Source organism: Vanacampus margaritifer, unplaced genomic scaffold, assembly GCF_051991255.1.
Source record: "Vanacampus margaritifer isolate UIUO_Vmar unplaced genomic scaffold, RoL_Vmar_1.0 HiC_scaffold_23, whole genome shotgun sequence".
NCBI lineage: Eukaryota > Metazoa > Chordata > Actinopteri > Syngnathiformes > Syngnathidae > Vanacampus > Vanacampus margaritifer.
Window position 1 is genome coordinate 798820 of NW_027520733.1, and position 144179 is coordinate 942998.

The window sequence follows — 144179 nt, forward strand, 5'->3', positions numbered from 1 at the left end:
TAAGCACAATGAAATTAATGCTGGAATCATCTTCAGGATGCTAGAATACACTAAATACAGCAAAAATTTTGAGTCTACAACGTTTAGTTTAGGTGTGAGAGCCAAAATGAACTTTTTATTGCTTTAAACGCGTTTTCAGCCTGATTGTGCACTTTAGGTGAAAATGTCAAAATCTTAAAAATGAGCATAAGCACAATGAAATTAATGCTGGAATCATCTTCAGGATGCTAGAATACACTAAATACAGCAAAAATTTTGAGTCTACAACGTTTAGTTTAGGTGTGAGAGCCAAAATGAACTTTTTATTGCTTTAAACGCGTTTTCAGCCCCTGATTGTACACTTAAGGTGAAAATGTCAAAATCTTCAAAATGAGCATAAGCACAATGAAATTAATGCTGGAATCATCTTCAGGATGCTAGAATACACTAAATACAGCAAAAATTTTGAGTCTACAACGTTTAGTTTAGGTGTGAGAGCCAAAATGAACTTTTTATTGCTTTAAACGCGTTTTCAGCCTGATTGTGCACTTTAGGTGAAAATGTCAAAATCTTAAAAATGAGCATAAGCACAATGAAATTAATGCTGGAATCATCTTCAGGATGCTAGAATACACTAAATACAGCAAAAATTTTGAGTCTACAACGTTTAGTTTAGGTGTGAGAGCCAAAATGAACTTTTTATTGCTTTAAACGCGTTTTCAGCCCCTGATTGTACACTTAAGGTGAAAATGTCAAAATCTTCAAAATGAGCATAAGCACAATGAAATTAATGCTGGAATCATCTTCAGGATGCTAGAATACACTAAATACAGCAAAAATGTTGAGTCTACAACGTTTTGTTTAGGTGTGAGAGTCAAAATGAACTTTTTATGGCTTTAAATGCGTTTTCAGCCTGATTGTGCACTTTAGGTGAAAATGTCAAAATCTTCAAAATGAGCATAAGCACAATGAAATTAATGCTGGAATCATCTTCAGGATGCTAGAATACACTAAATACAGCAAAAATTTTGAGTCTACAACGTTTAGTTTAGGTGTGAGAGCCAAAATGAACTTTTTATTGCTTTAAACGCGTTTTCAGCGCCTGATTGTGCACTTTAGGTGAAAATGTCAAAATCTTAAAAATGAGCATAAGCACAATGAAATTAATGCTGGAATCATCTTCAGGATGCTAGAATACACTAAATACAGCAAAAATTTTGAGTCTACAACGTTTAGTTTAGGTGTGAGAGCCAAAATGAACTTTTTATTGCTTTAAACGCGTTTTCAGCCCCTGATTGTACACTTAAGGTGAAAATGTCAAAATCTTCAGAATGAGCATAAGCACAATGAAATTAATGCTGGAATCATCTTCAGGATGCTAGAATACACTAAATACAGCAAAAATGTTGAGTCTACAACGTTTTGTTTAGGTGTGAGAGCCAAAATGAACTTTTTATGGCTTTAAATGCGTTTTCAGCCTGATTGTGCACTTTAGGTGAAAATGTCAAAATCTTCAAAATGAGCATAAGCACAATGAAATTAATGCTGGAATCATCTTCAGGATGCTAGAATACACTAAATACAGCAAAAATTTTGAGTCTACAACGTTTAGTTTAGTGTGAGAGCCAAAATGAACTTTTTATTGCTTTAAACGCGTTTTCAGCCTGATTGTGCACTTTAGGTGAAAATGTCAAAATCTTAAAAATGAGCATAAGCACAATGAAATTAATGCTGGAATCATCTTCAGGATGCTAGAATACACTAAATACAGCAAAAATTTTGAGTCTACAACGTTTAGTTTAGGTGTGAGAGCCAAAATGAACTTTTTATTGCTTTAAACGCGTTTTCAGCCCCTGATTGTACACTTAAGGTGAAAATGTCAAAATCTTCAAAATGAGCATAAGCACAATGAAATTAATGCTGGAATCATCTTCAGGATGCTAGAATACACTAAATACAGCAAAAATTTTGAGTCTACAACGTTTAGTTTAGGTGTGAGAGCCAAAATGAACTTTTTATTGCTTTAAACGCGTTTTCAGCCTGATTGTGCACTTTAGGTGAAAATGTCAAAATCTTAAAAATGAGCATAAGCACAATGAAATTAATGCTGGAATCATCTTCAGGATGCTAGAATACACTAAATACAGCAAAAATTTTGAGTCTACAACGTTTAGTTTAGGTGTGAGAGCCAAAATGAACTTTTTATTGCTTTAAACGCGTTTTCAGCCCCTGATTGTACACTTAAGGTGAAAATGTCAAAATCTTCAAAATGAGCATAAGCACAATGAAATTAATGCTGGAATCATCTTCAGGATGCTAGAATACACTAAATACAGCAAAAATGTTGAGTCTACAACGTTTTGTTTAGGTGTGAGAGCCAAAATGAACTTTTTATGGCTTTAAATGCGTTTTCAGCCTGATTGTGCACTTTAGGTGAAAATGTCAAAATCTTCAAAATGAGCATAAGCACAATGAAATTAATGCTGGAATCATCTTCAGGATGCTAGAATACACTAAATACAGCAAAAATTTTGAGTCTACAACGTTTAGTTTAGGTGTGAGAGCCAAAATGAACTTTTTATTGCTTTAAACGCGTTTTCAGCCCCTGATTGTACACTTAAGGTGAAAATGTCAAAATCTTCAAAATGAGCATAAGCACAATGAAATTAATGCTGGAATCATCTTCAGGATGCTAGAATACACTAAATACAGCAAAAATTTTGAGTCTACAACGTTTAGTTTAGGTGTGAGAGCCAAAATGAACTTTTTATTGCTTTAAACGCGTTTTCAGCCTGATTGTGCACTTTAGGTGAAAATGTCAAAATCTTAAAAATGAGCATAAGCACAATGAAATTAATGCTGGAATCATCTTCAGGATGCTAGAATACACTAAATACAGCAAAAATTTTGAGTCTAAAACGTTTAGTTTAGGTGTGAGAGCCAAAATGAACTTTTTATTGCTTTAAACGCGTTTTCAGCCTGATTGTGCACTTTAGGTGAAAATGTCAAAATCTTAAAAATGAGCATAAGCACAATGAAATTAATGCTGGAATCATCTTCAGGATGCTAGAATACACTAAATACAGCAAAAATTTTGAGTCTACAACGTTTAGTTTAGGTGTGAGAGCCAAAATGAACTTTTTATTGCTTTAAACGCGTTTTCAGCCCCTGATTGTACACTTAAGGTGAAAATGTCAAAATCTTCAAAATGAGCATAAGCACAATGAAATTAATGCTGGAATCATCTTCAGGATGCTAGAATACACTAAATACAGCAAAAATTTTGAGTCTAAAACGTTTAGTTTAGGTGTGAGAGCCAAAATGAACTTTTTATTGCTTTAAACGCGTTTTCAGCCCCTGATTGTACACTTAAGGTGAAAATGTCAAAATCTTCAAAATGAGCATAAGCACAATGAAATTAATGCTGGAATCATCTTCAGGATGCTAGAATACACTAAATACAGCAAAAATGTTGAGTCTACAACGTTTTGTTTAGGTGTGAGAGCCAAAATGAACTTTTTATGGCTTTAAATGCGTTTTCAGCCTGATTGTGCACTTTAGGTGAAAATGTCAAAATCTTCAAAATGAGCATAAGCACAATGAAATTAATGCTGGAATCATCTTCAGGATGCTAGAATACACTAAATACAGCAAAAATTTTGAGTCTACAACGTTTAGTTTAGGTGTGAGAGCCAAAATGAACTTTTTATTGCTTTAAACGCGTTTTCAGCCTGATTGTGCACTTTAGGTGAAAATGTCAAAATCTTAAAAATGAGCATAAGCACAATGAAATTAATGCTGGAATCATCTTCAGGATGCTAGAATACACTAAATACAGCAAAAATTTTGAGTCTACAACGTTTAGTTTAGGTGTGAGAGCCAAAATGAACTTTTTATTGCTTTAAACGCGTTTTCAGCCCCTGATTGTACACTTAAGGTGAAAATGTCAAAATCTTCAAAATGAGCATAAGCACAATGAAATTAATGCTGGAATCATCTTCAGGATGCTAGAATACACTAAATACAGCAAAAATTTTGAGTCTACAACGTTTAGTTTAGGTGTGAGAGCCAAAATGAACTTTTTATTGCTTTAAACGCGTTTTCAGCCTGATTGTACACTTTAGGTGAAAATGTCAAAATCTTAAAAATGAGCATAAGCACAATGAAATTAATGCTGGAATCATCTTCAGGATGCTAGAATACACTAAATACAGCAAAAATTTTGAGTCTAAAACGTTTAGTTTAGGTGTGAGAGCCAAAATGAACTTTTTATTGCTTTAAACGCGTTTTCAGCCCCTGATTGTACACTTAAGGTGAAAATGTCAAAATCTTCAAAATGAGCATAAGCACAATGAAATTAATGCTGGAATCATCTTCAGGATGCTAGAATACACTAAATACAGCAAAAATGTTGAGTCTACAACGTTTTGTTTAGGTGTGAGAGCCAAAATGAACTTTTTATGGCTTTAAATGCGTTTTCAGCCTGATTGTGCACTTTAGGTGAAAATGTCAAAATCTTCAAAATGAGCATAAGCACAATGAAATTAATGCTGGAATCATCTTCAGGATGCTAGAATACACTAAATACAGCAAAAATTTTGAGTCTACAACGTTTAGTTTAGGTGTGAGAGCCAAAATGAACTTTTTATTGCTTTAAACGCGTTTTCAGCCTGATTGTGCACTTTAGGTGAAAATGTCAAAATCTTAAAAATGAGCATAAGCACAATGAAATTAATGCTGGAATCATCTTCAGGATGCTAGAATACACTAAATACAGCAAAAATTTTGAGTCTACAACGTTTAGTTTAGGTGTGAGAGCCAAAATGAACTTTTTATTGCTTTAAATGCGTTTTCAGCCTGATTGTACACTTTAGGTGAAAATGTCAAAATCTTCAAAATGAGCATAAGCACAATGAAATTAATGCTGGAATCATCTTCAGGATGCTAGAATACACTAAATACAACAAAAATTTTGAGTCTACAACGTTTAGTTTAGGTGTGAGAGCCAAAATGAACTTTTTATTGCTTTAAACGCGTTTTCAGCCCCTGATTGTACACTTAAGGTGAAAATGTCAAAATCTTCAAAATGAGCATAAGCACAATGAAATTAATGCTGGAATCATCTTCAGGATGCTAGAATACACTAAATACAGCAAAAATTTGGAGTCTACAACGTTTAGTTTAGGTTTGTGAGCAAAAATGAACTTTTTATTGCTTTAAATGCGTTTTCAGCCTGATTGTGCACTTTAGGTGAAAATGTCAAAATCTTAAAAATGAGCATAAGCACAATGAAATTAATGCTGGAATCATCTTCAGGATGCTAGAATACACTAAATACAGCAAAAATTTTGAGTCTACAACGTTTAGTTTAGGTGTGAGAGCCAAAATGAACTTTTTATTGCTTTAAACGCGTTTTCAGCCCCTGATTGTACACTTAAGGTGAAAATGTCAAAATCTTCAAAATGAGCATAAGCACAATGAAATAAATGCTGGAATCATCTTCAGGAAGCTAGAATACACTAAATACAGCAACAATTTTGAGTCTACAACGTTTAGTTTAGGTTTGTGTGCCAAAATGAACTTTTTATTGCTTTAAATGCGTTTTCAGCCTGATTGTGCACTTTAGGTGAAAATGTCAAAATCTTAAAAATGAGCATAAGCACAATGAAATTATTGCTGGAATCATCTTCAGGATGCTAGAATACACTAAATACAGCAAAATTTTTGAGTCTACAAGGTTTAGTTTAGGTGTGAGAGCCAAAATGAACTTTTTATTGCTTTAAACGCGTTTTCAGCCCCTGATTGTACACTAAAGGTGAAAATGTCAAAATCTTCAAAATGAGCATAAGCACAATGAAATTAATGCTGGAATCATCTTCAGGATGCTAGAATACACTAAATACAGCAAAAATGTTGAGTCTACAACGTTTTGTTTAGGTGTGAGAGCCAAAATGAACTTTTTATGGCTTTAAATGCGTTTTCAGCCTGATTGTGCACTTTAGGTGAAAATGTCAAAATCTTCAAAATGAGCATAAGCACAATGAAATTAATGCTGGAATAATCTTCAGGATGCTAGAATACACTAAATACAGCAAAAATTTTGAGTCTACAACGTTTAGTTTAGGTGTGAGAGCCAAAATGAACTTTTTATTGCTTTAAACGCGTTTTCAGCCCCTGATTGTACACTTAAGGTGAAAATGTCAAAATCTTAAAAATGAGCATAAGCACAATGAAATTAATGCTGGAATCATCTTCAGGATGCTAGAATACACTAAATACAGCAAAAATGTTGAGTCTACAACGTTTTGTTTAGGTGTGAGAGCCAAAATGAACTTTTTATGGCTTTAAATGCGTTTTCAGCCTGATTGTGCACTTTAGGTGAAAATGTCAAAATCTTCAAAATGAGCATAAGCACAATGAAATTAATGCTGGAATCATCTTCAGGATGCTAGAATACACTAAATACAGCAAAAATTTTGAGTCTACAACGTTTAGTTTAGGTGTGAGAGCCAAAATGTACTTTTTATTGCTTTAAACGCGTTTTCAGCCTGATTGTGCACTTTAGGTGAAAATGTCAAAATCTTAAAAATGAGCATAAGCACAATGAAATTAATGCTGGAATCATCTTCAGGATGCTAGAATACACTAAATACAGCAAAAATTTTGAGTCTACAACGTTTAGTTTAGGTGTGAGAGCCAAAATGAACTTTTTATTGCTTTAAACGCGTTTTCAGCCCCTGATTGTACACTTAAGGTGAAAATGTCAAAATCTTCAAAATGAGCATAAGCACAATGAAATTAATGCTGGAATCATCTTCAGGATGCTAGAATACACTAAATACAGCAAAAATTTTGAGTCTACAACGTTTAGTTTAGGTGTGAGAGCCAAAATGAACTTTTTATTGCTTTAAACGCTTTTCAGCCTGATTGTGCACTTTAGGTGAAAATGTCAAAATCTTAAAAATGAGCATAAGCACAATGAAATTAATGCTGGAATCATCTTCAGGATGCTAGAATACACTAAATACAGCAAAAATTTTGAGTCTACAACGTTTAGTTTAGGTGTGAGAGCCAAAATGAACTTTTTATTGCTTTAAACGCGTTTTCAGCCCCTGATTGTACACTTAAGGTGAAAATGTCAAAATCTTCAAAATGAGCATAAGCACAATGAAATTAATGCTGGAATCATCTTCAGGATGCTAGAATACACTAAATACAGCAAAAATGTTGAGTCTACAACGTTTTGTTTAGGTGTGAGAGTCAAAATGAACTTTTTATGGCTTTAAATGCGTTTTCAGCCTGATTGTGCACTTTAGGTGAAAATGTCAAAATCTTCAAAATGAGCATAAGCACAATGAAATTAATGCTGGAATCATCTTCAGGATGCTAGAATACACTAAATACAGCAAAAATTTTGAGTCTACAACGTTTAGTTTAGGTGTGAGAGCCAAAATGAACTTTTTATTGCTTTAAACGCGTTTTCAGCGCCTGATTGTGCACTTTAGGTGAAAATGTCAAAATCTTAAAAATGAGCATAAGCACAATGAAATTAATGCTGGAATCATCTTCAGGATGCTAGAATACACTAAATACAGCAAAAATTTTGAGTCTACAACGTTTAGTTTAGGTGTGAGAGCCAAAATGAACTTTTTATTGCTTTAAACGCGTTTTCAGCCCCTGATTGTACACTTAAGGTGAAAATGTCAAAATCTTCAAAATGAGCATAAGCACAATGAAATTAATGCTGGAATCATCTTCAGGATGCTAGAATACACTAAATACAGCAAAAATGTTGAGTCTACAACGTTTTGTTTAGGTGTGAGAGCCAAAATGAACTTTTTATGGCTTTAAATGCGTTTTCAGCCTGATTGTGCACTTTAGGTGAAAATGTCAAAATCTTCAAAATGAGCATAAGCACAATGAAATTAATGCTGGAATCATCTTCAGGATGCTAGAATACACTAAATACAGCAAAAATTTTGAGTCTACAACGTTTAGTTTAGTGTGAGAGCCAAAATGAACTTTTTATTGCTTTAAACGCGTTTTCAGCCTGATTGTGCACTTTAGGTGAAAATGTCAAAATCTTAAAAATGAGCATAAGCACAATGAAATTAATGCTGGAATCATCTTCAGGATGCTAGAATACACTAAATACAGCAAAAATTTTGAGTCTACAACGTTTAGTTTAGGTGTGAGAGCCAAAATGAACTTTTTATTGCTTTAAACGCGTTTTCAGCCCCTGATTGTACACTTAAGGTGAAAATGTCAAAATCTTCAAAATGAGCATAAGCACAATGAAATTAATGCTGGAATCATCTTCAGGATGCTAGAATACACTAAATACAGCAAAAATTTTGAGTCTACAACGTTTAGTTTAGGTGTGAGAGCCAAAATGAACTTTTTATTGCTTTAAACGCGTTTTCAGCCTGATTGTGCACTTTAGGTGAAAATGTCAAAATCTTAAAAATGAGCATAAGCACAATGAAATTAATGCTGGAATCATCTTCAGGATGCTAGAATACACTAAATACAGCAAAAATTTTGAGTCTACAACGTTTAGTTTAGGTGTGAGAGCCAAAATGAACTTTTTATTGCTTTAAACGCGTTTTCAGCCCCTGATTGTACACTTAAGGTGAAAATGTCAAAATCTTCAAAATGAGCATAAGCACAATGAATTTAATGCTGGAATCATCTTCAGGATGCTAGAATACACTAAATACAGCAAAAATGTTGAGTCTACAACGTTTTGTTTAGGTGTGAGAGCCAAAATGAACTTTTTATGGCTTTAAATGCGTTTTCAGCCTGATTGTGCACTTTAGGTGAAAATGTCAAAATCTTCAAAATGAGCATAAGCACAATGAAATTAATGCTGGAATCATCTTCAGGATGCTAGAATACACTAAATACAGCAAAAATTTTGAGTCTACAACGTTTAGTTTAGTGTGAGAGCCAAAATGAACTTTTTATTGCTTTAAACGCGTTTTCAGCCTGATTGTGCACTTTAGGTGAAAATGTCAAAATCTTAAAAATGAGCATAAGCACAATGAAATTAATGCTGGAATCATCTTCAGGATGCTAGAATACACTAAATACAGCAAAAATTTTGAGTCTACAACGTTTAGTTTAGGTGTGAGAGCCAAAATGAACTTTTTATTGCTTTAAACGCGTTTTCAGCCCCTGATTGTACACTTAAGGTGAAAATGTCAAAATCTTCAAAATGAGCATAAGCACAATGAAATTAATGCTGGAATCATCTTCAGGATGCTAGAATACACTAAATACAGCAAAAATTTTGAGTCTACAACGTTTAGTTTAGGTGTGAGAGCCAAAATGAACTTTTTATTGCTTTAAACGCGTTTTCAGCCTGATTGTGCACTTTAGGTGAAAATGTCAAAATCTTAAAAATGAGCATAAGCACAATGAAATTAATGCTGGAATCATCTTCAGGATGCTAGAATACACTAAATACAGCAAAAATTTTGAGTCTACAACGTTTAGTTTAGGTGTGAGAGCCAAAATGAACTTTTTATTGCTTTAAACGCGTTTTCAGCCCCTGATTGTACACTTAAGGTGAAAATGTCAAAATCTTCAAAATGAGCATAAGCACAATGAAATTAATGCTGGAATCATCTTCAGGATGCTAGAATACACTAAATACAGCAAAAATGTTGAGTCTACAACGTTTTGTTTAGGTGTGAGAGCCAAAATGAACTTTTTATGGCTTTAAATGCGTTTTCAGCCTGATTGTGCACTTTAGGTGAAAATGTCAAAATCTTCAAAATGAGCATAAGCACAATGAAATTAATGCTGGAATCATCTTCAGGATGCTAGAATACACTAAATACAGCAAAAATTTTGAGTCTACAACGTTTAGTTTAGGTGTGAGAGCCAAAATGAACTTTTTATTGCTTTAAACGCGTTTTCAGCCTGATTGTGCACTTTAGGTGAAAATGTCAAAATCTTAAAAATGAGCATAAGCACAATGAAATTAATGCTGGAATCATCTTCAGGATGCTAGAATACACTAAATACAGCAAAAATTTTGAGTCTACAACGTTTAGTTTAGGTGTGAGAGCCAAAATGAACTTTTTATTGCTTTAAACGCGTTTTCAGCCCCTGATTGTACACTTAAGGTGAAAATGTCAAAATCTTCAAAATGAGCATAAGCACAATGAAATTAATGCTGGAATCATCTTCAGGATGCTAGAATACACTAAATACAGCAAAAATTTTGAGTCTACAACGTTTAGTTTAGGTGTGAGAGCCAAAATGAACTTTTTATTGCTTTAAACGCGTTTTCAGCCTGATTGTGCACTTTAGGTGAAAATGTCAAAATCTTAAAAATGAGCATAAGCACAATGAAATTAATGCTGGAATCATCTTCAGGATGCTAGAATACACTAAATACAGCAAAAATTTTGAGTCTAAAACGTTTAGTTTAGGTGTGAGAGCCAAAATGAACTTTTTATTGCTTTAAACGCGTTTTCAGCCCCTGATTGTACACTTAAGGTGAAAATGTCAAAATCTTCAAAATGAGCATAAGCACAATGAAATTAATGCTGGAATCATCTTCAGGATGCTAGAATACACTAAATACAGCAAAAATGTTGAGTCTACAACGTTTTGTTTAGGTGTGAGAGCCAAAATGAACTTTTTATGGCTTTAAATGCGTTTTCAGCCTGATTGTGCACTTTAGGTGAAAATGTCAAAATCTTCAAAATGAGCATAAGCACAATGAAATTAATGCTGGAATCATCTTCAGGATGCTAGAATACACTAAATACAGCAAAAATTTTGAGTCTACAACGTTTAGTTTAGGTGTGAGAGCCAAAATGAACTTTTTATTGCTTTAAACGCGTTTTCAGCCTGATTGTGCACTTTAGGTGAAAATGTCAAAATCTTAAAAATGAGCATAAGCACAATGAAATTAATGCTGGAATCATCTTCAGGATGCTAGAATACACTAAATACAGCAAAAATTTTGAGTCTACAACGTTTAGTTTAGGTGTGAGAGCCAAAATGAACTTTTTATTGCTTTAAACGCGTTTTCAGCCTGATTGTGCACTTTAGGTGAAAATGTCAAAATCTTAAAAATGAGCATAAGCACAATGAAATTAATGCTGGAATCATCTTCAGGATGCTAGAATACACTAAATACAGCAAAAATTTTGAGTCTACAACGTTTATTTTAGGTGTGAGAGCCAAAATGAACTTTTTATTGCTTTAAACGCGTTTTCAGCCCCTGATTGTACACTTAAGGTGAAAATGTCAAAATCTTCAAAATGAGCATAAGCACAATGAAATTAATGCTGGAATCATCTTCAGGATGCTAGAATACACTAAATACAGCAAAAATTTTGAGTCTACAACGTTTAGTTTAGGTTTGTGTGCCAAAATGAACTTTTTATTGCTTTAAATGCGTTTTCAGCATGATTGTGCACTTTAGGTGAAAATGTCAAAATCTTAAAAATGAGCATAAGCACAATGAAATTAATGCTGGAATCATCTTCAGGATGCTAGAATACACTAAATACAGCAAAAATTTTGAGTCTACAACGTTTAGTTTAGGTGTGAGAGCCAAAATGAACTTTTTATTGCTTTAAACGCGTTTTCAGCCCCTGATTGTACACTTAAGGTGAAAATGTCAAAATCTTCAAAATGAGCATAAGCACAATGAAATTAATGCTGGAATCATCTTCAGGATGCTAGAATACACTAAATACAGCAAAAATGTTGAGTCTACAACGTTTTGTTTAGGTGTGAGAGCCAAAATGAACTTTTTATGGCTTTAAATGCGTTTTCAGCCTGATTGTGCACTTTAGGTGAATATGTCAAAATCTTCAAAATGAGCATAAGCACAATGAAATTAATGCTGGAATCATCTTCAGGATGCTAGAATACACTAAATACAGCAAAAATTTTGAGTCTACAACGTTTAGTTTAGGTGTGAGAGCCAAAATGAACTTTTTATTGCTTTAAACGCGTTTTCAGCCTGATTGTGCACTTTAGGTGAAAATGTCAAAATCTTAAAAATGAGCATAAGCACAATGAAATTAATGCTGGAATCATCTTCAGGATGCTAGAATACACTAAATACAGCAAAAATTTTGAGTCTACAACGTTTAGTTTAGGTGTGAGAGCCAAAATGAACTTTTTATTGCTTTAAACGCGTTTTCAGCCCCTGATTGTACACTTAAGGTGAAAATGTCAAAATCTTCAAAATGAGCATAAGCACAATGAAATTAATGCTGGAATCATCTTCAGGATGCTAGAATACACTAAATACAGCAAAAATTTTGAGTCTACAACGTTTAGTTTAGGTGTGAGAGCCAAAATGAACTTTTTATTGCTTTAAACGCGTTTTCAGCCTGATTGTGCACTTTAGGTGAAAATGTCAAAATCTTCAAAATGAGCATAAGCACAATGAAATTAATGCTGGAATAATCTTCAGGATGCTAGAATACACTAAATACAGCAAAAATTTTGAGTCTACAACGTTTAGTTTAGGTGTGAGAGCCAAAATGAACTTTTTATTGCTTTAAACGCGTTTTCAGCCCCTGATTGTACACTTAAGGTGAAAATGTCAAAATCTTAAAAATGAGCATAAGCACAATGAAATTAATGCTGGAATCATCTTCAGGATGCTAGAATACACTAAATACAGCAAAAATGTTGAGTCTACAACGTTTTGTTTAGGTGTGAGAGCCAAAATGAACTTTTTATGGCTTTAAATGCGTTTTCAGCCTGATTGTGCACTTTAGGTGAAAATGTCAAAATCTTCAAAATGAGCATAAGCACAATGAAATTAATGCTGGAATCATCTTCAGGATGCTAGAATACACTAAATACAGCAAAAATTTTGAGTCTACAACGTTTAGTTTAGGTGTGAGAGCCAAAATGAACTTTTTATTGCTTTAAACGCGTTTTCAGCCTGATTGTGCACTTTAGGTGAAAATGTCAAAATCTTAAAAATGAGCATAAGCACAATGAAATTAATGCTGGAATCATCTTCAGGATGCTAGAATACACTAAATACAGCAAAAATTTTGAGTCTACAACGTTTAGTTTAGGTGTGAGAGCCAAAATGAACTTTTTATTGCTTTAAACGCATTTTCAGCCCCTGATTGTACACTTAAGGTGAAAATGTCAAAATCTTCAAAATGAGCATAAGCACAATGAAATTAATGCTGGAATCATCTTCAGGATGCTAGAATACACTAAATACAGCAAAAATGTTGAGTCTACAACGTTTTGTTTAGGTGTGAGAGCCAAAATGAACTTTTTATGGCTTTAAATGCGTTTTCAGCCTGATTGTGCACTTTAGGTGAAAATGTCAAAATCTTCAAAATGAGCATAAGCACAATGAAATTAATGCTGGAATCATCTTCAGGATGCTAGAATACACTAAATACAGCAAAAATTTTGAGTCTACAACGTTTAGTTTAGGTGTGAGAGCCAAAATGAACTTTTTATTGCTTTAAACGCGTTTTCAGCGCCTGATTGTGCACTTTAGGTGAAAATGTCAAAATCTTAAAAATGAGCATAAGCACAATGAAATTAATGCTGGAATCATCTTCAGGATGCTAGAATACACTAAATACAGCAAAAATTTTGAGTCTACAACGTTTAGTTTAGGTGTGAGAGCCAAAATGAACTTTTTATTGCTTTAAACGCGTTTTCAGCCCCTGATTGTACACTTAAGGTGAAAATGTCAAAATCTTCAAAATGAGCATAAGCACAATGAAATTAATGCTGGAATCATCTTCAGGATGCTAGAATACACTAAATACAGCAAAAATTTTGAGTCTACAACGTTTAGTTTAGGTGTGAGAGCCAAAATGAACTTTTTATTGCTTTAAACGCGTTTTCAGCCTGATTGTGCACTTTAGGTGAAAATGTCAAAATCTTAAAAATGAGCATAAGCACAATGAAATTAATGCTGGAATCATCTTCAGGATGCTAGAATACACTAAATACAGCAAAAATTTTGAGTCTACAAGGTTTAGTTTAGGTGTGAGAGCCAAAATGAACTTTTTATTGCTTTAAACGCGTTTTCAGCCCCTGATTGTACACTTAAGGTGAAAATGTCAAAATCTTCAAAATGAGCATAAGCACAATGAAATTAATGCTGGAATCATCTTCAGGATGCTAGAATACACTAAATACAGCAAAAATTTTGAGTCTACAACGTTTAGTTTAGGTTTGTGAGCAAAAATGAACTTTTTATTGCTTTAAATGCGTTTTCAGCCTGATTGTGCACTTTAGGTGAAAATGTCAAAATCTTAAAAATGAGCATAAGCACGATGAAATTAATGCTGGAATCATCTTCAGGATGCTAGAATACACTAAATACAGCAAAAATTTTGAGTCTACAACGTTTAGTTTAGGTGTGAGAGCCAAAATGAACTTTTTATTGCTTTAAACGCGTTTTCAGCCCCTGATTGTACACTTAAGGTGAAAATGTCAAAATCTTCAAAATGAGCATAAGCACAATGAAATAAATGCTGGAATCATCTTCAGGATGCTAGAAAACACTAAATACAGCAACAATTTTGAGTCTACAACGTTTAGTTTAGGTTTGTGTGCCAAAATGAACTTTTTATTGCTTTAAATGCGTTTTCAGCCTGATTGTGCACTTTAGGTTTAAATGTCAAAATCTTAAAAATGAGCATAAGCACAATGAAATTAATGCTGGAATCATCTTCAGGATGCTAGAATACACTAAATACAGCAAAAATTTTGAGTCTACAACGTTTAGTTTAGGTGTGAGAGCCAAAATGAACTTTTTATTGCTTTAAACGCGTTTTCAGCCTGATTGTGCACTTTAGGTGAAAATGTCAAAATCTTAAAAATGAGCATAAGCACAATGAAATTAATGCTGGAATCATCTTCAGGATGCTAGAATACACTAAATACAGCAAAAATTTTGAGTCTACAACGTTTAGTTTAGGTGTGAGAGCCAAAATGAACTTTTTATTGCTTTAAACGCGTTTTCAGCCCCTGATTGTACACTTAAGGTGAAAATGTCAAAATCTTCAAATTGAGCATAAGCACAATGAAATTAATGCTGGAATCTTCTTCAGGATGCTAGAATACACTAAATACAGCAAAAATTTTGAGTCTACAACGTTTAGTTTAGGTGTGAGAGCCAAAATGAACTTTTTATTGCTTTAAACGCGTTTTCAGCCTGTTTGTGCACTTTAGGTGAAAATGTCAAAATCTTAAAAATGAGCATAAGCACAATGAAATTAATGCTGGAATCATCTTCAGGATGCTAGAATACACTAAATACAGCAAAAATTTTGAGTCTACAACGTTTAGTTTAGGTGTGAGAGCCAAAATGAACTTTTTATTGCTTTAAACGCGTTTTCAGCCCCTGATTGTACACTTAAGGTGAAAATGTCAAAATCTTCAAAATGAGCATAAGCACAATGAAATTAATGCTGGAATCATCTTCAGGATGCTAGAATACACTAAATACAGCAAAAATGTTGAGTCTACAACGTTTTGTTTAGGTGTGAGAGCCAAAATGAACTTTTTATGGCTTTAAATGCGTTTTCAGCCTGATTGTGCACTTTAGGTGAATATGTCAAAATCTTCAAAATGAGCATAAGCACAATGAAATTAATGCTGGAATCATCTTCAGGATGCTAGAATACACTAAATACAGCAAAAATTTTGAGTCTACAACGTTTAGTTTAGGTGTGAGAGCCAAAATGAACTTTTTATTGCTTTAAACGCGTTTTCAGCCTGATTGTGCACTTTAGGTGAAAATGTCAAAATCTTAAAAATGAGCATAAGCACAATGAAATTAATGCTGGAATCATCTTCAGGATGCTAGAATACACTAAATACAGCAAAAATTTTGAGTCTACAACGTTTAGTTTAGGTTTGTGTGCCAAAATGAACTTTTTATTGCTTTAAATGCGTTTTCAGCATGATTGTGCACTTTAGGTGAAAATGTCAAAATCTTAAAAATGAGCATAAGCACAATGAAATTAATGCTGGAATCATCTTCAGGATGCTAGAATACACTAAATACAGCAAAAATTTTGAGTCTACAACGTTTAGTTTAGGTGTGAGAGCCAAAATGAACTTTTTATTGCTTTAAATGCGTTTTCAGCCTGATTGTACACTTTAGGTGAAAATGTCAAAATCTTCAAAATGAGCATAAGCACAATGAAATTAATGCTGGAATCATCTTCAGGATGCTAGAATACACTAAATACAACAAAAATTTTGAGTCTACAACGTTTAGTTTAGGTGTGAGAGCCAAAATGAACTTTTTATTGCTTTAAACGCGTTTTCAGCCCCTGATTGTACACTTAAGGTGAAAATGTCAAAATCTTCAAAATGAGCATAAGCACAATGAAATTAATGCTGGAATCATCTTCAGGATGCTAGAATACACTAAATACAGCAAAAATTTGGAGTCTACAACGTTTAGTTTAGGTTTGTGAGCAAAAATGAACTTTTTATTGCTTTAAATGCGTTTTCAGCCTGATTGTGCACTTTAGGTGAAAATGTCAAAATCTTAAAAATGAGCATAAGCACAATGAAATTAATGCTGGAATCATCTTCAGGATGCTAGAATACACTAAATACAGCAAAAATTTTGAGTCTACAACGTTTAGTTTAGGTGTGAGAGCCAAAATGAACTTTTTATTGCTTTAAACGCGTTTTCAGCCCCTGATTGTACACTTAAGGTGAAAATGTCAAAATCTTCAAAATGAGCATAAGCACAATGAAATAAATGCTGGAATCATCTTCAGGAAGCTAGAATACACTAAATACAGCAACAATTTTGAGTCTACAACGTTTAGTTTAGGTTTGTGTGCCAAAATGAACTTTTTATTGCTTTAAATGCGTTTTCAGCCTGATTGTGCACTTTAGGTGAAAATGTCAAAATCTTAAAAATGAGCATAAGCACAATGAAATTATTGCTGGAATCATCTTCAGGATGCTAGAATACACTAAATACAGCAAAATTTTTGAGTCTACAAGGTTTAGTTTAGGTGTGAGAGCCAAAATGAACTTTTTATTGCTTTAAACGCGTTTTCAGCCCCTGATTGTACACTAAAGGTGAAAATGTCAAAATCTTCAAAATGAGCATAAGCACAATGAAATTAATGCTGGAATCATCTTCAGGATGCTAGAATACACTAAATACAGCAAAAATGTTGAGTCTACAACGTTTTGTTTAGGTGTGAGAGCCAAAATGAACTTTTTATGGCTTTAAATGCGTTTTCAGCCTGGTTGTGCACTTTAGGTGAAAATGTCAAAATCTTCAAAATGAGCATAAGCACAATGAAATTAATGCTGGAATAATCTTCAGGATGCTAGAATACACTAAATACAGCAAAAATTTTGAGTCTACAACGTTTAGTTTAGGTGTGAGAGCCAAAATGAACTTTTTATTGCTTTAAACGCGTTTTCAGCCCCTGATTGTACACTTAAGGTGAAAATGTCAAAATCTTAAAAATGAGCATAAGCACAATGAAATTAATGCTGGAATCATCTTCAGGATGCTAGAATACACTAAATACAGCAAAAATGTTGAGTCTACAACGTTTTGTTTAGGTGTGAGAGCCAAAATGAACTTTTTATGGCTTTAAATGCGTTTTCAGCCTGATTGTGCACTTTAGGTGAAAATGTCAAAATCTTCAAAATGAGCATAAGCACAATGAAATTAATGCTGGAATCATCTTCAGGATGCTAGAATACACTAAATACAGCAAAAATTTTGAGTCTACAACGTTTAGTTTAGGTGTGAGAGCCAAAATGAACTTTTTATTGCTTTAAACGCGTTTTCAGCGCCTGATTGTGCACTTTAGGTGAAAATGTCAAAATCTTAAAAATGAGCATAAGCACAATGAAATTAATGCTGGAATCATCTTCAGGATGCTAGAATACACTAAATACAGCAAAAATTTTGAGTCTACAACGTTTAGTTTAGGTGTGAGAGCCAAAATGAACTTTTTATTGCTTTAAACGCGTTTTCAGCCCCTGATTGTACACTTAAGGTGAAAATGTCAAAATCTTCAAAATGAGCATAAGCACAATGAAATTAATGCTGGAATCATCTTCAGGATGCTAGAATACACTAAATACAGCAAAAATGTTGAGTCTACAACGTTTTGTTTAGGTGTGAGAGCCAAAATGAACTTTTTATGGCTTTAAATGCGTTTTCAGCCTGATTGTGCACTTTAGGTGAAAATGTCAAAATCTTCAAAATGAGCATAAGCACAATGAAATTAATGCTGGAATCATCTTCAGGATGCTAGAATACACTAAATACAGCAAAAATTTTGAGTCTACAACGTTTAGTTTAGGTGTGAGAGCCAAAATGAACTTTTTATTGCTTTAAACGCGTTTTCAGCCTGATTGTGCACTTTAGGTGAAAATGTCAAAATCTTAAAAATGAGCATAAGCACAATGAAATTAATGCTGGAATCATCTTCAGGATGCTAGAATACACTAAATACAGCAAAAATTTTGAGTCTACAACGTTTAGTTTAGGTGTGAGAGCCAAAATGAACTTTTTATTGCTTTAAACGCGTTTTCAGCCTGATTGTGCACTTTAGGTGAAAATGTCAAAATCTTAAAAATGAGCATAAGCACAATGAAATTAATGCTGGAATCATCTTCAGGATGCTAGAATACACTAAATACAGCAAAAATTTTGAGTCTACAACGTTTATTTTAGGTGTGAGAGCCAAAATGAACTTTTTATTGCTTTAAACGCGTTTTCAGCCCCTGATTGTACACTTAAGGTGAAAATGTCAAAATCTTCAAAATGAGCATAAGCACAATGAAATTAATGCTGGAATCATCTTCAGGATGCTAGAATACACTAAATACAGCAAAAATTTTGAGTCTACAACGTTTAGTTTAGGTTTGTGTGCCAAAATGAACTTTTTATTGCTTTAAATGCGTTTTCAGCATGATTGTGCACTTTAGGTGAAAATGTCAAAATCTTAAAAATGAGCATAAGCACAATGAAATTAATGCTGGAATCATCTTCAGGATGCTAGAATACACTAAATACAGCAAAAATTTTGAGTCTACAACGTTTAGTTTAGGTGTGAGAGCCAAAATGAACTTTTTATTGCTTTAAATGCGTTTTCAGCCTGATTGTACACTTTAGGTGAAAATGTCAAAATCTTCAAAATGAGCATAAGCACAATGAAATTAATGCTGGAATCATCTTCAGGATGCTAGAATACACTAAATACAGCAACAATTTTGAGTCTACAACGTTTAGTTTAGGTTTGTGTGCCAAAATGAACTTTTTATTGCTTTAAATGCGTTTTCAGCCTGATTGTGCACTTTAGGTGAAAATGTCAAAATCTTAAAAATGAGCATAAGCACAATGAAATTATTGCTGGAATCATCTTCAGGATGCTAGAATACACTAAATACAGCAAAATTTTTGAGTCTACAAGGTTTAGTTTAGGTGTGAGAGCCAAAATGAACTTTTTATTGCTTTAAACGCGTTTTCAGCCCCTGATTGTACACTAAAGGTGAAAATGTCAAAATCTTCAAAATGAGCATAAGCACAATGAAATTAATGCTGGAATCATCTTCAGGATGCTAGAATACACTAAATACAGCAAAAATGTTGAGTCTACAACGTTTTGTTTAGGTGTGAGAGCCAAAATGAACTTTTTATGGCTTTAAATGCGTTTTCAGCCTGATTGTGCACTTTAGGTGAAAATGTCAAAATCTTCAAAATGAGCATAAGCACAATGAAATTAATGCTGGAATAATCTTCAGGATGCTAGAATACACTAAATACAGCAAAAATTTTGAGTCTACAACGTTTAGTTTAGGTGTGAGAGCCAAAATGAACTTTTTATTGCTTTAAACGCGTTTTCAGCCCCTGATTGTACACTTAAGGTGAAAATGTCAAAATCTTAAAAATGAGCATAAGCACAATGAAATTAATGCTGGAATCATCTTCAGGATGCTAGAATACACTAAATACAGCAAAAATGTTGAGTCTACAACGTTTTGTTTAGGTGTGAGAGCCAAAATGAACTTTTTATGGCTTTAAATGCGTTTTCAGCCTGATTGTGCACTTTAGGTGAAAATGTCAAAATCTTCAAAATGAGCATAAGCACAATGAAATTAATGCTGGAATCATCTTCAGGATGCTAGAATACACTAAATACAGCAAAAATTTTGAGTCTACAACGTTTAGTTTAGGTGTGAGAGCCAAAATGAACTTTTTATTGCTTTAAACGCGTTTTCAGCCTGATTGTGCACTTTAGGTGAAAATGTCAAAATCTTAAAAATGAGCATAAGCACAATGAAATTAATGCTGGAATCATCTTCAGGATGCTAGAATACACTAAATACAGCAAAAATTTTGAGTCTACAACGTTTAGTTTAGGTGTGAGAGCCAAAATGAACTTTTTATTGCTTTAAACGCGTTTTCAGCCCCTGATTGTACACTTAAGGTGAAAATGTCAAAATCTTCAAAATGAGCATAAGCACAATGAAATTAATGCTGGAATCATCTTCAGGATGCTAGAATACACTAAATACAGCAAAAATTTTGAGTCTACAACGTTTAGTTTAGGTGTGAGAGCCAAAATGAACTTTTTATTGCTTTAAACGCGTTTTCAGCCTGATTGTGCACTTTAGGTGAAAATGTCAAAATCTTAAAAATGAGCATAAGCACAATGAAATTAATGCTGGAATCATCTTCAGGATGCTAGAATACACTAAATACAGCAAAAATTTTGAGTCTACAACGTTTAGTTTAGGTGTGAGAGCCAAAATGAACTTTTTATTGCTTTAAACGCGTTTTCAGCCCCTGATTGTACACTTAAGGTGAAAATGTCAAAATCTTCAAAATGAGCATAAGCACAATGAAATTAATGCTGGAATCATCTTCAGGATGCTAGAATACACTAAATACAGCAAAAATGTTGAGTCTACAACGTTTTGTTTAGGTGTGAGAGCCAAAATGAACTTTTTATGGCTTTAAATGCGTTTTCAGCCTGATTGTGCACTTTAGGTGAAAATGTCAAAATCTTCAAAATGAGCATAAGCACAATGAAATTAATGCTGGAATCATCTTCAGGATGCTAGAATACACTAAATACAGCAAAAATTTTGAGTCTACAACGTTTAGTTTAGGTGTGAGAGCCAAAATGAACTTTTTATTGCTTTAAACGCGTTTTCAGCGCCTGATTGTGCACTTTAGGTGAAAATGTCAAAATCTTAAAAATGAGCATAAGCACAATGAAATTAATGCTGGAATCATCTTCAGGATGCTAGAATACACTAAATACAGCAAAAATTTTGAGTCTACAACGTTTAGTTTAGGTGTGAGAGCCAAAATGAACTTTTTATTGCTTTAAACGCGTTTTCAGCCCCTGATTGTACACTTAAGGTGAAAATGTCAAAATCTTCAAAATGAGCATAAGCACAATGAAATTAATGCTGGAATCATCTTCAGGATGCTAGAATACACTAAATACAGCAAAAATTTTGAGTCTACAACGTTTAGTTTAGGTGTGAGAGCCAAAATGAACTTTTTATTGCTTTAAACGCGTTTTCAGCCTGATTGTGCACTTTAGGTGAAAATGTCAAAATCTTAAAAATGAGCATAAGCACAATGAAATTAATGCTGGAATCATCTTCAGGATGCTAGAATACACTAAATACAGCAAAAATTTTGAGTCTACAAGGTTTAGTTTAGGTGTGAGAGCCAAAATGAACTTTTTATTGCTTTAAACGCGTTTTCAGCCCCTGATTGTACACTTAAGGTGAAAATGTCAAAATCTTCAAAATGAGCATAAGCACAATGAAATTAATGCTGGAATCATCTTCAGGATGCTAGAATACACTAAATACAGCAAAAATTTTGAGTCTACAACGTTTAGTTTAGGTTTGTGAGCAAAAATGAACTTTTTATTGCTTTAAATGCGTTTTCAGCCTGATTGTGCACTTTAGGTGAAAATGTCAAAATCTTAAAAATGAGCATAAGCACGATGAAATTAATGCTGGAATCATCTTCAGGATGCTAGAATACACTAAATACAGCAAAAATTTTGAGTCTACAACGTTTAGTTTAGGTGTGAGAGCCAAAATGAACTTTTTATTGCTTTAAACGCGTTTTCAGCCCCTGATTGTACACTTAAGGTGAAAATGTCAAAATCTTCAAAATGAGCATAAGCACAATGAAATAAATGCTGGAATCATCTTCAGGATGCTAGAAAACACTAAATACAGCAACAATTTTGAGTCTACAACGTTTAGTTTAGGTTTGTGTGCCAAAATGAACTTTTTATTGCTTTAAATGCGTTTTCAGCCTGATTGTGCACTTTAGGTTTAAATGTCAAAATCTTAAAAATGAGCATAAGCACAATGAAATTAATGCTGGAATCATCTTCAGGATGCTAGAATACACTAAATACAGCAAAAATTTTGAGTCTACAACGTTTAGTTTAGGTGTGAGAGCCAAAATGAACTTTTTATTGCTTTAAACGCGTTTTCAGCCTGATTGTGCACTTTAGGTGAAAATGTCAAAATCTTAAAAATGAGCATAAGCACAATGAAATTAATGCTGGAATCATCTTCAGGATGCTAGAATACACTAAATACAGCAAAAATTTTGAGTCTACAACGTTTAGTTTAGGTGTGAGAGCCAAAATGAACTTTTTATTGCTTTAAACGCGTTTTCAGCCCCTGATTGTACACTTAAGGTGAAAATGTCAAAATCTTCAAATTGAGCATAAGCACAATGAAATTAATGCTGAAATCTTCTTCAGGATGCTAGAATACACTAAATACAGCAAAAATTTTGAGTCTACAACGTTTAGTTTAGGTGTGAGAGCCAAAATGAACTTTTTATTGCTTTAAACGCGTTTTCAGCCTGATTGTGCACTTTAGGTGAAAATGTCAAAATCTTAAAAATGAGCATAAGCACAATGAAATTAATGCTGGAATCATCTTCAGGATGCTAGAATACACTAAATACAGCAAAAATTTTGAGTCTACAACGTTTAGTTTAGGTGTGAGAGCCAAAATGAACTTTTTATTGCTTTAAACGCGTTTTCAGCCCCTGATTGTACACTTAAGGTGAAAATGTCAAAATCTTCAAAATGAGCATAAGCACAATGAAATTAATGCTGGAATCATCTTCAGGATGCTAGAATACACTAAATACAGCAAAAATGTTGAGTCTACAACGTTTTGTTTAGGTGTGAGAGCCAAAATGAACTTTTTATGGCTTTAAATGCGTTTTCAGCCTGATTGTGCACTTTAGGTGAATATGTCAAAATCTTCAAAATGAGCATAAGCACAATGAAATTAATGCTGGAATCATCTTCAGGATGCTAGAATACACTAAATACAGCAAAAATTTTGAGTCTACAACGTTTAGTTTAGGTGTGAGAGCCAAAATGAACTTTTTATTGCTTTAAACGCGTTTTCAGCCTGATTGTGCACTTTAGGTGAAAATGTCAAAATCTTAAAAATGAGCATAAGCACAATGAAATTAATGCTGGAATCATCTTCAGGATGCTAGAATACACTAAATACAGCAAAAATTTTGAGTCTACAACGTTTAGTTTAGGTGTGAGAGCCAAAATGAACTTTTTATTGCTTTAAACGCGTTTTCAGCCCCTGATTGTACACTTAAGGTGAAAATGTCAAAATCTTCAAAATGAGCATAAGCACAATGAAATTAATGCTGGAATCATCTTCAGGATGCTAGAATACACTAAATACAGCAAAAATTTTGAGTCTACAACGTTTAGTTTAGGTGTGAGAGCCAAAATGAACTTTTTATTGCTTTAAACGCGTTTTCAGCCTGATTGTGCACTTTAGGTGAAAATGTCAAAATCTTCAAAATGAGCATAAGCACAATGAAATTAATGCTGGAATAATCTTCAGGATGCTAGAATACACTAAATACAGCAAAAATTTTGAGTCTACAACGTTTAGTTTAGGTGTGAGAGCCAAAATGAACTTTTTATTGCTTTAAACGCGTTTTCAGCCCCTGATTGTACACTTAAGGTGAAAATGTCAAAATCTTAAAAATGAGCATAAGCACAATGAAATTAATGCTGGAATCATCTTCAGGATGCTAGAATACACTAAATACAGCAAAAATGTTGAGTCTACAACGTTTTGTTTAGGTGTGAGAGCCAAAATGAACTTTTTATGGCTTTAAATGCGTTTTCAGCCTGATTGTGCACTTTAGGTGAAAATGTCAAAATCTTCAAAATGAGCATAAGCACAATGAAATTAATGCTGGAATCATCTTCAGGATGCTAGAATACACTAAATACAGCAAAAATTTTGAGTCTACAACGTTTAGTTTAGGTGTGAGAGCCAAAATGAACTTTTTATTGCTTTAAACGCGTTTTCAGCCTGATTGTGCACTTTAGGTGAAAATGTCAAAATCTTAAAAATGAGCATAAGCACAATGAAATTAATGCTGGAATCATCTTCAGGATGCTAGAATACACTAAATACAGCAAAAATTTTGAGTCTACAACGTTTAGTTTAGGTGTGAGAGCCAAAATGAACTTTTTATTGCTTTAAACGCGTTTTCAGCCCCTGATTGTACACTTAAGGTGAAAATGTCAAAATCTTCAAAATGAGCATAAGCACAATGAAATTAATGCTGGAATCATCTTCAGGATGCTAGAATACACTAAATACAGCAAAAATGTTGAGTCTACAACGTTTTGTTTAGGTGTGAGAGCCAAAATGAACTTTTTATGGCTTTAAATGCGTTTTCAGCCTGATTGTGCACTTTAGGTGAAAATGTCAAAATCTTCAAAATGAGCATAAGCACAATGAAATTAATGCTGGAATCATCTTCAGGATGCTAGAATACACTAAATACAGCAAAAATTTTGAGTCTACAACGTTTAGTTTAGGTGTGAGAGCCAAAATGAACTTTTTATTGCTTTAAACGCGTTTTCAGCGCCTGATTGTGCACTTTAGGTGAAAATGTCAAAATCTTAAAAATGAGCATAAGCACAATGAAATTAATGCTGGAATCATCTTCAGGATGCTAGAATACACTAAATACAGCAAAAATTTTGAGTCTACAACGTTTAGTTTAGGTGTGAGAGCCAAAATGAACTTTTTATTGCTTTAAACGCGTTTTCAGCCCCTGATTGTACACTTAAGGTGAAAATGTCAAAATCTTCAAAATGAGCATAAGCACAATGAAATTAATGCTGGAATCATCTTCAGGATGCTAGAATACACTAAATACAGCAAAAATTTTGAGTCTACAACGTTTAGTTTAGGTGTGAGAGCCAAAATGAACTTTTTATTGCTTTAAACGCGTTTTCAGCCTGATTGTGCACTTTAGGTGAAAATGTCAAAATCTTAAAAATGAGCATAAGCACAATGAAATTAATGCTGGAATCATCTTCAGGATGCTAGAATACACTAAATACAGCAAAAATTTTGAGTCTACAAGGTTTAGTTTAGGTGTGAGAGCCAAAATGAACTTTTTATTGCTTTAAACGCGTTTTCAGCCCCTGATTGTACACTTAAGGTGAAAATGTCAAAATCTTCAAAATGAGCATAAGCACAATGAAATTAATGCTGGAATCATCTTCAGGATGCTAGAATACACTAAATACAGCAAAAATTTTGAGTCTACAACGTTTAGTTTAGGTGTGAGAGCCAAAATGAACTTTTTATTGCTTTAAACGCGTTTTCAGCCCCTGATTGTACACTTAAGGTGAAAATGTCAAAATCTTCAAAATGAGCATAAGCACAATGAAATTAATGCTGGAATCATCTTCAGGATGCTAGAATACACTAAATACAGCAAAAATTTTGAGTCTACAACGTTTAGTTTAGGTGTGAGAGCCAAAATGAACTTTTTATTGCTTTAAACGCGTTTTCAGCCTGATTGTGCACTTTAGGTGAAAATGTCAAAATCTTAAAAATGAGCATAAGCACAATGAAATTAATGCTGGAATCATCTTCAGGATGCTAGAATACACTAAATACAGCAAAAATTTTGAGTCTACAAGGTTTAGTTTAGGTGTGAGAGCCAAAATGAACTTTTTATTGCTTTAAACGCGTTTTCAGCCCCTGATTGTACACTTAAGGTGAAAATGTCAAAATCTTCAAAATGAGCATAAGCACAATGAAATTAATGCTGGAATCATCTTCAGGATGCTAGAATACACTAAATACAGCAAAAATTTTGAGTCTACAACGTTTAGTTTAGGTTTGTGAGCAAAAATGAACTTTTTATTGCTTTAAATGCGTTTTCAGCCTGATTGTGCACTTTAGGTGAAAATGTCAAAATCTTAAAAATGAGCATAAGCACGATGAAATTAATGCTGGAATCATCTTCAGGATGCTAGAATACACTAAATACAGCAAAAATTTTGAGTCTACAACGTTTAGTTTAGGTGTGAGAGCCAAAATGAACTTTTTATTGCTTTAAACGCGTTTTCAGCCCCTGATTGTACACTTAAGGTGAAAATGTCAAAATCTTCAAAATGAGCATAAGCACAATGAAATAAATGCTGGAATCATCTTCAGGATGCTAGAAAACACTAAATACAGCAACAATTTTGAGTCTACAACGTTTAGTTTAGGTTTGTGTGCCAAAATGAACTTTTTATTGCTTTAAATGCGTTTTCAGCCTGATTGTGCACTTTAGGTTTAAATGTCAAAATCTTAAAAATGAGCATAAGCACAATGAAATTAATGCTGGAATCATCTTCAGGATGCTAGAATACACTAAATACAGCAAAAATTTTGAGTCTACAACGTTTAGTTTAGGTGTGAGAGCCAAAATGAACTTTTTATTGCTTTAAACGCGTTTTCAGCCTGATTGTGCACTTTAGGTGAAAATGTCAAAATCTTAAAAATGAGCATAAGCACAATGAAATTAATGCTGGAATCATCTTCAGGATGCTAGAATACACTAAATACAGCAAAAATTTTGAGTCTACAACGTTTAGTTTAGGTGTGAGAGCCAAAATGAACTTTTTATTGCTTTAAACGCGTTTTCAGCCCCTGATTGTACACTTAAGGTGAAAATGTCAAAATCTTCAAATTGAGCATAAGCACAATGAAATTAATGCTGAAATCTTCTTCAGGATGCTAGAATACACTAAATACAGCAAAAATTTTGAGTCTACAACGTTTAGTTTAGGTGTGAGAGCCAAAATGAACTTTTTATTGCTTTAAACGCGTTTTCAGCCTGATTGTGCACTTTAGGTGAAAATGTCAAAATCTTAAAAATGAGCATAAGCACAATGAAATTAATGCTGGAATCATCTTCAGGATGCTAGAATACACTAAATACAGCAAAAATTTTGAGTCTACAACGTTTAGTTTAGGTGTGAGAGCCAAAATGAACTTTTTATTGCTTTAAACGCGTTTTCAGCCCCTGATTGTACACTTAAGGTGAAAATGTCAAAATCTTCAAAATGAGCATAAGCACAATGAAATTAATGCTGGAATCATCTTCAGGATGCTAGAATACACTAAATACAGCAAAAATGTTGAGTCTACAACGTTTTGTTTAGGTGTGAGAGCCAAAATGAACTTTTTATGGCTTTAAATGCGTTTTCAGCCTGATTGTGCACTTTAGGTGAATATGTCAAAATCTTCAAAATGAGCATAAGCACAATGAAATTAATGCTGGAATCATCTTCAGGATGCTAGAATACACTAAATACAGCAAAAATTTTGAGTCTACAACGTTTAGTTTAGGTGTGAGAGCCAAAATGAACTTTTTATTGCTTTAAACGCGTTTTCAGCCTGATTGTGCACTTTAGGTGAAAATGTCAAAATCTTAAAAATGAGCATAAGCACAATGAAATTAATGCTGGAATCATCTTCAGGATGCTAGAATACACTAAATACAGCAAAAATTTTGAGTCTACAACGTTTAGTTTAGGTGTGAGAGCCAAAATGAACTTTTTATTGCTTTAAACGCGTTTTCAGCCCCTGATTGTACACTTAAGGTGAAAATGTCAAAATCTTCAAAATGAGCATAAGCACAATGAAATTAATGCTGGAATCATCTTCAGGATGCTAGAATACACTAAATACAGCAAAAATTTTGAGTCTACAACGTTTAGTTTAGGTGTGAGAGCCAAAATGAACTTTTTATTGCTTTAAACGCGTTTTCAGCCTGATTGTGCACTTTAGGTGAAAATGTCAAAATCTTCAAAATGAGCATAAGCACAATGAAATTAATGCTGGAATAATCTTCAGGATGCTAGAATACACTAAATACAGCAAAAATTTTGAGTCTACAACGTTTAGTTTAGGTGTGAGAGCCAAAATGAACTTTTTATTGCTTTAAACGCGTTTTCAGCCCCTGATTGTACACTTAAGGTGAAAATGTCAAAATCTTAAAAATGAGCATAAGCACAATGAAATTAATGCTGGAATCATCTTCAGGATGCTAGAATACACTAAATACAGCAAAAATGTTGAGTCTACAACGTTTTGTTTAGGTGTGAGAGCCAAAATGAACTTTTTATGGCTTTAAATGCGTTTTCAGCCTGATTGTGCACTTTAGGTGAAAATGTCAAAATCTTCAAAATGAGCATAAGCACAATGAAATTAATGCTGGAATCATCTTCAGGATGCTAGAATACACTAAATACAGCAAAAATTTTGAGTCTACAACGTTTAGTTTAGGTGTGAGAGCCAAAATGAACTTTTTATTGCTTTAAACGCGTTTTCAGCCTGATTGTGCACTTTAGGTGAAAATGTCAAAATCTTAAAAATGAGCATAAGCACAATGAAATTAATGCTGGAATCATCTTCAGGATGCTAGAATACACTAAATACAGCAAAAATTTTGAGTCTACAACGTTTAGTTTAGGTGTGAGAGCCAAAATGAACTTTTTATTGCTTTAAACGCGTTTTCAGCCCCTGATTGTACACTTAAGGTGAAAATGTCAAAATCTTCAAAATGAGCATAAGCACAATGAAATTAATGCTGGAATCATCTTCAGGATGCTAGAATACACTAAATACAGCAAAAATGTTGAGTCTACAACGTTTTGTTTAGGTGTGAGAGCCAAAATGAACTTTTTATGGCTTTAAATGCGTTTTCAGCCTGATTGTGCACTTTAGGTGAAAATGTCAAAATCTTCAAAATGAGCATAAGCACAATGAAATTAATGCTGGAATCATCTTCAGGATGCTAGAATACACTAAATACAGCAAAAATTTTGAGTCTACAACGTTTAGTTTAGGTGTGAGAGCCAAAATGAACTTTTTATTGCTTTAAACGCGTTTTCAGCGCCTGATTGTGCACTTTAGGTGAAAATGTCAAAATCTTAAAAATGAGCATAAGCACAATGAAATTAATGCTGGAATCATCTTCAGGATGCTAGAATACACTAAATACAGCAAAAATTTTGAGTCTACAACGTTTAGTTTAGGTGTGAGAGCCAAAATGAACTTTTTATTGCTTTAAACGCGTTTTCAGCCCCTGATTGTACACTTAAGGTGAAAATGTCAAAATCTTCAAAATGAGCATAAGCACAATGAAATTAATGCTGGAATCATCTTCAGGATGCTAGAATACACTAAATACAGCAAAAATTTTGAGTCTACAACGTTTAGTTTAGGTGTGAGAGCCAAAATGAACTTTTTATTGCTTTAAACGCGTTTTCAGCCTGATTGTGCACTTTAGGTGAAAATGTCAAAATCTTAAAAATGAGCATAAGCACAATGAAATTAATGCTGGAATCATCTTCAGGATGCTAGAATACACTAAATACAGCAAAAATTTTGAGTCTACAAGGTTTAGTTTAGGTGTGAGAGCCAAAATGAACTTTTTATTGCTTTAAACGCGTTTTCAGCCCCTGATTGTACACTTAAGGTGAAAATGTCAAAATCTTCAAAATGAGCATAAGCACAATGAAATTAATGCTGGAATCATCTTCAGGATGCTAGAATACACTAAATACAGCAAAAATTTTGAGTCTACAACGTTTAGTTTAGGTTTGTGAGCAAAAATGAACTTTTTATTGCTTTAAATGCGTTTTCAGCCTGATTGTGCACTTTAGGTGAAAATGTCAAAATCTTAAAAATGAGCATAAGCACGATGAAATTAATGCTGGAATCATCTTCAGGATGCTAGAATACACTAAATACAGCAAAAATTTTGAGTCTACAACGTTTAGTTTAGGTGTGAGAGCCAAAATGAACTTTTTATTGCTTTAAACGCGTTTTCAGCCCCTGATTGTACACTTAAGGTGAAAATGTCAAAATCTTCAAAATGAGCATAAGCACAATGAAATAAATGCTGGAATCATCTTCAGGATGCTAGAAAACACTAAATACAGCAACAATTTTGAGTCTACAACGTTTAGTTTAGGTTTGTGTGCCAAAATGAACTTTTTATTGCTTTAAATGCGTTTTCAGCCTGATTGTGCACTTTAGGTTTAAATGTCAAAATCTTAAAAATGAGCATAAGCACAATGAAATTAATGCTGGAATCATCTTCAGGATGCTAGAATACACTAAATACAGCAAAAATTTTGAGTCTACAACGTTTAGTTTAGGTGTGAGAGCCAAAATGAACTTTTTATTGCTTTAAACGCGTTTTCAGCCTGATTGTGCACTTTAGGTGAAAATGTCAAAATCTTAAAAATGAGCATAAGCACAATGAAATTAATGCTGGAATCATCTTCAGGATGCTAGAATACACTAAATACAGCAAAAATTTTGAGTCTACAACGTTTAGTTTAGGTGTGAGAGCCAAAATGAACTTTTTATTGCTTTAAACGCGTTTTCAGCCCCTGATTGTACACTTAAGGTGAAAATGTCAAAATCTTCAAATTGAGCATAAGCACAATGAAATTAATGCTGGAATCTTCTTCAGGATGCTAGAATACACTAAATACAGCAAAAATTTTGAGTCTACAACGTTTAGTTTAGGTGTGAGAGCCAAAATGAACTTTTTATTGCTTTAAACGCGTTTTCAGCCTGATTGTGCACTTTAGGTGAAAATGTCAAAATCTTAAAAATGAGCATAAGCACAATGAAATTAATGCTGGAATCATCTTCAGGATGCTAGAATACACTAAATACAGCAAAAATTTTGAGTCTACAACGTTTAGTTTAGGTGTGAGAGCCAAAATGAACTTTTTATTGCTTTAAACGCGTTTTCAGCCCCTGATTGTACACTTAAGGTGAAAATGTCAAAATCTTCAAAATGAGCATAAGCACAATGAAATTAATGCTGGAATCATCTTCAGGATGCTAGAATACACTAAATACAGCAAAAATGTTGAGTCTACAACGTTTTGTTTAGGTGTGAGAGCCAAAATGAACTTTTTATGGCTTTAAATGCGTTTTCAGCCTGATTGTGCACTTTAGGTGAATATGTCAAAATCTTCAAAATGAGCATAAGCACAATGAAATTAATGCTGGAATCATCTTCAGGATGCTAGAATACACTAAATACAGCAAAAATTTTGAGTCTACAACGTTTAGTTTAGGTGTGAGAGCCAAAATGAACTTTTTATTGCTTTAAACGCGTTTTCAGCCTGATTGTGCACTTTAGGTGAAAATGTCAAAATCTTAAAAATGAGCATAAGCACAATGAAATTAATGCTGGAATCATCTTCAGGATGCTAGAATACACTAAATACAGCAAAAATTTTGAGTCTACAACGTTTAGTTTAGGTGTGAGAGCCAAAATGAACTTTTTATTGCTTTAAACGCGTTTTCAGCCCCTGATTGTACACTTAAGGTGAAAATGTCAAAATCTTCAAAATGAGCATAAGCACAATGAAATTAATGCTGGAATCATCTTCAGGATGCTAGAATACACTAAATACAGCAAAAATTTTGAGTCTACAACGTTTAGTTTAGGTGTGAGAGCCAAAATGAACTTTTTATTGCTTTAAACGCGTTTTCAGCCTGATTGTGCACTTTAGGTGAAAATGTCAAAATCTTCAAAATGAGCATAAGCACAATGAAATTAATGCTGGAATAATCTTCAGGATGCTAGAATACACTAAATACAGCAAAAATTTTGAGTCTACAACGTTTAGTTTAGGTGTGAGAGCCAAAATGAACTTTTTATTGCTTTAAACGCGTTTTCAGCCCCTGATTGTACACTTAAGGTGAAAATGTCAAAATCTTAAAAATGAGCATAAGCACAATGAAATTAATGCTGGAATCATCTTCAGGATGCTAGAATACACTAAATACAGCAAAAATGTTGAGTCTACAACGTTTTGTTTAGGTGTGAGAGCCAAAATGAACTTTTTATGGCTTTAAATGCGTTTTCAGCCTGATTGTGCACTTTAGGTGAAAATGTCAAAATCTTCAAAATGAGCATAAGCACAATGAAATTAATGCTGGAATCATCTTCAGGATGCTAGAATACACTAAATACAGCAAAAATTTTGAGTCTACAACGTTTAGTTTAGGTGTGAGAGCCAAAATGAACTTTTTATTGCTTTAAACGCGTTTTCAGCCTGATTGTGCACTTTAGGTGAAAATGTCAAAATCTTAAAAATGAGCATAAGCACAATGAAATTAATGCTGGAATCATCTTCAGGATGCTAGAATACACTAAATACAGCAAAAATTTTGAGTCTACAACGTTTAGTTTAGGTGTGAGAGCCAAAATGAACTTTTTATTGCTTTAAACGCGTTTTCAGCCCCTGATTGTACACTTAAGGTGAAAATGTCAAAATCTTCAAAATGAGCATAAGCACAATGAAATTAATGCTGGAATCATCTTCAGGATGCTAGAATACACTAAATACAGCAAAAATTTTGAGTCTACAACGTTTAGTTTAGGTGTGAGAGCCAAAATGAACTTTTTATTGCTTTAAACGCGTTTTCAGCCTGATTGTGCACTTTAGGTGAAAATGTCAAAATCTTAAAAATGAGCATAAGCACAATGAAATTAATGCTGGAATCATCTTCAGGATGCTAGAATACACTAAATACAGCAAAAATTTTGAGTCTACAACGTTTAGTTTAGGTGTGAGAGCCAAAATGAACTTTTTATTGCTTTAAACGCGTTTTCAGCCCCTGATTGTACACTTAAGGTGAAAATGTCAAAATCTTCAAAATGAGCATAAGCACAATGAAATTAATGCTGGAATCATCTTCAGGATGCTAGAATACACTAAATACAGCAAAAATGTTGAGTCTACAACGTTTTGTTTAGGTGTGAGAGCCAAAATGAACTTTTTATGGCTTTAAATGCGTTTTCAGCCTGATTGTGCACTTTAGGTGAAAATGTCAAAATCTTCAAAATGAGCATAAGCACAATGAAATTAATGCTGGAATCATCTTCAGGATGCTAGAATACACTAAATACAGCAAAAATTTTGAGTCTACAACGTTTAGTTTAGGTGTGAGAGCCAAAATGAACTTTTTATTGCTTTAAACGCGTTTTCAGCGCCTGATTGTGCACTTTAGGTGAAAATGTCAAAATCTTAAAAATGAGCATAAGCACAATGAAATTAATGCTGGAATCATCTTCAGGATGCTAGAATACACTAAATACAGCAAAAATTTTGAGTCTACAACGTTTAGTTTAGGTGTGAGAGCCAAAATGAACTTTTTATTGCTTTAAACGCGTTTTCAGCCCCTGATTGTACACTTAAGGTGAAAATGTCAAAATCTTCAAAATGAGCATAAGCACAATGAAATTAATGCTGGAATCATCTTCAGGATGCTAGAATACACTAAATACAGCAAAAATTTTGAGTCTACAACGTTTAGTTTAGGTGTGAGAGCCAAAATGAACTTTTTATTGCTTTAAACGCGTTTTCAGCCTGATTGTGCACTTTAGGTGAAAATGTCAAAATCTTAAAAATGAGCATAAGCACAATGAAATTAATGCTGGAATCATCTTCAGGATGCTAGAATACACTAAATACAGCAAAAATTTTGAGTCTACAAGGTTTAGTTTAGGTGTGAGAGCCAAAATGAACTTTTTATTGCTTTAAACGCGTTTTCAGCCCCTGATTGTACACTTAAGGTGAAAATGTCAAAATCTTCAAAATGAGCATAAGCACAATGAAATTAATGCTGGAATCATCTTCAGGATGCTAGAATACACTAAATACAGCAAAAATTTTGAGTCTACAACGTTTAGTTTAGGTTTGTGAGCAAAAATGAACTTTTTATTGCTTTAAATGCGTTTTCAGCCTGATTGTGCACTTTAGGTGAAAATGTCAAAATCTTAAAAATGAGCATAAGCACAATGAAATTAATGCTGGAATCATCTTCAGGATGCTAGAATACACTAAATACAGCAAAAATTTTGAGTCTACAACGTTTAGTTTAGGTGTGAGAGCCAAAATGAACTTTTTATTGCTTTAAACGCGTTTTCAGCCCCTGATTGTACACTTAAGGTGAAAATGTCAAAATCTTCAAAATGAGCATAAGCACAATGAAATAAATGCTGGAATCATCTTCAGGATGCTAGAAAACACTAAATACAGCAACAATTTTGAGTCTACAACGTTTAGTTTAGGTTTGTGTGCCAAAATGAACTTTTTATTGCTTTAAATGCGTTTTCAGCCTGATTGTGCACTTTAGGTTTAAATGTCAAAATCTTAAAAATGAGCATAAGCACAATGAAATTAATGCTGGAATCATCTTCAGGATGCTAGAATACACTAAATACAGCAAAAATTTTGAGTCTACAACGTTTAGTTTAGGTGTGAGAGCCAAAATGAACTTTTTATTGCTTTAAACGCGTTTTCAGCCTGATTGTGCACTTTAGGTGAAAATGTCAAAATCTTAAAAATGAGCATAAGCACAATGAAATTAATGCTGGAATCATCTTCAGGATGCTAGAATACACTAAATACAGCAAAAATTTTGAGTCTACAACGTTTAGTTTAGGTGTGAGAGCCAAAATGAACTTTTTATTGCTTTAAACGCGTTTTCAGCCCCTGATTGTACACTTAAGGTGAAAATGTCAAAATCTTCAAATTGAGCATAAGCACAATGAAATTAATGCTGGAATCATCTTCAGGATGCTAGAATACACTAAATACAGCAAAAATTTTGAGTCTACAACGTTTAGTTTAGGTGTGAGAGCCAAAATGAACTTTTTATTGCTTTAAACGCGTTTTCAGCCTGATTGTGCACTTTAGGTGAAAATGTCAAAATCTTAAAAATGAGCATAAGCACAATGAAATTAATGCTGGAATCATCTTCAGGATGCTAGAATACACTAAATACAGCAAAAATTTTGAGTCTACAACGTTTAGTTTAGGTGTGAGAGCCAAAATGAACTTTTTATTGCTTTAAACGCGTTTTCAGCCCCTGATTGTACACTTAAGGTGAAAATGTCAAAATCTTCAAAATGAGCATAAGCACAATGAAATTAATGCTGGAATCATCTTCAGGATGCTAGAATACACTAAATACAGCAAAAATGTTGAGTCTACAACGTTTTGTTTAGGTGTGAGAGCCAAAATGAACTTTTTATGGCTTTAAATGCGTTTTCAGCCTGATTGTGCACTTTAGGTGAATATGTCAAAATCTTCAAAATGAGCATAAGCACAATGAAATTAATGCTGGAATCATCTTCAGGATGCTAGAATACACTAAATACAGCAAAAATTTTGAGTCTACAACGTTTAGTTTAGGTGTGAGAGCCAAAATGAACTTTTTATTGCTTTAAACGCGTTTTCAGCCTGATTGTGCACTTTAGGTGAAAATGTCAAAATCTTAAAAATGAGCATAAGCACAATGAAATTAATGCTGGAATCATCTTCAGGATGCTAGAATACACTAAATACAGCAAAAATTTTGAGTCTACAACGTTTAGTTTAGGTGTGAGAGCCAAAATGAACTTTTTATTGCTTTAAACGCGTTTTCAGCCCCTGATTGTACACTTAAGGTGAAAATGTCAAAATCTTCAAAATGAGCATAAGCACAATGAAATTAATGCTGGAATCATCTTCAGGATGCTAGAATACACTAAATACAGCAAAAATTTTGAGTCTACAACGTTTAGTTTAGGTGTGAGAGCCAAAATGAACTTTTTATTGCTTTAAACGCGTTTTCAGCCTGATTGTGCACTTTAGGTGAAAATGTCAAAATCTTAAAAATGAGCATAAGCACAATGAAATTAATGCTGGAATCATCTTCAGGATGCTAGAATACACTAAATACAGCAAAAATTTTGAGTCTACAACGTTTAGTTTAGGTGTGAGAGCCAAAATGAACTTTTTATTGCTTTAAACGCGTTTTCAGCCCCTGATTGTACACTTAAGGTGAAAATGTCAAAATCTTCAAAATGAGCATAAGCACAATGAAATTAATGCTGGAATCATCTTCAGGATGCTAGAATACACTAAATACAGCAAAAATGTTGAGTCTACAACGTTTTGTTTAGGTGTGAGAGCCAAAATGAACTTTTTATGGCTTTAAATGCGTTTTCAGCCTGATTGTGCACTTTAGGTGAAAATGTCAAAATCTTCAAAATGAGCATAAGCACAATGAAATTAATGCTGGAATCATCTTCAGGATGCTAGAATACACTAAATACAGCAAAAATTTTGAGTCTACAACGTTTAGTTTAGGTGTGAGAGCCAAAATGAACTTTTTATTGCTTTAAACGCGTTTTCAGCCTGATTGTGCACTTTAGGTGAAAATGTCAAAATCTTAAAAATGAGCATAAGCACAATGAAATTAATGCTGGAATCATCTTCAGGATGCTAGAATACACTAAATACAGCAAAAATTTTGAGTCTACAACGTTTAGTTTAGGTGTGAGAGCCAAAACGAACTTTTTATTGCTTTAAACGCGTTTTCAGCCCCTGATTGTACACTTAAGGTGAAAATGTCAAAATCTTCAAAATGAGCATAAGCACAATGAAATTAATGCTGGAATCATCTTCAGGATGCTAGAATACACTAAATACAGCAAAAATTTTGAGTCTACAACGTTTAGTTTAGGTGTGAGAGCCAAAATGAACTTTTTATTGCTTTAAACGCGTTTTCAGCCTGATTGTGCACTTTAGGTGAAAATGTCAAAATCTTAAAAATGAGCATAAGCACAATGAAATTAATGCTGGAATCATCTTCAGGATGCTAGAATACACTAAATACAGCAAAAATTTTGAGTCTACAACGTTTAGTTTAGGTGTGAGAGCCAAAATGAACTTTTTATTGCTTTAAACGCGTGTTCAGCCCCTGATTGTACACTTAAGGTGAAAATGTCAAAATCTTAAAAATGAGCATAAGCACAATGAAATTAATGCTGGAATCATCTTCAGGATGCTAGAATACACTAAATACAGCAAAAATGTTGAGTCTACAACGTTTTGTTTAGGTGTGAGAGCCAAAATGAACTTTTTATGGCTTTAAATGCGTTTTCAGCCTGATTGTGCACTTTAGGTGAAAATGTCAAAATCTTCAAAATGAGCATAAGCACAATGAAATTAATGCTGGAATCATCTTCAGGATGCTAGAATACACTAAATACAGCAAAAATTTTGAGTCTACAACGTTTAGTTTAGGTGTGAGAGCCAAAATGAACTTTTTATTGCTTTAAACGCGTTTTCAGCCTGATTGTGCACTTTAGGTGAAAATGTCAAAATCTTAAAAATGAGCATAAGCACAATGAAATTAATGCTGGAATCATCTTCAGGATGCTAGAATACACTAAATACAGCAAAAATTTTGAGTCTACAACGTTTAGTTTAGGTGTGAGAGCCAAAATGAACTTTTTATTGCTTTAAACGCGTTTTCTGCCCCTGATTGTACACTTAAGGTGAAAATGTCAAAATCTTCAAAATGAGCATAAGCACAATGAAATTAATGCTGGAATCATCTTCAGGATGCTAGAATACACTAAATACAGCAAAAATTTTGAGTCTACAACGTTTAGTTTAGGTGTGAGAGCCAAAATGAACTTTTTATTGCTTTAAACGCGTTTTCAGCCCCTGATTGTACACTTAAGGTGAAAATGTCAAAATCTTCAAAATGAGCATAAGCACAATGAAATTAATGATGGAAACATCTTCAGGATGCTAGAATACACTAAATACAGCAAAAATTTTGAGTTTACAACGTTTAGTTTAGGTGTGAGAGCCAAAATGAACTTTTTATTGCTTTAAACGCGTTTTCAGCCTGATTGTGCACTTTAGGTGAAAATGTCAAAATCTTAAAAATGAGCATAAGCACAATGAAATTAATGCTGGAATCATCTTCAGGATGCTAGAATACACTAAATACAGCAAAAATTTTGAGTCTACAACGTTTAGTTTAGGTGTGAGAGCCAAAATGAACTTTTTATTGCTTTAAACGCGTTTTCAGCCCCTGATTGTACACTTAAGGTGAAAATGTCAAAATCTTCAAAATGAGCATAAGCACAATGAAATTAATGCTGGAATCATCTTCAGGATGCTAGAATACACTAAATACAGCAAAAATGTTGAGTCTACAACGTTTAGTTTAGGTGTGAGAGCCAAAATGAACTTTTTATTGCTTTAAACGCGTTTTCAGCCTGATTGTGCACTTTAGGTGAAAATGTCAAAATCTTAAAAATGAGCATAAGCACAATGAAATTAATGCTGGAATCATCTTCAGGATGCTAGAATACACTAAATACAGCAAAAATTTTGAGTCTACAACGTTTAGTTTAGGTGTGAGAGCCAAAATGAACTTTTTATTGCTTTAAACGCGTTTTCAGCCTGATTGTGCACTTTAGGTGAAAATGTCAAAATCTTAAAAATGAGCATAAGCACAATGAAATTAATGCTGGAATCATCTTCAGGATGCTAGAATACACTAAATACAGCAAAAATTTTGAGTCTACAACGTTTAGTTTAGGTGTGAGAGCCAAAATGTACTTTTTATTGCTTTAAACGCGTTTTCAGCCCCTGATTGTACACTTAAGGTGAAAATGTCAAAATCTTCAAAATGAGCATAAGCACAATGAAATTAATGCTGGAATCATCTTCAGGATGCTAGAATACACTAAATACAGCAAAAATTTTGAGTCTACAACGTTTAGTTTAGGTTTGTGTGCCAAAATGAACTTTTTATTGCTTTAAATGCGTTTTCAGCATGATTGTGCACTTTAGGTGAAAATGTCAAAATCTTAAAAATGAGCATAAGCACAATGAAATTAATGCTGGAATCATCTTCAGGATGCTAGAATACACTAAATACAGCAAAAATTTTGAGTCTACAACGTTTAGTTTAGGTGTGAGAGCCAAAATGAACTTTTTATTGCTTTAAATGCGTTTTCAGCCTGATTGTACACTTTAGGTGAAAATGTCAAAATCTTCAAAATGAGCATAAGCACAATGAAATTAATGCTGGAATCATCTTCAGGATGCTAGAATACACTAAATACAACAAAAATTTTGAGTCTACAACGTTTAGTTTAGGTGTGAGAGCCAAAATGAACTTTTTATTGCTTTAAACGCGTTTTCAGCCCCTGATTGTACACTTAAGGTGAAAATGTCAAAATCTTCAAAATGAGCATAAGCACAATGAAATTAATGCTGGAATCATCTTCAGGATGCTAGAATACACTAAATACAGCAAAAATTTGGAGTCTACAACGTTTAGTTTAGGTTTGTGAGCAAAAATGAACTTTTTATTGCTTTAAATGCGTTTTCAGCCTGATTGTGCACTTTAGGTGAAAATGTCAAAATCTTAAAAATGAGCATAAGCACAATGAAATTAATGCTGGAATCATCTTCAGGATGCTAGAATACACTAAATACAGCAAAAATTTTGAGTCTACAACGTTTAGTTTAGGTGTGAGAGCCAAAATGAACTTTTTATTGCTTTAAACGCGTTTTCAGCCCCTGATTGTACACTTAAGGTGAAAATGTCAAAATCTTCAAAATGAGCATAAGCACAATGAAATAAATGCTGGAATCATCTTCAGGATGCTAGAATACACTAAATACAGCAACAATTTTGAGTCTACAACGTTTAGTTTAGGTTTGTGTGCCAAAATGAACTTTTTATTGCTTTAAATGCGTTTTCAGCCTGATTGTGCACTTTAGGTGAAAATGTCAAAATCTTAAAAATGAGCATAAGCACAATGAAATTAATGCTGGAATCATCTTCAGGATGCTAGAATACACTAAATACAGCAAAAATTTTGAGTCTACAACGTTTAGTTTAGGTGTGAGAGCCAAAATGAACTTTTTATTGCTTTAAACGCGTTTTCAGCCCCTGATTGTACACTTAAGGTGAAAATGTCAAAATCTTAAAAATGAGCATAAGCACAATGAAATTAATGCTGGAATCATCTTCAGGATGCTAGAATACACTAAATACAGCAAAAATGTTGAGTCTACAACGTTTTGTTTAGGTGTGAGAGCCAAAATGAACTTTTTATGGCTTTAAATGCGTTTTCAGCCTGATTGTGCACTTTAGGTGAAAATGTCAAAATCTTCAAAATGAGCATAAGCACAATGAAATTAATGCTGGAATCATCTTCAGGATGCTAGAATACACTAAATACAGCAAAAATTTTGAGTCTACAACGTTTAGTTTAGGTGTGAGAGCCAAAATGAACTTTTTATTGCTTTAAACGCGTTTTCAGCCTGATTGTGCACTTTAGGTGAAAATGTCAAAATCTTAAAAATGAGCATAAGCACAATGAAATTAATGCTGGAATCATCTTCAGGATGCTAGAATACACTAAATACAGCAAAAATTTTGAGTCTACAACGTTTAGTTTAGGTGTGAGAGCCAAAATGAACTTTTTATTGCTTTAAACGCGTTTTCAGCCCCTGATTGTACACTTAAGGTGAAAATGTCAAAATCTTCAAAATGAGCATAAGCACAATGAAATTAATGCTGGAATCATCTTCAGGATGCTAGAATACACTAAATACAGCAAAAATTTTGAGTCTACAACGTTTAGTTTAGGTGTGAGAGCCAAAATGAACTTTTTATTGCTTTAAACGCGTTTTCAGCCTGATTGTGCACTTTAGGTGAAAATGTCAAAATCTTAAAAATGAGCATAAGCACAATGAAATTAATGCTGGAATCATCTTCAGGATGCTAGAATACACTAAATACAGCAAAAATTTTGAGTCTACAACGTTTAGTTTAGGTGTGAGAGCCAAAATGAACTTTTTATTGCTTTAAACGCGTTTTCAGCCCCTGATTGTACACTTAAGGTGAAAATGTTAAAATCTTCAAAATGAGCATAAGCACAATGAAATTAATGCTGGAATCATCTTCAGGATGCTAGAATACACTAAATACAGCAAAAATTTTGAGTCTACAACGTTTAGTTTAGGTGTGAGAGCCAAAATGAACTTTTTATTGCTTTAAACGCGTTTTCAGCCTGATTGTGCACTTTAGGTGAAAATGTCAAAATCTTAAAAATGAGCATAAGCACAATGAAATTAATGCTGGAATCATCTTCAGGATGCTAGAATACACTAAATACAGCAAAAACTTTGAGTCTACAACGTTTAGTTTAGGTGTGAGAGCCAAAATGAACTTTTTATTGCTTTAAACGCGTTTTCAGCCCCTGATTGTACACTTAAGGTGAAAATGTCAAAATCTTAAAAATGAGCATAAGCACAATGAAATTAATGCTGGAATCATCTTCAGGATGCTAGAATACACTAAATACAGCAAAAATGTTGAGTCTACAACGTTTTGTTTAGGTGTGAGAGCCAAAATGAACTTTTTATGGCTTTAAATGCGTTTTCAGCCTGATTGTGCACTTTAGGTGAAAATGTCAAAATCTTCAAAATGAGCATAAGCACAATGAAATTAATGCTGGAATCATCTTCAGGATGCTAGAATACACTAAATACAGCAAAAATTGTGAGTCTACAACGTTTAGTTTAGGTGTGAGAGCCAAAATGAACTTTTTATTGCTTTAAACGCGTTTTCAGCCCCTGATTGTACACTTAAGGTGAAAATGTCAAAATCTTCAAAATGAGCATAAGCACAATGAAATTAATGCTGGAATCATCTTCAGGATGCTAGAATACACTAAATACAGCAAAAATTTTGAGTCTACAACGTTTAGTTTAGGTGTGAGAGCCAAAATGAACTTTTTATTGCTTTAAACGCGTTTTCAGCCTGATTGTGCACTTTAGGTGAAAATGTCAAAATCTTAAAAATGAGCATAAGCACAATGAAATTAATGCTGGAATCATCTTCAGGATGCTAGAATACACTAAATACAGCAAAAATTTTGAGTCTACAACGTTTAGTTTAGGTGTGAGAGCCAAAATGAACTTTTTATTGCTTTAAACGCGTTTTCAGCCCCTGATTGTACACTTAAGGTGAAAATGTCAAAATCTTCAAAATGAGCATAAGCACAATGAAATTAATGCTGGAATCATCTTCAGGATGCTAGAATACACTAAATACAGCAAAAATGTTGAGTCTACAACGTTTTGTTTAGGTGTGAGAGCCAAAATGAACTTTTTATGGCTTTAAATGCGTTTTCAGCCTGATTGTGCACTTTAGGTGAAAATGTCAAAATCTTAAAAATGAGCATAAGCACAATGAAATTAATGCTGGAATCATCTTCAGGATGCTAGAATACACTAAATACAGCAAAAATTTTGAGTCTACAACGTTTAGTTTAGGTGTGAGAACCAAAATGAACTTTTTATTGCTTTAAACGCGTTTTCAGCCCCTGATTGTACACTTAAGGTGAAAACTTCAAAATCTTCAAAATGAGCATAAGCACAATGAAATTAATGCTGGAATCATCTTCAGGATGCTAGAATACACTAAATACAGCAAAAATTTTGAGTCTACAACGTTTAGTTTAGGTTTGTGTGCCAAAATGAACTTTTTATTGCTTTAAATGCGTTTTCAGCATGATTGTGCACTTTAGGTGAAAATGTCAAAATCTTAAAAATGAGCATAAGCACAATGAAATTAATGCTGGAATCATCTTCAGGATGCTAGAATACACTAAATACAGCAAAAATTTTGAGTCTACAACGTTTAGTTTAGGTGTGAGAGCCAAAATGAACTTTTTATTGCTTTAAATGCGTTTTCAGCCTGATTGTACACTTTAGGTGAAAATGTCAAAATCTTCAAAATGAGCATAAGCACAATGAAATTAATGCTGGAATCATCTTCAGGATGCTAGACTACACTAAATACAACAAAAATTTTGAGTCTACAACGTTTAGTTTAGGTGTGAGAGCCAAAATGAACTTTTTATTGCTTTAAACGCGTTTTCAGCCCCTGATTGTACACTTAAGGTGAAAATGTCAAAATCTTCAAAATGAGCATAAGCACAATGAAATTAATGCTGGAATCATCTTCAGGATGCTAGAATACACTAAATACAGCAAAAATTTGGAGTCTACAACGTTTAGTTTAGGTTTGTGAGCAAAAATGAACTTTTTATTGCTTTAAATGCGTTTTCATCCTGATTGTGCACTTTAGGTGAAAATGTCAAAATCTTAAAAATGAGCATAAGCACAATGAAATTAATGCTGGAATCATCTTCAGGATGCTAGAATACACTAAATACAGCAAAAATTGTGAGTCTACAACGTTTAGTTTAGGTGTGAGAGCCAAAATGAACTTTTTATTGCTTTAAACGCGTTTTCAGCCCCTGATTGTACACTTAAGGTGAAAATGTCAAAATCTTCAAAATGAGCATAAGCACAATGAAATAAATGCTGGAATCATCTTCAGGATGCTAGAATACACTAAATACAGCAACAATTTTGAGTCTACAACGTTTAGTTTAGGTTTGTGTGCCAAAATGAACTTTTTATTGCTTTAAATGCGTTTTCAGCCTGATTGTGCACTTTAGGTGAAAATGTCAAAATCTTAAAAATGAGCATAAGCACAATGAAATTAATGCTGGAATCATCTTCAGGATGCTAGAATACACTAAATACAGCAAAAATTTTGAGTCTACAACGTTTAGTTTAGGTGTGAGAGCCAAAATGAACTTTTTATTGCTTTAAACGCGTTTTCAGCCCCTGATTGTACACTTAAGGTGAAAATGTCAAAATCTTAAAAATGAGCATAAGCACAATGAAATTAATGCTGGAATCATCTTCAGGATGCTAGAATACACTAAATACAGCAAAAATGTTGAGTCTACAACGTTTTGTTTAGGTGTGAGAGCCAAAATGAACTTTTTATGGCTTTAAATGCGTTTTCAGCCTGATTGTGCACTTTAGGTGAAAATGTCAAAATCTTCAAAATGAGCATAAGCACAATGAAATTAATGCTGGAATCATCTTCAGGATGCTAGAATACACTAAATACAGCAAAAATTTTGAGTCTACAACGTTTAGTTTAGGTGTGAGAGCCAAAATGAACTTTTTATTGCTTTAAACGCGTTTTCAGCCTGATTGTGCACTTTAGGTGAAAATGTCAAAATCTTAAAAATGAGCATAAGCACAATGAAATTAATGCTGGAATCATCTTCAGGATGCTAGAATACACTAAATACAGCAAAAATTTTGAGTCTACAACGTTTAGTTTAGGTGTGAGAGCCAAAATGAACTTTTTATTGCTTTAAACGCGTTTTCAGCCCCTGATTGTACACTTAAGGTGAAAATGTCAAAATCTTCAAAATGAGCATAAGCACAATGAAATTAATGCTGGAATCATCTTCAGGATGCTAGAATACACTAAATACAGCAAAAATTTTGAGTCTACAACGTTTAGTTTAGGTGTGAGAGCCAAAATGAACTTTTTATTGCTTTAAACGCGTTTTCAGCCTGATTGTGCACTTTAGGTGAAAATGTCAAAATCTTAAAAATGAGCATAAGCACAATGAAATTAATGCTGGAATCATCTTCAGGATGCTAGAATACACTAAATACAGCAAAAATTTTGAGTCTACAACGTTTAGTTTAGGTGTGAGAGCCAAAATGAACTTTTTATTGCTTTAAACGCGTTTTCAGCCCCTGATTGTACACTTAAGGTGAAAATGTCAAAATCTTCAAAATGAGCATAAGCACAATGAAATTAATGCTGGAATCATCTTCAGGATGCTAGAATACACTAAATACAGCAAAAATTTTGAGTCTACAACGTTTAGTTTAGGTTTGTGTGCCAAAATGAACTTTTTATTGCTTTAAATGCGTTTTCAGCATGATTGTGCACTTTAGGTGAAAATGTCAAAATCTTAAAAATGAGCATAAGCACAATGAAATTAATGCTGGAATCATCTTCAGGATGCTAGAATACACTAAATACAGCAAAAATTTTGAGTTTACAACGTTTAGTTTAGGTGTGAGAGCCAAAATGAACTTTTTATTGCTTTAAATGCGTTTTCAGCCTGATTGTACACTTTAGGTGAAAATGTCAAAATCTTCAAAATGAGCATAAGCACAATGAAATTAATGCTGGAATCATCTTCAGGATGCTAGAATACACTAAATACAACAAAAATTTTGAGTCTACAACGTTTAGTTTAGGTGTGAGAGCCAAAATGAACTTTTTATTGCTTTAAACGCGTTTTCAGCCCCTGATTGTACACTTAAGGTGAAAATGTCAAAATCTTCAAAATGAGCATAAGCACAATGAAATTAATGCTGGAATCATCTTCAGGATGCTAGAATACACTAAATACAGCAAAAATTTGGAGTCTACAACGTTTAGTTTAGGTTTGTGAGCAAAAATGAACTTTTTATTGCTTTAAATGCGTTTTCAGCCTGATTGTGCACTTTAGGTGAAAATGTCAAAATCTTCAAAATGAGCATAAGCACAATGAAATTAATGCTGGAATCATCTTCAGGATGCTAGAATACACTAAATACAGCAAAAATGTTGAGTCTACAACGTTTTGTTTAGGTGTGAGAGCCAAAATGAACTTTTTATGGCTTTAAATGCGTTTTCAGCCTGATTGTGCACTTTAGGTGAAAATGTCAAAATCTTCAAAATGAGCATAAGCACAATGAAATTAATGCTGGAATCATCTTCAGGATGCTAGAATACACTAAATACAGCAAAAATTTTGAGTCTACAACGTTTAGTTTAGGTGTGAGAGCCAAAATGAACTTTTTATTGCTTTAAACGCGTTTTCAGCCTGATTGTGCACTTTAGGTGAAAATGTCAAAATCTTAAAAATGAGCATAAGCACAATGAAATTAATGCTGGAATCATCTTCAGGATGCTAGAATACACTAAATACAGCAAAAATTTTGAGTCTACAACGTTTAGTTTAGGTGTGAGAGCCAAAATGAACTTTTTATTGCTTTAAACGCGTTTTCAGCCCCTGATTGTACACTTAAGGTGAAAATGTCAAAATCTTCAAAATGAGCATAAGCACAATGAAATTAATGCTGGAATCATCTTCAGGATGCTAGAATACACTAAATACAGCAAAAATTTTGAGTCTACAACGTTTAGTTTAGGTGTGAGAGCCAAAATGAACTTTTTATTGCTTTAAACGCGTTTTCAGCCTGATTGTGCACTTTAGGTGAAAATGTCAAAATCTTAAAAATGAGCATAAGCACAATGAAATTAATGCTGGAATCATCTTCAGGATGCTAGAATACACTAAATACAGCAAAAATTTTGAGTCTACAACGTTTAGTTTAGGTGTGAGAGCCAAAATGAACTTTTTATTGCTTTAAACGCGTTTTCAGCCCCTGATTGTACACTTAAGGTGAAAATGTCAAAATCTTCAAAATGAGCATAAGCACAATGAAATTAATGCTGGAATCATCTTCAGGATGCTAGAATACACTAAATACAGCAAAAATTTTGAGTCTACAACGTTTAGTTTAGGTTTGTGTGCCAAAATGAACTTTTTATTGCTTTAAATGCGTTTTCAGCATGATTGTGCACTTTAGGTGAAAATGTCAAAATCTTAAAAATGAGCATAAGCACAATGAAATTAATGCTGGAATCATCTTCAGGATGCTAGAATACACTAAATACAGCAAAAATTTTGAGTTTACAACGTTTAGTTTAGGTGTGAGAGCCAAAATGAACTTTTTATTGCTTTAAATGCGTTTTCAGCCTGATTGTACACTTTAGGTGAAAATGTCAAAATCTTCAAAATGAGCATAAGCACAATGAAATTAATGCTGGAATCATCTTCAGGATGCTAGAATACACTAAATACAACAAAAATTTTGAGTCTACAACGTTTAGTTTAGGTGTGAGAGCCAAAATGAACTTTTTATTGCTTTAAACGCGTTTTCAGCCCCTGATTGTACACTTAAGGTGAAAATGTCAAAATCTTCAAAATGAGCATAAGCACAATGAAATTAATGCTGGAATCATCTTCAGGATGCTAGAATACACTAAATACAGCAAAAATTTGGAGTCTACAACGTTTAGTTTAGGTTTGTGAGCAAAAATGAACTTTTTATTGCTTTAAATGCGTTTTCAGCCTGATTGTGCACTTTAGGTGAAAATGTCAAAATCTTAAAAATGAGCATAAGCACAATGAAATTAATGCTGGAATCATCTTCAGGATGCTAGAATACACTAAATACAGCAAAAATTTTGAGTCTACAACGTTTAGTTTAGGTGTGAGAGCCAAAATGAACTTTTTATTGCTTTAAACGCGTTTTCAGCCCCTGATTGTACACTTAAGGTGAAAATGTCAAAATCTTCAAAATGAGCATAAGCACAATGAAATAAAGGCTGGAATCATCTTCAGGATGCTAGAATACACTAAATACAGCAACAATTTTGAGTCTACAACGTTTAGTTTAGGTTTGTGTGCCAAAATGAACTTTTTATTGCTTTAAATGCGTTTTCAGCCTGATTGTGCACTTTAGGTGAAAATGTCAAAATCTTAAAAATGAGCATAAGCACAATGAAATTAATGCTGGAATCATCTTCAGGATGCTAGAATACACTAAATACAGCAAAAATTTTGAGTCTACAACGTTTAGTTTAGGTGTGAGAGCCAAAATGAACTTTTTATTGCTTTAAACGCGTTTTCAGCCCCTGATTGTACACTTAAGGTGAAAATGTCAAAATCTTAAAAATGAGCATAAGCACAATGAAATTAATGCTGGAATCATCTTCAGGATGCTAGAATACACTAAATACAGCAAAAATGTTGAGTCTACAACGTTTTGTTTAGGTGTGAGAGCCAAAATGAACTTTTTATGGCTTTAAATGCGTTTTCAGCCTGATTGTGCACTTTAGGTGAAAATGTCAAAATCTTCAAAATGAGCATAAGCACAATGAAATTAATGCTGGAATCATCTTCAGGATGCTAGAATACACTAAATACAGCAAAAATTTTGAGTCTACAACGTTTAGTTTAGGTGTGAGAGCCAAAATGAACTTTTTATTGCTTTAAACGCGTTTTCAGCCTGATTGTGCACTTTAGGTGAAAATGTCAAAATCTTAAAAATGAGCATAAGCACAATGAAATTAATGCTGGAATCATCTTCAGGATGCTAGAATACACTAAATACAGCAAAAATTTTGAGTCTACAACGTTTAGTTTAGGTGTGAGAGCCAAAATGAACTTTTTATTGCTTTTAACGCATTTTCAGCCCCTGATTGTACACTTAAGGTGAAAATGTCAAAATCTTCAAAATGAGCATAAGCACAATGAAATTAATGCTGGAATCATCTTCAGGATGCTAGAATACACTAAATACAGCAAAAATTTTGAGTCTACAACGTTTAGTTTAGGTGTGAGAGCCAAAATGAACTTTTTATTGCTTTAAACGCGTTTTCAGCCTGATTGTGCACTTTAGGTGAAAATGTCAAAATCTTAAAAATGAGCATAAGCACAATGAAATTAATGCTGGAATCATCTTCAGGATGCTAGAATACACTAAATACAGCAAAAATTTTGAGTCTACAACGTTTAGTTTAGGTTTGTGTGCCAAAATGAACTTTTTATTGCTTTAAATGCGTTTTCAGCATGATTGTGCACTTTAGGTGAAAATGTCAAAATCTTAAAAATGAGCATAAGCACAATGAAATTAATGCTGGAATCATCTTCAGGATGCTAGAATACACTAAATACAGCAAAAATTTTGAGTTTACAACGTTTAGTTTAGGTGTGAGAGCCAAAATGAACTTTTTATTGCTTTAAATGCGTTTTCAGCCTGATTGTACACTTTAGGTGAAAATGTCAAAATCTTCAAAATGAGCATAAGCACAATGAAATTAATGCTGGAATCATCTTCAGGATGCTAGAATACACTAAATACAGCAAAAATTTGGAGTCTACAACGTTTAGTTTAGGTTTGTGAACAAAAATGAACTTTTTATTGCTTTAAATGCGTTTTCAGCCTGATTGTGCACTTTAGGTGAAAATGTCAAAATCTTAAAAATGAGCATAAGCACAATGAAATTAATGCTGGAATCATCTTCAGGATGCTAGAATACACTAAATACAGCAAAAATTTTGAGTCTACAACGTTTAGTTTAGGTGTGAGAGCCAAAATGAACTTTTTATTGCTTTAAACGCGTTTTCAGCCCCTGATTGTACACTTAAGGTGAAAATGTCAAAATCTTCAAAATGAGCATAAGCACAATGAAATAAATGCTGGAATCATCTTCAGGATGCTAGAATACACTAAATACAGCAACAATTTTGAGTCTACAACGTTTAGTTTAGGTTTGTGTGCCAAAATGAACTTTTTATTGCTTTAAATGCGTTTTCAGCCTGATTGTGCACTTTAGGTGAAAATGTCAAAATCTTAAAAATGAGCATAAGCACAATGAAATTAATGCTGGAATCATCTTCAGGATGCTAGAATACACTAAATACAGCAAAAATTTTGAGTCTACAACGTTTAGTTTAGGTGTGAGAGCCAAAATGAACTTTTTATTGCTTTAAACGCGTTTTCAGCCCCTGATTGTACACTTAAGGTGAAAATGTCAAAATCTTAAAAATGAGCATAAGCACAATGAAATTAATGCTGGAATCATCTTCAGGATGCTAGAATACACTAAATACAGCAAAAATGTTGAGTCTACAACGTTTTGTTTAGGTGTGAGAGCCAAAATGAACTTTTTATGGCTTTAAATGCGTTTTCAGCCTGATTGTGCACTTTAGGTGAAAATGTCAAAATCTTCAAAATGAGCATAAGCACAATGAAATTAATGCTGGAATCATCTTCAGGATGCTAGAATACACTAAATACAGCAAAAATTTTGAGTCTACAACGTTTAGTTTAGGTGTGAGAGCCAAAATGAACTTTTTATTGCTTTAAACGCGTTTTCAGCCTGATTGTGCACTTTAGGTGAAAATGTCAAAATCTTAAAAATGAGCATAAGCACAATGAAATTAATGCTGGAATCATCTTCAGGATGCTAGAATACACTAAATACAGCAAAAATTTTGAGTCTACAACGTTTAGTTTAGGTGTGAGAGCCAAAATGAACTTTTTATTGCTTTAAACGCGTTTTCAGCCCCTGATTGTACACTTAAGGTGAAAATGTCAAAATCTTCAAAATGAGCATAAGCACAATGAAATTAATGCTGGAATCATCTTCAGGATGCTAGAATACACTAAATACAGCAAAAATTTTGAGTCTACAACGTTTAGTTTAGGTGTGAGAGCCAAAATGAACTTTTTATTGCTTTAAACGCGTTTTCAGCCTGATTGTGCACTTTAGGTGAAAATGTCAAAATCTTAAAAATGAGCATAAGCACAATGAAATTAATGCTGGAATCATCTTCAGGATGCTAGAATACACTAAATACAGCAAAAATTTTGAGTCTATAACGTTTAGTTTAGGTGTGAGAGCCAAAATGAACTTTTTATTGCTTTAAACGCGTTTTCAGCCCCTGATTGTACACTTAAGGTGAAAATGTCAAAATCTTCAAAATGAGCATAAGCACAATGAAATTAATGCTGGAATCATCTTCAGGATGCTAGAATACACTAAATACAGCAAAAATTTTGAGTCTACAACGTTTAGTTTAGGTGTGAGAGCCAAAATGAACTTTTTATTGCTTTAAACGCGTTTTCAGCCTGATTGTGCACTTTAGGTGAAAATGTCAAAATCTTAAAAATGAGCATAAGCACAATGAAATTAATGCTGGAATCATCTTCAGGATGCTAGAATACACTAAATACAGCAAAAATTTTGAGTCTACAACGTTTAGTTTAGGTGTGAGAGCCAAAATGAACTTTTTATTGCTTTAAACGCGTTTTCAGCCCCTGATTGTACACTTAAGGTGAAAATGTCAAAATCTTCAAAATGAGCATAAGCACAATGAAATTAATGCTGGAATCATCTTCAGGATGCTAGAATACACTAAATACAGCAAAAATTTTGAGTCTACAAAGTTTAGTTTAGGTGTGAGAGCCAAAATGAACTTTTTATTGCTTTAAACGCGTTTTCAGCCTGATTGTGCACTTTAGGTGAAAATGTCAAAATCTTAAAAATGAGCATAAGCACAATGAAATTAATGCTGGAATCATCTTCAGGATGCTAGAATACACTAAATACAGCAAAAATTTTGAGTCTACAAGGTTTAGTTTAGGTGTGAGAGCCAAAATGAACTTTTTATTGCTTTAAACGCGTTTTCAGCCCCTGATTGTACACTTAAGGTGAAAATGTCAAAATCTTCAAAATGAGCATAAGCACAATGAAATTAATGCTGGAATCATCTTCAGGATGCTAGAATACACTAAATACAGCAAAAATGTTGAGTCTACAACGTTTTGTTTAGGTGTGAGAGCCAAAATGAACTTTTTATGGCTTTAAATGCGTTTTCAGCCTGATTGTGCACTTTAGGTGAAAATGTCAAAATCTTCAAAATGAGCATAAGCACAATGAAATTAATGCTGGAATCATCTTCAGGATGCTAGAATACACTAAATACAGCAAAAATTTTGAGTCTACAACGTTTAGTTTAGGTGTGAGAGCCAAAATGAACTTTTTATTGCTTTAAACGCGTTTTCAGCCTGATTGTGCACTTTAGGTGAAAATGTCAAAATCTTAAAAATGAGCATAAGCACAATGAAATTAATGCTGGAATCATCTTCAGGATGCTAGAATACACTAAATACAGCAAAAATTTTGAGTCTACAACGTTTAGTTTAGGTGTGAGAGCCAAAATGAACTTTTTATTGCTTTAAACGCGTTTTCAGCCCCTGATTGTACACTTAAGGTGAAAATGTCAAAATCTTCAAAATGAGCATAAGCACAATGAAATTAATGCTGGAATCATCTTCAGGATGCTAGAATACACTAAATACAGCAAAAATGTTGAGTCTACAACGTTTAGTTTAGGTGTGAGAGCCAAAATGAACTTTTTATTGCTTTAAACGCGTTTTCAGCCCCTGATTGTACACTTAAGGTGAAAATGTCAAAATCTTCAAAATGAGCATAAGCACAATGAAATTAATGCTGGAATCATCTTCAGGATGCTAGAATACACTAAATACAGCAAAAATTTTGAGTCTACAACGTTTAGTTTAGGTGTGAGAGCCAAAATGAACTTTTTATTGCTTTAAACGCGTTTTCAGCCTGATTGTGCACTTTAGGTGAAAATGTCAAAATCTTAAAAATGAGCATAAGCACAATGAAATTAATGCTGGAATCATCTTCAGGATGCTAGAATACACTAAATACAGCAAAAATTTTGAGTCTACAACGTTTAGTTTAGGTGTGAGAGCCAAAATGAACTTTTTATTGCTTTAAACGCGTTTTCAGCCCCTGATTGTACACTTAAGGTGAAAATGTCAAAATCTTAAAAATGAGCATAAGCACAATGAAATTAATGCTGGAATCATCTTCAGGATGCTAGAATACACTAAATACAGCAAAAATGTTGAGTCTACAACGTTTAGTTTAGGTGTGAGAGCCAAAATGAACTTTTTATTGCTTTAAACGCGTTTTCAGCCTGATTGTGCACTTTAGGTGAAAATGTCAAAATCTTAAAAATGAGCATAAGCACAATGAAATTAATGCTGGAATCATCTTCAGGGTGCTAGAATACACTAAATACAGCAAAAATTTTGAGTCTACAACGTTTAGTTTAGGTGTGAGAGCCAAAATGAACTTTTTATTGCTTTAAACGCGTTTTCAGCCTGATTGTGCACTTTAGGTGAAAATGTCAAAATCTTAAAAATGAGCATAAGCACAATGAAATTAATGCTGGAATCATCTTCAGGATGCTAGAATACACTAAATACAGCAAAAATTTTGAGTCTACAACGTTTAGTTTAGGTGTGAGAGCCAAAATGAACTTTTTATTGCTTTAAACGCGTTTTCAGCCCCTGATTGTACACTTAAGGTGAAAATGTCAAAATCTTCAAAATGAGCATAAGCACAATGAAATTAATGCTGGAATCATCTTCAGGATGCTAGAATACACTAAATACAGCAAAAATTTTGAGTCTACAACGTTTAGTTTAGGTTTGTGTGCCAAAATGAACTTTTTATTGCTTTAAATGCGTTTTCAGCATGATTGTGCACTTTAGGTGAAAATGTCAAAATCTTAAAAATGAGCATAAGCACAATGAAATTAATGCTGGAATCATCTTCAGGATGCTAGAATACACTAAATACAGCAAAAATTTTGAGTTTACAACGTTTAGTTTAGGTGTGAGAGCCAAAATGAACTTTTTATTGCTTTAAATGCGTGTTCAGCCTGATTGTACACTTTAGGTGAAAATGTCAAAATCTTCAAAATGAGCATAAGCACAATGAAATTAATGCTGGAATCATCTTCAGGATGCTAGAATACACTAAATACAACAAAAATTTTGAGTCTACAACGTTTAGTTTAGGTGTGAGAGCCAAAATGAACTTTTTATTGCTTTAAACGCGTTTTCAGCCCCTGATTGTACACTTAAGGTGAAAATGTCAAAATCTTCAAAATGAGCATAAGCACAATGAAATTAATGCTGGAATCATCTTCAGGATGCTAGAATACACTAAATACAGCAAAAATTTGGAGTCTACAACGTTTAGTTTAGGTTTGTGAGCAAAAATGAACTTTTTATTGCTTTAAATGCGTTTTCAGCCTGATTGTGCACTTTAGGTGAAAATGTCAAAATCTTAAAAATGAGCATAAGCACAATGAAATTAATGCTGGAATCATCTTCAGGATGCTAGAATACACTAAATACAGCAAAAATTTTGAGTCTACAACGTTTAGTTTAGGTGTGAGAGCCAAAATGAACTTTTTATTGCTTTAAACGCGTTTTCAGCCCCTGATTGTACACTTAAGGTGAAAATGTCAAAATCTTCAAAATGAGCATAAGCACAATGAAATAAATGCTGGAATCATCTTCAGGATGCTAGAATACACTAAATACAGCAACAATTTTGAGTCTACAACGTTTAGTTTAGGTTTGTGTGCCAAAATGAACTTTTTATTGCTTTAAATGCGTTTTCAGCCTGATTGTGCACTTAAGGTGAAAATGTCAAAATCTTCAAAATGAGCATAAGCACAATGAAATTAATGCTGGAATCATCTTCAGGATGCTAGAATACACTAAATACAGCAAAAATTTTGAGTCTACAACGTTTAGTTTAGGTGTGAGAGCCAAAATGAACTTTTTATTGCTTTAAACGCGTTTTCAGCCTGATTGTGCACTTTAGGTGAAAATGTCAAAATCTTAAAAATGAGCATAAGCACAATGAAATTAATGCTGGAATCATCTTCAGGATGCTAGAATACACTAAATACAGCAAAAATTTTGAGTCTACAACGTTTAGTTTAGGTTTGTGTGCCAAAATGAACTTTTTATTGCTTTAAATGCGTTTTCAGCATGATTGTGCACTTTAGGTGAAAATGTCAAAATCTTAAAAATGAGCATAAGCACAATGAAATTAATGCTGGAATCATCTTCAGGATGCTAGAATACACTAAATACAGCAAAAATTTTGAGTTTACAACGTTTAGTTTAGGTGTGAGAGCCAAAATGAACTTTTTATTGCTTTAAATGCGTTTTCAGCCTGATTGTACACTTTAGGTGAAAATGTCAAAATCTTCAAAATGAGCATAAGCACAATGAAATTAATGCTGGAATCATCTTCAGGATGCTAGAATACACTAAATACAGCAAAAATTTGGAGTCTACAACGTTTAGTTTAGGTTTGTGAGCAAAAATGAACTTTTTATTGCTTTAAATGCGTTTTCAGCCTGATTGTGCACTTTAGGTGAAAATGTCAAAATCTTAAAAATGAGCATAAGCACAATGAAATTAATGCTGGAATCATCTTCAGGATGCTAGAATACACTAAATACAGCAAAAATTTTGAGTCTACAACGTTTAGTTTAGGTGTGAGAGCCAAAATGAACTTTTTATTGCTTTAAACGCGTTTTCAGCCCCTGATTGTACACTTAAGGTGAAAATGTCAAAATCTTCAAAATGAGCATAAGCACAATGAAATAAATGCTGGAATCATCTTCAGGATGCTAGAATACACTAAATACAGCAACAATTTTGAGTCTACAACGTTTAGTTTAGGTTTGTGTGCCAAAATGAACTTTTTATTGCTTTAAATGCGTTTTCAGCCTGATTGTGCACTTTAGGTGAAAATGTCAAAATCTTAAAAATGAGCATAAGCACAATGAAATTAATGCTGGAATCATCTTCAGGATGCTAGAATACACTAAATACAGCAAAAATTTTGAGTCTACAACGTTTAGTTTAGGTGTGAGAGCCAAAATGAACTTTTTATTGCTTTAAACGCGTTTTCAGCCCCTGATTGTACACTTAAGGTGAAAATGTCAAAATCTTAAAAATGAGCATAAGCACAATGAAATTAATGCTGGAATCATCTTCAGGATGCTAGAATACACTAAATACAGCAAAAATGTTGAGTCTACAACGTTTTGTTTAGGTGTGAGAGCCAAAATGAACTTTTTATGGCTTTAAATGCGTTTTCAGCCTGATTGTGCACTTTAGGTGAAAATGTCAAAATCTTCAAAATGAGCATAAGCACAATGAAATTAATGCTGGAATCATCTTCAGGATGCTAGAATACACTAAATACAGCAACAATTTTGAGTCTACAACGTTTAGTTTAGGTGTGAGAGCCAAAATGAACTTTTTATTGCTTTAAACGCGTTTTCAGCCTGATTGTGCACTTTAGGTGAAAATGTCAAAATCTTAAAAATGAGCATAAGCACAATGAAATTAATGCTGGAATCATCTTCAGGATGCTAGAATACACTAAATACAGCAAAAATTTTGAGTCTACAACGTTTAGTTTAGGTGTGAGAGCCAAAATGAACTTTTTATTGCTTTAAACGCGTTTTCAGCCCCTGATTGTACACTTAAGGTGAAAATGTCAAAATCTTCAAAATGAGCATAAGCACAATGAAATTAATGCTGGAATCATCTTCAGGATGCTAGAATACACTAAATACAGCAAAAATTTTGAGTCTACAACGTTTAGTTTAGGTGTGAGAGCCAAAATGAACTTTTTATTGCTTTAAACGCGTTTTCAGCCTGATTGTGCACTTTAGGTGAAAATGTCAAAATCTTAAAAATGAGCATAAGCACAATGAAATTAATGCTGGAATCATCTTCAGGATGCTAGAATACACTAAATACAGCAAAAATTTTGAGTCTACAACGTTTAGTTTAGGTGTGAGAGCCAAAATGAACTTTTTATTGCTTTAAACGCGTTTTCAGCCCCTGATTGTACACTTAAGGTGAAAATGTCAAAATCTTCTAAATGAGCATAAGCACAATGAAATTAATGCTGGAATCATCTTCAGGATGCTAGAAAACACTAAATACAGCAAAAATTTTGAGTCTACAACTTTTAGTTTAGGTGTGAGAGCCAAAATGAACTTTTTATTGCTTTAAACGCGTTTTCAGCCTGATTGTGCACTTTAGGTGAAAATGTCAAAATCTTAAAAATGAGCATAAGCACAATGAAATTAATGCTGGAATCATCTTCAGGATGCTAGAATACACTAAATACAGCAAAAATTTTGATTCTACAACGTTTAGTTTAGGTGTGAGAGCCAAAATGAACTTTTTATTGCTTTAAACGCGTTTTCAGCCCCTGATTGTACACTTAAGGTGAAAATGTCAAAATCTTCAAAATGAGCATAAGCACAATGAAATTAATGCTGGAATCATCTTCAGGATGCTAGAATACACTAAATACAGCAAAAATTTTGAGTCTACAACGTTTAGTTTAGGTGTGAGAGCCAAAATGAACTTTTTATTGCTTTAAACGCGTTTTCAGCCTGATTGTGCACTTTAGGTGAAAATGTCAAAATCTTAAAAATGAGCATAAGCACAATGAAATTAATGCTGGAATCATCTTCAGGATGCTAGAATACACTAAATACAGCAAAAATTTTGAGTCTACAAGGTTTAGTTTAGGTGTGAGAGCCAAAATGAACTTTTTATTGCTTTAAACGCGTTTTCAGCCCCTGATTGTACACTTAAGGTGAAAATGTCAAAATCTTCAAAATGAGCATAAGCACAATGAAATTAATGCTGGAATCATCTTCAGGATGCTAGAATACACTAAATACAGCAAAAATGTTGAGTCTACAACGTTTTGTTTAGGTGTGAGAGCCAAAATGAACTTTTTATGGCTTTAAATGCGTTTTCAGCCTGATTGTGCACTTTAGGTGAAAATGTCAAAATCTTCAAAATGAGCATAAGCACAATGAAATTAATGCTGGAATCATCTTCAGGATGCTAGAATACACTAAATACAGCAAAAATTTTGAGTCTACAACGTTTAGTTTAGGTGTGAGAGCCAAAATGAACTTTTTATTGCTTTAAACGCGTTTTCAGCCTGATTGTGCACTTTAGGTGAAAATGTCAAAATCTTAAAAATGAGCATAAGCACAATGAAATTAATGCTGGAATCATCTTCAGGATGCTAGAATACACTAAATACAGCAAAAATTTTGAGTCTACAACGTTTAGTTTAGGTGTGAGAGCCAAAATGAACTTTTTATTGCTTTAAACGCGTTTTCAGCCCCTGATTGTACACTTAAGGTGAAAATGTCAAAATCTTCAAAATGAGCATAAGCACAATGAAATTAATGCTGGAATCATCTTCAGGATGCTAGAATACACTAAATACAGCAAAAATTTTGAGTCTACAACGTTTAGTTTAGGTGTGAGAGCCAAAATGAACTTTTTATTGCTTTAAACGCGTTTTCAGCCTGATTGTGCACTTTAGGTGAAAATGTCAAAATCTTAAAAATGAGCATAAGCACAATGAAATTAATGCTGGAATCATCTTCAGGATGCTAGAATACACTAAATACAGCAAAAATTTTGAGTCTACAACGTTTAGTTTAGGTGTGAGAGCCAAAATGAACTTTTTATTGCTTTAAACGCGTTTTCAGCCCCTGATTGTACACTTAAGGTGAAAATGTCAAAATCTTCAAAATGAGCATAAGCACAATGAAATTAATGCTGGAATCATCTTCAGGATGCTAGAATACACTAAATACAGCAAAAATGTTGAGTCTACAACGTTTAGTTTAGGTGTGAGAGCCAAAATGAACTTTTTATTGCTTTAAACGCGTTTTCAGCCCCTGATTGTACACTTAAGGTGAAAATGTCAAAATCTTCAAAATGAGCATAAGCACAATGAAATTAATGCTGGAATCATCTTCAGGATGCTAGAATACACTAAATACAGCAAAAATTTTGAGTCTACAACGTTTAGTTTAGGTGTGAGAGCCAAAATGAACTTTTTATTGCTTTAAACGCGTTTTCAGCCTGATTGTGCACTTTAGGTGAAAATGTCAAAATCTTAAAAATGAGCATAAGCACAATGAAATTAATGCTGGAATCATCTTCAGGATGCTAGAATACACTAAATACAGCAAAAATTTTGAGTCTACAACGTTTAGTTTAGGTGTGAGAGCCAAAATGAACTTTTTATTGCTTTAAACGCGTTTTCAGCCCCTGATTGTACACTTAAGGTGAAAATGTCAAAATCTTAAAAATGAGCATAAGCACAATGAAATTAATGCTGGAATCATCTTCAGGATGCTAGAATACACTAAATACAGCAAAAATGTTGAGTCTACAACGTTTAGTTTAGGTGTGAGAGCCAAAATGAACTTTTTATTGCTTTAAACGCGTTTTCAGCCTGATTGTGCACTTTAGGTGAAAATGTCAAAATCTTAAAAATGAGCATAAGCACAATGAAATTAATGCTGGAATCATCTTCAGGATGCTAGAATACACTAAATACAGCAAAAATTTTGAGTCTACAACGTTTAGTTTAGGTGTGAGAGCCAAAATGAACTTTTTATTGCTTTAAACGCGTTTTCAGCCCCTGATTGTACACTTAAGGTGAAAATGTCAAAATCTTCAAAATGAGCATAAGCACAATGAAATTAATGCTGGAATCATCTTCAGGATGCTAGAATACACTAAATACAGCAAAAATTTTGAGTCTACAACGTTTAGTTTAGGTTTGTGTGCCAAAATGAACTTTTTATTGCTTTAAATGCGTTTTCAGCATGATTGTGCACTTTAGGTGAAAATGTCAAAATCTTAAAAATGAGCATAAGCACAATGAAATTAATGCTGGAATCATCTTCAGGATGCTAGAATACACTAAATACAGCAAAAATTTTGAGTCTACAACGTTTAGTTTAGGTGTGAGAGCCAAAATGAACTTTTTATTGCTTTAAATGCGTTTTCAGCCTGATTGTACACTTTAGGTGAAAATGTCAAAATCTTCAAAATGAGCATAAGCACAATGAAATTAATGCTGGAATCATCTTCAGGATGCTAGAATACACTAAATACAACAAAAATTTTGAGTCTACAACGTTTAGTTTAGGTGTGAGAGCCAAAATGAACTTTTTATTGCTTTAAACGCGTTTTCAGCCCCTGATTGTACACTTAAGGTGAAAATGTCAAAATCTTCAAAATGAGCATAAGCACAATGAAATTAATGCTGGAATCATCTTCAGGATGCTAGAATACACTAAATACAGCAAAAATTTGGAGTCTACAACGTTTAGTTTAGGTTTGTGAGCAAAAATGAACTTTTTATTGCTTTAAATGCGTTTTCAGCCTGATTGTGCACTTTAGGTGAAAATGTCAAAATCTTAAAAATGAGCATAAGCACAATGAAATTAATGCTGGAATCATCTTCAGGATGCTAGAATACACTAAATACAGCAAAAATTTTGAGTCTACAACGTTTAGTTTAGGTGTGAGAGCCAAAATGAACTTTTTATTGCTTTAAACGCGTTTTCAGCCCCTGATTGTAGACTTAAGGTGAAAATGTCAAAATCTTCAAAATGAGCATAAGCACAATGAAATAAATGCTGGAATCATCTTCAGGATGCTAGAATACACTAAATACAGCAACAATTTTGAGTCTACAACGTTTAATTTAGGTTTGTGTGCCAAAATGAACTTTTTATTGCTTTAAACGCGTTTTCAGCCTGATTGTGCACTTTAGGTGAAAATGTCAAAATCTTAAAAATGAGCATAAGCACATTGAAATTAATGCTGGAATCATCTTCAGGATGCTAGAATACACTAAATACAGCAAAAATGTTGAGTCTACAACGTTTTGTTTAGGTGTGAGAGCCAAAATGAACTTTTTATGGCTTTAAATGCGTTTTCAGCCTGATTGTGCACTTTAGGTGAAAATGTCAAAATCTTCAAAATGAGCATAAGCACAATGAAATTAATGCTGGAATCATCTTCAGGATGCTAGAATACACTAAATACAGCAAAAATTTTGAGTCTACAACGTTTAGTTTAGGTGTGAGAGCCAAAATGAACTTTTTATTGCTTTAAACGCGTTTTCAGCCTGATTGTGCACTTTAGGTGAAAATGTCAAAATCTTAAAAATGAGCATAAGCACAATGAAATTAATGCTGGAATCATCTTCAGGATGCTAGAATACACTAAATACAGCAAAAATTTTGAGTCTACAACGTTTAGTTTAGGTGTGAGAGCCAAAATGAACTTTTTATTGCTTTAAACGCGTTTTCAGCCCCTGATTGTACACTTAAGGTGAAAATGTCAAAATCTTCAAAATGAGCATAAGCACAATGAAATTAATGCTGGAATCATCTTCAGGATGCTAGAATACACTAAATACAGCAAAAATTTTGAGTCTACAACGTTTAGTTTAGGTGTGAGAGCCAAAATGAACTTTTTATTGCTTTAAACGCGTTTTCAGCCTGATTGTGCACTTTAGGTGAAAATGTCAAAATCTTAAAAATGAGCATAAGCACAATGAAATTAATGCTGGAATCATCTTCAGGATGCTAGAATACACTAAATACAGCAAAAATTTTGAGTCTACAACGTTTAGTTTAGGTGTGAGAGCCAAAATGAACTTTTTATTGCTTTAAACGCGTTTTCAGCCCCTGATTGTACACTTAAGGTGAAAATGTCAAAATCTTCAAAATGAGCATAAGCACAATGAAATTAATGCTGGAATCATCTTCAGGATGCTAGAATACACTAAATACAGCAAAAATTTTGAGTCTACAACGTTTAGTTTAGGTGTGAGAGCCAAAATGAACTTTTTATTGCTTTAAACGCGTTTTCAGCCTGATTGTGCACTTTAGGTGAAAATGTCAAAATCTTAAAAATGAGCATAAGCACAATGAAATTAATGCTGGAATCATCTTCAGGATGCTAGAATACACTAAATACAGCAAAAATTTTGAGTCTACAACGTTTAGTTTAGGTGTGAGAGCCAAAATGAACTTTTTATTGCTTTAAACGCGTTTTCAGCACCTGATTGTACACTTAAGGTGAAAATGTCAAAATCTTCAAAATGAGCATAAGCACAATGAAATTAATGCTGGAATCATCTTCAGGATGCTAGAATACACTAAATACAGCAAAAATGTTGAGTCTACAACGTTTTGTTTAGGTGTGAGAGCCAAAATGAACTTTTTATGGCTTTAAATGCGTTTTCAGCCTGATTGTGCACTTTAGGTGAAAATGTCAAAATCTTCAAAATGAGCATAAGCACAATGAAATTAATGCTGGAATCATCTTCAGGATGCTAGAATACACTAAATACAGCAAAAATTTTGAGTCTACAACGTTTAGTTTAGGTGTGAGAGCCAAAATGAACTTTTTATTGCTTTAAACGCGTTTTCAGCCTGATTGTGCACTTTAGGTGAAAATGTCAAAATCTTAAAAATGAGCATAAGCACAATGAAATTAATGCTGGAATCATCTTCAGGATGCTAGAATACACTAAATACAGCAAAAATTTTGAGTCTACAACGTTTAGTTTAGGTGTGAGAGCCAAAATGAACTTTTTATTGCTTTAAACGCGTTTTCAGCCTGATTGTGCACTTAAGGTGAAAATGTCAAAATCTTCAAAATGAGCATAAGCACAATGAAATTAATGCTGGAATCATCTTCAGGATGCTAGAATACACTAAATACAGCAAAAATGTTGAGTCTACAACGTTTTGTTTAGGTGTGAGAGCCAAAATGAACTTTTTATGGCTTTAAATGCGTTTTCAGCCTGATTGTGCACTTTAGGTGAAAATGTCAAAATCTTCAAAATGAGCATAAGCACAATGAAATTAATGCTGGAATCATCTTCAGGATGCTAGAATACACTAAATACAGCAAAAATTTTGAGTCTACAACGTTTAGTTTAGGTGTGAGAGCCAAAATGAACTTTTTATTGCTTTAAACGCGTTTTCAGCCTGATTGTGCACTTTAGGTGAAAATGTCAAAATCTTAAAAATGAGCATAAGCACAATGAAATTAATGCTGGAATCATCTTCAGGATGCTAGAATACACTAAATACAGCAAAAATTTTGAGTCTACAACGTTTAGTTTAGGTGTGAGAGCCAAAATGAACTTTTTATTGCTTTAAACGCGTTTTCAGCCTGATTGTGCACTTTAGGTGAAAATGTCAAAATCTTAAAAATGAGCATAAGCACAATGAAATTAATGCTGGAATCATCTTCAGGATGCTAGAATACACTAAATACAGCAAAAATTTTGAGTCTACAACGTTTAGTTTAGGTGTGAGAGCCAAAATGAACTTTTTATTGCTTTAAACGCGTTTTCAGCCCCTGATTGTACACTTAAGGTGAAAATGTCAAAATCTTAAAAATGAGCATAAGCACAATGAAATTAATGCTGGAATCATCTTCAGGATGCTAGAATACACTAAATACAGCAAAAATGTTGAGTCTACAACGTTTAGTTTAGGTGTGAGAGCCAAAATGAACTTTTTATTGCTTTAAACGCGTTTTCAGCCTGATTGTGCACTTTAGGTGAAAATGTCAAAATCTTAAAAATGAGCATAAGCACAATGAAATTAATGCTGGAATCATCTTCAGGATGCTAGAATACACTAAATACAGCAAAAATTTTGAGTCTACAACGTTTAGTTTAGGTGTGAGAGCCAAAATGAACTTTTTATTGCTTTAAACGCGTTTTCAGCCCCTGATTGTACACTTAAGGTGAAAATGTCAAAATCTTCAAAATGAGCATAAGCACAATGAAATTAATGCTGGAATCATCTTCAGGATGCTAGAATACACTAAATACAGCAAAAAATTTGAGTCTACAACGTTTAGTTTAGGTTTGTGTGCCAAAATGAACTTTTTATTGCTTTAAATGCGTTTTCAGCATGATTGTGCACTTTAGGTGAAAATGTCAAAATCTTAAAAATGAGCATAAGCACAATGAAATTAATGCTGGAATCATCTTCAGGATGCTAGAATACACTAAATACAGCAAAAATTTTGAGTCTACAACGTTTAGTTTAGGTGTGAGAGCCAAAATGAACTTTTTATTGCTTTAAATGCGTTTTCAGCCTGATTGTACACTTTAGGTGAAAATGTCAAAATCTTCAAAATGAGCATAAGCACAATGAAATTAATGCTGGAATCATCTTCAGGATGCTAGAATACACTAAATACAACAAAAATTTTGAGTCTACAACGTTTAGTTTAGGTGTGAGAGCCAAAATGAACTTTTTATTGCTTTAAACGCGTTTTCAGCCCCTGATTGTACACTTAAGGTGAAAATGTCAAAATCTTCAAAATGAGCATAAGCACAATGAAATTAATGCTGGAATCATCTTCAGGATGCTAGAATACACTAAATACAGCAAAAATTTGGAGTCTACAACGTTTAGTTTAGGTTTGTGAGCAAAAATGAACTTTTTATTGCTTTAAATGCGTTTTCAGCCTGATTGTGCACTTTAGGTGAAAATGTCAAAATCTTAAAAATGAGCATAAGCACAATGAAATTAATGCTGGAATCATCTTCAGGATGCTAGAATACACTAAATACAGCAAAAATTTTGAGTCTACAACGTTTAGTTTAGGTGTGAGAGCCAAAATGAACTTTTTATTGCTTTAAACGCGTTTTCAGCCCCTGATTGTAGACTTAAGGTGAAAATGTCAAAATCTTCAAAATGAGCATAAGCACAATGAAATAAATGCTGGAATCATCTTCAGGATGCTAGAATACACTAAATACAGCAACAATTTTGAGTCTACAACGTTTAATTTAGGTTTGTGTGCCAAAATGAACTTTTTATTGCTTTAAACGCGTTTTCAGCCTGATTGTGCACTTTAGGTGAAAATGTCAAAATCTTAAAAATGAGCATAAGCACATTGAAATTAATGCTGGAATCATCTTCAGGATGCTAGAATACACTAAATACAGCAAAAATGTTGAGTCTACAACGTTTTGTTTAGGTGTGAGAGCCAAAATGAACTTTTTATGGCTTTAAATGCGTTTTCAGCCTGATTGTGCACTTTAGGTGAAAATGTCAAAATCTTCAAAATGAGCATAAGCACAATGAAATTAATGCTGGAATCATCTTCAGGATGCTAGAATACACTAAATACAGCAAAAATTTTGAGTCTACAACGTTTAGTTTAGGTGTGAGAGCCAAAATGAACTTTTTATTGCTTTAAACGCGTTTTCAGCCTGATTGTGCACTTTAGGTGAAAATGTCAAAATCTTAAAAATGAGCATAAGCACAATGAAATTAATGCTGGAATCATCTTCAGGATGCTAGAATACACTAAATACAGCAAAAATTTTGAGTCTACAACGTTTAGTTTAGGTGTGAGAGCCAAAATGAACTTTTTATTGCTTTAAACGCGTTTTCAGCCCCTGATTGTACACTTAAGGTGAAAATGTCAAAATCTTCAAAATGAGCATAAGCACAATGAAATTAATGCTGGAATCATCTTCAGGATGCTAGAATACACTAAATACAGCAAAAATTTTGAGTCTACAACGTTTAGTTTAGGTGTGAGAGCCAAAATGAACTTTTTATTGCTTTAAACGCGTTTTCAGCCTGATTGTGCACTTTAGGTGAAAATGTCAAAATCTTAAAAATGAGCATAAGCACAATGAAATTAATGCTGGAATCATCTTCAGGATGCTAGAATACACTAAATACAGCAAAAATTTTGAGTCTACAACGTTTAGTTTAGGTGTGAGAGCCAAAATGAACTTTTTATTGCTTTAAACGCGTTTTCAGCCCCTGATTGTACACTTAAGGTGAAAATGTCAAAATCTTCAAAATGAGCATAAGCACAATGAAATTAATGCTGGAATCATCTTCAGGATGCTAGAATACACTAAATACAGCAAAAATTTTGAGTCTACAACGTTTAGTTTAGGTGTGAGAGCCAAAATGAACTTTTTATTGCTTTAAACGCGTTTTCAGCCTGATTGTGCACTTTAGGTGAAAATGTCAAAATCTTAAAAATGAGCATAAGCACAATGAAATTAATGCTGGAATCATCTTCAGGATGCTAGAATACACTAAATACAGCAAAAATTTTGAGTCTACAACGTTTAGTTTAGGTGTGAGAGCCAAAATGAACTTTTTATTGCTTTAAACGCGTTTTCAGCACCTGATTGTACACTTAAGGTGAAAATGTCAAAATCTTCAAAATGAGCATAAGCACAATGAAATTAATGCTGGAATCATCTTCAGGATGCTAGAATACACTAAATACAGCAAAAATGTTGAGTCTACAACGTTTTGTTTAGGTGTGAGAGCCAAAATGAACTTTTTATGGCTTTAAATGCGTTTTCAGCCTGATTGTGCACTTTAGGTGAAAATGTCAAAATCTTCAAAATGAGCATAAGCACAATGAAATTAATGCTGGAATCATCTTCAGGATGCTAGAATACACTAAATACAGCAAAAATTTTGAGTCTACAACGTTTAGTTTAGGTGTGAGAGCCAAAATGAACTTTTTATTGCTTTAAACGCGTTTTCAGCCTGATTGTGCACTTTAGGTGAAAATGTCAAAATCTTAAAAATGAGCATAAGCACAATGAAATTAATGCTGGAATCATCTTCAGGATGCTAGAATACACTAAATACAGCAAAAATTTTGAGTCTACAACGTTTAGTTTAGGTGTGAGAGCCAAAATGAACTTTTTATTGCTTTAAACGCGTTTTCAGCACCTGATTGTACACTTAAGGTGAAAATGTCAAAATCTTCAAAATGAGCATAAGCACAATGAAATTAATGCTGGAATCATCTTCAGGATGCTAGAATACACTAAATACAGCAAAAATTTTGAGTCTACAACGTTTAGTTTAGGTGTGAGAGCCAAAATGAACTTTTTATTGCTTTAAACGCGTTTTCAGCCTGATTGTGCACTTTAGGTGAAAATGTCAAAATCTTAAAAATGAGCATAAGCACAATGAAATTAATGCTGGAATCATCTTCAGGATGCTAGAATACACTAAATACAGCAAAAATTTTGAGTCTACAACGTTTAGTTTAGGTGTGAGAGCCAAAATGAACTTTTTATTGCTTTAAACGCGTTTTCAGCCCCTGATTGTACACTTAAGGTGAAAATGTCAAAATCTTCAAAATGAGCATAAGCACAATGAAATTAATGCTGGAATCATCTTCAGGATGCTAGAATACACTAAATACAGCAAAAATTTTGAGTCTACAACGTTTAGTTTAGGTGTGAGAGCCAAAATGAACTTTTTATTGCTTTAAACGCGTTTTCAGCCTGATTGTGCACTTTAGGTGAAAATGTCAAAATCTTAAAAATGAGCATAAGCACAATGAAATTAATGCTGGAATCATCTTCAGGATGCTAGAATACACTAAATACAGCAAAAATTTTGAGTCTACAAGGTTTAGTTTAGGTGTGAGAGCCAAAATGAACTTTTTATTGCTTTAAACGCGTTTTCAGCCCCTGATTGTACACTTAAGGTGAAAATGTCAAAATCTTCAAAATGAGCATAAGCACAATGAAATTAATGCTGGAATCATCTTCAGGATGCTAGAATACACTAAATACAGCAAAAATGTTGAGTCTACAACGTTTTGTTTAGGTGTGAGAGCCAAAATGAACTTTTTATGGCTTTAAATGCGTTTTCAGCCTGATTGTGCACTTTAGGTGAAAATGTCAAAATCTTCAAAATGAGCATAAGCACAATGAAATTAATGCTGGAATCATCTTCAGGATGCTAGAATACACTAAATACAGCAAAAATTTTGAGTCTACAACGTTTAGTTTAGGTGTGAGAGCCAAAATGAACTTTTTATTGCTTTAAACGCGTTTTCAGCCCCTGATTGTACACTTAAGGTGAAAATGTCAAAATCTTCAAAATGAGCATAAGCACAATGAAATTAATGCTGGAATCATCTTCAGGATGCTAGAATACACTAAATACAGCAAAAATTTTGAGTCTACAACGTTTAGTTTAGGTGTGAGAGCCAAAATGAACTTTTTATTGCTTTAAACGCGTTTTCAGCCTGATTGTGCACTTTAGGTGAAAATGTAAAAATCTTAAAAATGAGCATAAGCACAATGAAACTAATGCTGGAATCATCTTCAGGATGCTAGAATACACTAAATACAGCAAAAATTTTGAGTCTACAACGTTTAGTTTAGGTGTGAGAGCCAAAATGATCTTTTTATTGCTTTAAACGCGTTTTCAGCCTGATTGTGCACTTTAGGTGAAAATGTCAAAATCTTAAAAATGAGCATAAGCACAATGAAATTAATGCTGGAATCATCTTCAGGATGCTAGAATACACTAAATACAGCAAAAATTTTGAGTCTACAACGTTTAGTTTAGGTGTGAGAGCCAAAATGAACTTTTTATTGCTTTAAACGCGTTTTCAGCCCCTGATTGTACACTTAAGGTGAAAATGTCAAAATCTTCAAAATGAGCATAAGCACAATGAAATTAATGCTGGAATCATTTTCAGGATGCTAGAATACACTAAATACAGCAAAAATTTTGAGTCTACAACGTTTAGTTTAGGTTTGTGTGCCAAAATGAACTTTTTATTGCTTTAAATGCGTTTTCAGCATGATTGTGCACTTTAGGTGAAAATGTCAAAATCTTAAAAATGAGCATAAGCACAATGAAATTAATGCTGGAATCATCTTCAGGATGCTAGAATACACTAAATACAGCAAAAATTTTGAGTCTACAACGTTTAGTTTAGGTGTGAGAGCCAAAATGAACTTTTTATTGCTTTAAATGCGTTTTCAGCCTGATTGTACACTTTAGGTGAAAATGTCAAAATCTTCAAAATGAGCATAAGCACAATGAAATTAATGCTGGAATCATCTTCAGGATGCTAGAATACACTAAATACAACAAAAATTTTGAGTCTACAACGTTTAGTTTAGGTGTGAGAGCCAAAATGAACTTTTTATTGCTTTAAACGCGTTTTCAGCCCCTGATTGTACACTTAAGGTGAAAATGTCAAAATCTTCAAAATGAGCATAAGCACAATGAAATAATGCTGGAATCATCTTCAGAATGCTAGAATACACTAAATACAGCAAAAATTTGGAGTCTACAACGTTTAGTTTAGGTTTGTGAGCAAAAATGAACTTTTTATTGCTTTAAATGCGTTTTCAGCCTGATTGTGCACTTTAGGTGAAAATGTCAAAATCTTAAAAATGAGCATAAGCACAATGAAATTAATGCTGGAATCATCTTCAGGATGCTAGAATACACTAAATACAGCAAAAATTTTGAGTCTACAACGTTTAGTTTAGGTGTGAGAGCCAAAATGAACTTTTTATGGCTTTAAATGCGTTTTCAGCCTGATTGTGCACTTTAGGTGAAAATGTCAAAATCTTCAAAATGAGCATAAGCACAATGAAATTAATGCTGGAATCATCTTCAGGATGCTAGAATACACTAAATACAGCAAAAATTTTGAGTCTACAACGTTTAGTTTAGGTGTGAGAGCCAAAATGAACTTTTTATTGCTTTAAACGCGTTTTCAGCCTGATTGTGCACTTTAGGTGAAAATGTCAAAATCTTAAAAATGAGCATAAGCACAATGAAATTAATGCTGGAATCATCTTCAGGATGCTAGAATACACTAAATACAGCAAAAATTTTGAGTCTACAACGTTTAGTTTAGGTGTGAGAGCCAAAATGAACTTTTTTATTGCTTTAAACGCGTTTTCAGCCCCTGATTGTACACTTAAGGTGAAAATGTCAAAATCTTCAAAATGAGCATAAGCACAATGAAATTAATGCTGGAATCATCTTCAGGATGCTAGAATACACTAAATACAGCAAAAATTTTGAGTCTACAACGTTTAGTTTAGGTGTGAGAGCCAAAATGAACTTTTTATTGCTTTAAACGCGTTTTCAGCCTGATTGTGCACTTTAGGTGAAAATGTCAAAATCTTAAAAATGAGCATAAGCACAATGAAATTAATGCTGGAATCATCTTCAGGATGCTAGAATACACTAAATACAGCAAAAATTTTGAGTCTACAACGTTTAGTTTAGGTGTGAGAGCCAAAATGAACTTTTTATTGCTTTAAACGCGTTTTCAGCCCCTGATTGTACACTTAAGGTGAAAATGTCAAAATCTTCAAAATGAGCATAAGCACAATGAAATTAATGCTGGAATCATCTTCAGGATGCTAGAATACACTAAATACAGCAAAAATTTTGAGTCTACAACGTTTAGTTTAGGTGTGAGAGCCAAAATGAACTTTTTATTGCTTTAAACGCGTTTTCAGCCTGATTGTGCACTTTAGGTGAAAATGTCAAAATCTTAAAAATGAGCATAAGCACAATGAAATTAATGCTGGAATCATCTTCAGGATGCTAGAATACACTAAATACAGCAAAAATTTTGAGTCTACAACGTTTAGTTTAGGTGTGAGAGCCAAAATGAACTTTTTATTACTTTAAACGCGTTTTCAGCCCCTGATTGTACACTTAAGGTGAAAATGTCAAAATCTTCAAAATGAGCATAAGCACAATGAAATTAATGCTGGAATCATCTTCAGGATGCTAGAATACACTAAATACAGCAAAAATTTTGAGTCTACAACGTTTAGTTTAGGTGTGAGAGCCAAAATGAACTTTTTATTACTTTAAACGCGTTTTCAGCCCCTGATTGTACACTTAAGGTGAAAATGTCAAAATCTTCAAAATGAGCATAAGCACAATGAAATTAATGCTGGAATCATCTTCAGGATGCTAGAATACACTAAATACAGCAAAAATTTTGAGTCTACAACGTTTAGTTTAGGTGTGAGAGCCAAAATGAACTTTTTATTGCTTTAAACGCGTTTTCAGCCTGATTGTGCACTTTAGGTGAAAATGTCAAAATCTTAAAAATGAGCATAAGCACAATGAAATTAATGCTGGAATCATCTTCAGGATGCTAGAATACACTAAATACAGCAAAAATTTTGAGTCTACAAGGTTTAGTTTAGGTGTGAGAGCCAAAATGAACTTTTTATTGCTTTAAACGCGTTTTCAGCCCCTGATTGTACACTTAAGGTGAAAATGTCAAAATCTTCAAAATGAGCATAAGCACAATGAAATTAATGCTGGAATCATCTTCAGGATGCTAGAATACACTAAATACAGCAAAAATGTTGAGTCTACAACGTTTTGTTTAGGTGTGAGAGCCAAAATGAACTTTTTATGGCTTTAAATGCGTTTTCAGCCTGATTGTGCACTTTAGGTGAAAATGTCAAAATCTTCAAAATGAGCATAAGCACAATGAAATTAATGCTGGAATCATCTTCAGGATGCTAGAATACACTAAATACAGCAAAAATTTTGAGTCTACAACGTTTAGTTTAGGTGTGAGAGCCAAAATGAACTTTTTATTGCTTTAAATGCGTTTTCAGCCCCTGATTGTACACTTAAGGTGAAAATGTCAAAATCTTCAAAATGAGCATAAGCACAATGAAATTAATGCTGGAATCATCTTCAGGATGCTAGAATACACTAAATACAGCAAAAATTTTGAGTCTACAACGTTTAGTTTAGGTGTGAGAGCCAAAATGAACTTTTTATTGCTTTAAACGCGTTTTCAGCCTGATTGTGCACTTTAGGTGAAAATGTAAAAATCTTAAAAATGAGCATAAGCACAATGAAATTAATGCTGGAATCATCTTCAGGATGCTAGAATACACTAAATACAGCAAAAATTTTGAGTCTACAACGTTTAGTTTAGGTGTGAGAGCCAAAATGAACTTTTTATTGCTTTAAACGCGTTTTCAGCCTGATTGTGCACTTTAGGTGAAAATGTCAAAATCTTAAAAATGAGCATAAGCACAATGAAATTAATGCTGGAATCATCTTCAGGATGCTAGAATACACTAAATACAGCAAAAATTTTGAGTCTACAACGTTTAGTTTAGGTGTGAGAGCCAAAATGAACTTTTTATTGCTTTAAACGCGTTTTCAGCCCCTGATTGTACACTTAAGGTGAAAATGTCAAAATCTTCAAAATGAGCATAAGCACAATGAAATTAATGCTGGAATCATCTTCAGGATGCTAGAATACACTAAATACAGCAAAAATTTTGAGTCTACAACGTTTAGTTTAGGTTTGTGTGCCAAAATGAACTTTTTATTGCTTTAAATGCGTTTTCAGCATGATTGTGCACTTTAGGTGAAAATGTCAAAATCTTAAAAATGAGCATAAGCACAATGAAATTAATGCTGGAATCATCTTCAGGATGCTAGAATACACTAAATACAGCAAAAATTTTGAGTCTACAACGTTTAGTTTAGGTGTGAGAGCCAAAATGAACTTTTTATTGCTTTAAATGCGTTTTCAGCCTGATTGTACACTTTAGGTGAAAATGTCAAAATCTTAAAAATGAGCATAAGCACAATGAAATTAATGCTGGAATCATCTTCAGGATGCTAGAATACACTAAATACAGCAAAAATTTTGAGTCTACAACGTTTAGTTTAGGTTTGTGAGCAAAAATGAACTTTTTATTGCTTTAAATGCGTTTTCAGCCTGATTGTGCACTTTAGGTGAAAATGTCAAAATCTTAAAAATGAGCATAAGCACGATGAAATTAATGCTGGAATCATCTTCAGGATGCTAGAATACACTAAATACAGCAAAAATTTTGAGTCTACAACGTTTAGTTTAGGTGTGAGAGCCAAAATGAACTTTTTATTGCTTTAAACGCGTTTTCAGCCCCTGATTGTAGACTTAAGGTGAAAATGTCAAAATCTTCAAAATGAGCATAAGCACAATGAAATAAATGCTGGAATCATCTTCAGGATGCTAGAATACACTAAATACAGCAACAATTTTGAGTCTACGACGTTTAATTTAGGTTTGTGTGCCAAAATGAACTTTTTATTGCTTTAAACGCGTTTTCAGCCTGATTGTGCACTTTAGGTGAAAATGTCAAAATCTTAAAAATGAGCATAAGCACAATGAAATTAATGCTGGAATCATCTTCAGGATGCTAGAATACACTAAATACAGCAAAAATGTTGAGTCTACAACGTTTTGTTTAGGTGTGAGAGCCAAAATGAACTTTTTATGGCTTTAAATGCGTTTTCAGCCTGATTGTGCACTTTAGGTGAAAATGTCAAAATCTTCAAAATGAGCATAAGCACAATGAAATTAATGCTGGAATCATCTTCAGGATGCTAGAATACACTAAATACAGCAAAAATTTTGAGTCTACAACGTTTAGTTTAGGTGTGAGAGCCAAAATGAACTTTTTATTGCTTTAAACGCGTTTTCAGCCTGATTGTGCACTTTAGGTGAAAATGTCAAAATCTTAAAAATGAGCATAAGCACAATGAAATTAATGCTGGAATCATCTTCAGGATGCTAGAATACACTAAATACAGCAAAAATTTTGAGTCTACAACGTTTAGTTTAGGTGTGAGAGCCAAAATGAACTTTTTATTGCTTTAAACGCGTTTTCAGCCCCTGATTGTACACTTAAGGTGAAAATGTCAAAATCTTCAAAATGAGCATAAGCACAATGAAATTAATGCTGGAATCATCTTCAGGATGCTAGAATACACTAAATACAGCAAAAATTTTGAGTCTACAACGTTTAGTTTAGGTGTGAGAGCCAAAATGAACTTTTTATTGCTTTAAACGCGTTTTCAGCCTGATTGTGCACTTTAGGTGAAAATGTCAAAATCTTAAAAATGAGCATAAGCACAATGAAATTAATGCTGGAATCATCTTCAGGATGCTAGAATACACTAAATACAGCAAAAATTTTGAGTCTACAACGTTTAGTTTAGGTGTGAGAGCCAAAATGAACTTTTTATTGCTTTAAACGCGTTTTCAGCCCCTGATTGTACACTTAAGGTGAAAATGTCAAAATCTTCAAAATGAGCATAAGCACAATGAAATTAATGCTGGAATCATCTTCAGGATGCTAGAATACACTAAATACAGCAAAAATTTTGAGTCTACAACGTTTAGTTTAGGTGTGAGAGCCAAAATGAACTTTTTATTGCTTTAAACGCGTTTTCAGCCTGATTGTGCACTTTAGGTGAAAATGTCAAAATCTTAAAAATGAGCATAAGCACAATGAAATTAATGCTGGAATCATCTTCAGGATGCTAGAATACACTAAATACAGCAAAAATTTTGAGTCTACAACGTTTAGTTTAGGTGTGAGAGCCAAAATGAACTTTTTATTGCTTTAAACGCGTTTTCAGCCCCTGATTGTACACTTAAGGTGAAAATGTCAAAATCTTCAAAATGAGCATAAGCACAATGAAATTAATGCTGGAATCATCTTCAGGATGCTAGAATACACTAAATACAGCAAAAATTTTGAGTCTACAACGTTTAGTTTAGGTGTGAGAGCCAAAATGAACTTTTTATTGCTTTAAACGCGTTTTCAGCCTGATTGTGCACTTTAGGTGAAAATGTCAAAATCTTAAAAATGAGCATAAGCACAATGAAATTAATGCTGGAATCATCTTCAGGATGCTAGAATACACTAAATACAGCAAAAATTTTGAGTCTACAAGGTTTAGTTTAGGTGTGAGAGCCAAAATGAACTTTTTATTGCTTTAAACGCGTTTTCAGCCCCTGATTGTACACTTAAGGTGAAAATGTCAAAATCTTCAAAATGAGCATAAGCACAATGAAATTAATGCTGGAATCATCTTCAGGATGCTAGAATACACTAAATACAGCAAAAATGTTGAGTCTACAACGTTTTGTTTAGGTGTGAGAGCCAAAATGAACTTTTTATGGCTTTAAATGCGTTTTCAGCCTGATTGTGCACTTTAGGTGAAAATGTCAAAATCTTCAAAATGAGCATAAGCACAATGAAATTAATGCTGGAATCATCTTCAGGATGCTAGAATACACTAAATACAGCAAAAATTTTGAGTCTACAACGTTTAGTTTAGGTGTGAGAGCCAAAATGAACTTTTTATTGCTTTAAACGCGTTTTCAGCCCCTGATTGTACACTTAAGGTGAAAATGTCAAAATCTTCAAAATGAGCATAAGCACAATGAAATTAATGCTGGAATCATCTTCAGGATGCTAGAATACACTGAATACAGCAAAAATTTTGAGTCTACAACGTTTAGTTTAGGTGTGAGAGCCAAAATGAACTTTTTATTGCTTTAAACGCGTTTTCAGCCTGATTGTGCTTTTTAGGTGAAAATGTAAAAATCTTAAAAATGAGCATAAGCACAATGAAATTAATGCTGGAATCATCTTCAGGATGCTAGAATACACTAAATACAGCAAAAATTTTGAGTCTACAACGTTTAGTTTAGGTGTGAGAGCCAAAATGAACTTTTTATTGCTTTAAACGCGTTTTCAGCCTGATTGTGCACTTTAGGTGAAAATGTCAAAATCTTAAAAATGAGCATAAGCACAATGAAATTAATGCTGGAATCATCTTCAGGATGCTAGAATACACTAAATACAGCAAAAATTTTGAGTCTACAACGTTTAGTTTAGGTGTGAGAGCCAAAATGAACTTTTTATTGCTTTAAACGCGTTTTCAGCCCCTGATTGTACACTTAAGGTGAAAATGTCAAAATCTTCAAAATGAGCATAAGCACAATGAAATTAATGCTGGAATCATCTTCAGGATGCTAGAATACACTAAATACAGCAAAAATTTTGAGTCTACAACGTTTAGTTTAGGTTTGTGTGCCAAAATGAACTTTTTATTGCTTTAAATGCGTTTTCAGCATGATTGTGCACTTTAGGTGAAAATGTCAAAATCTTAAAAATGAGCATAAGCACAATGAAATTAATGCTGGAATCATCTTCAGGATGCTAGAATACACTAAATACAGCAAAAATTTTGAGTCTACAACGTTTAGTTTAGGTGTGAGAGCCAAAATGAACTTTTTATTGCTTTAAATGCGTTTTCAGCCTGATTGTACACTTTAGGTGAAAATGTCAAAATCTTAAAAATGAGCATAAGCACAATGAAATTAATGCTGGAATCATCTTCAGGATGCTAGAATACACTAAATACAGCAAAAATTTTGAGTCTACAACGTTTAGTTTAGGTTTGTGAGCAAAAATGAACTTTTTATTGCTTTAAATGCGTTTTCAGCCTGATTGTGCACTTTAGGTGAAAATGTCAAAATCTTAAAAATGAGCATAAGCACGATGAAATTAATGCTGGAATCATCTTCAGGATGCTAGAATACACTAAATACAGCAAAAATTTTGAGTCTACAACGTTTAGTTTAGGTGTGAGAGCCAAAATGAACTTTTTATTGCTTTAAACGCGTTTTCAGCCCCTGATTGTACACTTAAGGTGAAAATGTCAAAATCTTCAAAATGAGCATAAGCACAATGAAATTAATGCTGGAATCATCTTCAGGATGCTAGAATACACTAAATACAGCAAAAATTTTGAGTCTACAACGTTTAGTTTAGGTGTGAGAGCCAAAATGAACTTTTTATTGCTTTAAACGCGTTTTCAGCCTGATTGTGCACTTTAGGTGAAAATGTCAAAATCTTAAAAATGAGCATAAGCACAATGAAATTAATGCTGGAATCATCTTCAGGATGCTAGAATACACTAAATACAGCAAAAATTTTGAGTCTACAACGTTTAGTTTAGGTGTGAGAGCCAAAATGAACTTTTTATTGCTTTAAACGCGTTTTCAGCCCCTGATTGTACACTTAAGGTGAAAATGTCAAAATCTTCAAAATGAGCATAAGCACAATGAAATTAATGCTGGAATCATCTTCAGGATGCTAGAATACACTAAATACAGCAAAAATTTTGAGTCTACAACGTTTAGTTTAGGTGTGAGAGCCAAAATGAACTTTTTATTGCTTTAAACGCGTTTTCAGCCTGATTGTGCACTTTAGGTGAAAATGTCAAAATCTTAAAAATGAGCATAAGCACAATGAAATTAATGCTGGAATCATCTTCAGGATGCTAGAATACACTAAATACAGCAAAAATTTTGAGTCTACAAGGTTTAGTTTAGGTGTGAGAGCCAAAATGAACTTTTTATTGCTTTAAACGCGTTTTCAGCCCCTGATTGTACACTTAAGGTGAAAATGTCAAAATCTTCAAAATGAGCATAAGCACAATGAAATTAATGCTGGAATCATCTTCAGGATGCTAGAATACACTAAATACAGCAAAAATGTTGAGTCTACAACGTTTTGTTTAGGTGTGAGAGCCAAAATGAACTTTTTATGGCTTTAAATGCGTTTTCAGCCTGATTGTGCACTTTAGGTGAAAATGTCAAAATCTTCAAAATGAGCATAAGCACAATGAAATTAATGCTGGAATCATCTTCAGGATGCTAGAATACACTAAATACAGCAAAAATTTTGAGTCTACAACGTTTAGTTTAGGTGTGAGAGCCAAAATGAACTTTTTATTGCTTTAAACGCGTTTTCAGCCTGATTGTGCACTTTAGGTGAAAATGTCAAAATCTTAAAAATGAGCATAAGCACAATGAAATTAATGCTGGAATCATCTTCAGGATGCTAGAATACACTAAATACAGCAAAAATTTTGAGTCTACAACGTTTAGTTTAGGTGTGAGAGCCAAAATGAACTTTTTATTGCTTTAAACGCGTTTTCAGCCAATGATTGTACACTTAAGGTGAAAATGTCAAAATCTTCAAAATGAGCATAAGCACAATGAAATTAATGCTGGAATCATCTTCAGGATGCTAGAATACACTAAATACAGCAAAAATTTTGAGTCTACAACGTTTAGTTTAGGTGTGAGAGCCAAAATGAACTTTTTATTGCTTTAAACGCGTTTTCAGCCTGATTGTGCACTTTAGGTGAAAATGTCAAAATCTTAAAAATGAGCATAAGCACAATGAAATTAATGCTGGAATCATCTTCAGGATGCTAGAATACACTAAATACAGCAAAAATTTTGAGTCTACAACGTTTAGTTTAGGTGTGAGAGCCAAAATGAACTTTTTATTGCTTTAAACGCGTTTTCAGCCCCTGATTGTACACTTAAGGTGAAAATGTCAAAATCTTAAAAATGAGCATAAGCACAATGAAATTAATGCTGGAATCATCTTCAGGATGCTTGAATACACTAAATACAGCAAAAATGTTGAGTCTACAACGTTTTGTTTAGGTGTGAGAGCCAAAATGAACTTTTTATGGCTTTAAATGCGTTTTCAGCCTGATTGTGCACTTTAGGTGAAAATGTCAAAATCTTAAAAATGAGCATAAGCACAATGAAATTAATGCTGGAATCATCTTCAGGATGCTAGAATACACTAAATACAGCAAAAATTTTGAGTCTACAACGTTTAGTTTAGGTGTGAGAGCCAAAATGAACTTTTTATTGCTTTAAACGCGTTTTCAGCCCCTGATTGTACACTTAAGGTGAAAATGTCAAAATCTTCAAAATGAGCATAAGCACAATGAAATTAATGATGGAATCATCTTCAGGATGCTAGAATACACTAAATACAGCAAAAATTTTGAGTCTACAACGTTTAGTTTAGGTGTGAGAGCCAAAATGAACTTTTTATTGCTTTAAACGCGTTTTCAGCCTGATTGTGCACTTTAGGTGAAAATGTCAAAATCTTAAAAATGAGCATAAGCACAATGAAATTAATGCTGGAATCATCTTCAGGATGCTAGAATACACTAAATACAGCAAAAATTTTGAGTCTACAACGTTTAGTTTAGGTGTGAGAGCCAAAATGAACTTTTTATTGCTTTAAACGCGTTTTCAGCCCCTGATTGTACACTTAAGGTGAAAATGTCAAAATCTTCAAAATGAGCATAAGCACAATGAAATTAATGCTGGAATCATCTTCAGCATGCTAGAATACACTAAATACAGCAAAAATGTTGAGTCTACAACGTTTTGTTTAGGTGTGAGAGCCAAAATGAACTTTTTATGGCTTTAAATGCGTTTTCAGCCTGATTGTGCACTTTAGGTGAAAATGTCAAAATCTTCAAAATGAGCATAAGCACAATGAAATTAATGCTGGAATCATCTTCAGGATGCTAGAATACACTAAATACAGCAAAAATTTTGAGTCTACAACGTTTAGTTTAGGTGTGAGAGCCAAAATGAACTTTTTATTGCTTTAAACGCGTTTTCAGCCTGATTGTGCACTTTAGGTGAAAATGTCAAAATCTTAAAAATGAGCATAAGCACAATGAAATTAATGCTGGAATCATCTTCAGGATGCTAGAATACACTAAATACAGCAAAAATTTTGAGTCTACAACGTTTAGTTTAGGTGTGAGAGCCAAAATGAACTTTTTATTGCTTTAAACGCGTTTTCAGCCCCTGATTGTACACTTAAGGTGAAAATGTCAAAATCTTCAAAATGAGCATAAGCACAATGAAATTAATGCTGGAATCATCTTCAGGATGCTAGAATACACTAAATACAGCAAAAATTTTGAGTCTACAACGTTTAGTTTAGGTTTGTGTGCCAAAATGAACTTTTTATTGCTTTAAATGCGTTTTCAGCATGATTGTGCACTTTAGGTGAAAATGTCAAAATCTTAAAAATGAGCATAAGCACAATGAAATTAATGCTGGAATCATCTTCAGGATGCTAGAATACACTAAATACAGCAAAAATTTTGAGTCTACAACGTTTAGTTTAGGTGTGAGAGCCAAAATGAACTTTTTATTGCTTTAAATGCGTTTTCAGCCTGATTGTACACTTTAGGTGAAAATGTCAAAATCTTAAAAATGAGCATAAGCACAATGAAATTAATGCTGGAATCATCTTCAGGATGCTAGAATACACTAAATACAGCAAAAATTTTGAGTCTACAACGTTTAGTTTAGGTTTGTGAGCAAAAATGAACTTTTTATTGCTTTAAATGCGTTTTCAGCCTGATTGTGCACTTTAGGTGAAAATGTCAAAATCTTAAAAATGAGCATAAGCACGATGAAATTAATGCTGGAATCATCTTCAGGATGCTAGAATACACTAAATACAGCAAAAATTTTGAGTCTACAACGTTTAGTTTAGGTGTGAGAGCCAAAATGAACTTTTTATTGCTTTAAACGCGTTTTCAGCCCCTGATTGTACACTTAAGGTGAAAATGTCAAAATCTTCAAAATGAGCATAAGCACAATGAAATTAATGCTGGAATCATCTTCAGGATGCTAGAATACACTAAATACAGCAAAAATTTTGAGTCTACAACGTTTAGTTTAGGTGTGAGAGCCAAAATGAACTTTTTATTGCTTTAAACGCGTTTTCAGCCTGATTGTGCACTTTAGGTGAAAATGTCAAAATCTTAAAAATGAGCATAAGCACAATGAAATTAATGCTGGAATCATCTTCAGGATGCTAGAATACACTAAATACAGCAAAAATTTTGAGTCTACAACGTTTAGTTTAGGTGTGAGAGCCAAAATGAACTTTTTATTGCTTTAAACGCGTTTTCAGCCCCTGATTGTACACTTAAGGTGAAAATGTCAAAATCTTCAAAATGAGCATAAGCACAATGAAATTAATGCTGGAATCATCTTCAGGATGCTAGAATACACTAAATACAGCAAAAATTTTGAGTCTACAACGTTTAGTTTAGGTGTGAGAGCCAAAATGAACTTTTTATTGCTTTAAACGCGTTTTCAGCCTGATTGTGCACTTTAGGTGAAAATGTCAAAATCTTAAAAATGAGCATAAGCACAATGAAATTAATGCTGGAATCATCTTCAGGATGCTAGAATACACTAAATACAGCAAAAATTTTGAGTCTACAACGTTTAGTTTAGGTGTGAGAGCCAAAATGAACTTTTTATTGCTTTAAACGCGTTTTCAGCCCCTGATTGTACACTTAAGGTGAAAATGTCAAAATCTTCAAAATGAGCATAAGCACAATGAAATTAATGCTGGAATCATCTTCAGGATGCTAGAATACACTAAATACAGCAAAAATTTTGAGTCTACAACGTTTAGTTTAGGTGTGAGAGCCAAAATGAACTTTTTATTGCTTTAAACGCGTTTTCAGCCTGATTGTGCACTTTAGGTGAAAATGTCAAAATCTTAAAAATGAGCATAAGCACAATGAAATTAATGCTGGAATCATCTTCAGGATGCTAGAATACACTAAATACAGCAAAAATTTTGAGTCTACAACGTTTAGTTTAGGTGTGAGAGCCAAAATGAACTTTTTATTGCTTTAAACGCGTTTTCAGCCCCTGATTGTACACTTAAGGTGAAAATGTCAAAATCTTAAAAATGAGCATAAGCACAATGAAATTAATGCTGGAATCATCTTCAGGATGCTTGAATACACTAAATACAGCAAAAATGTTGAGTCTACAACGTTTTGTTTAGGTGTGAGAGCCAAAATGAACTTTTTATGGCTTTAAATGCGTTTTCAGCCTGATTGTGCACTTTAGGTGAAAATGTCAAAATCTTAAAAATGAGCATAAGCACAATGAAATTAATGCTGGAATCATCTTCAGGATGCTAGAATACACTAAATACAGCAAAAATTTTGAGTCTACAACGTTTAGTTTAGGTGTGAGAGCCAAAATGAACTTTTTATTGCTTTAAACGCGTTTTCAGCCCCTGATTGTACACTTAAGGTGAAAATGTCAAAATCTTCAAAATGAGCATAAGCACAATGAAATTAATGATGGAATCATCTTCAGGATGCTAGAATACACTAAATACAGCAAAAATTTTGAGTCTACAACGTTTAGTTTAGGTGTGAGAGCCAAAATGAACTTTTTATTGCTTTAAACGCGTTTTCAGCCTGATTGTGCACTTTAGGTGAAAATGTCAAAATCTTAAAAATGAGCATAAGCACAATGAAATTAATGCTGGAATCATCTTCAGGATGCTAGAATACACTAAATACAGCAAAAATTTTGAGTCTACAACGTTTAGTTTAGGTGTGAGAGCCAAAATGAACTTTTTATTGCTTTAAACGCGTTTTCAGCCCCTGATTGTACACTTAAGGTGAAAATGTCAAAATCTTCAAAATGAGCATAAGCACAATGAAATTAATGCTGGAATCATCTTCAGCATGCTAGAATACACTAAATACAGCAAAAATGTTGAGTCTACAACGTTTTGTTTAGGTGTGAGAGCCAAAATGAACTTTTTATGGCTTTAAATGCGTTTTCAGCCTGATTGTGCACTTTAGGTGAAAATGTCAAAATCTTCAAAATGAGCATAAGCACAATGAAATTAATGCTGGAATCATCTTCAGGATGCTAGAATACACTAAATACAGCAAAAATTTTGAGTCTACAACGTTTAGTTTAGGTGTGAGAGCCAAAATGAACTTTTTATTGCTTTAAACGCGTTTTCAGCCTGATTGTGCACTTTAGGTGAAAATGTCAAAATCTTAAAAATGAGCATAAGCACAATGAAATTAATGCTGGAATCATCTTCAGGATGCTAGAATACACTAAATACAGCAAAAATTTTGAGTCTACAACGTTTAGTTTAGGTGTGAGAGCCAAAATGAACTTTTTATTGCTTTAAACGCGTTTTCAGCCTGATTGTGCACTTTAGGTGAAAATGTCAAAATCTTAAAAATGAGCATAAGCACAATGAAATTAATGCTGGAATCATCTTCAGGATGCTAGAATACACTAAATACAGCAAAAATTTTGAGTCTACAACGTTTAGTTTAGGTGTGAGAGCCAAAATGAACTTTGTATTGCTTTAAACGCGTTTTCAGCCCCTGATTGTACACTTAAGGTGAAAATGTCAAAATCTTCAAAATGAGCATAAGCACAATGAAATTAATGCTGGAATCATCTTCAGGATGCTAGAATACACTAAATACAGCAAAAATTTTGAGTCTACAACGTTTAGTTTAGGTTTGTGTGCCAAAATGAACTTTTTATTGCTTTAAATGCGTTTTCAGCATGATTGTGCACTTTAGGTGAAAATGTCAAAATCTTAAAAATGAGCATAAGCACAATGAAATTAATGCTGGAATCATCTTCAGGATGCTAGAATACACTAAATACAGCAAAAATTTTGAGTCTACAACGTTTAGTTTAGGTGTGAGAGCCAAAATGAACTTTTAATTGCTTTAAATGCGTTTTCAGCCTGATTGTACACTTTAGGTGAAAATGTCAAAATCTTCAAAATGAGCATAAGCACAATGAAATTAATGCTGGAATCATCTTCAGGATGCTAGAATACACTAAATACAACAAAAATTTTGAGTCTACAACGTTTAGTTTAGGTGTGAGAGCCAAAATGAACTTTTTATTGCTTTAAACGCGTTTTCAGCCCCTGATTGTACACTTAAGGTGAAAATGTCAAAATCTTCAAAATGAGCATAAGCACAATGAAATTAATGCTGGAATCATCTTCAGGATGCTAGAATACACTAAATACAGCAAAAATTTTGAGTCTACAACGTTTAGTTTAGGTGTGAGAGCCAAAATGAACTTTTTATTGCTTTAAACGCGTTTTCAGCCTGATTGTGCACTTTAGGTGAAAATGTCAAAATCTTAAAAATGAGCATAAGCACAATGAAATTAATGCTGGAATCATCTTCAGGATGCTAGAATACACTAAATACAGCAAAAATTTTGAGTCTACAACGTTTAGTTTAGGTGTGAGAGCCAAAATGAACTTTTTATTGCTTTAAACGCGTTTTCAGCCCCTGATTGTACACTTAAGGTGAAAATGTCAAAATCTTAAAAATGAGCATAAGCACAATGAAATTAATGCTGGAATCATCTTCAGGATGCTTGAATACACTAAATACAGCAAAAATGTTGAGTCTACAACGTTTTGTTTAGGTGTGAGAGCCAAAATGAACTTTTTATGGCTTTAAATGCGTTTTCAGCCTGATTGTGCACTTTAGGTGAAAATGTCAAAATCTTAAAAATGAGCATAAGCACAATGAAATTAATGCTGGAATCATCTTCAGGATGCTAGAATACACTAAATACAGCAAAAATTTTGAGTCTACAACGTTTAGTTTAGGTGTGAGAGCCAAAATGAACTTTTTATTGCTTTAAACGCGTTTTCAGCCCCTGATTGTACACTTAAGGTGAAAATGTCAAAATCTTCAAAATGAGCATAAGCACAATGAAATTAATGATGGAATCATCTTCAGGATGCTAGAATACACTAAATACAGCAAAAATTTTGAGTCTACAACGTTTAGTTTAGGTGTGAGAGCCAAAATGAACTTTTTATTGCTTTAAACGCGTTTTCAGCCTGATTGTGCACTTTAGGTGAAAATGTCAAAATCTTAAAAATGAGCATAAGCACAATGAAATTAATGCTGGAATCATCTTCAGGATGCTAGAATACACTAAATACAGCAAAAATTTTGAGTCTACAACGTTTAGTTTAGGTGTGAGAGCCAAAATGAACTTTTTATTGCTTTAAACGCGTTTTCAGCCCCTGATTGTACACTTAAGGTGAAAAAGTCAAAATCTTCAAAATGAGCATAAGCACAATGAAATTAATGCTGGAATCATCTTCAGCATGCTAGAATACACTAAATACAGCAAAAATGTTGAGTCTACAACGTTTTGTTTAGGTGTGAGAGCCAAAATGAACTTTTTATGGCTTTAAATGCGTTTTCAGCCTGATTGTGCACTTTAGGTGAAAATGTCAAAATCTTCAAAATGAGCATAAGCACAATGAAATTAATGCTGGAATCATCTTCAGGATGCTAGAATACACTAAATACAGCAAAAATTTTGAGTCTACAACGTTTAGTTTAGGTGTGAGAGCCAAAATGAACTTTTTATTGCTTTAAACGCGTTTTCAGCCTGATTGTGCACTTTAGGTGAAAATGTCAAAATCTTAAAAATGAGCATAAGCACAATGAAATTAATGCTGGAATCATCTTCAGGATGCTAGAATACACTAAATACAGCAAAAATTTTGAGTCTACAACGTTTAGTTTAGGTGTGAGAGCCAAAATGAACTTTTTATTGCTTTAAACGCGTTTTCAGCCTGATTGTGCACTTTAGGTGAAAATGTCAAAATCTTAAAAATGAGCATAAGCACAATGAAATTAATGCTGGAATCATCTTCAGGATGCTAGAATACACTAAATACAGCAAAAATTTTGAGTCTACAACGTTTAGTTTAGGTGTGAGAGCCAAAATGAACTTTGTATTGCTTTAAACGCGTTTTCAGCCCCTGATTGTACACTTAAGGTGAAAATGTCAAAATCTTCAAAATGAGCATAAGCACAATGAAATTAATGCTGGAATCATCTTCAGGATGCTAGAATACACTAAATACAGCAAAAATTTTGAGTCTACAACGTTTAGTTTAGGTTTGTGTGCCAAAATGAACTTTTTATTGCTTTAAATGCGTTTTCAGCATGATTGTGCACTTTAGGTGAAAATGTCAAAATCTTAAAAATGAGCATAAGCACAATGAAATTAATGCTGGAATCATCTTCAGGATGCTAGAATACACTAAATACAGCAAAAATTTTGAGTCTACAACGTTTAGTTTAGGTGTGAGAGCCAAAATGAACTTTTAATTGCTTTAAATGCGTTTTCAGCCTGATTGTACACTTTAGGTGAAAATGTCAAAATCTTCAAAATGAGCATAAGCACAATGAAATTAATGCTGGAATCATCTTCAGGATGCTAGAATACACTAAATACAACAAAAATTTTGAGTCTACAACGTTTAGTTTAGGTGTGAGAGCCAAAATGAACTTTTTATTGCTTTAAACGCGTTTTCAGCCCCTGATTGTACACTTAAGGTGAAAATGTCAAAATCTTCAAAATGAGCATAAGCACAATGAAATTAATGCTGGAATCATCTTCAGGATGCTAGAATACACTAAATACAGCAAAAATTTTGAGTCTACAACGTTTAGTTTAGGTGTGAGAGCCAAAATGAACTTTTTATTGCTTTAAACGCGTTTTCAGCCTGATTGTGCACTTTAGGTGAAAATGTCAAAATCTTAAAAATGAGCATAAGCACAATGAAATTAATGCTGGAATCATCTTCAGGATGCTAGAATACACTAAATACAGCAAAAATTTTGAGTCTACAACGTTTAGTTTAGGTGTGAGAGCCAAAATGAACTTTTTATTGCTTTAAACGCGTTTTCAGCCCCTGATTGTACACTTAAGGTGAAAATGTCAAAATCTTAAAAATGAGCATAAGCACAATGAAATTAATGCTGGAATCATCTTCAGGATGCTTGAATACACTAAATACAGCAAAAATGTTGAGTCTACAACGTTTTGTTTAGGTGTGAGAGCCAAAATGAACTTTTTATGGCTTTAAATGCGTTTTCAGCCTGATTGTGCACTTTAGGTGAAAATGTCAAAATCTTAAAAATGAGCATAAGCACAATGAAATTAATGCTGGAATCATCTTCAGGATGCTAGAATACACTAAATACAGCAAAAATTTTGAGTCTACAACGTTTAGTTTAGGTGTGAGAGCCAAAATGAACTTTTTATTGCTTTAAACGCGTTTTCAGCCCCTGATTGTACACTTAAGGTGAAAATGTCAAAATCTTCAAAATGAGCATAAGCACAATGAAATTAATGATGGAATCATCTTCAGGATGCTAGAATACACTAAATACAGCAAAAATTTTGAGTCTACAACGTTTAGTTTAGGTGTGAGAGCCAAAATGAACTTTTTATTGCTTTAAACGCGTTTTCAGCCTGATTGTGCACTTTAGGTGAAAATGTCAAAATCTTAAAAATGAGCATAAGCACAATGAAATTAATGCTGGAATCATCTTCAGGATGCTAGAATACACTAAATACAGCAAAAATTTTGAGTCTACAACGTTTAGTTTAGGTGTGAGAGCCAAAATGAACTTTTTATTGCTTTAAACGCGTTTTCAGCCCCTGATTGTACACTTAAGGTGAAAATGTCAAAATCTTCAAAATGAGCATAAGCACAATGAAATTAATGCTGGAATCATCTTCAGCATGCTAGAATACACTAAATACAGCAAAAATGTTGAGTCTACAACGTTTTGTTTAGGTGTGAGAGCCAAAATGAACTTTTTATGGCTTTAAATGCGTTTTCAGCCTGATTGTGCACTTTAGGTGAAAATGTCAAAATCTTCAAAATGAGCATAAGCACAATGAAATTAATGCTGGAATCATCTTCAGGATGCTAGAATACACTAAATACAGCAAAAATTTTGAGTCTACAACGTTTAGTTTAGGTGTGAGAGCCAAAATGAACTTTTTATTGCTTTAAACGCGTTTTCAGCCTGATTGTGCACTTTAGGTGAAAATGTCAAAATCTTAAAAATGAGCATAAGCACAATGAAATTAATGCTGGAATCATCTTCAGGATGCTAGAATACACTAAATACAGCAAAAATTTTGAGTCTACAACGTTTAGTTTAGGTGTGAGAGCCAAAATGAACTTTTTATTGCTTTAAACGCGTTTTCAGCCCCTGATTGTACACTTAAGGTGAAAATGTCAAAATCTTCAAAATGAGCATAAGCACAATGAAATTAATGCTGGAATCATCTTCAGGATGCTAGAATACACTAAATACAGCAAAAATTTTGAGTCTACAACGTTTAGTTTAGGTTTGTGTGCCAAAATGAACTTTTTATTGCTTTAAATGCGTTTTCAGCATGATTGTGCACTTTAGGTGAAAATGTCAAAATCTTAAAAATGAGCATAAGCACAATGAAATTAATGCTGGAATCATCTTCAGGATGCTAGAATACACTAAATACAGCAAAAATTTTGAGTCTACAACGTTTAGTTTAGGTGTGAGAGCCAAAATGAACTTTTTATTGCTTTAAATGCGTTTTCAGCCTGATTGTACACTTTAGGTGAAAATGTCAAAATCTTAAAAATGAGCATAAGCACAATGAAATTAATGCTGGAATCATCTTCAGGATGCTAGAATACACTAAATACAGCAAAAATTTTGAGTCTACAACGTTTAGTTTAGGTTTGTGAGCAAAAATGAACTTTTTATTGCTTTAAATGCGTTTTCAGCCTGATTGTGCACTTTAGGTGAAAATGTCAAAATCTTAAAAATGAGCATAAGCACGATGAAATTAATGCTGGAATCATCTTCAGGATGCTAGAATACACTAAATACAGCAAAAATTTTGAGTCTACAACGTTTAGTTTAGGTGTGAGAGCCAAAATGAACTTTTTATTGCTTTAAACGCGTTTTCAGCCCCTGATTGTACACTTAAGGTGAAAATGTCAAAATCTTCAAAATGAGCATAAGCACAATGAAATTAATGCTGGAATCATCTTCAGGATGCTAGAATACACTAAATACAGCAAAAATTTTGAGTCTACAACGTTTAGTTTAGGTGTGAGAGCCAAAATGAACTTTTTATTGCTTTAAACGCGTTTTCAGCCTGATTGTGCACTTTAGGTGAAAATGTCAAAATCTTAAAAATGAGCATAAGCACAATGAAATTAATGCTGGAATCATCTTCAGGATGCTAGAATACACTAAATACAGCAAAAATTTTGAGTCTACAACGTTTAGTTTAGGTGTGAGAGCCAAAATGAACTTTGTATTGCTTTAAACGCGTTTTCAGCCCCTGATTGTACACTTAAGGTGAAAATGTCAAAATCTTCAAAATGAGCATAAGCACAATGAAATTAATGCTGGAATCATCTTCAGGATGCTAGAATACACTAAATACAGCAAAAATTTTGAGTCTACAACGTTTAGTTTAGGTTTGTGTGCCAAAATGAACTTTTTATTGCTTTAAATGCGTTTTCAGCATGATTGTGCACTTTAGGTGAAAATGTCAAAATCTTAAAAATGAGCATAAGCACAATGAAATTAATGCTGGAATCATCTTCAGGATGCTAGAATACACTAAATACAGCAAAAATTTTGAGTCTACAACGTTTAGTTTAGGTGTGAGAGCCAAAATGAACTTTTAATTGCTTTAAATGCGTTTTCAGCCTGATTGTACACTTTAGGTGAAAATGTCAAAATCTTCAAAATGAGCATAAGCACAATGAAATTAATGCTGGAATCATCTTCAGGATGCTAGAATACACTAAATACAACAAAAATTTTGAGTCTACAACGTTTAGTTTAGGTGTGAGAGCCAAAATGAACTTTTTATTGCTTTAAACGCGTTTTCAGCCCCTGATTGTACACTTAAGGTGAAAATGTCAAAATCTTCAAAATGAGCATAAGCACAATGAAATTAATGCTGGAATCATCTTCAGGATGCTAGAATACACTAAATACAGCAAAAATTTTGAGTCTACAACGTTTAGTTTAGGTGTGAGAGCCAAAATGAACTTTTTATTGCTTTAAACGCGTTTTCAGCCTGATTGTGCACTTTAGGTGAAAATGTCAAAATCTTAAAAATGAGCATAAGCACAATGAAATTAATGCTGGAATCATCTTCAGGATGCTAGAATACACTAAATACAGCAAAAATTTTGAGTCTACAACGTTTAGTTTAGGTGTGAGAGCCAAAATGAACTTTTTATTGCTTTAAACGCGTTTTCAGCCCCTGATTGTACACTTAAGGTGAAAATGTCAAAATCTTAAAAATGAGCATAAGCACAATGAAATTAATGCTGGAATCATCTTCAGGATGCTTGAATACACTAAATACAGCAAAAATGTTGAGTCTACAACGTTTTGTTTAGGTGTGAGAGCCAAAATGAACTTTTTATGGCTTTAAATGCGTTTTCAGCCTGATTGTGCACTTTAGGTGAAAATGTCAAAATCTTAAAAATGAGCATAAGCACAATGAAATTAATGCTGGAATCATCTTCAGGATGCTAGAATACACTAAATACAGCAAAAATTTTGAGTCTACAACGTTTAGTTTAGGTGTGAGAGCCAAAATGAACTTTTTATTGCTTTAAACGCGTTTTCAGCCCCTGATTGTACACTTAAGGTGAAAATGTCAAAATCTTCAAAATGAGCATAAGCACAATGAAATTAATGATGGAATCATCTTCAGGATGCTAGAATACACTAAATACAGCAAAAATTTTGAGTCTACAACGTTTAGTTTAGGTGTGAGAGCCAAAATGAACTTTTTATTGCTTTAAACGCGTTTTCAGCCTGATTGTGCACTTTAGGTGAAAATGTCAAAATCTTAAAAATGAGCATAAGCACAATGAAATTAATGCTGGAATCATCTTCAGGATGCTAGAATACACTAAATACAGCAAAAATTTTGAGTCTACAACGTTTAGTTTAGGTGTGAGAGCCAAAATGAACTTTTTATTGCTTTAAACGCGTTTTCAGCCCCTGATTGTACACTTAAGGTGAAAATGTCAAAATCTTCAAAATGAGCATAAGCACAATGAAATTAATGCTGGAATCATCTTCAGCATGCTAGAATACACTAAATACAGCAAAAATGTTGAGTCTACAACGTTTTGTTTAGGTGTGAGAGCCAAAATGAACTTTTTATGGCTTTAAATGCGTTTTCAGCCTGATTGTGCACTTTAGGTGAAAATGTCAAAATCTTCAAAATGAGCATAAGCACAATGAAATTAATGCTGGAATCATCTTCAGGATGCTAGAATACACTAAATACAGCAAAAATTTTGAGTCTACAACGTTTAGTTTAGGTGTGAGAGCCAAAATGAACTTTTTATTGCTTTAAACGCGTTTTCAGCCTGATTGTGCACTTTAGGTGAAAATGTCAAAATCTTAAAAATGAGCATAAGCACAATGAAATTAATGCTGGAATCATCTTCAGGATGCTAGAATACACTAAATACAGCAAAAATTTTGAGTCTACAACGTTTAGTTTAGGTGTGAGAGCCAAAATGAACTTTTTATTGCTTTAAACGCGTTTTCAGCCCCTGATTGTACACTTAAGGTGAAAATGTCAAAATCTTCAAAATGAGCATAAGCACAATGAAATTAATGCTGGAATCATCTTCAGGATGCTAGAATACACTAAATACAGCAAAAATTTGGAGTCTACAACGTTTAGTTTAGGTTTGTGTGCCAAAATGAACTTTTTATTGCTTTAAATGCGTTTTCAGCATGATTGTGCACTTTAGGTGAAAATGTCAAAATCTTAAAAATGAGCATAAGCACAATGAAATTAATGCTGGAATCATCTTCAGGATGCTAGAATACACTAAATACAGCAAAAATTTTGAGTCTACAACGTTTAGTTTAGGTGTGAGAGCCAAAATGAACTTTTTATTGCTTTAAATGCGTTTTCAGCCTGATTGTACACTTTAGGTGAAAATGTCAAAATCTTAAAAATGAGCATAAGCACAATGAAATTAATGCTGGAATCATCTTCAGGATGCTAGAATACACTAAATACAGCAAAAATTTTGAGTCTACAACGTTTAGTTTAGGTTTGTGAGCAAAAATGAACTTTTTATTGCTTTAAATGCGTTTTCAGCCTGATTGTGCACTTTAGGTGAAAATGTCAAAATCTTAAAAATGAGCATAAGCACGATGAAATTAATGCTGGAATCATCTTCAGGATGCTAGAATACACTAAATACAGCAAAAATTTTGAGTCTACAACGTTTAGTTTAGGTGTGAGAGCCAAAATGAACTTTTTATTGCTTTAAACGCGTTTTCAGCCCCTGATTGTACACTTAAGGTGAAAATGTCAAAATCTTCAAAATGAGCATAAGCACAATGAAATTAATGCTGGAATCATCTTCAGGATGCTAGAATACACTAAATACAGCAAAAATTTTGAGTCTACAACGTTTAGTTTAGGTGTGAGAGCCAAAATGAACTTTTTATTGCTTTAAACGCGTTTTCAGCCTGATTGTGCACTTTAGGTGAAAATGTCAAAATCTTAAAAATGAGCATAAGCACAATGAAATTAATGCTGGAATCATCTTCAGGATGCTAGAATACACTAAATACAGCAAAAATTTTGAGTCTACAACGTTTAGTTTAGGTGTGAGAGCCAAAATGAACTTTTTATTGCTTTAAACGCGTTTTCAGCCCCTGATTGTACACTTAAGGTGAAAATGTCAAAATCTTCAAAATGAGCATAAGCACAATGAAATTAATGCTGGAATCATCTTCAGGATGCTAGAATACACTAAATACAGCAAAAATTTTGAGTCTACAACGTTTAGTTTAGGTGTGAGAGCCAAAATGAACTTTTTATTGCTTTAAACGCGTTTTCAGCCTGATTGTGCACTTTAGGTGAAAATGTCAAAATCTTAAAAATGAGCATAAGCACAATGAAATTAATGCTGGAATCATCTTCAGGATGCTAGAATACACTAAATACAGCAAAAATTTTGAGTCTACAACGTTTAGTTTAGGTGTGAGAGCCAAAATGAACTTTTTATTGCTTTAAACGCGTTTTCAGCCCCTGATTGTACACTTAAGGTGAAAATGTCAAAATCTTCAAAATGAGCATAAGCACAATGAAATTAATGCTGGAATCATCTTCAGGATGCTAGAATACACTAAATACAGCAAAAATTTTGAGTCTACAACGTTTAGTTTAGGTGTGAGAGCCAAAATGAACTTTTTATTGCTTTAAACGCGTTTTCAGCCTGATTGTGCACTTTAGGTGAAAATGTCAAAATCTTAAAAATGAGCATAAGCACAATGAAATTAATGCTGGAATCATCTTCAGGATGCTAGAATACACTAAATACAGCAAAAATTTTGAGTCTACAACGTTTAGTTTAGGTGTGAGAGCCAAAATGAACTTTTTATTGCTTTAAACGCGTTTTCAGCCCCTGATTGTACACTTAAGGTGAAAATGTCAAAATCTTAAAAATGAGCATAAGCACAATGAAATTAATGCTGGAATCATCTTCAGGATGCTTGAATACACTAAATACAGCAAAAATGTTGAGTCTACAACGTTTTGTTTAGGTGTGAGAGCCAAAATGAACTTTTTATGGCTTTAAATGCGTTTTCAGCCTGATTGTGCACTTTAGGTGAAAATGTCAAAATCTTAAAAATGAGCATAAGCACAATGAAATTAATGCTGGAATCATCTTCAGGATGCTAGAATACACTAAATACAGCAAAAATTTTGAGTCTACAACGTTTAGTTTAGGTGTGAGAGCCAAAATGAACTTTTTATTGCTTTAAACGCGTTTTCAGCCCCTGATTGTACACTTAAGGTGAAAATGTCAAAATCTTCAAAATGAGCATAAGCACAATGAAATTAATGATGGAATCATCTTCAGGATGCTAGAATACACTAAATACAGCAAAAATTTTGAGTCTACAACGTTTAGTTTAGGTGTGAGAGCCAAAATGAACTTTTTATTGCTTTAAACGCGTTTTCAGCCTGATTGTGCACTTTAGGTGAAAATGTCAAAATCTTAAAAATGAGCATAAGCACAATGAAATTAATGCTGGAATCATCTTCAGGATGCTAGAATACACTAAATACAGCAAAAATTTTGAGTCTACAACGTTTAGTTTAGGTGTGAGAGCCAAAATGAACTTTTTATTGCTTTAAACGCGTTTTCAGCCCCTGATTGTACACTTAAGGTGAAAATGTCAAAATCTTCAAAATGAGCATAAGCACAATGAAATTAATGCTGGAATCATCTTCAGCATGCTAGAATACACTAAATACAGCAAAAATGTTGAGTCTACAACGTTTTGTTTAGGTGTGAGAGCCAAAATGAACTTTTTATGGCTTTAAATGCGTTTTCAGCCTGATTGTGCACTTTAGGTGAAAATGTCAAAATCTTCAAAATGAGCATAAGCACAATGAAATTAATGCTGGAATCATCTTCAGGATGCTAGAATACACTAAATACAGCAAAAATTTTGAGTCTACAACGTTTAGTTTAGGTGTGAGAGCCAAAATGAACTTTTTATTGCTTTAAACGCGTTTTCAGCCTGATTGTGCACTTTAGGTGAAAATGTCAAAATCTTAAAAATGAGCATAAGCACAATGAAATTAATGCTGGAATCATCTTCAGGATGCTAGAATACACTAAATACAGCAAAAATTTTGAGTCTACAACGTTTAGTTTAGGTGTGAGAGCCAAAATGAACTTTTTATTGCTTTAAACGCGTTTTCAGCCTGATTGTGCACTTTAGGTGAAAATGTCAAAATCTTAAAAATGAGCATAAGCACAATGAAATTAATGCTGGAATCATCTTCAGGATGCTAGAATACACTAAATACAGCAAAAATTTTGAGTCTACAACGTTTAGTTTAGGTGTGAGAGCCAAAATGAACTTTGTATTGCTTTAAACGCGTTTTCAGCCCCTGATTGTACACTTAAGGTGAAAATGTCAAAATCTTCAAAATGAGCATAAGCACAATGAAATTAATGCTGGAATCATCTTCAGGATGCTAGAATACACTAAATACAGCAAAAATTTTGAGTCTACAACGTTTAGTTTAGGTTTGTGTGCCAAAATGAACTTTTTATTGCTTTAAATGCGTTTTCAGCATGATTGTGCACTTTAGGTGAAAATGTCAAAATCTTAAAAATGAGCATAAGCACAATGAAATTAATGCTGGAATCATCTTCAGGATGCTAGAATACACTAAATACAGCAAAAATTTTGAGTCTACAACGTTTAGTTTAGGTGTGAGAGCCAAAATGAACTTTTAATTGCTTTAAATGCGTTTTCAGCCTGATTGTACACTTTAGGTGAAAATGTCAAAATCTTCAAAATGAGCATAAGCACAATGAAATTAATGCTGGAATCATCTTCAGGATGCTAGAATACACTAAATACAACAAAAATTTTGAGTCTACAACGTTTAGTTTAGGTGTGAGAGCCAAAATGAACTTTTTATTGCTTTAAACGCGTTTTCAGCCCCTGATTGTACACTTAAGGTGAAAATGTCAAAATCTTCAAAATGAGCATAAGCACAATGAAATTAATGCTGGAATCATCTTCAGGATGCTAGAATACACTAAATACAGCAAAAATTTTGAGTCTACAACGTTTAGTTTAGGTGTGAGAGCCAAAATGAACTTTTTATTGCTTTAAACGCGTTTTCAGCCTGATTGTGCACTTTAGGTGAAAATGTCAAAATCTTAAAAATGAGCATAAGCACAATGAAATTAATGCTGGAATCATCTTCAGGATGCTAGAATACACTAAATACAGCAAAAATTTTGAGTCTACAACGTTTAGTTTAGGTGTGAGAGCCAAAATGAACTTTTTATTGCTTTAAACGCGTTTTCAGCCCCTGATTGTACACTTAAGGTGAAAATGTCAAAATCTTAAAAATGAGCATAAGCACAATGAAATTAATGCTGGAATCATCTTCAGGATGCTAGAATACACTAAATACAGCAAAAATGTTGAGTCTACAACGTTTAGTTTAGGTGTGAGAGCCAAAATGAACTTTTAATTGCTTTAAATGCGTTTTCAGCCTGATTGTACACTTTAGGTGAAAATGTCAAAATCTTCAAAATGAGCATAAGCACAATGAAATTAATGCTGGAATCATCTTCAGGATGCTAGAATACACTAAATACAACAAAAATTTTGAGTCTACAACGTTTAGTTTAGGTGTGAGAGCCAAAATGAACTTTTTATTGCTTTAAACGCGTTTTCAGCCCCTGATTGTACACTTAAGGTGAAAATGTCAAAATCTTCAAAATGAGCATAAGCACAATGAAATTAATGCTGGAATCATCTTCAGGATGCTAGAATACACTAAATACAGCAAAAAATTTGAGTCTACAACGTTTAGTTTAGGTGTGAGAGCCAAAATGAACTTTTTATTGCTTTAAACGCGTTTTCAGCCTGATTGTGCACTTTAGGTGAAAATGTCAAAATCTTAAAAATGAGCATAAGCACAATGAAATTAATGCTGGAATCATCTTCAGGATGCTAGAATACACTAAATACAGCAAAAATTTTGAGTCTACAACGTTTAGTTTAGGTGTGAGAGCCAAAATGAACTTTTTATTGCTTTAAACGCGTTTTCAGCCCCTGATTGTACACTTAAGGTGAAAATGTCAAAATCTTAAAAATGAGCATAAGCACAATGAAATTAATGCTGGAATCATCTTCAGGATGCTAGAATACACTAAATACAGCAAAAATGTTGAGTCTACAACGTTTTGTTTAGGTGTGAGAGCCAAAATGAACTTTTTATGGCTTTAAATGCGTTTTCAGCCTGATTGTGCACTTTAGGTGAAAATGTCAAAATCTTAAAAATGAGCATAAGCACAATGAAATTAATGCTGGAATCATCTTCAGGATGCTAGAATACACTAAATACAGCAAAAATTTTGAGTCTACAACGTTTAGTTTAGGTGTGAGAGCCAAAATGAACTTTTTATTGCTTTAAACGCGTTTTCAGCCCCTGATTGTACACTTAAGGTGAAAATATCAAAATCTTCAAAATGAGCATAAGCACAATGAAATTAATGATGGAATCATCTTCAGGATGCTAGAATACACTAAATACAGCAAAAATTTTGAGTCTACAACGTTTAGTTTAGGTGTGAGAGCCAAAATGAACTTTTTATTGCTTTAAACGCGTTTTCAGCCTGATTGTGCACTTTAGGTGAAAATGTCAAAATCTTAAAAATGAGCATAAGCACAATGAAATTAATGCTGGAATCATCTTCAGGATGCTAGAATACACTAAATGCAGCAAAAATTTTGAGTCTACAACGTTTAGTTTAGGTGTGAGAGCCAAAATGAACTTTTTATTGCTTTAAACGCGTTTTCAGCCCCTGATTGTACACTTAAGGTGAAAATGTCAAAATCTTCAAAATGAGCATAAGCACAATGAAATTAATGCTGGAATCATCTTCAGGATGCTAGAATACACTAAATACAGCAAAAATTTTGAGTCTACAACGTTTAGTTTAGGTGTGAGAGCCAAAATGAACTTTTTATTGCTTTAAACGCGTTTTCAGCCTGATTGTGCACTTTAGGTGAAAATGTCAAAATCTTAAAAATGAGCATAAGCACAATGAAATTAATGCTGGAATCATCTTCAGGATGCTAGAATACACTAAATACAGCAAAAATTTTGAGTCTACAACGTTTAGTTTAGGTGTGAGAGCCAAAATGAACTTTTTATTGCTTTAAACGCGTTTTCAGCCCCTGATTGTACACTTAAGGTGAAAATGTCAAAATCTTAAAAATGAGCATAAGCACAATGAAATTAATGCTGGAATCATCTTCAGGATGCTTGAATACACTAAATACAGCAAAAATGTTGAGTCTACAACGTTTTGTTTAGGTGTGAGAGCCAAAATGAACTTTTTATGGCTTTAAATGCGTTTTCAGCCTGATTGTGCACTTTAGGTGAAAATGTCAAAATCTTAAAAATGAGCATAAGCACAATGAAATTAATGCTGGAATCATCTTCAGGATGCTAGAATACACTAAATACAGCAAAAATTTTGAGTCTACAACGTTTAGTTTAGGTGTGAGAGCCAAAATGAACTTTTTATTGCTTTAAACGCGTTTTCAGCCCCTGATTGTACACTTAAGGTGAAAATGTCAAAATCTTCAAAATGAGCATAAGCACAATGAAATTAATGATGGAATCATCTTCAGGATGCTAGAATACACTAAATACAGCAAAAATTTTGAGTCTACAACGTTTAGTTTAGGTGTGAGAGCCAAAATGAACTTTTTATTGCTTTAAACGCGTTTTCAGCCTGATTGTGCACTTTAGGTGAAAATGTCAAAATCTTAAAAATGAGCATAAGCACAATGAAATTAATGCTGGAATCATCTTCAGGATGCTAGAATACACTAAATACAGCAAAAATTTTGAGTCTACAACGTTTAGTTTAGGTGTGAGAGCCAAAATGAACTTTTTATTGCTTTAAACGCGTTTTCAGCCCCTGATTGTACACTTAAGGTGAAAATGTCAAAATCTTCAAAATGAGCATAAGCACAATGAAATTAATGCTGGAATCATCTTCAGCATGCTAGAATACACTAAATACAGCAAAAATGTTGAGTCTACAACGTTTTGTTTAGGTGTGAGAGCCAAAATGAACTTTTTATGGCTTTAAATGCGTTTTCAGCCTGATTGTGCACTTTAGGTGAAAATGTCAAAATCTTCAAAATGAGCATAAGCACAATGAAATTAATGCTGGAATCATCTTCAGGATGCTAGAATACACTAAATACAGCAAAAATTTTGAGTCTACAACGTTTAGTTTAGGTGTGAGAGCCAAAATGAACTTTTTATTGCTTTAAACGCGTTTTCAGCCTGATTGTGCACTTTAGGTGAAAATGTCAAAATCTTAAAAATGAGCATAAGCACAATGAAATTAATGCTGGAATCATCTTCAGGATGCTAGAATACACTAAATACAGCAAAAATTTTGAGTCTACAACGTTTAGTTTAGGTGTGAGAGCCAAAATGAACTTTTTATTGCTTTAAACGCGTTTTCAGCCTGATTGTGCACTTTAGGTGAAAATGTCAAAATCTTAAAAATGAGCATAAGCACAATGAAATTAATGCTGGAATCATCTTCAGGATGCTAGAATACACTAAATACAGCAAAAATTTTGAGTCTACAACGTTTAGTTTAGGTGTGAGAGCCAAAATGAACTTTGTATTGCTTTAAACGCGTTTTCAGCCCCTGATTGTACACTTAAGGTGAAAATGTCAAAATCTTCAAAATGAGCATAAGCACAATGAAATTAATGCTGGAATCATCTTCAGGATGCTAGAATACACTAAATACAGCAAAAATTTTGAGTCTACAACGTTTAGTTTAGGTTTGTGTGCCAAAATGAACTTTTTATTGCTTTAAATGCGTTTTCAGCATGATTGTGCACTTTAGGTGAAAATGTCAAAATCTTAAAAATGAGCATAAGCACAATGAAATTAATGCTGGAATCATCTTCAGGATGCTAGAATACACTAAATACAGCAAAAATTTTGAGTCTACAACGTTTAGTTTAGGTGTGAGAGCCAAAATGAACTTTTAATTGCTTTAAATGCGTTTTCAGCCTGATTGTACACTTTAGGTGAAAATGTCAAAATCTTCAAAATGAGCATAAGCACAATGAAATTAATGCTGGAATCATCTTCAGGATGCTAGAATACACTAAATACAACAAAAATTTTGAGTCTACAACGTTTAGTTTAGGTGTGAGAGCCAAAATGAACTTTTTATTGCTTTAAACGCGTTTTCAGCCCCTGATTGTACACTTAAGGTGAAAATGTCAAAATCTTCAAAATGAGCATAAGCACAATGAAATTAATGCTGGAATCATCTTCAGGATGCTAGAATACACTAAATACAGCAAAAATTTTGAGTCTACAACGTTTAGTTTAGGTGTGAGAGCCAAAATGAACTTTTTATTGCTTTAAACGCGTTTTCAGCCTGATTGTGCACTTTAGGTGAAAATGTCAAAATCTTAAAAATGAGCATAAGCACAATGAAATTAATGCTGGAATCATCTTCAGGATGCTAGAATACACTAAATACAGCAAAAATTTTGAGTCTACAACGTTTAGTTTAGGTGTGAGAGCCAAAATGAACTTTTTATTGCTTTAAACGCGTTTTCAGCCCCTGATTGTACACTTAAGGTGAAAATGTCAAAATCTTAAAAATGAGCATAAGCACAATGAAATTAATGCTGGAATCATCTTCAGGATGCTAGAATACACTAAATACAGCAAAAATGTTGAGTCTACAACGTTTAGTTTAGGTGTGAGAGCCAAAATGAACTTTTAATTGCTTTAAATGCGTTTTCAGCCTGATTGTACACTTTAGGTGAAAATGTCAAAATCTTCAAAATGAGCATAAGCACAATGAAATTAATGCTGGAATCATCTTCAGGATGCTAGAATACACTAAATACAACAAAAATTTTGAGTCTACAACGTTTAGTTTAGGTGTGAGAGCCAAAATGAACTTTTTATTGCTTTAAACGCGTTTTCAGCCCCTGATTGTACACTTAAGGTGAAAATGTCAAAATCTTCAAAATGAGCATAAGCACAATGAAATTAATGCTGGAATCATCTTCAGGATGCTAGAATACACTAAATACAGCAAAAATTTTGAGTCTACAACGTTTAGTTTAGGTGTGAGAGCCAAAATGAACTTTTTATTGCTTTAAACGCGTTTTCAGCCTGATTGTGCACTTTAGGTGAAAATGTCAAAATCTTAAAAATGAGCATAAGCACAATGAAATTAATGCTGGAATCATCTTCAGGATGCTAGAATACACTAAATACAGCAAAAATTTTGAGTCTACAACGTTTAGTTTAGGTGTGAGAGCCAAAATGAACTTTTTATTGCTTTAAACGCGTTTTCAGCCCCTGATTGTACACTTAAGGTGAAAATGTCAAAATCTTAAAAATGAGCATAAGCACAATGAAATTAATGCTGGAATCATCTTCAGGATGCTAGAATACACTAAATACAGCAAAAATGTTGAGTCTACAACGTTTTGTTTAGGTGTGAGAGCCAAAATGAACTTTTTATGGCTTTAAATGCGTTTTCAGCCTGATTGTGCACTTTAGGTGAAAATGTCAAAATCTTAAAAATGAGCATAAGCACAATGAAATTAATGCTGGAATCATCTTCAGGATGCTAGAATACACTAAATACAGCAAAAATTTTGAGTCTACAACGTTTAGTTTAGGTGTGAGAGCCAAAATGAACTTTTTATTGCTTTAAACGCGTTTTCAGCCCCTGATTGTACACTTAAGGTGAAAATATCAAAATCTTCAAAATGAGCATAAGCACAATGAAATTAATGATGGAATCATCTTCAGGATGCTAGAATACACTAAATACAGCAAAAATTTTGAGTCTACAACGTTTAGTTTAGGTGTGAGAGCCAAAATGAACTTTTTATTGCTTTAAACGCGTTTTCAGCCTGATTGTGCACTTTAGGTGAAAATGTCAAAATCTTAAAAATGAGCATAAGCACAATGAAATTAATGCTGGAATCATCTTCAGGATGCTAGAATACACTAAATACAGCAAAAATTTTGAGTCTACAACGTTTAGTTTAGGTGTGAGAGCCAAAATGAACTTTTTATTGCTTTAAACGCGTTTTCAGCCCCTGATTGTACACTTAAGGTGAAAATGTCAAAATCTTCAAAATGAGCATAAGCACAATGAAATTAATGCTGGAATCATCTTCAGCATGCTAGAATACACTAAATACAGCAAAAATGTTGAGTCTACAACGTTTTGTTTAGGTGTGAGAGCCAAAATGAACTTTTTATGGCTTTAAATGCGTTTTCAGCCTGATTGTGCACTTTAGGTGAAAATGTCAAAATCTTCAAAATGAGCATAAGCACAATGAAATTAATGCTGGAATCATCTTCAGGATGCTAGAATACACTAAATACAGCAAAAATTTTGAGTCTACAACGTTTAGTTTAGGTGTGAGAGCCAAAATGAACTTTTTATTGCTTTAAACGCGTTTTCAGCCTGATTGTGCACTTTAGGTGAAAATGTCAAAATCTTAAAAATGAGCATAAGCACAATGAAATTAATGCTGGAATCATCTTCAGGATGCTAGAATACACTAAATACAGCAAAAATTTTGAGTCTACAACGTTTAGTTTAGGTGTGAGAGCCAAAATGAACTTTTTATTGCTTTAAACGCGTTTTCAGCCTGATTGTGCACTTTAGGTGAAAATGTCAAAATCTTAAAAATGAGCATAAGCACAATGAAATTAATGCTGGAATCATCTTCAGGATGCTAGAATACACTAAATACAGCAAAAATTTTGAGTCTACAACGTTTAGTTTAGGTGTGAGAGCCAAAATGAACTTTTTATTGCTTTAAACGTGTTTTCAGCCCCTGATTGTACACTTAAGGTGAAAATGTCAAAATCTTCAAAATGAGCATAAGCACAATGAAATTAATGCTGGAATCATCTTCAGGATGCTAGAATACACTAAATACAGCAAAAATTTTGAGTCTACAACGTTTAGTTTAGGTTTGTGTGCCAAAATGAACTTTTTATTGCTTTAAATGCGTTTTCAGCATGATTGTGCACTTTAGGTGAAAATGTCAAAATCTTAAAAATGAGCATAAGCACAATGAAATTAATGCTGGAATCATCTTCAGGATGCTAGAATACACTAAATACAGCAAAAATTTTGAGTCTACAACGTTTAGTTTAGGTGTGAGAGCCAAAATGAACTTTTAATTGCTTTAAATGCGTTTTCAGCCTGATTGTACACTTTAGGTGAAAATGTCAAAATCTTCAAAATGAGCATAAGCACAATGAAATTAATGCTGGAATCATCTTCAGGATGCTAGAATACACTAAATACAGCAAAAATTTTGAGTCTACAACGTTTAGTTTAGGTGTGAGAGCCAAAATGAACTTTTTATTGCTTTAAACGCGTTTTCAGCCCCTGATTGTACACTTAAGGTGAAAATGTCAAAATCTTCAAAATGAGCATAAGCACAATGAAATTAATGCTGGAATCATCTTCAGGATGCTAGAATACACTAAATACAGCAAAAATTTGGAGTCTACAACGTTTAGTTTAGGTTTGTGAGCAAAAATGAACTTTTTATTGCTTTAAATGCGTTTTCAGCCTGATTGTGCACTTTAGGTGAAAATGTCAAAATCTTAAAAATGAGCATAAGCACAATGAAATTAATGCTGGAATCATCTTCAGGATGCTAGAATACACTAAATACAGCAAAAATTTTGAGTCTACAACGTTTAGTTTAGGTGTGAGAGCCAAAATGAACTTTTTATTGCTTTAAACGCGTTTTCAGCCCCTGATTGTACACTTAAGGTGAAAATGTCAAAATCTTCAAAATGAGCATAAGCACAATGAAATAAATGCTGGAATCATCTTTAGGATGCTAGAATACACTAAATACAGCAACAATTTTGAGTCTACAACGTTTAGTTTAGGTTTGTGTGCCAAAATGAACTTTTTATTGCTTTAAATGCGTTTTCAGCCTGATTGTGCACTTTAGGTGAAAATGTCAAAATCTTAAAAATGAGCATAAGCACAATGAAATTAATGCTGGAATCATCTTCAGGATGCTAGAATACACTAAATACAGCAAAAATTTTGAGTCTACAACGTTTAGTTTAGGTGTGAGAGCCAAAATGAACTTTTTATTGCTTTAAACGCGTTTTCAGCCCCTGATTGTACACTTAAGGTGAAAATGTCAAAATCTTAAAAATGAGCATAAGCACAATGAAATTAATGCTGGAATCATCTTCAGGATGCTAGAATACACTAAATACAGCAAAAATGTTGAGTCTACAACGTTTTGTTTAGGTGTGAGAGCCAAAATGAACTTTTTATGGCTTTAAATGCGTTTTCAGCCTGATTGTGCACTTTAGGTGAAAATGTCAAAATCTTCAAAATGAGCATAAGCACAATGAAATTAATGCTGGAATCATCTTCAGGATGCTAGAATACACTAAATACAGCAAAAATTTTGAGTCTACAACGTTTAGTTTAGGTGTGAGAGCCAAAATGAACTTTTTATTGCTTTAAACGCGTTTTCAGCCTGATTGTGCACTTTAGGTGAAAATGTCAAAATCTTAAAAATGAGCATAAGCACAATGAAATTAATGCTGGAATCATCTTCAGGATGCTAGAATACACTAAATACAGCAAAAATTTTGAGTCTACAACGTTTAGTTTAGGTGTGAGAGCCAAAATGAACTTTTTATTGCTTTAAACGCGTTTTCAGCCCCTGATTGTACACTTAAGGTGAAAATGTCAAAATCTTCAAAATGAGCATAAGCACAATGAAATTAATGCTGGAATCATCTTCAGGATGCTAGAATACACTAAATACAGCAAAAATTTTGAGTCTACAACGTTTAGTTTAGGTGTGAGAGCCAAAATGAACTTTTTATTGCTTTAAACGCGTTTTCAGCCTGATTGTGCACTTTAGGTGAAAATGTCAAAATCTTAAAAATGAGCATAAGCACAATGAAATTAATGCTGGAATCATCTTCAGGATGCTAGAATACACTAAATACAGCAAAAATTTTGAGTCTACAACGTTTAGTTTAGGTGTGAGAGCCAAAATGAACTTTTTATTGCTTTAAACGCGTTTTCAGCCCCTGATTGTACACTTAAGGTGAAAATGTCAAAATCTTCAAAATGAGCATAAGCACAATGAAATTAATGCTGGAATCATCTTCAGGATGCTAGAATACACTAAATACAGCAAAAATTTTGAGTCTACAACGTTTAGTTTAGGTGTGAGAGCCAAAATGAACTTTTTATTGCTTTAAACGCGTTTTCAGCCTGATTGTGCACTTTAGGTGAAAATGTCAAAATCTTAAAAATGAGCATAAGCACAATGAAATTAATGCTGGAATCATCTTCAGGATGCTAGAATACACTAAATACAGCAAAAATTTTGAGTCTACAACGTTTAGTTTAGGTGTGAGAGCCAAAATGAACTTTTTATTGCTTTAAACGCGTTTTCAGCCTGATTGTGCACTTTAGGTGAAAATGTCAAAATCTTAAAAATGAGCATAAGCACAATGAAATTAATGCTGGAATCATCTTCAGGATGCTAGAATACACTAAATACAGCAAAAATTTTGAGTCTACAAGGTTTAGTTTAGGTGTGAGAGCCAAAATGAACTTTTTATTGCTTTAAACGCGTTTTCAGCCCCTGATTGTACACTTAAGGTGAAAATGTCAAAATCTTCAAAATGAGCATAAGCACAATGAAATTAATGCTGGAATCATCTTCAGGATGCTAGAATACACTAAATACAGCAAAAATGTTGAGTCTACAACGTTTTGTTTAGGTGTGAGAAACAAAATGAACTTTTTATGGCTTTAAATGCGTTTTCAGCCTGATTGTGCACTTTAGGTGAAAATGTCAAAATCTTCAAAATGAGCATAAGCACAATGAAATTAATGCTGGAATCATCTTCAGGATGCTAGAATACACTAAATACAGCAAAAATTTTGAGTCTACAACGTTTAGTTTAGGTGTGAGAGCCAAAATTAACTTTTTATTGCTTTAAACGCGTTTTCAGCCTGATTGTGCACTTTAGGTGAAAATGTCAAAATCTTAAAAATGAGCATAAGCACAATGAAATTAATGCTGGAATCATCTTCAGGATGCTAGAATACACTAAATACAGCAAAAATTTTGAGTCTACAACGTTTAGTTTAGGTGTGAGAGCCAAAATGAACTTTTTATTGCTTTAAACGCGTTTTCAGCCTGATTGTGCACTTTAGGTGAAAATGTCAAAATCTTAAAAATGAGCATAAGCACAATGAAATTAATGCTGGAATCATCTTCAGGATGCTAGAATACACTAAATACAGCAAAAATTTTGAGTCTACAACGTTTAGTTTAGGTGTGAGAGCCAAAATGAACTTTTTATTGCTTTAAACGCGTTTTCAGCCCCTGATTGTACACTTAAGGTGAAAATGTCAAAATCTTCAAAATGAGCATAAGCACAATGAAATTAATGCTGGAATCATCTTCAGGATGCTAGAATACACTAAATACAGCAAAAATTTTGAGTCTACAACGTTTAGTTTAGGTGTGAGAGCCAAAATGAACTTTTTATTGCTTTAAACGCGTTTTCAGCCTGATTGTGCACTTTAGGTGAAAATGTCAAAATCTTAAAAATGAGCATAAGCACAATGAAATTAATGCTGGAATCATCTTCAGGATGCTAGAATACACTAAATACAGCAAAAATTTTGAGTCTACAACGTTTAGTTTAGGTGTGAGAAACAAAATGAACTTTTTATGGCTTTAAATGCGTTTTCAGCCTGATTGTGCACTTTAGGTGAAAATGTCAAAATCTTAAAAATGAGCATAAGCACAATGAAATTAATGCTGGAATCATCTTCAGGATGCTAGAATACACTAAATACAGCAAAAATTTTGAGTCTACAACGTTTAGTTTAGGTGTGAGAGCCAAAATTAACTTTTTATTGCTTTAAACGCGTTTTCAGCCTGATTGTGCACTTTAGGTGAAAATGTCAAAATCTTAAAAATGAGCATAAGCACAATGAAATTAATGCTGGAATCATCTTCAGGATGCTAGAATACACTAAATACAGCAAAAATTTTGAGTCTACAACGTTTAGTTTAGGTTTGTGTGCCAAAATGAACTTTTTATTGCTTTAAATGCGTTTTCAGCCTGATTGTGCACTTTAGGTGAAAATGTCAAAATCTTCAAAATGAGCATAAGCACGATGAAATTAATGCTGGAATCATCTTCAGGATGCTAGAATACACTGAATACAGCAAACATTTTGAGTCTACAACGTTTAGTTTAGGTGTGAGAGCCAAAATGAACTTTTTATTGCTTTAAACGCGTTTTCAGCCCCTGATTGTACACTTAAGGTGAAAATGTCAAAATCTTCAAAATGAGCATAAGCACAATGAAATTAATGCTGGAATCATCTTCAGGATGCTAGAATACACTAAATACAGCAAAAATTTTGAGTCTACAACGTTTAGTTTAGGTGTGAGAGCCAAAATGAACTTTTTATTGCTTTAAACGCGTATTCAGCCCCTGATTGTACACTTAAGGTGAAAATGTCAAAATCTTCAAAATGAGCATAAGCACAATGAAATTAGTGCTGGAATCATCTTCAGGATGCTAGAATACACTAAATACAGCAAAAATTTTGAGTCTACAACGTTTAGTTTAGGTGTGAGAGCCAAAATGAACTTTTTATTGCTTTAAACGCGTTTTCAGCCTGATTGTGCACTTTAGGTGAAAATGTCAAAATCTTAAAAATGAGCATAAGCACAATGAAATTAATGCTGGAATCATCTTCAGGATGCTAGAATACACTAAATACAGCAAAAATTTGGAGTCTACAACGTTTAGTTTAGGTGTGAGAGCCAAAATGAACTTTTTATGGCTTTAAATGCGTTTTCAGCCTGATTGTGCACTTTAGGTGAAAATGTCAAAATCTTCAAAATGAGCATAAGCACAATGAAATTAATGCTGGAATCATCTTCAGGATGCTAGAATACACTAAATACAGCAAAAATTTTGAGTCTACAACGTTTAGTTTAGGTGTGAGAGCCAAAATTAACTTTTTATTGCTTTAAACGAGTTTTCAGCCTGATTGTGCACTTTAGGTGAAAATGTCAAAATCTTAAAAATGAGCATAAGCACAATGAAATTAATGCTGGAATCATCTTCAGGATGCTAGAATACACTAAATACAGCAAAAATTTTGAGTCTACAACGTTTAGTTTAGGTTTGTGTGCCAAAATGAACTTTTTATTGCTTTAAATGCGTTTTCAGCCTGATTGTGCACTTTAGGTGAAAATGTCAAAATCTTAAAAATGAGCATAAGCACAATGAAATTAATGCTGGAATCATCTTCAGGATGCTAGAATACACTAAATACAGCAAAAATTTGGAGTCTACAACGTTTAGTTTAGGTGTGAGAGCCAAAATGAACTTTTTATTGCTTTAAACGCGTTTTCAGCCCCTGATTGTACACTTAAGGTGAAAATGTCAAAATCTTCAAAATGAGCATAAGCACAATGAAATTAATGCTGGAATCATCTTCAGGATGCTAGAATACACTAAATACAGCAAAAATTTTGAGTCTACAACGTTTAGTTTAGGTGTGAGAGCCAAAATGAACTTTTTATTGCTTTAAACGCGTTTTCAGCCTGATTGTGCACTTTAGGTGAAAATGTCAAAATCTTAAAAATGAGCATAAGCACAATGAAATTAATGCTGGAATCATCTTCAGGATGCTAGAATACACTAAATACAGCAAAAATTTTGAGTCTACAACGTTTAGTTTAGGTGTGAGAGCCAAAATGAACTTTTTATGGCTTTAAATGCGTTTTCAGCCTGATTGTGCACTTTAGGTGAAAATGTCAAAATCTTCAAAATGAGCATAAGCACAATGAAATTAATGCTGGAATCATCTTCAGGATGCTAGAATACACTAAATACAGCAAAAATTTTGAGTCTACAACGTTTAGTTTAGGTGTGAGAGCCAAAATGAACTTTTTATTGCTTTAAACGCGTTTTCAGCCTGATTGTGCACTTTAGGTGAAAATGTCAAAATCTTAAAAATGAGCATAAGCACAATGAAATTAATGCTGGAATCATCTTCAGGATGCTAGAATACACTAAATACAGCAAAAATTTTGAGTCTACAACGTTTAGTTTAGGTGTGAGAGCCAAAATGAACTTTTTATGGCTTTAAATGCGTTTTCAGCCTGATTGTGCACTTTAGGTGAAAATGTCAAAATCTTCAAAATGAGCATAAGCACAATGAAATTAATGCTGGAATCATCTTCAGGATGCTAGAATACACTAAATACAGCAAAAATTTTGAGTCTACAACGTTTAGTTTAGGTGTGAGAGCCAAAATGAACTTTTTATTGCTTTAAACGCGTTTTCAGCCTGATTGTGCACTTTAGGTGAAAATGTCAAAATCTTAAAAATGAGCACAAGCACAATGAAATTAATGCTGGAATCATCTTCAGGATGCTAGAATACACTAAATACAGCAAAAATTTTGAGTCTACAACGTTTAGTTTAGGTGTGAGAGCCAAAATGAACTTTTTATTGCTTTAAACGCGTTTTCAGCCTGATTGTGCACTTTAGGTGAAAATGTCAAAATCTTAAAAATGAGCATAAGCACAATGAAATTAATGCTGGAATCATCTTCAGGATGCTAGAATACACTAAATACAGCAAAAATTTTGAGTCTACAACGTTTAGTTTAGGTGTGAGAGCCAAAATGAACTTTTTATTGCTTTAAACGCGTTTTCAGCCCCTGATTGTACACTTAAGGTGAAAATGTCAAAATCTTCAAAATGAGCATAAGCACAATGAAATTAATGCTGGAATCATCTTCAGGATGCTAGAATACACTAAATACAGCAAAAATTTTGAGTCTACAACGTTTAGTTTAGGTGTGAGAGCCAAAATGAACTTTTTATTGCTTTAAACGCGTTTTCAGCCCCTGATTGTACACTTAAGGTGAAAATGTCAAAATCTTCAAAATGAGCATAAGCACAATGAAATTAATGCTGGAATCATCTTCAGGATGCTAGAATACACTGAATACAGCAAAAATTTTGAGTCTACAACGTTTAGTTTAGGTGTGAGAGCCAAAATGAACTTTTTATTGCTTTAAACGCGTTTTCAGCCTGATTGTGCACTTTAGGTGAAAATGTAAAAATCTTAAAAATGAGCATAAGCACAATGAAATTAATGCTGGAATCATCTTCAGGATGCTAGAATACACTAAATACAGCAAAAATTTTGAGTCTACAACGTTTAGTTTAGGTGTGAGAGCCAAAATGAACTTTTTATTGCTTTAAACGCGTTTTCAGCCTGATTGTGCACTTTAGGTGAAAATGTCAAAATCTTAAAAATGAGCATAAGCACAATGAAATTAATGCTGGAATCATCTTCAGGATGCTAGAATACACTAAATACAGCAAAAATTTTGAGTCTACAACGTTTAGTTTAGGTGTGAGAGCCAAAATGAACTTTTTATTGCTTTAAACGCGTTTTCAGCCCCTGATTGTACACTTAAGGTGAAAATGTCAAAATCTTCAAAATGAGCATAAGCACAATGAAATTAATGCTGGAATCATCTTCAGGATGCTAGAATACACTAAATACAGCAAAAATTTTGAGTCTACAACGTTTAGTTTAGGTTTGTGTGCCAAAATGAACTTTTTATTGCTTTAAATGCGTTTTCAGCATGATTGTGCACTTTAGGTGAAAATGTCAAAATCTTAAAAATGAGCATAAGCACAATGAAATTAATGCTGGAATCATCTTCAGGATGCTAGAATACACTAAATACAGCAAAAATTTTGAGTCTACAACGTTTAGTTTAGGTGTGAGAGCCAAAATGAACTTTTTATTGCTTTAAATGCGTTTTCAGCCTGATTGTACACTTTAGGTGAAAATGTCAAAATCTTAAAAATGAGCATAAGCACAATGAAATTAATGCTGGAATCATCTTCAGGATGCTAGAATACACTAAATACAGCAAAAATTTTGAGTCTACAACGTTTAGTTTAGGTTTGTGAGCAAAAATGAACTTTTTATTGCTTTAAATGCGTTTTCAGCCTGATTGTGCACTTTAGGTGAAAATGTCAAAATCTTAAAAATGAGCATAAGCACGATGAAATTAATGCTGGAATCATCTTCAGGATGCTAGAATACACTAAATACAGCAAAAATTTTGAGTCTACAACGTTTAGTTTAGGTGTGAGAGCCAAAATGAACTTTTTATTGCTTTAAACGCGTTTTCAGCCCCTGATTGTACACTTAAGGTGAAAATGTCAAAATCTTCAAAATGAGCATAAGCACAATGAAATTAATGCTGGAATCATCTTCAGGATGCTAGAATACACTAAATACAGCAAAAATTTTGAGTCTACAACGTTTAGTTTAGTTGTGAGAGCCAAAATGAACTTTTTATTGCTTTAAACGCGTTTTCAGCCTGATTGTGCACTTTAGGTGAAAATGTCAAAATCTTAAAAATGAGCATAAGCACAATGAAATTAATGCTGGAATCATCTTCAGGATGCTAGAATACACTAAATACAGCAAAAATTTTGAGTCTACAACGTTTAGTTTAGGTGTGAGAGCCAAAATGAACTTTTTATTGCTTTAAACGCGTTTTCAGCCCCTGATTGTACACTTAAGGTGAAAATGTCAAAATCTTCAAAATGAGCATAAGCACAATGAAATTAATGCTGGAATCATCTTCAGGATGCTAGAATACACTAAATACAGCAAAAATTTTGAGTCTACAACGTTTAGTTTAGGTGTGAGAGCCAAAATGAACTTTTTATTGCTTTAAACGCGTTTTCAGCCTGATTGTGCACTTTAGGTGAAAATGTCAAAATCTTAAAAATGAGCATAAGCACAATGAAATTAATGCTGGAATCATCTTCAGGATGCTAGAATACACTAAATACAGCAAAAATGTTGAGTCTACAACGTTTTGTTTAGGTGTGAGAGCCAAAATGAACTTTTTATGGCTTTAAATGCGTTTTCAGCCTGATTGTGCACTTTAGGTGAAAATGTCAAAATCTTCAAAATGAGCATAAGCACAATGAAATTAATGCTGGAATCATCTTCAGGATGCTAGAATACACTAAATACAGCAAAAATTTTGAGTCTACAACGTTTAGTTTAGGTGTGAGAGCCAAAATGAACTTTTTATTGCTTTAAACGCGTTTTCAGCCTGATTGTGCACTTTAGGTGAAAATGTCAAAATCTTAAAAATGAGCATAAGCACAATGAAATTAATGCTGGAATCATCTTCAGGATGCTAGAATACACTAAATACAGCAAAAATTTTGAGTCTACAACGTTTAGTTTAGGTGTGAGAGCCAAAATGAACTTTTTATTGCTTTAAACGCGTTTTCAGCCCCTGATTGTACACTTAAGGTGAAAATGTCAAAATCTTCAAAATGAGCATAAGCACAATGAAATTAATGCTGGAATCATCTTCAGGATGCTAGAATACACTAAATACAGCAAAAATTTTGAGTCTACAACGTTTAGTTTAGGTGTGAGAGCCAAAATGAACTTTTTATTGCTTTAAACGCGTTTTCAGCCTGATTGTGCACTTTAGGTGAAAATGTCAAAATCTTAAAAATGAGCATAAGCACAATGAAATTAATGCTGGAATCATCTTCAGGATGCTAGAATACACTAAATACAGCAAAAATTTTGAGTCTACAACGTTTAGTTTAGGTGTGAGAGCCAAAATGAACTTTTTATTGCTTTAAACGCGTTTTCAGCCCCTGATTGTACACTTAAGGTGAAAATGTCAAAATCTTAAAAATGAGCATAAGCACAATGAAATTAATGCTGGAATCATCTTCAGGATGCTAGAATACACTAAATACAGCAAAAATGTTGAGTCTACAACGTTTTGTTTAGGTGTGAGAGCCAAAATGAACTTTTTATGGCTTTAAATGCGTTTTCAGCCTGATTGTGCACTTTAGGTGAAAATGTCAAAATCTTAAAAATGAGCATAAGCACAATGAAATTAATGCTGGAATCATCTTCAGGATGCTAGAATACACTAAATACAGCAAAAATTTTGAGTCTACAACGTTTAGTTTAGGTGTGAGAGCCAAAATGAACTTTTTATTGCTTTAAACGCGTTTTCAGCCCCTGATTGTACACTTAAGGTGAAAATGTCAAAATCTTCAAAATGAGCATAAGCACAATGAAATTAATGATGGAATCATCTTCAGGATGCTAGAATACACTAAATACAGCAAAAATTTTGAGTCTACAACGTTTAGTTTAGGTGTGAGAGCCAAAATGAACTTTTTATTGCTTTAAACGCGTTTTCAGCCTGATTGTGCACTTTAGGTGAAAATGTCAAAATCTTAAAAATGAGCATAAGCACAATGAAATTAATGCTGGAATCATCTTCAGGATGCTAGAATACACTAAATACAGCAAAAATTTTGAGTCTACAACGTTTAGTTTAGGTGTGAGAGCCAAAATGAACTTTTTATTGCTTTAAACGCGTTTTCAGCCCCTGATTGTACACTTAAGGTGAAAATGTCAAAATCTTCAAAATGAGCATAAGCACAATGAAATTAATGCTGGAATCATCTTCAGCATGCTAGAATACACTAAATACAGCAAAAATGTTGAGTCTACAACGTTTTGTTTAGGTGTGAGAGCCAAAATGAACTTTTTATGGCTTTAAATGCGTTTTCAGCCTGATTGTGCACTTTAGGTGAAAATGTCAAAATCTTCAAAATGAGCATAAGCACAATGAAATTAATGCTGGAATCATCTTCAGGATGCTAGAATACACTAAATACAGCAAAAATTTTGAGTCTACAACGTTTAGTTTAGGTGTGAGAGCCAAAATGAACTTTTTATTGCTTTAAACGTGTTTTCAGCCTGATTGTGCACTTTAGGTGAAAATGTCAAAATCTTAAAAATGAGCATAAGCACAATGAAATTAATGCTGGAATCATCTTCAGGATGCTAGAATACACTAAATACAGCAAAAATTTTGAGTCTACAACGTTTAGTTTAGGTGTGAGAGCCAAAATGAACTTTTTATTGCTTTAAACGCGTTTTCAGCCTGATTGTGCACTTTAGGTGAAAATGTCAAAATCTTAAAAATGAGCATAAGCACAATGAAATTAATGCTGGAATCATCTTCAGGATGCTAGAATACACTAAATACAGCAAAAATTTTGAGTCTACAACGTTTAGTTTAGGTGTGAGAGCCAAAATGAACTTTTTATTGCTTTAAACGCGTTTTCAGCCCCTGATTGTACACTTAAGGTGAAAATGTCAAAATCTTCAAAATGAGCATAAGCACAATGAAATTAATGCTGGAATCATCTTCAGGATGCTAGAATACACTAAATACAGCAAAAATTTTGAGTCTACAACGTTTAGTTTAGGTTTGTGTGCCAAAATGAACTTTTTATTGCTTTAAATGCGTTTTCAGCATGATTGTGCACTTTAGGTGAAAATGTCAAAATCTTAAAAATGAGCATAAGCACAATGAAATTAATGCTGGAATCATCTTCAGGATGCTAGAATACACTAAATACAGCAAAAATTTTGAGTCTACAACGTTTAGTTTAGGTGTGAGAGCCAAAATGAACTTTTAATTGCTTTAAATGCGTTTTCAGCCTGATTGTACACTTTAGGTGAAAATGTCAAAATCTTCAAAATGAGCATAAGCACAATGAAATTAATGCTGGAATCATCTTCAGGATGCTAGAATACACTAAATACAACAAAAATTTTGAGTCTACAACGTTTAGTTTAGGTGTGAGAGCCAAAATGAACTTTTTATTGCTTTAAACGCGTTTTCAGCCCCTGATTGTACACTTAAGGTGAAAATGTCAAAATCTTCAAAATGAGCATAAGCACAATGAAATTAATGCTGGAATCATCTTCAGGATGCTAGAATACACTAAATACAGCAAAAATTTGGAGTCTACAACGTTTAGTTTAGGTTTGTGAGCAAAAATGAACTTTTTATTGCTTTAAATGCGTTTTCAGCCTGATTGTGCACTTTAGGTGAAAATGTCAAAATCTTAAAAATGAGCATAAGCACAATGAAATTAATGCTGGAATCATCTTCAGGATGCTAGAATACACTAAATACAGCAAAAATTTTGAGTCTACAACGTTTAGTTTAGGTGTGAGAGCCAAAATGAACTTTTTATTGCTTTAAACGCGTTTTCAGCCCCTGATTGTACACTTAAGGTGAAAATGTCAAAATCTTCAAAATGAGCATAAGCACAATGAAATAAATGCTGGAATCATCTTCAGGATGCTAGAATACACTAAATACAGCAACAATTTTGAGTCTACAACGTTTAGTTTAGGTTTGTGTGCCAAAATGAACTTTTTATTGCTTTAAATGCGTTTTCAGCCTGATTGTGCACTTTAGGTGAAAATGTCAAAATCTTAAAAATGAGCATAAGCACAATGAAATTAATGCTGGAATCATCTTCAGGATGCTAGAATACACTAAATACAGCAAAAATTTTGAGTCTACAACGTTTAGTTTAGGTGTGAGAGCCAAAATGAACTTTTTATTGCTTTAAACGCGTTTTCAGCCCCTGATTGTACACTTAAGGTGAAAATGTCAAAATCTTAAAAATGAGCATAAGCACAATGAAATTAATGCTGGAATCATCTTCAGGATGCTAGAATACACTAAATACAGCAAAAATGTTGAGTCTACAACGTTTTGTTTAGGTGTGAGAGCCAAAATGAACTTTTTATGGCTTTAAATGCGTTTTCAGCCTGATTGTGCACTTTAGGTGAAAATGTCAAAATCTTCAAAATGAGCATAAGCACAATGAAATTAATGCTGGAATCATCTTCAGGATGCTAGAATACACTAAATACAGCAAAAATTTTGAGTCTACAACGTTTAGTTTAGGTGTGAGAGCCAAAATGAACTTTTTATTGCTTTAAACGCGTTTTCAGCCTGATTGTGCACTTTAGGTGAAAATGTCAAAATCTTCAAAATGAGCATAAGCACAATGAAATTAATGCTGGAATCATCTTCAGGATGCTAGAATACACTAAATACAGCAAAAATTTTGAGTCTACAACGTTTAGTTTAGGTGTGAGAGCCAAAATGAACTTTTTATTGCTTTAAACGCGTTTTCAGCCCCTGATTGTACACTTAAGGTGAAAATGTCAAAATCTTCAAAATGAGCATAAGCACAATGAAATTAATGCTGGAATCATCTTCAGGATGCTAGAATACACTAAATACAGCAAAAATTTTGAGTCTACAACGTTTAGTTTAGGTGTGAGAGCCAAAATGAACTTTTTATTGCTTTAAACGCGTTTTCAGCCTGATTGTGCACTTTAGGTGAAAATGTCAAAATCTTAAAAATGAGCATAAGCACAATGAAATTAATGCTGGAATCATCTTCAGGATGCTAGAATACACTAAATACAGCAAAAATTTTGAGTCTACAAGGTTTAGTTTAGGTGTGAGAGCCAAAATGAACTTTTTATTGCTTTAAACGCGTTTTCAGCCCCTGATTGTACACTTAAGGTGAAAATGTCAAAATCTTCAAAATGAGCATAAGCACAATGAAATTAATGCTGGAATCATCTTCAGGATGCTAGAATACACTAAATACAGCAAAAATTTTGAGTCTACAACGTTTAGTTTAGGTGTGAGAGCCAAAATGAACTTTTTATTGCTTTAAACGCGTTTTCAGCCTGATTGTGCACTTTAGGTGAAAATGTCAAAATCTTAAAAATGAGCATAAGCACAATGAAATTTATGCTGGAATCATCTTCAGGATGCTAGAATACACTAAATACAGCAAAAATTTTGAGTCTACAACGTTTAGTTTAGGTGTGAGAGCCAAAATGAACTTTTTATTGCTTTAAACGCGTTTTCAGCCCCTGATTGTACACTTAGGTGAAAATGTCAAAATCTTCAAAATGAGCATAAGCACAATGAAATTAATGCTGGAATCATCTTCAGGATGCTAGAATACACTAAATACAGCAAAAATTTTGAGTCTACAACGTTTAGTTTAGGTTTGTGTGCCAAAATGAACTTTTTATTGCTTTAAATGCGTTTTCAGCCTGATTGTGCACTTTAGGTGAAAATGTCAAAATCTTCAAAATGAGCATAAGCACGATGAAATTAATGCTGGAATCATCTTCAGGATGCTAGAATACACTGAATACAGCAAACATTTTGAGTCTACAACGTTTAGTTTAGGTGTGAGAGCCAAAATGAACTTTTTATTGCTTTAAATGCGTTTTCAGCCTGATTGTACACTTTAGGTGAAAATGTCAAAATCTTCAAAATGAGCATAAGCACAATGAAATTAATGCTGGAATCATCTTCAGGATGCTAGAATACACTAAATACAACAAAAATTTTGAGTCTACAACGTTTAGTTTAGGTGTGAGAGCCAAAATGAACTTTTTATTGCTTTAAACGCGTTTTCAGCCCCTGATTGTACACTTAAGGTGAAAATGTCAAAATCTTCAAAATGAGCATAAGCACAATGAAATTAATGCTGGAATCATCTTCAGGATGCTAGAATACACTAAATACAGCAAAAATTTGGAGTCTACAACGTTTAGTTTAGGTTTGTGAGCAAAAATGAACTTTTTATTGCTTTAAATGCGTTTTCAGCCTGATTGTGCACTTTAGGTGAAAATGTCAAAATCTTAAAAATGAGCATAAGCACAATGAAATTAATGCTGGAATCATCTTCAGGATGCTAGAATACACTAAATACAGCAAAAATTTTGAGTCTACAACGTTTAGTTTAGGTGTGAGAGCCAAAATGAACTTTTTATTGCTTTAAACGCGTTTTCAGCCCCTGATTGTACACTTAAGGTGAAAATGTCAAAATCTTCAAAATGAGCATAAGCACAATGAAATAAATGCTGGAATCATCTTCAGGATGCTAGAATACACTAAATACAGCAACAATTTTGAGTCTACAACGTTTAGTTTAGGTTTGTGTGCCAAAATGAACTTTTTATTGCTTTAAATGCGTTTTCAGCCTGATTGTGCACTTTAGGTGAAAATGTCAAAATCTTCAAAATGAGCATAAGCACAATGAAATTAATGCTGGAATCATCTTCAGGATGCTAGAATACACTAAATACAGCAAAAATTTTGAGTCTACAACGTTTAGTTTAGGTGTGAGAGCCAAAATGAACTTTTTATTGCTTTAAACGCGTTTTCAGCCCCTGATTGTACACTTAAGGTGAAAATGTCAAAATCTTAAAAATGAGCATAAGCACAATGAAATTAATGCTGGAATCATCTTCAGGATGCTAGAATACACTAAATACAGCAAAAATGTTGAGTCTACAACGTTTTGTTTAGGTGTGAGAGCCAAAATGAACTTTTTATGGCTTTAAATGCGTTTTCAGCCTGATTGTGCACTTTAGGTGAAAATGTCAAAATCTTCAAAATGAGCATAAGCACAATGAAATTAATGCTGGAATCATCTTCAGGATGCTAGAATACACTAAATACAGCAAAAATTTTGAGTCTACAACGTTTAGTTTAGGTGTGAGAGCCAAAATGAACTTTTTATTGCTTTAAACGCGTTTTCAGCCTGATTGTGCACTTTAGGTGAAAATGTCAAAATCTTAAAAATGAGCATAAGCACAATGAAATTAATGCTGGAATCATCTTCAGGATGCTAGAATACACTAAATACAGCAAAAATTTTGAGTCTACAACGTTTAGTTTAGGTGTGAGAGCCAAAATGAACTTTTTATTGCTTTAAACGCGTTTTCAGCCTGATTGTGCACTTTAGGTGAAAATGTCAAAATCTTAAAAATGAGCATAAGCACAATGAAATTAATGCTGGAATCATCTTCAGGATGCTAGAATACACTAAATACAGCAAAAATTTTGAGTCTACAACGTTTAGTTTAGGTGTGAGAGCCAAAATGAACTTTTTATTGCTTTAAACGCGTTTTCAGCCCCTGATTGTACACTTAAGGTGAAAATGTCAAAATCTTCAAAATGAGCATAAGCACAATGAAATTAATGCTGGAATCATATTCAGGATGCTAGAATACACTAAATACAGCAAAAATTTTGAGTCTACAACGTTTAGTTTAGGTGTGAGAGCCAAAATGAACTTTTTATTGCTTTAAACGCGTTTTCAGCCTGATTGTGCACTTTAGGTGAAAATGTCAAAATCTTAAAAATGAGCATAAGCACAATGAAATTTATGCTGGAATCATCTTCAGGATGCTAGAATACACTAAATACAGCAAAAATTTTGAGTCTACAACGTTTAGTTTAGGTGTGAGAGCCAAAATGAACTTTTTATTGCTTTAAACGCGTTTTCAGCCCCTGATTGTACACTTAGGTGAAAATGTCAAAATCTTCAAAATGAGCATAAGCACAATGAAATTAATGCTGGAATCATCTTCAGGATGCTAGAATACACTAAATACAGCAAAAATTTTGAGTCTACAACGTTTAGTTTAGGTTTGTGTGCCAAAATGAACTTTTTATTGCTTTAAATGCGTTTTCAGCCTGATTGTGCACTTTAGGTGAAAATGTCAAAATCTTCAAAATGAGCATAAGCACGATGAAATTAATGCTGGAATCATCTTCAGGATGCTAGAATACACTGAATACAGCAAACATTTTGAGTCTACAACGTTTAGTTTAGGTGTGAGAGCCAAAATGAACTTTTTATTGCTTTAAATGCGTTTTCAGCCTGATTGTACACTTTAGGTGAAAATGTCAAAATCTTCAAAATGAGCATAAGCACAATGAAATTAATGCTGGAATCATCTTCAGGATGCTAGATTACACTAAATACAGCAAAAATTTTGAGTCTACAACGTTTAGTTTAGGTGTGAGAGCCAAAATGAACTTTTTATTGCTTTAAACGCGTTTTCAGCCTGATTGTGCACTTTAGGTGAAAATGTCAAAATCTTAAAAATGAGCATAAGCACAATGAAATTAATGCTGGAATCATCTTCAGGATGCTAGAATACACTAAATACAGCAAAAATTTTGAGTCTACAACGTTTAGTTTAGGTGTGAGAGCCAAAATGAACTTTTTATTGCTTTAAACGCGTTTTCAGCCCCTGATTGTACACTTAAGGTGAAAATGTCAAAATCTTCAAAATGAGCATAAGCACAATGAAATTAATGCTGGAATCATCTTCAGGATGCTAGAATACACTAAATACAGCAAAAATTTTGAGTCTACAACGTTTAGTTTAGGTGTGAGAGCCAAAATGAACTTTTTATTGCTTTAAATGCGTTTTCAGCCTGATTGTGCACTTTAGGTGAAAATGTCAAAATCTTCAAAATGAGCATAAGCACGATGAAATTAATGCTGGAATCATCTTCAGGATGCTAGAATACACTGAATACAGCAAACATTTTTAGTCTACAACGTTTAGTTTAGGTGTGAGAGCCAAAATGAACTTTTTATTGCTTTAAACGCGTTTTCAGCCCCTGATTGTACACTTAAGGTGAAAATGTCAAAATCTTCAAAATGAGCATAAGCACAATGAAATTAATGCTGGAATCATCTTCAGGATGCTAGAATACACTAAATACAGCAAAAATTTTGAGTCTACAACGTTTAGTTTAGGTGTGAGAGCCAAAATGAACTTTTTATTGCTTTAAACGCGTTTTCAGCCTGATTGTGCACTTTAGGTGAAAATGTCAAAATCTTAAAAATGAGCATAAGCACAATGAAATTAATGCTGGAATCATCTTCAGGATGCTAGAATACACTAAATACAGCAAAAATTTTGAGTCTACAAGGTTTAGTTTAGGTGTGAGAGCCAAAATGAACTTTTTATTGCTTTAAACGCGTTTTCAGCCCCTGATTGTACACTTAAGGTGAAAATGTCAAAATCTTCAAAATGAGCATAAGCACAATGAAATTAATGCTGGAATCATCTTCAGGATGCTAGAATACACTAAATACAGCAAAAATGTTGAGTCTACAACGTTTTGTTTAGGTGTGAGAGCCAAAATGAACTTTTTATTGCTTTAAACGCGTTTTCAGCCCCTGATTGTACACTTAAGGTGAAAATGTCAAAATCTTCAAAATGAGCATAAGCACAATGAAATTAATGCTGGAATCATCTTCAGGATGCTAGAATACACTAAATACAGCAAAAATTTTGAGTCTACAACGTTTAGTTTAGGTGTGAGAGCCAAAATGAACTTTTTATTGCTTTAAACGCGTTTTCAGCCTGATTGTGCACTTTAGGTGAAAATGTCAAAATCTTAAAAATGAGCATAAGCACAATGAAATTAATGCTGGAATCATCTTCAGGATGCTAGAATACACTAAATACAGCAAAAATTTTGAGTCTACAACGTTTAGTTTAGGTGTGAGAGCCAAAATGAACTTTTTATTGCTTTAAACGCGTTTTCAGCCCCTGATTGTACACTTAAGGTGAAAATGTCAAAATCTTCGAAATGAGCATAAGCACAATGAAATTAATGCTGGAATCATCTTCAGGATGCTAGAATACACTAAATACAGCAAAAATTTTGAGTCTACAACGTTTAGTTTAGGTGTGAGAGCCAAAATGAACTTTTTATTGCTTTAAACGCGTTTTCAGCCCCTGATTGTACACTTAAGGTGAAAATGTCAAAATCTTCAAAATGAGCATAAGCACAATGAAATTAATGCTGGAATCATCTTCAGGATGCTAGAATACACTAAATACAGCAAAAATTTTGAGTCTACAACGTTTAGTTTAGGTTTGTGTGCCAAAATGAACTTTTTATTGCTTTAAATGCGTTTTCAGCCTGATTGTGCACTTTAGGTGAAAATGTCAAAATCTTCAAAATGAGCATAAGCACGATGAAATTAATGCTGGAATCATCTTCAGGATGCTAGAATACACTGAATACAGCAAACATTTTTAGTCTACAACGTTTAGTTTAGGTGTGAGAGCCAAAATGAACTTTTTATTGCTTTAAACGCGTTTTCAGCCCCTGATTGTACACTTAAGGTGAAAATGTCAAAATCTTCAAAATGAGCATAAGCACAATGAAATTAATGCTGGAATCATCTTCAGGATGCTAGAATACACTAAATACAGCAAAAATTTTGAGTCTACAACGTTTAGTTTAGGTGTGAGAGCCAAAATGAACTTTTTATTGCTTTAAACGCGTTTTCAGCCCCTGATTGTACACTTAAGGTGAAAATGTCAAAATCTTCAAAATGAGCATAAGCACAATGAAATTAATGCTGGAATCATCTTCAGGATGCTAGAATACACTAAATACAGCAAAAATTTTGAGTCTACAACGTTTAGTTTAGGTTTGTGTGCCAAAATGAACTTTTTATTGCTTTAAATGCGTTTTCAGCCTGATTGTGCACTTTAGGTGAAAATGTCAAAATCTTAAAAATGAGCATAAGCACAATGAAATTAATGCTGGAATCATCTTCAGGATGCTAGAATACACTAAATACAGCAAAAATTTTGAGTCTACAACGTTTAGTTTAGGTGGGAGAGCCAAAATGAACTTTTTATTGCTTTAAATGCGTTTTCAGCCTGATTGTACACTTTAGGTGAAAATGTCAAAATCTTCAAAATGAGCATAAGCACAATGAAATTAATGCTGGAATCATCTTCAGGATGCTAGAATACACTAAATACAACAAAAATTTTGAGTCTACAACGTTTAGTTTAGGTGTGAGAGCCAAAATGAACTTTTTATTGCTTTAAACGCGTTTTCAGCCCCTGATTGTACACTTAAGGTGAAAATGTCAAAATCTTCAAAATGAGCATAAGCACAATGAAATTAATGCTGGAATCATCTTCAGGATGCTAGAATACACTAAATACAGCAAAAATTTTGAGTCTACAACGTTTAGTTTAGGTTTGTGAGCAAAAATGAACTTTTTATTGCTTTAAATGCGTTTTCAGCCTGATTGTGCACTTTAGGTGAAAATGTCAAAATCTTAAAAATGAGCATAAGCACGATGAAATTAATGCTGGAATCATCTTCAGGATGCTAGAATACACTAAATACAGCAAAAATTTTGAGTCTTCAACGTTTAGTTTAGGTGTGAGAGCCAAAATGAACTTTTTGTTGCTTTAAACGCGTTTTCAGCCCCTGATTGTACACTTAAGGTGAAAATGTCAAAATCTTCAAAATGAGCATAAGCACAATGAAATAAATGCTGGAATCATCTTCAGGATGCTAGAAAACACTAAATACAGCAACAATTTTGAGTCTACAACGTTTAGTTTAGGTTTGTGTGCCAAAATGAACTTTTTATTGCTTTAAATGCGTTTTCAGCCTGATTGTGCACTTTAGGTTTAAATGTCAAAATCTTAAAAATGAGCATAAGCACAATGAAATTAATGCTGGAATCATCTTCAGGATGCTAGAATACACTAAATACAGCAAAAATTTTGAGTCTACAACGTTTAGTTTAGGTGTGAGAGCCAAAATGAACTTTTTATTGCTTTAAATGCGTTTTCAGCCTGATTGTACACTTTAGGTGAAAATGTCAAAATCTTCAAAATGAGCATAAGCACAATGAAATTAATGCTGGAATCATCTTCAGGATGCTAGAATACACTAAATACAACAAAAAATTTGAGTCTACAACGTTTAGTTTAGGTGTGAGAGCCAAAATGAACTTTTTATTGCTTTAAACGCGTTTTCAGCCTGATTGTGCACTTTAGGTGAAAATGTCAAAATCTTCAAAATGAGCATAAGCACGATGAAATTAATGCTGGAATCATCTTCAGGATGCTAGAATACACTGAATACAGCAAAAATTTTGAGTCTACAACGTTTAGTTTAGGTGTGAGAGCCAAAACGAACTTTTTATTGCTTTAAACGCGTTTTCAGCCCCTGATTGTACACTTAAGGTGAAAATGTCAAAATCTTAAAAATGAGCATAAGCACAATGAAATTAATGCTGGAATCATCTTCAGGATGCTAGAATACACTAAATACAGCAAAAATGTTGAGTCTACAACGTTTTGTTTAGGTGTGAGAGCCAAAATGAACTTTTTATGGCTTTAAATGCGTTTTCAGCCTGATTGTGCACTTTAGGTGAAAATGTCAAAATCTTAAAAATGAGCATAAGCACAATGAAATTAATGCTGGAATCATCTTCAGGATGCTAGAATACACTAAATACAGCAAAAATTTTGAGTCTACAACGTTTAGTTTAGGTGTGAGAGCCAAAATGAACTTTTTATTGCTTTAAACGCGTTTTCAGCCCCTGATTGTACACTTAGGTGAAAATGTCAAAATCTTCAAAATGAGCATAAGCACAATGAAATTAATGCTGGAATCATCTTCAGGATGCTAGAATACACTAAATACAGCAAAAATTTTGAGTCTACAACGTTTAGTTTAGGTTTGTGTGCCAAAATGAACTTTTTATTGCTTTAAATGCGTTTTCAGCCTGATTGTGCACTTTAGGTGAAAATGTCAAAATCTTCAAAATGAGCATAAGCACGATGAAATTAATGCTGGAATCATCTTCAGGATGCTAGAATACACTGAATACAGCAAACATTTTTAGTCTACAACGTTTAGTTTAGGTGTGAGAGCCAAAATGAACTTTTTATTGCTTTAAACGCGTTTTCAGCCCCTGATTGTACACTTAAGGTGAAAATGTCAAAATCTTCAAAATGAGCATAAGCACAATGAAATTAATGCTGGAATCATCTTCAGGATGCTAGAATACACTAAATACAGCAAAAATTTTGAGTCTACAACGTTTAGTTTAGGTTTGTGTGCCAAAATGAACTTTTAATTGCTTTAAATGCGTTTTCAGCCTGATTGTGCACTTTAGGTGAAAATGTCAAAATCTTAAAAATGAGCATAAGCACAATGAAATTAATGCTGGAATCATCTTCAGGATGCTAGAATACACTAAATACAGCAAAAATTTTGAGTCTACAACGTTTAGTTTAGGTGTGAGAGCCAAAATGAACTTTTTATTGCTTTAAATGCGTTTTCAGCCTGATTGTACACTTTAGGTGAAAATGTCAAAATCTTCAAAATGAACATAAGCACAATGAATTTAATGCTGGAATCATCTTCAGGATGCTAGAATACACTAAATACAACAAAAATTTTGAGTCTACAACGTTTAGTTTAGGTGTGAGAGCCAAAATGAACTTTTTATTGCTTTAAACGCGTTTTCAGCCCCTGATTGTACACTTAAGGTGAAAATGTCAAAATCTTCAAAATGAGCATAAGCACAATGAAATTAATGCTGGAATCATCTTCAGGATGCTAGAATACACTAAATACAGCAAAAATTTTGAGTCTACAACGTTTAGTTTAGGTGTGAGAGCCAAAATGAACTTTTTATGGCTTTAAATGCGTTTTCAGCCTGATTGTGCACTTTAGGTGAAAATGTCAAAATCTTCAAAATGAGCATAAGCACAATGAAATTAATGCTGGAATCATCTTCAGGATGCTAGAATACACTAAATACAGCAAAAATTTTGAGTCTACAACGTTTAGTTTAGGTGTGAGAGCCAAAATGAACTTTTTATTGCTTTAAATGCGTTTTCAGCCTGATTGTGCACTTTAGGTGAAAATGTCAAAATCTTCAAAATGAGCATAAGCACGATGAAATTAATGCTGGAATCATCTTCAGGATGCTAGAATACACTGAATACAGCAAACATTTTTAGTCTACAACGTTTAGTTTAGGTGTGAGAGCCAAAATGAACTTTTTATTGCTTTAAACGCGTTTTCAGCCCCTGATTGTACACTTAAGGTGAAAATGTCAAAATCTTCAAAATGAGCATAAGCACAATGAAATTAATGCTGGAATCATCTTCAGGATGCAAGAATACACTAAATACAGCAAAAATTTTGAGTCTACAACGTTTAGTTTAGGTGTGAGAGCCAAAATGAACTTTTTATTGCTTTAAACGCGTTTTCAGCCTGATTGTGCACTTTAGGTGAAAATGTCAAAATCTTAAAAATGAGCATAAGCACAATGAAATTAATGCTGGAATCATCTTCAGGATGCTAGAATACACTAAATACAGCAAAAATTTTGAGTCTACAAGGTTTAGTTTAGGTGTGAGAGCCAAAATGAACTTTTTATTGCTTTAAACGCGTTTTCAGCCCCTGATTGTACACTTAAGGTGAAAATGTCAAAATCTTCAAAATGAGCATAAGCACAATGAAATTAATGCTGGAATCATCTTCAGGATGCTAGAATACACTAAATACAGCAAAAATGTTGAGTCTACAACGTTTTGTTTAGGTGTGAGAGCCAAAATGAACTTTTTATGGCTTTAAATGCGTTTTCAGCCTGATTGTGCACTTTAGGTGAAAATGTCAAAATTTTCAAAATGAGCATAAGCACAATGAAATTAATGCTGGAATCATCTTCAGGATGCTAGAATACACTAAATACAGCAAAAATTTTGAGTCTACAACGTTTAGTTTAGGTGTGAGAGCCAAAATGAACTTTTTATTGCTTTAAACGCGTTTTCAGCCTGATTGTGCACTTTAGGTGAAAATGTCAAAATCTTAAAAATGAGCATAAGCACAATGAAATTAATGCTGGAATCATCTTCAGGATGCTAGAATACACTAAATACAGCAAAAATTTTGAGTCTACAACGTTTAGTTTAGGTGTGAGAGCCAAAATGAACTTTTTATTGCTTTAAACGCGTTTTCAGCCCCTGATTGTACACTTAAGGTGAAAATGTCAAAATCTTCAAAATGAGCATAAGCACAATGAAATTAATGCTGGAATCATCTTCAGGATGCTAGAATACACTAAATACAGCAAAAATTTTGAGTCTACAACGTTTAGTTTAGGTGTGAGAGCCAAAATGAACTTTTTATTGCTTTAAACGCGTTTTCAGTCTGATTGTGCACTTTAGTTGAAAATGTCAAAATCTTAAAAATGAGCATAAGCACAATGAAATTAATGCTGGAATCATCTTCAGGATGCTAGAATACACTAAATACAGCAAAAATTTTGAGTCTACAACGTTTAGTTTAGGTGTGAGAGCCAAAATGAACTTTTTATTGCTTTAAACGCGTTTTCAGCCCCTGATTGTACACTTAAGGTGAAAATGTCAAAATCTTAAAAATGAGCATAAGCACAATGAAATTAATGCTGGAATCATCTTCAGGATGCTAGAATACACTAAATACAGCAAAAATGTTGAGTCTACAACGTTTTGTTTAGGTGTGAGAGCCAAAATGAACTTTTTATGGCTTTAAATGCGTTTTCAGCCTGATTGTGCACTTAAGGTGAAAATGTCAAAATCTTAAAAATGAGCATAAGCACAATGAAATTAATGCTGGAATCATCTTCAGGATGCTAGAATACACTAAATACAGCAAAAATTTTGAGTCTACAACGTTTAGTTTAGGTGTGAGAGCCAAAATGAACTTTTTATTGCTTTAAACGCGTTTTCAGCCTGATTGTGCACTTTAGGTGAAAATGTCAAAATCTTAAAAATGAGCATAAGCACAATGAAATTAATGCTGGAATCATCTTCAGGATGCTAGAATACACTAAATACAGCAAAAATTTTGAGTCTACAACGTTTAGTTTAGGTGTGAGAGCCAAAATGAACTTTTTATTGCTTTAAACGCGTTTTCAGCCCCTGATTGTACACTTAAGGTGAAAATGTCAAAATCTTCAAAATGAGCATAAGCACAATGAAATTAATGCTGGAATCATCTTCAGGATGCTAGAATACACTAAATACAGCAAAAATTTTGAGTCTACAACGTTTAGTTTAGGTTTGTGAGCAAAAATGAACTTTTTATTGCTTTAAATGCGTTTTCAGCCTGATTGTGCACTTTAGTTGAAAATGTCAAAATCTTAAAAATGAGCATAAGCACGATGAAATTAATGCTGGAATCATCTTCAGGATGCTAGAATACACTAAATACAGCAAAAATTTTGAGTCTACAACGTTTAGTTTAGGTGTGAGAGCCAAAATGAACTTTTTATTGCTTTAAACGCGTTTTCAGCCCCTGATTGTACACTTAAGGTGAAAATGTCAAAATCTTCAAAATGAGCATAAGCACAATGAAATAAATGCTGGAATCATCTTCAGGATGCTAGAAAACACTAAATACAGCAACAATTTTGAGTCTACAACGTTTAGTTTAGGTTTGTGTGCCAAAATGAACTTTTTATTGCTTTAAATGCGTTTTCAGCCTGATTGTGCACTTTAGGTTTAAATGTCAAAATCTTAAAAATGAGCATAAGCACAATGAAATTAATGCTGGAATCATCTTCAGGATGCTAGAATACACTAAATACAGCAAAAATTTTGAGTCTACAACGTTTAGTTTAGGTGTGAGAGCCAAAATGAACTTTTTATTGCTTTAAACGCGTTTTCAGCCTGATTGTGCACTTTAGGTGAAAATGTCAAAATCTTAAAAATGAGCATAAGCACAATGAAATTAATGCTGGAATCATCTTCAGGATGCTAGAATACACTAAATACAGCAAAAATTTTGAGTCTACAACGTTTAGTTTAGGTGTGAGAGCCAAAATGAACTTTTTATTGCTTTAAACGCGTTTTCAGCCTGATTGTGCACTTTAGGTGAAAATGTCAAAATCTTAAAAATGAGCATAAGCACAATGAAATTAATGCTGGAATCATCTTCAGGATGCTAGAATACACTAAATACAGCAAAAATTTTGAGTCTACAACGTTTAGTTTAGGTGTGAGAGCCAAAATGAACTTTTTATTGCTTTAAACGCGTTTTCAGCCCCTGATTGTACACTTAGGTGAAAATGTCAAAATCTTCAAAATGAGCATAAGCACAATGAAATTAATGCTGGAATCATCTTCAGGATGCTAGAATTCACTAAATACAGCAAAAATTTTGAGTCTACAACGTTTAGTTTAGGTGTGAGAGCCAAAATGAACTTTTTATTGCTTTAAACGCGTTTTCAGCCTGATTGTGCACTTTAGGTGAAAATGTCAAAATCTTCAAAATGAGCATAAGCACAATGAAATTAATGCTGGAATCATCTTCAGGATGCTAGAATACACTAAATACAGCAAAAATTTTGAGTCTACAACGTTTAGTTTAGGTTTGTGTGCCAAAATGAACTTTTTATTGCTTTAAATGCGTTTTCAGCCTGATTGTGCACTTTAGGTGAAAATGTCAAAATCTTCAAAATGAGCATAAGCACGATGAAATTAATGCTGGAATCATCTTCAGGATGCTAGAATACACTGAATACAGCAAACATTTTTAGTCTACAACGTTTAGTTTAGGTGTGAGAGCCAAAATGAACTTTTTATTGCTTTAAACGCGTTTTCAGCCCCTGATTGTACACTTAAGGTGAAAATGTCAAAATCTTCAAAATGAGCATAAGCACAATGAAATTAATGCTGGAATCATCTTCAGGATGCTAGAATACACTAAATACAGCAAAAATTTTGAGTCTACAACGTTTAGTTTAGGTGTGAGAGCCAAAATGAACTTTTTATTGCTTTAAACGCGTTTTCAGCCCCTGATTGTACACTTAGGTGAAAATGTCAAAATCTTCCAAATGAGCATAAGCACAATGAAATTAATGCTGGAATCATCTTCAGGATGCTAGAATACCCTAAATACAGCAAAAATTTTGAGTCTACAACGTTTAGTTTAGGTTTGTGTGCCAAAATGAACTTTTTATTGCTTTAAATGCGTTTTCAGCCTGATTGTGCACTTTAGGTGAAAATGTCAAAATCTTCAAAATGAGCATAAGCACAATGAAATTAATGCTGGAATCATCTTCAGGATGCTAGAATACACTAAATACAGCAAAAATTTTGAGTCTACAACGTTTAGTTTAGGTTTGTGATCCAAAATGAACTTTTTATTGCTTTAAATGCGTTTTCAGCCTGATTGTGCACTTTAGGTGAAAATGTCAAAATCTTAAAAATGAGCATAAGCACAATGAAATTAATGCTGGAATCATCTTCAGGATGCTAGAATACACTAAATACAGCAAAAATTTTGAGTCTACAACGTTTAGTTTAGGTGTGAGAGCCAAAATGAACTTTTTATTGCTTTAAATGCGTTTTCAGCCTGATTGTACACTTTAGGTGAAATTGTCAAAATCTTCAAAATGAGCATGAGCACAATGAAATTAATGCTGGAATCATCTTCAGGATGCTAGAATACACTAAATACAACAAAAATTTTGAGTCTACAACGTTTAGTTTAGGTGTGAGAGCCAAAATGAACTTTTTATTGCTTTAAACGCGTTTTCAGCCCCTGATTGTACACTTAAGGTGAAAATGTCAAAATCTTCAAAATGAGCATAAGCACAATGAAATTAATGCTGGAATCATCTTCAGGATGCTAGAATACACTAAATACAGCAAAAATTTTGAGTCTACAACGTTTAGTTTAGGTTTGTGAGCAAAAATGAACTTTTTATTGCTTTAAATGCGTTTTCAGCCTGATTGTGCACTTTAGTTGAAAATGTCAAAATCTTAAAAATGAGCATAAGCACGATGAAATTAATGCTGGAATCATCTTCAGGATGCTAGAATACACTAAATACAGCAAAAATTTTGAGTCTACAACGTTTAGTTTAGGTTTGTGAGCAAAAATGAACTTTTTATTGCTTTAAACGCGTTTTCAGCCTGATTGTGCACTTTAGTTGAAAATGTCAAAATCTTAAAAATGAGCATAAGCACGATGAAATTAATGCTGGAATCATCTTCAGGATGCTAGAATACACTGAATACAGCAAAAATTTTGAGTCTACAACGTTTAGTTTAGGTGTGAGAGCCAAAATGAACTTTTTATTGCTTTAAACGCGTTTTCAGCCCCTGATTGTACACTTAAGGTGAAAATGTCAAAATCTTAAAAATGAGCATAAGCACAATGAAATTAATGCTGGAATCATCTTCAGGATGCTAGAATACACTAAATACAGCAAAAATGTTGAGTCTACAACGTTTTGTTTAGGTGTGAGAGCCAAAATGAACTTTTTATGGCTTTAAATGCGTTTTCAGCCTGATTGTGCACTTTAGGTGAAAATGTCAAAATCTTAAAAATGAGCATAAGCACAATGAAATTAATGCTGGAATCATCTTCAGGATGCTAGAATACACTAAATACAGCAAAAATTTTGAGTCTACAACGTTTAGTTTAGGTGTGAGAGCCAAAATGAACTTTTTATTGCTTTAAACGCGTTTTCAGCCCCTGATTGTACACTTAAGGTGAAAATGTCAAAATCTTCAAAATGAGCATAAGCACAATGAAATTAATGCTGGAATCATCTTCAGGATGCTAGAATACACTAAATACAGCAAAAATTTTGAGTCTACAACGTTTAGTTTAGGTGTGAGAGCCAAAATGAACTTTTTATTGCTTTAAACGCGTTTTCAGCCTGATTGTGCACTTTAGGTGAAAATGTCAAAATCTTAAAAATGAGCATAAGCACAATGAAATTAATGCTGGAATCATCTTCAGGATGCTAGAATACACTAAATACAGCAAAAATTTTGAGTCTACAACGTTTAGTTTAGGTGTGAGAGCCAAAATGAACTTTTTATTGCTTTAAACGCGTTTTCAGCCTGATTGTGCACTTTAGGTGAAAATGTCAAAATCTTAAAAATGAGCATAAGCACAATGAAATTAATGCTGGAATCATCTTCAGGATGCTAGAATACACTAAATACAGCAAAAATTTTGAGTCTACAACGTTTAGTTTAGGTGTGAGAGCCAAAATGAACTTTTTATTGCTTTAAACGCGTTTTCAGCCCCTGATTGTACACTTAGGTGAAAATGTCAAAATCTTCAAAATGAGCATAAGCACAATGAAATTAATGCTGGAATCATCTTCAGGATGCTAGAATTCACTAAATACAGCAAAAATTTTGAGTCTACAACGTTTAGTTTAGGTGTGAGAGCCAAAATGAACTTTTTATTGCTTTAAACGCGTTTTCAGCCTGATTGTGCACTTTAGGTGAAAATGTCAAAATCTTAAAAATGAGCATAAGCACAATGAAATTAATGCTGGAATCATCTTCAGGATGCTAGAATACACTAAATACAACAAAAAATTTGAGTCTACAACGTTTAGTTTAGGTGTGAGAGCCAAAATGAACTTTTTATTGCTTTAAACGCGTTTTCAGCCTGATTGTGCACTTTAGGTGAAAATGTCAAAATCTTAAAAATGAGCATAAGCACGATGAAATTAATGCTGGAATCATCTTCAGGATGCTAGAATACACTAAATACAGCAAAAATTTTGAGTCTACAACGTTTAGTTTAGGTGTGAGAGCCAAAATGAACTTTTTATTGCTTTAAACGCGTTTTCAGCCTGATTGTGCACTTTAGGTGAAAATGTCAAAATCTTCAAAATGAGCATAAGCACGATGAAATTAATGCTGGAATCATCTTCAGGATGCTAGAATACACTAAATACAGCAAAAATTTTGAGTCTACAACATTTAGTTTAGGTGTGAGAGCCAAAATGAACTTTTTATTGCTTTAAACGCGTTTTCAGCCCCTGATTGTACACTTAAGGTGAAAATGTCAAAATCTTAAAAATGAGCATAAGCACAATGAAATTAATGCTGGAATCATCTTCAGGATGCTAGAATACACTAAATACAGCAAAAATGTTGAGTCTACAACGTTTTGTTTAGGTGTGAGAGCCAAAATGAACTTTTTATGGCTTTAAATGCGTTTTCAGCCTGATTGTGCACTTTAGGTGAAAATGTCAAAATCTTAAAAATGAGCATAAGCACAATGAAATTAATGCTGGAATCATCTTCAGGATGCTAGAATACACTAAATACAGCAAACATTTTTAGTCTACAACGTTTAGTTTAGGTGTGAGAGCCAAAATGAACTTTTTATTGCTTTAAACGCGTTTTCAGCCCCTGATTGTACACTTAAGGTGAAAATGTCAAAATCTTCAAAATGAGCATAAGCACAATGAAATTAATGCTGGAATCATCTTCAGGATGCTAGAATACACTAAATACAGCAAAAATTTTGAGTCTACAACGTTTAGTTTAGGTTTGTGTGCCAAAATGAACTTTTAATTGCTTTAAATGCGTTTTCAGCCTGATTGTGCACTTTAGGTGAAAATGTCAAAATCTTAAAAATGAGCATAAGCACAATGAAATTAATGCTGGAATCATCTTCAGGATGCTAGAATACACTAAATACAGCAAAAATTTTGAGTCTACAACGTTTAGTTTAGGTGTGAGAGCCAAAATGAACTTTTTATTGCTTTAAATGCGTTTTCAGCCTGATTGTACACTTTAGGTGAAAATGTCAAAATCTTCAAAATGAACATAAGCACAATGAATTTAATGCTGGAATCATCTTCAGGATGCTAGAATACACTAAATACAACAAAAATTTTGAGTCTACAACGTTTAGTTTAGGTGTGAGAGCCAAAATGAACTTTTTATTGCTTTAAACGCGTTTTCAGCCCCTGATTGTACACTTAAGGTGAAAATGTCAAAATCTTCAAAATGAGCATAAGCACAATGAAATTAATGCTGGAATCATCTTCAGGATGCTAGAATACACTAAATACAGCAAAAATTTTGAGTCTACAACGTTTAGTTTAGGTGTGAGAGCCAAAATGAACTTTTTATGGCTTTAAATGCGTTTTCAGCCTGATTGTGCACTTTAGGTGAAAATGTCAAAATCTTCAAAATGAGCATAAGCACAATGAAATTAATGCTGGAATCATCTTCAGGATGCTAGAATACACTAAATACAGCAAAAATTTTGAGTCTACAACGTTTAGTTTAGGTGTGAGAGCCAAAATGAACTTTTTATTGCTTTAAATGCGTTTTCAGCCTGATTGTGCACTTTAGGTGAAAATGTCAAAATCTTCAAAATGAGCATAAGCACGATGAAATTAATGCTGGAATCATCTTCAGGATGCTAGAATACACTGAATACAGCAAACATTTTTAGTCTACAACGTTTAGTTTAGGTGTGAGAGCCAAAATGAACTTTTTATTGCTTTAAACGCGTTTTCAGCCCCTGATTGTACACTTAAGGTGAAAATGTCAAAATCTTCAAAATGAGCATAAGCACAATGAAATTAATGCTGGAATCATCTTCAGGATGCAAGAATACACTAAATACAGCAAAAATTTTGAGTCTACAACGTTTAGTTTAGGTGTGAGAGCCAAAATGAACTTTTTATTGCTTTAAACGCGTTTTCAGCCTGATTGTGCACTTTAGGTGAAAATGTCAAAATCTTAAAAATGAGCATAAGCACAATGAAATTAATGCTGGAATCATCTTCAGGATGCTAGAATACACTAAATACAGCAAAAATTTTGAGTCTACAAGGTTTAGTTTAGGTGTGAGAGCCAAAATGAACTTTTTATTGCTTTAAACGCGTTTTCAGCCCCTGATTGTACACTTTAGGTGAAAATGTCAAAATCTTCAAAATGAGCATAAGCACAATGAAATTAATGCTGGAATCATCTTCAGGATGCTAGAATACACTAAATACAGCAAAAATTTTGAGTCTACAACGTTTAGTTTAGGTGTGAGAGCCAAAATGAACTTTTTATTGCTTTAAACGCGTTTTCAGCCTGATTGTGCACTTTAGGTGAAAATGTCAAAATCTTAAAAATGAGCATAAGCACAATGAAATTAATGCTGGAATCATCTTCAGGATGCTAGAATACACTAAATACAGCAAAAATTTTTAAATCTACAACGTTTAGTTTAGGTGTGAGAGCCAAAATGAACTTTTTATTGCTTTAAACGCGTTTTCAGCCCCTGATTGTACACTTAAGGTGAAAATGTCAAAATCTTCAAAATGAGCATAAGCACAATGAAATTAATGCTGGAATCATCTTCAGGATGCTAGAATACACTAAATACAGCAAAAATTTTGAGTCTACAACGTTTAGTTTAGGTGTGAGAGCCAAAATGAACTTTTTATTGCTTTAAACGCGTTTTCAGTCTGATTGTGCACTTTAGTTGAAAATGTCAAAATCTTAAAAATGAGCATAAGCACAATGAAATTAATGCTGGAATCATCTTCAGGATGCTAGAATACACTAAATACAGCAAAAATTTTGAGTCTACAACGTTTAGTTTAGGTGTGAGAGCCAAAATGAACTTTTTATTGCTTTAAACGCGTTTTCAGCCCCTGATTGTACACTTAAGGTGAAAATGTCAAAATCTTAAAAATGAGCATAAGCACAATGAAATTAATGCTGGAATCATCTTCAGGATGCTAGAATACACTAAATACAGCAAAAATGTTGAGTCTACAACGTTTTGTTTAGGTGTGAGAGCCAAAATGAACTTTTTATGGCTTTAAATGCGTTTTCAGCCTGATTGTGCACTTAAGGTGAAAATGTCAAAATCTTAAAAATGAGCATAAGCACAATGAAATTAATGCTGGAATCATCTTCAGGATGCTAGAATACACTAAATACAGCAAAAATTTTGAGTCTACAACGTTTAGTTTAGGTGTGAGAGCCAAAATGAACTTTTTATTGCTTTAAACGCGTTTTCAGCCTGATTGTGCACTTTAGGTGAAAATGTCAAAATCTTAAAAATGAGCATAAGCACAATGAAATTAATGCTGGAATCATCTTCAGGATGCTAGAATACACTAAATACAGCAAAAATTTTGAGTCTACAACGTTTAGTTTAGGTGTGAGAGCCAAAATGAACTTTTTATTGCTTTAAACGCGTTTTCAGCCCCTGATTGTACACTTAAGGTGAAAATGTCAAAATCTTCAAAATGAGCATAAGCACAATGAAATTAATGCTGGAATCATCTTCAGGATGCTAGAATACACTAAATACAGCAAAAATTTTGAGTCTACAACGTTTAGTTTAGGTTTGTGAGCAAAAATGAACTTTTTATTGCTTTAAATGCGTTTTCAGCCTGATTGTGCACTTTAGTTGAAAATGTCAAAATCTTAAAAATGAGCATAAGCACGATGAAATTAATGCTGGAATCATCTTCAGGATGCTAGAATACACTAAATACAGCAAAAATTTTGAGTCTACAACGTTTAGTTTAGGTGTGAGAGCCAAAATGAACTTTTTATTGCTTTAAACGCGTTTTCAGCCCCTGATTGTACACTTAAGGTGAAAATGTCAAAATCTTCAAAATGAGCATAAGCACAATGAAATAAATGCTGGAATCATCTTCAGGATGCTAGAAAACACTAAATACAGCAACAATTTTGAGTCTACAACGTTTAGTTTAGGTTTGTGTGCCAAAATGAACTTTTTATTGCTTTAAATGCTTTTTCAGCCTGATTGTGCACTTTAGGTTTAAATGTCAAAATCTTAAAAATGAGCATAAGCACAATGAAATTAATGCTGGAATCATCTTCAGGATGCTAGAATACACTAAATACAGCAAAAATTTTGAGTCTACAACGTTTAGTTTAGGTGTGAGAGCCAAAATGAACTTTTTATTGCTTTAAACGCGTTTTCAGCCTGATTGTGCACTTTAGGTGAAAATGTCAAAATCTTAAAAATGAGCATAAGCACAATGAAATTAATGCTGGAATCATCTTCAGGATGCTAGAATACACTAAATACAGCAAAAATTTTGAGTCTACAACGTTTAGTTTAGGTGTGAGAGCCAAAATGAACTTTTTATTGCTTTAAACGCGTTTTCAGCCTGATTGTGCACTTTAGGTGAAAATGTCAAAATCTTAAAAATGAGCATAAGCACAATGAAATTAATGCTGGAATCATCTTCAGGATGCTAGAATACACTAAATACAGCAAAAATTTTGAGTCTACAACGTTTAGTTTAGGTGTGAGAGCCAAAATGAACTTTTTATTGCTTTAAACGCGTTTTCAGCCCCTGATTGTACACTTAGGTGAAAATGTCAAAATCTTCAAAATGAGCATAAGCACAATGAAATTAATGCTGGAATCATCTTCAGGATGCTAGAATTCACTAAATACAGCAAAAATTTTGAGTCTACAACGTTTAGTTTAGGTGTGAGAGCCAAAATGAACTTTTTATTGCTTTAAACGCGTTTTCAGCCTGATTGTGCACTTTAGGTGAAAATGTCAAAATCTTCAAAATGAGCATAAGCACAATGAAATTAATGCTGGAATCATCTTCAGGATGCTAGAATACACTAAATACAGCAAAAATTTTGAGTCTACAACGTTTAGTTTAGGTTTGTGTGCCAAAATGAACTTTTTATTGCTTTAAATGCGTTTTCAGCCTGATTGTGCACTTTAGGTGAAAATGTCAAAATCTTCAAAATGAGCATAAGCACGATGAAATTAATGCTGGAATCATCTTCAGGATGCTAGAATACACTGAATACAGCAAACATTTTTAGTCTACAACGTTTAGTTTAGGTGTGAGAGCCAAAATGAACTTTTTATTGCTTTAAACGCGTTTTCAGCCCCTGATTGTACACTTAAGGTGAAAATGTCAAAATCTTCAAAATGAGCATAAGCACAATGAAATTAATGCTGGAATCATCTTCAGGATGCTAGAATACACTAAATACAGCAAAAATTTTGAGTCTACAACGTTTAGTTTAGGTGTGAGAGCCAAAATGAACTTTTTATTGCTTTAAACGCGTTTTCAGCCCCTGATTGTACACTTAGGTGAAAATGTCAAAATCTTCCAAATGAGCATAAGCACAATGAAATTAATGCTGGAATCATCTTCAGGATGCTAGAATACCCTAAATACAGCAAAAATTTTGAGTCTACAACGTTTAGTTTAGGTTTGTGTGCCAAAATGAACTTTTTATTGCTTTAAATGCGTTTTCAGCCTGATTGTGCACTTTAGGTGAAAATGTCAAAATCTTCAAAATGAGCATAAGCACAATGAAATTAATGCTGGAATCATCTTCAGGATGCTAGAATACACTAAATACAGCAAAAATTTTGAGTCTACAACGTTTAGTTTAGGTTTGTGATCCAAAATGAACTTTTTATTGCTTTAAATGCGTTTTCAGCCTGATTGTGCACTTTAGGTGAAAATGTCAAAATCTTAAAAATGAGCATAAGCACAATGAAATTAATGCTGGAATCATCTTCAGGATGCTAGAATACACTAAATACAGCAAAAATTTTGAGTCTACAACGTTTAGTTTAGGTGTGAGAGCCAAAATGAACTTTTTATTGCTTTAAATGCGTTTTCAGCCTGATTGTACACTTTAGGTGAAATTGTCAAAATCTTCAAAATGAGCATGAGCACAATGAAATTAATGCTGGAATCATCTTCAGGATGCTAGAATACACTAAATACAACAAAAATTTTGAGTCTACAACGTTTAGTTTAGGTGTGAGAGCCAAAATGAACTTTTTATTGCTTTAAACGCGTTTTCAGCCCCTGATTGTACACTTAAGGTGAAAATGTCAAAATCTTCAAAATGAGCATAAGCACAATGAAATTAATGCTGGAATCATCTTCAGGATGCTAGAATACACTAAATACAGCAAAAATTTTGAGTCTACAACGTTTAGTTTAGGTTTGTGTGCCAAAATGAACTTTTTATTGCTTTAAATGCGTTTTCAGCCTGATTGTGCACTTTAGGTTTAAATGTCAAAATCTTAAAAATGAGCATAAGCACAATGAAATTAATGCTGGAATCATCTTCAGGATGCTAGAATACACTAAATACAGCAAAAAATTTGAGTCTACAACGTTTAGTTTAGGTGTGAGAGCCAAAATGAACTTTTTATTGCTTTAAATGCGTTTTCAGCCTGATTGTACACTTTAGGTGAAAATGTCAAAATCTTCAAAATGAGCATAAGCACAATGAAATTAATGCTGGAATCATCTTCAGGATGCTAGAATACACTAAATACAACAAAAATTTTGAGTCTACAACGTTTAGTTTAGGTGTGAGAGCCAAAATGAACTTTTTATTGCTTTAAACGCGTTTTCAGCCTGATTGTGCACTTTAGGTGAAAATGTCAAAATCTTCAAAATGAGCATAAGCACGATGAAATTAATGCTGGAATCATCTTCAGGATGCTAGAATACACTGAATACAGCAAAAATTTTGAGTCTACAACGTTTAGTTTAGGTGTGAGAGCCAAAATGAACTTTTTATTGCTTTAAACGCGTTTTCAGCCCCTGATTGTACACTTAAGGTGAAAATGTCAAAATCTTAAAAATGAGCATAAGCACAATGAAATTAATGCTGGAATCATCTTCAGGATGCTAGAATACACTAAATACAGCAAAAATGTTGAGTCTACAACGTTTTGTTTAGGTGTGAGAGCCAAAATGAACTTTTTATGGCTTTAAATGCGTTTTCAGCCTGATTGTGCACTTTAGGTGAAAATGTCAAAATCTTAAAAATGAGCATAAGCACAATGAAATTAATGCTGGAATCATCTTCAGGATGCTAGAATACACTAAATACAGCAAAAATTTTGAGTCTACAACGTTTAGTTTAGGTGTGAGAGCCAAAATGAACTTTTTATTGCTTTAAACGCGTTTTCAGCCCCTGATTGTACACTTAAGGTGAAAATGTCAAAATCTTCAAAATGAGCATAAGCACAATGAAATTAATGCTGGAATCATCTTCAGGATGCTAGAATACACTAAATACAGCAAAAATTTTGAGTCTACAACGTTTAGTTTAGGTGTGAGAGCCAAAATGAACTTTTTATTGCTTTAAACGCGTTTTCAGCCTGATTGTGCACTTTAGGTGAAAATGTCAAAATCTTAAAAATGAGCATAAGCACAATGAAATTAATGCTGGAATCATCTTCAGGATGCTAGAATACACTAAATACAGCAAAAATTTTGAGTCTACAACGTTTAGTTTAGGTGTGAGAGCCAAAATGAACTTTTTATTGCTTTAAACGCGTTTTCAGCCCCTGATTGTACACTTAGGTGAAAATGTCAAAATCTTCAAAATGAGCATAAGCACAATGAAATTAATGCTGGAATCATCTTCAGGATGCTAGAATTCACTAAATACAGCAAAAATTTTGAGTCTACAACGTTTAGTTTAGGTGTGAGAGCCAAAATGAACTTTTTATTGCTTTAAACGCGTTTTCAGCCTGATTGTGCACTTTAGGTGAAAATGTCAAAATCTTAAAAATGAGCATAAGCACAATGAAATTAATGCTGGAATCATCTTCAGGATGCTAGAATACACTAAATACAACAAAAAATTTGAGTCTACAACGTTTAGTTTAGGTGTGAGAGCCAAAATGAACTTTTTATTGCTTTAAACGCGTTTTCAGCCTGATTGTGCACTTTAGGTGAAAATGTCAAAATCTTAAAAATGAGCATAAGCACGATGAAATTAATGCTGGAATCATCTTCAGGATGCTAGAATACACTAAATACAGCAAAAATTTTGAGTCTACAACGTTTAGTTTAGGTGTGAGAGCCAAAATGAACTTTTTATTGCTTTAAACGCGTTTTCAGCCTGATTGTGCACTTTAGGTGAAAATGTCAAAATCTTCAAAATGAGCATAAGCACGATGAAATTAATGCTGGAATCATCTTCAGGATGCTAGAATACACTGAATACAGCAAAAATTTTGAGTCTACAACGTTTAGTTTCGGTGTGAGAGCCAAAATGAACTTTTTATTGCTTTAAACGCGTTTTCAGCCCCTGATTGTACACTTAAGGTGAAAATGTCAAAATCTTAAAAATGAGCATAAGCACAATGAAATTAATGCTGGAATCATCTTCAGGATGCTAGAATACACTAAATACAGCAAAAATGTTGAGTCTACAACGTTTTGTTTAGGTGTGAGAGCCAAAATGAACTTTTTATGGCTTTAAATGCGTTTTCAGCCTGATTGTGCACTTTAGGTGAAAATGTCAAAATCTTAAAAATGAGCATAAGCACAATGAAATTAATGCTGGAATCATCTTCAGGATGCTAGAATACACTAAATACAGCAAAAATTTTGAGTCTACAACGTTTAGTTTAGGTGTGAGAGCCAAAATGAACTTTTTATTGCTTTAAACGCGTTTTCAGCCTGATTGTGCACTTTAGGTGAAAATGTCAAAATCTTCAAAATGAGCATAAGCACGATGAAATTAATGCTGGAATCATCTTCAGGATGCTAGAATACACTGAATACAGCAAAAATTTTGAGTCTACAACGTTTAGTTTAGGTGTGAGAGCCAAAATGAACTTTTTATTGCTTTAAACGCGTTTTCAGCCCCTGATTGTACACTTAAGGTGAAAATGTCAAAATCTTAAAAATGAGCATAAGCACAATGAAATTAATGCTGGAATCATCTTCAGGATGCTAGAATACACTAAATACAGCAAAAATTTTGAGTCTACAACGTTTAGTTTAGGTTTGTGTGCCAAAATGAACTTTTTATTGCTTTAAATGCGTTTTCAGCCTGATTGTGCACTTTAGGTGAAAATGTCAAAATCTTCAAAATGAGCATAAGCACAATGAAATTAATGCTGGAATCATCTTCAGGATGCTAGAATACACTAAATACAGCAAAAATTTTGAGTCTACAACGTTTAGTTTAGGTTTGTGATCCAAAATGAACTTTTTATTGCTTTAAATGCGTTTTCAGCCTGATTGTGCACTTTAGGTGAAAATGTCAAAATCTTAAAAATGAGCATAAGCACAATGAAATTAATGCTGGAATCATCTTCAGGATGCTAGAATACACTAAATACAGCAAAAATTTTGAGTCTACAACGTTTAGTTTAGGTGTGAGAGCCAAAATGAACTTTTTATTGCTTTAAATGCGTTTTCAGCCTGATTGTACACTTTAGGTGAAATTGTCAAAATCTTCAAAATGAGCATGAGCACAATGAAATTAATGCTGGAATCATCTTCAGGATGCTAGAATACACTAAATACAACAAAAATTTTGAGTCTACAACGTTTAGTTTAGGTGTGAGAGCCAAAATGAACTTTTTATTGCTTTAAACGCGTTTTCAGCCCCTGATTGTACACTTAAGGTGAAAATGTCAAAATCTTCAAAATGAGCATAAGCACAATGAAATTAATGCTGGAATCATCTTCAGGATGCTAGAATACACTAAATACAGCAAAAATTTTGAGTCTACAACGTTTAGTTTAGGTTTGTGAGCAAAAATGAACTTTTTATTGCTTTAAATGCGTTTTCAGCCTGATTGTGCACTTTAGTTGAAAATGTCAAAATCTTAAAAATGAGCATAAGCACGATGAAATTAATGCTGGAATCATCTTCAGGATGCTAGAATACACTAAATACAGCAAAAATTTTGAGTCTACAACGTTTAGTTTAGGTGTGAGAGCCAAAATGAACTTTTTATTGCTTTAAACGCGTTTTCAGCCCCTGATTGTACACTTAAGGTGAAAATGTCAAAATCTTCAAAATGAGCATAAGCACAATGAAATAAATGCTGGAATCATCTTCAGGATGCTAGAAAACACTAAATACAGCAACAATTTTGAGTCTACAACGTTTAGTTTAGGTTTGTGTGCCAAAATGAACTTTTTATTGCTTTAAATGCGTTTTCAGCCTGATTGTGCACTTTAGGTTTAAATGTCAAAATCTTAAAAATGAGCATAAGCACAATGAAATTAATGCTGGAATCATCTTCAGGATGCTAGAATACACTAAATACAGCAAAAAATTTGAGTCTACAACGTTTAGTTTAGGTGTGAGAGCCAAAATGAACTTTTTATTGCTTTAAATGCGTTTTCAGCCTGATTGTACACTTTAGGTGAAAATGTCAAAATCTTCAAAATGAGCATAAGCACAATGAAATTAATGCTGGAATCATCTTCAGGATGCTAGAATACACTAAATACAACAAAAATTTTGAGTCTACAACGTTTAGTTTAGGTGTGAGAGCCAAAATGAACTTTTTATTGCTTTAAACGCGTTTTCAGCCTGATTGTGCACTTTAGGTGAAAATGTCAAAATCTTAAAAATGAGCATAAGCACGATGAAATTAATGCTGGAATCATCTTCAGGATGCTAGAATACACTGAATACAGCAAAAATTTTGAGTCTACAACGTTTAGTTTAGGTGTGAGAGCCAAAATGAACTTTTTATTGCTTTAAACGCGTTTTCAGCCCCTGATTGTACACTTAAGGTGAAAATGTCAAAATCTTAAAAATGAGCATAAGCACAATGAAATTAATGCTGGAATCATCTTCAGGATGCTAGAATACACTAAATACAGCAAAAATGTTGAGTCTACAACGTTTTGTTTAGGTGTGAGAGCCAAAATGAACTTTTTATGGCTTTAAATGCGTTTTCAGCCTGATTGTGCACTTTAGGTGAAAATGTCAAAATCTTAAAAATGAGCATAAGCACAATGAAATTAATGCTGGAATCATCTTCAGGATGCTAGAATACACTAAATACAGCAAAAATTTTGAGTCTACAACGTTTAGTTTAGGTGTGAGAGCCAAAATGAACTTTTTATTGCTTTAAACGCGTTTTCAGCCCCTGATTGTACACTTAAGGTGAAAATGTCAAAATCTTCAAAATGAGCATAAGCACAATGAAATTAATGCTGGAATCATCTTCAGGATGCTAGAATACACTAAATACAGCAAAAATTTTGAGTCTACAACGTTTAGTTTAGGTGTGAGAGCCAAAATGAACTTTTTATTGCTTTAAACGCGTTTTCAGCCTGATTGTGCACTTTAGGTGAAAATGTCAAAATCTTAAAAATGAGCATAAGCACAATGAAATTAATGCTGGAATCATCTTCAGGATGCTAGAATACACTAAATACAGCAAAAATTTTGAGTCTACAACGTTTAGTTTAGGTGTGAGAGCCAAAATGAACTTTTTATTGCTTTAAACGCGTTTTCAGCCTGATTGTGCACTTTAGGTGAAAATGTCAAAATCTTAAAAATGAGCATAAGCACAATGAAATTAATGCTGGAATCATCTTCAGGATGCTAGAATACACTAAATACAGCAAAAATTTTGAGTCTACAACGTTTAGTTTAGGTGTGAGAGCCAAAATGAACTTTTTATTGCTTTAAACGCGTTTTCAGCCCCTGATTGTACACTTAGGTGAAAATGTCAAAATCTTCAAAATGAGCATAAGCACAATGAAATTAATGCTGGAATCATCTTCAGGATGCTAGAATTCACTAAATACAGCAAAAATTTTGAGTCTACAACGTTTAGTTTAGGTGTGAGAGCCAAAATGAACTTTTTATTGCTTTAAACGCGTTTTCAGCCTGATTGTGCACTTTAGGTGAAAATGTCAAAATCTTAAAAATGAGCATAAGCACAATGAAATTAATGCTGGAATCATCTTCAGGATGCTAGAATACACTAAATACAACAAAAAATTTGAGTCTACAACGTTTAGTTTAGGTGTGAGAGCCAAAATGAACTTTTTATTGCTTTAAACGCGTTTTCAGCCTGATTGTGCACTTTAGGTGAAAATGTCAAAATCTTAAAAATGAGCATAAGCACGATGAAAATAATGCTGGAATCATCTTCAGGATGCTAGAATACACTAAATACAGCAAAAATTTTGAGTCTACAACGTTTAGTTTAGGTGTGAGAGCCAAAATGAACTTTTTATTGCTTTAAACGCGTTTTCAGCCTGATTGTGCACTTTAGGTGAAAATGTCAAAATCTTCAAAATGAGCATAAGCACGATGAAATTAATGCTGGAATCATCTTCAGGATGCTAGAATACACTAAATACAGCAAAAATTTTGAGTCTACAACGTTTAGTTTAGGTGTGAGAGCCAAAATGAACTTTTTATTGCTTTAAACGCGTTTTCAGCCTGATTGTGCACTTTAGGTGAAAATGTCAAAATCTTAAAAATGAGCATAAGCACAATGAAATTAATGCTGGAATCATCTTCAGGATGCTAGAATACACTAAATACAGCAAAAATTTTGAGTCTACAAGGTTTAGTTTAGGTGTGAGAGCCAAAATGAACTTTTTATTGCTTTAAACGCGTTTTCAGCCCCTGATTGTACACTTTAGGTGAAAATGTCAAAATCTTCAAAATGAGCATAAGCACAATGAAATTAATGCTGGAATCATCTTCAGGATGCTAGAATACACTAAATACAGCAAAAATTTTGAGTCTACAACGTTTAGTTTAGGTGTGAGAGCCAAAATGAACTTTTTATTGCTTTAAACGCGTTTTCAGCCTGATTGTGCACTTTAGGTGAAAATGTCAAAATCTTAAAAATGAGCATAAGCACAATGAAATTAATGCTGGAATCATCTTCAGGATGCTAGAATACACTAAATACAGCAAAAATTTTTAAATCTACAACGTTTAGTTTAGGTGTGAGAGCCAAAATGAACTTTTTATTGCTTTAAACGCGTTTTCAGCCCCTGATTGTACACTTAAGGTGAAAATGTCAAAATCTTCAAAATGAGCATAAGCACAATGAAATTAATGCTGGAATCATCTTCAGGATGCTAGAATACACTAAATACAGCAAAAATTTTGAGTCTACAACGTTTAGTTTAGGTGTGAGAGCCAAAATGAACTTTTTATTGCTTTAAACGCGTTTTCAGTCTGATTGTGCACTTTAGTTGAAAATGTCAAAATCTTAAAAATGAGCATAAGCACAATGAAATTAATGCTGGAATCATCTTCAGGATGCTAGAATACACTAAATACAGCAAAAATTTTGAGTCTACAACGTTTAGTTTAGGTGTGAGAGCCAAAATGAACTTTTTATTGCTTTAAACGCGTTTTCAGCCCCTGATTGTACACTTAAGGTGAAAATGTCAAAATCTTAAAAATGAGCATAAGCACAATGAAATTAATGCTGGAATCATCTTCAGGATGCTAGAATACACTAAATACAGCAAAAATGTTGAGTCTACAACGTTTTGTTTAGGTGTGAGAGCCAAAATGAACTTTTTATGGCTTTAAATGCGTTTTCAGCCTGATTGT